This window comes from Xiphophorus maculatus, chromosome 20 (genome assembly GCF_002775205.1).
Source record: "Xiphophorus maculatus strain JP 163 A chromosome 20, X_maculatus-5.0-male, whole genome shotgun sequence".
In the NCBI taxonomy this organism is placed as follows: Eukaryota; Metazoa; Chordata; class Actinopteri; order Cyprinodontiformes; family Poeciliidae; genus Xiphophorus; species Xiphophorus maculatus.
The window spans coordinates 4,651,175-4,791,414 of record NC_036462.1 but is presented as its reverse complement, the minus strand read 5'-3'; the positions used below and the strand labels follow the sequence as shown (position 1 = coordinate 4,791,414).

General features: G+C 42.3%; 7 protein-coding genes and 1 long non-coding RNA gene across 15 annotated transcripts in view; 4 read left to right on the top strand and 4 right to left on the bottom strand.

Moving 5' to 3' along the window:
* Positions 1–1,317: 1,317 nt before the first annotated feature.
* LOC102229899 (tripartite motif-containing protein 35-like) lies at positions 1,318–3,335 on the bottom strand. Its single transcript, XM_023324680.1, has 2 exons — positions 3,119–3,335; positions 1,318–3,047 (listed from the first exon to the last, which is right to left on the bottom strand). The coding sequence occupies exon 2, from the start codon at positions 3,028–3,030 to the stop codon at positions 1,645–1,647; it is 1,386 nt and encodes a 461-aa protein (XP_023180448.1). The 5' UTR covers positions 3,031–3,047; positions 3,119–3,335; the 3' UTR covers positions 1,318–1,644.
* A 15,848-nt stretch (positions 3,336–19,183) lies between these two features.
* On the top strand, positions 19,184–28,137 carry LOC102236104 (monoacylglycerol lipase abhd6-A-like). 2 transcript variants are annotated; one of them, XM_023353421.1, is made up of 10 exons: positions 19,184–19,267; positions 20,744–20,877; positions 21,315–21,474; positions 21,979–22,035; positions 23,748–23,861; positions 24,736–24,868; positions 25,740–25,906; positions 25,982–26,036; positions 27,157–27,257; positions 27,358–28,137. In XM_023353421.1, the coding sequence occupies exons 2-10, from the start codon at positions 20,759–20,761 to the stop codon at positions 27,514–27,516; spliced, it is 1,065 nt and encodes a 354-aa protein (XP_023209189.1). In that variant the 5' UTR covers positions 19,184–19,267; positions 20,744–20,758; the 3' UTR covers positions 27,517–28,137. The 2 variants fall into 2 exon arrangements, with proteins under 2 accessions (XP_023209189.1, XP_023209191.1); XM_023353423.1 differs by lacking the exon at positions 21,979–22,035 and having other exon boundaries at positions 19,185–19,267.
* Positions 28,138–29,303: 1,166 nt separating this feature from the next.
* LOC111605859 (monoacylglycerol lipase abhd6-A-like) lies at positions 29,304–37,168 on the top strand. Of its 2 annotated transcripts, none has more exons than XM_023325093.1 (9): positions 29,304–29,407; positions 30,743–30,876; positions 31,996–32,155; positions 33,609–33,722; positions 34,223–34,355; positions 35,227–35,393; positions 35,469–35,523; positions 36,330–36,430; positions 36,569–37,168. In XM_023325093.1, exons 2-9 carry the CDS (start codon positions 30,758–30,760, stop codon positions 36,725–36,727), a joined length of 1,008 nt encoding a protein of 335 aa, XP_023180861.1. In that variant the 5' UTR covers positions 29,304–29,407; positions 30,743–30,757; the 3' UTR covers positions 36,728–37,168. The 2 variants fall into 2 exon arrangements, with proteins under 2 accessions (XP_023180861.1, XP_023180862.1); XM_023325094.1 differs by having other exon boundaries at positions 29,370–29,730.
* A 95-nt stretch (positions 37,169–37,263) lies between these two features.
* On the top strand, positions 37,264–41,378 carry rpp14 (ribonuclease P/MRP subunit p14). Of its 2 annotated transcripts, none has more exons than XM_005810632.2 (6): positions 37,264–37,631; positions 38,536–38,646; positions 39,257–39,341; positions 39,423–39,499; positions 39,581–39,659; positions 41,292–41,378. In XM_005810632.2, exons 2-6 carry the CDS (start codon positions 38,555–38,557, stop codon positions 41,346–41,348), a joined length of 390 nt encoding a protein of 129 aa, XP_005810689.1. In that variant the 5' UTR covers positions 37,264–37,631; positions 38,536–38,554; the 3' UTR covers positions 41,349–41,378. The 2 variants fall into 2 exon arrangements, with proteins under 2 accessions (XP_005810689.1, XP_023180864.1); XM_023325096.1 differs by lacking the exon at positions 37,264–37,631 and adding an exon at positions 37,786–37,874.
* LOC111605755 (hydroxyacyl-thioester dehydratase type 2, mitochondrial-like) lies at positions 41,339–42,478 on the top strand. The gene has a single exon (XM_023325095.1). The coding sequence runs from the start codon at positions 41,355–41,357 to the stop codon at positions 41,829–41,831; it is 477 nt and encodes a 158-aa protein (XP_023180863.1). The 5' UTR covers positions 41,339–41,354; the 3' UTR covers positions 41,832–42,478.
* Positions 42,479–46,581: 4,103 nt separating this feature from the next.
* Positions 46,582–115,462, bottom strand: LOC102236786 (plasma membrane calcium-transporting ATPase 1-like). Of its 4 annotated transcripts, XM_005810633.2 has the most exons (21): positions 114,739–115,461; positions 87,796–88,209; positions 80,506–80,703; positions 79,952–80,209; positions 79,508–79,633; positions 79,298–79,423; positions 75,592–75,627; positions 70,992–71,165; positions 68,143–68,600; positions 67,831–68,072; positions 67,158–67,395; positions 65,895–66,074; positions 64,249–64,336; positions 64,065–64,171; positions 62,175–62,366; positions 60,115–60,328; positions 59,831–60,042; positions 59,030–59,137; positions 57,735–57,917; positions 54,330–54,537; positions 51,502–51,590 (listed from the first exon to the last, which is right to left on the bottom strand). In XM_005810633.2, exons 2-21 carry the CDS (start codon positions 88,001–88,003, stop codon positions 51,586–51,588), a joined length of 3,561 nt encoding a protein of 1,186 aa, XP_005810690.1. In that variant the 5' UTR covers positions 88,004–88,209; positions 114,739–115,461; the 3' UTR covers positions 51,502–51,585. The 4 variants fall into 4 exon arrangements, with proteins under 4 accessions (XP_005810692.1, XP_005810693.1, XP_005810690.1 ...); XM_005810635.2 differs by lacking the exon at positions 54,330–54,537 and having other exon boundaries at positions 46,582–51,590; positions 114,739–115,457; XM_005810634.2 differs by lacking the exon at positions 75,592–75,627 and having other exon boundaries at positions 114,739–115,462.
* An 18,744-nt stretch (positions 115,463–134,206) lies between these two features.
* On the bottom strand, positions 134,207–137,697 carry LOC111605904. The gene is made up of 3 exons (XR_002751892.1): positions 136,604–137,697; positions 135,811–135,969; positions 134,207–134,389 (listed from the first exon to the last, which is right to left on the bottom strand). It is a non-coding gene; the product is annotated as an uncharacterized LOC111605904 (long non-coding RNA).
* Positions 137,698–138,575: 878 nt separating this feature from the next.
* The window catches only part of LOC111605885, a 20,570-nt gene continuing 18,905 nt past the window's right edge, over positions 138,576–140,240 (bottom strand). The window contains exons 3-4 of one of the 2 annotated variants that reach the window (XM_023325441.1): positions 139,089–139,196; positions 138,576–138,974 (exon numbers count right to left, since the gene is read on the bottom strand). In XM_023325441.1, the coding sequence (XP_023181209.1) occupies positions 138,781–138,974; positions 139,089–139,196 (302 nt within the window). In that variant the 3' untranslated portion in view covers positions 138,576–138,780. Of the gene's footprint in view, positions 139,197–140,240 lie in introns of both variants that reach the window. The other variant, XM_023325440.1, reaches the window with a different exon arrangement.

Below are 140,240 nucleotides of genomic sequence, written 5' to 3'. Positions count from 1 at the left end.
TGGGGAGCAGAACCAGAACCAGAACCAGAACCTGAGGGGTCTAGAAGGTTGATACAACAACAGCAGTTCTTGAATGTATTATGGTGCTAAGCCGTTCAGTGATTTATAAACTAACAACAGTATTTTAAAGTCTATTCTTTGAGCTACAGGGAGCCAGTTTTAAAGTGGAGGGTCTTTAAGTTTATGTACTCTATCTTCCTGGTTTTGGTCAGAACTCCAGCAGCAGCGTTCTGGATCAGCTGCAGCTGTTTGATTGATTTGTTGGACAGACCTGTGAAGACGCTGTTGCAATAATCAATACGACTGAAGATGAAGGCATGGATGAGTTTCTCTAGATCTGGCTGAGACATTAGTCCTTTAATCCTGGAAATGTTCTTCAGGTGATAGAAGGCCGACTTTGTAACTGTCTTTATGTGGCTCTGGAGGTTCAGGTCAGAGTCCATCACTACTCCCAGGTTTTGGGTCTGATCGCTGGTTTTGGTTGTAATAACTGAAGCTGTGCATTGAATCTAGATCTATAACTCTAGATCTATAACTCTAGATCTATAACTCTAGATCGTTCCTCTTTAGGTCCAAAAATAATAACTTCAGTTTTGTTTCAGTTCAGCTGGAGAAAAGTTTGTTCTAAGCATTTATTCAGTGATTGGATTGGGGTCAAAGGTCACCTGGTGACATCATAATGTAGAGCTGTGTGTCATCTGCGTAGTTATGGTAGCTAATCTTATTTCCTGTTATAACCTGAGCCAGTGGGAGCATATACACTCAACAAAAATATAAACGCAACACTTTTGTTTTTGCTCCCATTTTTCATGAGATGGACTCAAAAGATCTAAAATTCATTCCAGATAAACAATATTACCATTTCTTTCAAATGTTGTCCACAAATCTGTCTAAATGTTTGATAGTGAGCACTTCTGCTTTGCTGAGATAATCCAGCAAAGCAGATTATCTCAGCAAAGATAATCTGCTCATATGTGTGCCACATCAAGATGCTGATCTGACATCATGGTTAGTGCACAGGTGTACCTTATACTGATTTACTGATGTTTGGGTGCTCCGCTGCCGAGTGGAGCAACACCTGCAGGACTTCCCCAAGGACAGGTAGAACCCGGCCAACCAGAACCAGAAGGAAAACCTGTCCCTACAGGTAGACCTGGACTCTTACGTCTCTGTCTGCGTTAGGACCGGCCTCCAGATAGACGAACCGTACGACCAGAACTTCCTGGAGAAAGTGCAGAAATGTTTGATGGAGGACGACGGCTCTGTGGAGTATGTTGCTGCTGGTTTCCAGTTCTCCCAGTAACACAGACACACTGGAACAGTTTACTTTTTATTTTCACACTTGAAACCAACTTCCAGTCTCATGAAGAAAAGTTTCTACCTTTTAACAAAGTCCTTCTCACCTCATATGAACAAAAAGATTATGTAACAGAAACTAAACCCAGAATGTTTCCATGTTGTGGAGCAGCAGACATGAAGTCAGACAGAAACGCTGAGAGTTATTGGTGCTGATCAGAAACTAAATGGTTTCATCCAACTAGCAATCTGTTGAGATGTACCTCAAGTAAACATGAAAACCTGTCATGTGATTTGTGATTTGATAAATATGGTTTCATTTAGACTTTGTTCTTCATGCTGAGAAGATCAGAGTTGCTGTTTGACCACAGAGATCTTCATTGGCAGGATTTTTATTTTATCATGAGTGTTGAAGAATAGAAACATCTTTTCAGTGAAGGTGTGTGTGAAGGTGTGTATGTGTGTGTTAGTGTCCAGATCAGAGAACGTCAGTTTTCCTCTGTCCCAGTCCAGATTCACTCTGATCCTCTGGAGTTTCTTCTGGACTGAGAGAAATGTGAAAGCAGCTGATGGAGAACATGCTGAGTGTTTACCTTTACTGAACCCTAAAACCAACAATCCAGACTCTATGTCTCCGTTCCTCTGGACAGATTCTGCAAACACACCAAGCATCCAGTCTTCACTGTGTCCAACATCAACATCCCAGCTGTGGTTCCCTGAGTTAAAACCCTCAGAGCTCAGAACAGAACGGCATGACTTGAACCTCTCTGGATTATAAGGAAGCTTCTTCATCTCTCCTACTGTCCAACTGGTCAGATCTTCAGACAGGAAGAGTCTTGACCCAGCCGTGTTTGGGTCCAGAACCAGAGGAGTGTAGGTCACCATGTTCTTCATGTTGCTCCAGATGTTGAAGGCCAGGTTGCCCAGATGTTTGGCCTGGTCTATCAGAGCTCCTGAGGGCAGCTGTGGATCCTCCAGCAGGGGGCCGCGCTGGACTCTTTCCACTGCAGCCTTGTAGTTGTGCAGGAATGAGACGTCTGCAGCTCTCAGCTCCTCCTCTGTGGCTCTGACTGTGTCTGAAAGAGCTGCTATCTCTCTGCTCAGAGCCTCCATCTTCTCCTTCATCATCCCTCTCTTCTGCTCCTCTTCCTCCCTCAGTGCAGCCAGCCTGGCCTCCTCTTCCTCTGCTAGAAACTGATGAAGCTTCTGAAACTGCTCAACAATCTGCCTCTCTGTGTGTCGGGCCTGGACCTTCCTGTGTTCTGCTGTCTGATCAAACTCCTCTTTAACTTTCTTCTTCAGCTCCAGTTTCTTCTTTAAAGGCTCCAGAAATGTTTTCAGATTCTCTCTGTGATCCTGAGCAGCTTCATCGATGGGTCTGAATCTGTGGTTGATGTGTTTTTTTGAATCTCTGCAGATGGCGCAAATTGATTCCAGGTGGTCCAGACAGAAGAGTTTGAGTTTCTCAGAGTGCAGACTGCAGAGACCCTCTGAAACATTTTTGTCTCGCTGCTGTAAGAATAATTCACAGAGTCTCTTCAGAGTCAGACTAACTGGAGGATCTTTGGTGAATGATATGGTCTTACAAACTGGACACTCTCTTGCTGGTTTCTCTCTCCACCAGTTCTTCAGACACTCCTTACAGAAGCTGTGGCTACATGACAGAACAACCGGATCTATAAAGACGTCCTGACAGACCGGACAGCAGAGATCCTCCTCTGATCTGGAAGCCATTTTGTCTCTGAGTGAAGCTGAAAACACAGCAGACAGAACGTTAAACCAGGAAGTCAGTTTTCATCTTGCAGAAACATCATTCACTTACTTTCACTTTGATTTCCTGATTTTTCTTTTTGCAGGCGTCTGTTTCAGTGTCGCAGTCTCCCTGCTCTCTCTCTGTTCTCCTTGTTCAGCGTTAGTTTGCTCTGAACAGGTAAAGAAGTTATGTGAAACAAGTGATCCTCAGTGTGCTTTCTCGATTAGTTTTTTTTCTCTCTAAACTGTTTCCTGCTGTTTTGACTTTGAGACAAAGATGTAGTGCCCTCTATAGAATTTCCTGTTTTTCTGCAGTTTCAGAAAACAAGAAATGCTCTTTCAAACCGCAAAAATGTAATGAATTGTTCTGCACTTTGCAACATCTAAAAGTATGATTCTGATTTCCATCAAAACATAGCTTTTGTGAACTTTAAATTAGTTTGTATATATAAAAAATATATATATCAAATTTTGTCTCAAGTTATTTATTAAACTTGCAGCTGATGATGGAAAACAGTGGGATCTTTAGCACAGGAAGTAGGTTCTAAATTTCTAATGGAACCAAACCAAATCTGAAAGGTCCACTGTAGTGTCTTTCTTTGCAGTCATTCAGCTTTGACTGAACTCTCAGGATAATCTTCTTAAGTCAATGCTGCCATCTTCTTCCACTGTTCTCTTCCTTCAGACTGGTGTTCTTCATCCTTTAGTTACTTCAATACCATCCCAAATATTTAGAAGCAAGAACCGCAAGACAATACTTGTAGTTTACTGGCTTAGAGCTATAGATTAGATATCTACAGTTTAGATTAACCTACAATTTAAACTGATAAATATCATCAGCGTGGTGACAGGTTTTATGAAGCTCTGCCTATGTCGACAGAAGTGTGTTGAGACCCTGGAGAAACAATGGATCCAGACCTTCTTCTTCACAAACCAGAGCAACAGTTTTTTGAACTAAACTCCTAACTCCATACTCTGAGAGGCTAGCACTTGCTCAGCTCTCCATCCAACGGGTGCTGAGATTCCTAAACATGTTGAGTTTTACCTTGATCAGGATCTATTGGAAATCTATTTAGCTCAAGGATTGTTTCTGATGGCCCACATCTGAGTGCCTCACCCCACGTCCTCAGTTTTGTACCATTCTTGACCGTTCGATATGTCTTTACTCAATCCAACTTTCATTAGTCTGCTGTCCAGTTGGTTTAGTCTTTGACTTAGTGAGCGTACCGTACGGTGACCTTACATGGGTTGGACCTGGGCATGGATATGTAGGCCCTAGTAGATTTTTATGTGGGGTAATGGGACAAAACTGTCATGGATTGTGGTGTAGAGGTGGTGAGGCAGACGCTGTAGACCCAGGTAAAGTGAGAAATTATGGTTTTTAATGATGAATATCCAGAATTTGCACAGTCCAATAATGTCCAGAATACCGGGCAGCACGGCCGAGGGGAAGCCAGGGCTCGACGCCGGTAGCAACTGGTTACACAAACGGACTGGATACACAGACGACAGACTAACAGCCAAATGAGACGAGGACCCGACAGAGACGCAGAGACACAGGTGACATTAAATACACACGGGGTAATTAGGGAACGAGAAACACCTGGGAGTAATCAAAGGGAGAACAGGACAACACGGAGACACAGAGACACCGAAAACTCGAAATTAACACACAGAAAACACAGAACATGACAAAAACTGTGGAACATCTTAATAGACAATGTGGTTACTATGTCACTTTCAAACTTTTCACTATATGCCAAAAGCAAAAGCTGCAAGAGCAAGATTCTAAAAACTTGGAAAAAAATTACCCGAGATATCAGATTGATGGCCTTTGCCAAGGCAATTGTTAGTCAGCTGGCCTGCACTGGATTTGATATAAGGTCAATTGTAGAAGCAATTGCATAAGCTTTTCTTTCCACAAAAGGAAAAGCTCTCCTTGGACGGTGACCTCATCTTGGAGGTCACCAAGGTGTATTGTATTTGAACCTAAAACATGCTCGCTATATGATCTCTGTGTCTGGCTCATTTACTAACAACGACATGACACTAGCCTTCCAGAGGACCAGGGCATTGCCATTAAAAATAATACTTCAAAGCTTTATTTTTTGAACCAGTTCAGTATTGTTCTAGCTAAACTTTGAACCCCTAACATTTTTTCTTTTTATTGTTACACTGGAACAGTCCAGTCCAGTCCAGTCTGGATGTCTTCTAACACTTTTGTGACATCATCTGTTTTAAATGTGCGCCATGTCATGTATACGTAAACTCATCTTCTGCTGCTTATTCAAAATAAGCAGCACCACTCATGGTTCAGAGTGGACTTTTGTCCTTGCTTTTTAAAAATTTGTTGATCAATTGGATGTTCAGACATCCAGAGTTTATTGCAGCCTGTTCGCAGCAGGATTTAATTTTTATTTGGAGAAATAGTTTAGATCAGACCATCGTGAAAAATATTACAAAATGTTTAGAAAATAAATTCAAATAAAACTCATTATTAAGTGAGAAAGACGAGAGTACATTTTTAAGCATCTGTTTTTTCATATATCTGCAAACATTTTCCAAGTCATCAGTATGAATAAAATAAAAAACTTAACATTTCTGTTAATGATTCATTTTATATATTTTAATCTGGTTGCAATTTAACCTTTTTGTTCATTTTTTTCTCTGTTGGCACCGTTGTCAATAAAGGTTGGTGAATTGAAATAAGCACTATACACATCCACTGAAGAAAATAGTTCCATAGCACATTTGAATAAGGAGGACTATATTTATTTATTTTCATTGAGAACGTTTGTGAGTGCTACATCGGTTTTACATCTGTTAAACCGATGTAGCACTCTCAAAATTAATCTTGTGTTTCTTGGAAAACGTAAAATTGTTAACTGCGGATGGATATGGGGTTTCAAAATCAAGCGTCTTTTCTTCAGCAGTCCGTTGGCGCGGAGTCTGCGGGTTGGCTGTCCTACGAAAGAATCTGTAAGTACATTTCTTCTGTCTGTTTTACCTGTATTGTATAAAATTTTGGGGAGAGATTTTAAATCGCTAGTTTAAAAAATTTGCTGCTCGTAACAGATTGGATGACCGGAGCGTAACGTCAGTCCGTGATGTTAGCCTGCACCGTTAGCATGCGAGGCTACTTAACGGCAACTAGACTCTGTAACGACAGTGTTTTCCGGCGAGCCTTTCGGGTCAGAGCTGCTCTTAATGAAGGTGGAATTACGACGGACGATAGTATAAAACGAGGTGATGTTTTATTTTGAGTCAAAGCTTATTTAAATGCTGAAAGTGATCGACTTATTTCTCTTGCTGGTTGTCAGGCTAAGGTCAAGAAGCTGGCCGGTTCGGCAGCTAACGCTAACCGATACCTGTCTCTATACACGTGTAATGTGACAGTAAGTCCTTCTGCTAGCGGATAATGGCCGAACCTCTGGATCACACTGATCGGGAGTTAAGCTGTTGAGATAAGATGTTGTTTCGCCAAAAGTTTCATTCGCTGGAAGCTACCTCTGTGTAAATATGATTGTACCAAAGACCAGAGGCGTTGGTAGGTTTTACCACCCGGGGACTCAGCCCTGCTAACACATATTTAACTATTTATAGGAATTTATTGATTTGAATAAATCAGTATTTGCTTGGATATATTATAATTACGGTACAATTTACATTTGCACTTTATCAATTAATTTTTATAAACATCTAAACACTGACATTTTAGCTTAAATAAGCTTTATATAACATAGGTGATCTTTGATCACCTATTGTGATCCTTTGTGGTTTGACTTTTCTTAACTAAGTCAAGAAAAGTCCAACATTTCTTGACTTAGTTTATTTATTTATATTTATATTAATCATTCAAATTGAAAAATACTTTGATTTATCCCAAAAGAAAATTAAATGTTGTCCAAGTATCTTTAAAGAGAGTGGATGGTGATGCTGTGGGCATCAAGGAAGGACCTCCAGTAGCAGTCAGTTATGCAACGAATTTGAAGAATCCTCTGATTGAAGGCTGTTGCTGTATCACTGTCATGACATGCTGACAGATTCATTTTCATGCAGCAGAGACTATTTTCTATTATAACATGTCCCAGGTGACACAATCAGTTGTTGGCAATCACTGCTAATCCACCTCATTTGCTATCTGAATATACGGTTAGGAAGCCAGGAAGAGAAACATTGATTGGTGGAAGAAATGATTGAACCTCCTGCTCTGCATCCTTGAAGCCTCCTTTTCAACCCCTCTGGAATTTGTGATGATAATTCAGGTGTTATTTTGAGTTTTTAGATGCTAATCCGCTTGTCCAAATTGTAAAAAAACAACAACAAAAAAACAACAAAACTTGTTGCCATGGTTACGTATGATAACAACTGTAAGAAGGCAAAAGGTAGGATCAAAAATTCTTCCTGATGTAGAGTATCCAGAAAGAGGGAATAATTCAACCAAAAAATAATCAGTAAAATAAGAACTATTGTAGCAGACCTTTATTTTTATTTTTTTGCTCGATTTTTAAAAGCAAAATATCTCTGGTGTTTGGAATATTTATATGGATTACATGGCCAATTTCAAGGCCTTAAATCAGGAAGTGAAATTTCTTTTCAGTCATGTGTGATATTGATATAGCATTTTTATAACAAGTTGAAAGTAACAGTTTCTTGATTATGATATAGATTGGCACTATGTGCCTGGTAAATACATAATACTACCCATTTAAAGAGGACCTATTATGTAAAATTCACACTTTGCACATTTTTGGTCCTTTGTTTGGGTTTTTAGTGCTTCTAAAAAAACAGCCCAAGTCCTTAAAAGAAACCCACCCAGCTGTGTTTTTTGGGGGGGTTTATGGCAATAAGTTAATGTTTTCTGGTGTCTGGAAAATAAGCCATTTCAAAAACCTCCTGATTGTTGAGCCACAATCTATGTGCTGTTACCTAGCAAGCCAGCCTGTTACCTAGCAACCCAGGCTGAGCTCCAGAACATTTGGTCAGCTGGTTTTATCGCTGCATGTGCTGTACAATGGCTGCTGGAAAAAAACAAGTGTTTTGTTGTTGACTTACCATCCAGAAACCACTTTCTGCATTTTTGTTGACTGTGCAGGAGGCTTCACTTCTGCTTTTCATCAATGTGTTGTTGTATGATTGTGCATCTGTTTGCAGCCATTTTTACATGTGAGTATAAACGTTGAGATGGCCAGCAGCAGCTTGTTTGGATTTAATGTGACAGGACGCCCTAGAACAGCTCACAATAGGCAGAACTGAGCAGATTAAAATCTCGTTATCTAAGAATCATTTTGTGCTAAAAACGTAATGAGCATGTGTTGTTTAGACCGATCCTAACTTGTTCAAGGAAGCGTAATAGCTCACCTTTAACCCTTTTAGGACTACCATTATAAAAGTCCGCATGAGCATCTTTTTACATTTTTGGATGCTGCAGAGTCATTATTAGGAGCACTCCAATGTTCTTTACATCTATAAAATCCTTATAAGTCCTCCTTTCCAAGTTTGTATGCCATTTATCAATAATAACTGATTAAAAATAGAAAATTTGCAAAACAATAACAAGAACTCCATCCGTTTATAATTTTTTTGACATATTTTTGTAAATATGAAGAGTTTCCTAACTTTATTTACCAAAGTTCCCAATACAAAAAAGTTGCACACAAGCCTTCTAAACCAAACACAATTTATTTGGAGTTTTTTCAAAGCTTCGTTTCAAAGTTACAGCCAATTTTCTAAAAACAATAAAACGAGGGAAAATAAAAAAAATGCTTTTATCAGTGCAATCAGAAAAAAGAAGTGCAGAAGATACATTGCACATTGGACGAGCTCCAAGACTTCGGACGCAGAGTAAAATCTTCTTACTCCGTGTCTTTCCATAATTTTTTTTTTTTGGGTGTTTGCCTTGCAAGAGCAGAGCCAAATAGCACGTGCAGGAAACGGAAATGACTTTTATGAAATCTCACCTGAAGTCATGTGACATTTCATGAAATCTCGTAGTATTTCATTCTGTCAACGTCAGAACAACACAGGAAGTGATTGGCCAGACCCGAGCTGATCTACAAATATAGGGATGGATGCCACATCATGTTTGTGGACCCATCCTTTTTACTATAAATCTGTGAACTCGTCTGCGCGCGCACAGCAACTCGGGGGGGATGTTTAGGGTCGGAAAAGGAAGCGCAATTCTTACAGTTTAATATGCAAAAAAAAAAATTGCTCTACCTTACGTGGTTCGAATTCTACCGGCATTTGAAAAATATGTATGCATCTCAGATCGCCGGCGATCTGGTAGCCCGAATCGGGTTAAAACCTCACAGAGCTGCAGTAAGTATTACTGTCTGCAGAGTGATTTTGGTGATGAATTATTTAAACACCGCCCTCTCCCCCTGCAGGTGTACCAGCTTAGCACCGGCGCCTACCTGTGCATGGACAAATACTATGGGAGCGGCCTATCGGTCGAAGGCTTCCACCAGGCGCTCCGCCAGTTCCTGCACAACGGGAAGGGCCTGAGGCGGGATGTCTTTGAGCCGATCATAAATAATCTCCGCAGACTGAAGGTGGTGCTAGAGAGGCAGGAGTCCTACAGCTTCTACTCTTCCTCGCTGCTCATCATCTACGGGGGAAAGGTGAGCAGATGGGCAGGTTTCTAATTACCGTATTTTCCTCACTATAAGGCGCACCTAAAAACCTTCAATTTTCTCAAAAGCCAACAGTGCGCCTGGTGTGCCTTATATATGGACCAGTATTGAGCCACAACAGTTCTCGCAACTACGGTAAGCAGCCGCCGACTTCATTTTCCCCTGTAGAAGAAGAAGTGCGTGGTGCATGCTGGGATATATGACTGCGCAAAGCATGCCGTTTCATTTCCATTTGTGTGTTTGTGTAACGACCCCAAAATGGCTCCTATTAAGAGACACGCTTACAACGCAGAGTTTAAACTCAAGGCGATCAGTCACTCAGTAGAACACGGGAATAGAGCAGCGGCGAGAGAATTTAACATTAACGAATCAATGGTGCGGAAGTGGAGGAAGCAACTAGATGACCTGCGCCAAGTAAAGAAGACTAAACGAGGTTTCGAGGGAACAAAGCGAGATGGCTACAGTTGGAGGACAACCTCGAACAGTGGGTTGTTGAACAGAGAGCAGCAAGTAGAAGTGTCAGTACAATCACTATTCGAATGAAGGCAACAGCGCTAGCATGCGAACTTAACATCAATGAATTTAGAGGCGGTCCTTCTTGGTGCTTTTGGTTTATGAAAAGACGTAATCTCTCCATCCGCACATGAACTACTGTTTCACAGCAACTGCCAAAAGACTACCAAGAAAAGCTGGCCACTTTCCATGCATATTGCAAAAACAAGATTACTGAAAAAAAGAACCAGCCAGAGCACATCATCAACATGGACGAGGTTCCACTCACTTTTGATATTCCTGTGAACCGCACTGTGGATAAAACGGGAGCACGTACGGTAAATGTTCACACTCTAGAATCAATAACTAAACTAAGAATAATCACAGTAATGTAATAAATTAATAGGTACCACTGACGCCTTGTAGTAAGAAGGTTCTGGGTTTGAACCCGGCCTGCGTTCCTCTCCAGGTTTTCCAGTTTTCTCCCACATTCCAAAAACAGGACAGTTTTTACACCTGATAGACTCGGTTTGATTTGGGAACAAAATGTCAACATTTCTTACATTTCCAGCTGCTGTGGAGTCAAACCAAACAAACTTTTTGGGCAACCTGTTCCCCTCCTCACCTGAGGGGGCGCTGCACCAAGAACCACTCAAAGAAACAACATGAAAGAGGGGAACAGCTTTTGCAGTTAGTTTGGATGGTTTGACTCAGAGCAGCTGAAAATGTAACAACTGTTATGGGTCTATAAGTTGTGAAACCTCCCTGGTTCTGTTAGTTTATAAACCGGACCGTTTCGGACCTGATTGACTGACTCTTCTCAATCTGCTGCAGGAGTCTGAAGGCGCCCGGCCCTGGGCAGAGCGCCGCCCCTGCAGACATTCACGCCGCTCCCTCTCCTCACTCAGACATTTCCAGAGAAACGGACTTCAACCAGAACCAGGACTCGGACCTGGAGCCCCTGTCCTCTCAGGGACCTGGACATTCGCCCACCCCCCTTCATGCCCAGCGTGACGGACTCCTGCCCCCTTTGTGCCCTGCCCCCCGTCAAAATGTCCCTCTACCGCTGCCTTAGCAGCCCCCTCTGGTAGACATTCGAATGATTAACTTTGCCCACTCCACCTACAGGGGTTTTCTCAACGACAAGGTTTTGCACAAAGGCCCAGACCTACCTGGCTTTGGCTACCTGTTTGGACTGGAGAACCTGATCCATATTCAGATGGAGCATCCATCAGAGCATCCAGAACCAGGGGAAGGTCCCATGATGGAGCCAGGGGTTTTGAGACAGGAAGCAGACGACAAACTCCCTTCATAAACCGGCAAACCAAGGGGTGCTGTCCCACATTTTTCCCACCAAAACCAACATGGCAAGCTGAGATCGCTGCCAAGTACACTTTTATGGTGGAAAAAGCCTTACCCTTATCCAGCAGGTCCTGCAGGAAAGTCAAAATGCTAACTACAGAGCACTGAATGGGTATTTCATGTGCTTCTGCACACCATTTTTCAAATATGGCCCATTTGCAGTCATACAGAGACCTGGTGGCGGGGGCCCTCGCACTCTGGATCGTCTCAATAACATTGTGTGGGAGACCTACAGAGTGTAAATTGAACCACTCAGGCCAGGCCCATAGTGCCAGTCTTCCCCCCCCCTGCCTGAGACAACAGGTCCCGCCGCAGAGGTAGAGGCCATGGTTCTCCCTGGAGAAGCTGGATTATCTCTGCCAACCAGTCCTTCGATGGCCAGTGAGGCTCAATGAGAATCATTGACAAACCTTCGGCTCGAACTCTGGCTATCGTTGGCAGAATGAGGGCTACAGGAAGGAATGCATACAGGAGAGCTCGGGATCACTGGTGGGAGAGAGCATCCGCCCCCAAAGGTGCTTTCCAGTCGTGAAGGGAGAAAAACAGAGGACACTGTCGGTTTTCCCGAGACGCAAATAGGTCTATTGAGGCCTGCCCGTAACGCAGCCAGATCATCCTGACTACCTCGGGATGAAGTCTCCATTCTGCATACGGAGGGTTTCCCCTGGAGAGAAGGCCTGCTCCCCGGTTTAACACTCCTGGGATATGAGTGGCCCTTAGTGACAGAAAATGATTGCTGCTCCAAGTGACCAGCTTGTGGGCCAGCATATGAAGATGATGGGATCTTAGACCCCCTTGTCGGTTTATGTATGCCACCACAGTTGTGTTGTCTGTCTGAACTAATACATGATGACCCTTTAGGAAAAGGAGGAAATGTTTCAGTGTCAGAACAGCCAGCAGTTCCAGATAATTTATATGGAACACACGCATGTGTCTGTCCCATGTCCCATTCACTGACTTCCCTTCGAAGATCCCCCCCGCAGCCTGACAGGGAGGCATCTGTGGTCACCATTTTTCTGCTCTGTATAGTTCCCATGGGAACACCCTGAGTTAGGAAGTGTACACTTCTCCAGGGACGTAGAGTTGCTTTGCAGGTGGCTGAGACCCTCACTCTGTGGGGGGGGGGTGTAAGTCTACCATCTGAGAGGCCACCCAACGTTGGACTCTCCTCATATGAAGGCGGCCTAGTGGGACAACGTCCAAAACTGAGGCCATTAGACCCAGTAATTGTCTGCACAGACGGGGAGACACAAAATTTCCCTTGTGAAACAGGGACATGCAGTTGATAAGTAATTTTACTCTGTCCTCTGTGAGTTTCACTCTGACCTGGGCAAAGTCTAGAAACAGACTGATAAAAGAGATTCTTTCACAGGGAAATGGGATGAACTCACAATCATTCACTAGTGCAAATAAATACATAAATCTGCATAAATATTTGCAATCTTCAAAAACTGGAGTGTAGTTTTTTAGCTTATTTTAATAGAACTTCTTAAAAAGATAAGTTAAACCAAGAATTATGAAGAATATTATGTTTTTATCGTTCTCAGACTATGGCTTTTTTAATACCTAAATTTTATTTAAGCAACAAAAAAAATATCACTTTTGGCACATAATGACATAAGCCATTATCTTTGGAAGGCGATTATATTCGTACAGTTAAAAACAACAGAGACACAAAAAAAATCTCTTCACTTCATTTTTAAACGTTTGTTTTTACCCACAAATTATTAAAAACTATAAAAACTCATGTCCCTTAATTTGAAGGAGCAAAATTAGAAAAAAAGATTCTAGTCTATCAACATTTTAAAAGTACTTAAAGTCGTGGACAGAATATTTTTTTTAAACACATCTGGATCGATTCAATTAGTAAAACTTGCTTGATTGTTTTTTCAGGGTATCAAAATGGTTGACAAATTCATATAATATCAGTAAATATCAGGCATTGTTCATAACAGAAGTATAAATATCGAATATGGGAATCGGCTGAAATTTTCAAGCCTGTAAATCCCAACTTTTGGTGTAAAAGAAAGCAGAAATCTTTTATTTCTTTTTTAAATCAAATATATTTGTATATTTTTCCAACTGACATTCTTAAAACTAGATCAGAGTCAGTCTGCGGTCGATGAAATCCTCCAGGTTTTATTCCCTAACTGCGGCGTCTCAACCAGAGGGCCTGCTGCTGGAGAACATAGTCCACCCTTTTCCTTCCCCTGCATCCTGGAACCTGAAGATGGGAACCCGGCAGCACGGCGACGACACCTCGGAGAAGGCGGCCCGCCGGATAAAGAAATGCAAAGAAACCACTACGCCGAAGTTGGGCGTCAGACTGTGTGGCATGCAGGTAGAATGGCGAAGGAAACGCATCAGGATGCAGCTGCGGAAACTCCTATCAGTCCATCTTTCATTAACCCAACGTCACGCTTCACTCAGCTGCAGAAAAGTGGACAGAATAGTTTAAATTGAAAACGTTACGTTCAATTTTTATTCAGTTTCCAACTTCTTTTGCTGAATTAGAGAATACATCATTTATTTCCTCTACTTTTAAAGCGGCAGTATTATGTAACGGTAACTTTTTTGGGCATTGGCTCATGTTAGAATGTTATTCCCTCATCAGAAACAAACCGGAGTGCTGCTTTGATTCTCATTTTATTTTCTGATATTTGAAAAGAAAACTTAAATGAAACGTGATGTGAAGGTTTAAAATAAAGACTCACTCAAATTTTAGACTGAGGTGACATTTTTTCTGTATCTTCATGAATCTCCAGCAAAGATAAATAATTTAATTTCCTCTCATCAAATACCCCAAGATCTCTCCTAAAACAAATAACTCAGGACAAATAAACGGTAAGTTTGCTGATCCAGAACTGAAATCACAGGAAGGTCATCGTGTCTGCAGCTGTCAGCATTTACATAGACTTGTTCCTCATACACGGCTGCCGAATGTCTGTTACACCACACTTAACGTGTAAGGACACTGGGTGGGGACCCGGAAATTCAACCACACACAGGAGTTGCAAAGGAAAAAAAGTTTAATTAAATTTTCAGATGCTGGTTGGGGCTCAGGATGTGGTCATCCAACACAGCACTGAGAAGAGAGGAGAGAAGGCTGGTGATGCACTGATAGGGGGGTAACTTAGAAACGTTCAGCTTAACTGACCTGTAGTGCAATGGACGGGTGGAGCAGAGAACCCAGGAAGATCAGGCTGCTGTGGAACCAATGAAATACTCCACAAGGCGATCCAACAGGCAACACCCAGGGAGGGACTAAGTGAGGCAAAGCTTGGGTCAGGGTCCAGAAATCCAGAACAGTTGGGATCCGTGAAGGGCTTGGCAGGGGGGGTCAATCCGTGGACAGAAAAAGGTCGCAGAAACACTGAAGGCTATTAAGGAAACGCTGGATCTCTACTGGCTCGTGGCTGTCGATAATCTGGCAAGGAGGCAGAAGCTGAGAGGAGTTTAAGTAGGGCGGGGACCAGGTGGAACAGGTAAGCAATCAGCAGGCGTGGCAGGTGAACTGAATGAGTGTTTACAGACAGCATGGACAGGACAGAACATGAATCATGACAGTACCCCTCCTCAAGGTCCGGCTCCAGAAGGACCACCTGGCTGGTCAGGATTGTACCGATGAAACTCCCTGATCAGGCATTTGTCCAAAACATGTCGGGCTGGCACCCAGGAGCGCTCCTCTGGCCCGTATCCTTCCCAGTCCACAAGGTAATGTATGGACCGAGCCCAACGTCTGGACCGAAGGAGACGGCGCACAGTGTAAGCGGGGCCCCCATCGATGAACTGGGCGGGAGGAGGGGGTCTGGAGGAGGGTACCAACCGTGAAGTGAAAACAGGTTTGACACGGGACACATGAAAGGTGGGACAAACCCTGAGAGTCTTGGGAAGGCGAAGCCGAACAGCCACAGGGTTGACCACTTTGGAAATTGGGAAGGGCCCTATGAAACGAGGAGCTAGTTTGCGGTTTTCAATCCGCAAAGGAAGGTCTTTGGTGGATAGCCAGACTTCTTGTCCCTTGAGGTAGGTGGGTGCTGGGACTCTGTGACGATTGGCAAATCTGGAACATAAAGCAGAGGTCTTCAGAAGGGCCCTGCGGGCCTGACGCCATACTTGCTGGCACTTCAAAGCAGAGGCATGCGCAGATGGAACTCTAATGGGCCGTTCTTGAAGGGACAACACAGGAGGCTGGTAACCGTAGACGGTGTAAAAGGGAGACAGGCCTGTAGAATTAGAAGGGAGAGAGTTGAGTGCATACTCCACCCATGGTAGGTTTTGTGACCAAGAAGAGGGATCATGTTCACAGAGCATACGAAGCTTGGTCTCCACTTCTTGGTTGATCCTCTCCGTTTGTTCGTCCGTTTGGGTTATTGAGAAAAGAAGAAACAGAAAAAACTAATTGTTGTTCAAAGTAATCCGTCAGCAGAGCATCAGCGTCTCTGCTCTGGATATTAGTTACTTTCTTTTAGTCATGGGGCGGCTGTGTGACATGCATCTCATGAATCCTTCCCTGCATAGTTCAGATTCCATTCAGGAAAAAACACAGCTTTTCTTCAGTTTCTGCAATCAGGCAAGCCATTTGATCAGAGCTGATAGAAAATCAGTTTGAAACATCTTGTTTTCGAGAACTATAGATAAACATGCCTGCATCCAAACAGTCTAACGTTTAAAATGGTTCGAGTTCAAAATAAGGTTTAAAATGGTTTGAGTTCAAAATAAGGTTTAAAATGGTTAATTGAGTTCAAAATAAGGTTTAAAATAGTTCATAGAGTTCAAAATAAGGTTTAAAATAGTTCATAGAGTTCAAAATAAGGTTTAAAATAGTTCATAGAGTTCAAAATATCATTTAAAATGGTTTGAGTTCAAAATATCATTTAAAATGGTTTGAGTTCAAAATATCATTTAAAATGGTTCAAGTTCAAAATAACGTTTAAAATGGTTCGAGTTCAAAATAACGTTTAAAATGGTTCGAGTTCAAAATATCGTTTAAAATGGTTCAAGTTCAAAATAACGTTTAAAATGGTTCAAGTTCAAAATAACGTTTAAAATGGTTCATTGAGTTCAAAATAACGTTTAAAATGGTTCAAGTTCTGGATTGTTTTATTTCGTTTTTATTCAGGCGTCATTCTAGATGGATATTTTTTCCACTCTTTTCAGTATGGTATCTATGTAACCGTTATTTAACCAGGTATGGCTCAGTGAGATTAAAAATCAGTTTTTCCAAGACCACATTGACAATTACAAATCAAAATACAATTTGGATAATAAAGAAAAGTAACAAGGACCAAACAGCCATAAAAGTAAAAAATATTAAAAATAAATAAAAAAGCTGGTCTGAAACCAGATACTTTCAGCCCTTTCCAAAACCAGATTGTGAATCCCAAATTAGCTGCTTTACAGTCCTTGACTCGGGCGCAACTGCATACTTTCTGAGATGTAGGCGAACATGTCATCGGCACTCCGCCACCCCGCCCCAATAACATAAACTTGTACAACTCATCTTTAATTAAAGTATCAATAATAATAAATCTACATATATGTGAATAAATTGCTGCCTACAGGGCAATTATAAAAGAATGAAACAAAAAACAGGGCAATATTTCATAATTTAATATATAAGTGAGCCAAAGAGCCACTTCTGTGTCTAGAACCGCCTATGAGCTGCAGGTCTGAGGCTTTTTTTTTAGCATGTTTTCTATCATTCTTCTAGCTTGATAGGACGCCTGATCCAAACTGGCAACCCACATTAATAAAATGGTGAAATAATATTGTCCACAAAACACTGTATTTATAAAAGATATCAACATTTTTCCTACACAATCCTAACAAACGTTTTTAATGTTCTCTTCACAATATTTATTTATTTACTATTACTTTATTTGTATGATTTGTTCTCTAAATGGCCATTTATATTATTTTTCGGTCTCAGGAAATGACTGAGGGATGAAGAGACTGATGTCTGGTTCTTTAGGTTCTGACGGGTCTGCGGTTCCTCTCCTGACCCATTCTGTCTGATATAAACAAACCCACTGTGCGCCACTGAATATTCCGACATATTTTTTAAATTCCCCTATTAAACGTCACTGTGGTTGTTTAGCCTGTCTTCCCACTACCATCTGTATTTTTGCCAGAGGTTTTGCTTCTAAGGACGGTGTAGTATCGGGTGGACATTTTGAAAAGACGCGGGTTGATAGCAACTCACCGCGGCTGCGTAGCAACCGTCTCTAAGCAACCGTGACAACAGCGTCAGTTCGTGGGGGGAGAGGAGGGGGTTGTATTTAGGTCCCGCTACGAAAATTTAGCTGACCTTAATATTTTCCGTGTTTTGTTTTGGTCATTATTGTTGAGGTGTGTGTGGTAGGTGTGTCTATCAGACATTTATAGCAATACGGAACAAATCGCGTCCCGTATTGGTTCAACACGGAGACAACAACAACCTGTCATTTTAGCCTAGCTTAAGCTAACCTGAATATTTACAACCCTCTTGTTGATACACTGACATTACTTACCTGCTGTCTTTCAACCACTTTGAAAAGCTTTTCTTTGTCTCTCCAACATATTTATCCTTCCCCCTCTTCCGTTTTCTATTTTGTGCCCCGGAGTTTTTTCTGCCGCCCCATCTTTTAGCTTCCTGTAGTCGAGTGCATTGCTACAATTCAAATAAAAAAAAAAATAAAAACGCACCTCAGGGCCGCTGCCCAGGCTGCCTGTATGGGAGGGGAGGGGCGCCTAATCCTGTGCTGTTCCTCTGTTATTTATCATTTCTTACACAAACAGCTGTTAAGTACATAAAATGCTGACTAGAAAAAAAAAATCCCCACATCGTTTTTTGCGCGCCCTCTAGTGCAGCGCCCCTATGCGTTGCATACACTGCATACCCACTTTTTGCGCCACTGTTTGTGATACTGAGTTTGGCAGCGCCCCCTGCTGTACGGGCATGCAAGTACTACCAACAAGACTAAACTTTAACCGTGACAAATGGTAGGAAACTGCAGTGTGGCTTTTAAAAAAACGTTTTATGACTCGCATCAGCAGTTTTGTATGGTTTCATTCATTAACTTGCGTCTGTGTTAAGGAAAAACAGCTGTACCCATCTTAAACAAATAGAATTAAATCTTTTGACGAAAGGGAAAGCACTGAGACAGTTTTAGGCAAAAATAATGCACAACTAAAGAAATTTACACGAAAATGTTAAAATTTGCACAAAAACATAAAGATAGAACTCTAACCTATTTAAACAGTTGGTCAGGGGGACCAGCTGATTTGGAGGTTAGTTAGACTTTAAATAGTTGAAAATAAACTGTTGCATTTTGAATCTGGTAGAAGAGAAGGAAGATGCAGAATTTACAGAAATTTTAAAACGTCACAGAATCTCTTTCGGACTGCTAAATCTTAATTTCTCAGTTTTGATGCATGAATTTGCCAGATTTTGGATCATTTTCTGCAGCTCTGGAATCTGTTTTATGATGAATTAATTCAGGGAGAACACATTCTAGAGAAGTTAACACTTAAGAGATTCCACATATCTGAGGACAGCTGGTGGAATTAACTTCCTGAGAAAATCTCAGCCTGTGTTTTATCTCAAACGGAGTACTGCCGTATTTCTGACGGTCCGTGAACGCAGCACGATCGTTTCGATTGAGGGAAGGATGAGCAGCGGTTGTGTAATTTGGGTGAAGGAGGAGAAAAGAGGAGACTGAAGGAGTGAAGCAGGAGGAGCTGTGCAGGTGCGGCTTTGTTTCTTCTTCTGCTGCACAGGTGCTTCTGTTCAGGTGTTATTCGGTCGGGATTCACGGTGTGCAGGTTTTCCGTTGTTTCTGTAGGTCCTGGTTTTATGTAACCGACGTTGTTCACCGGTTTTGGACGGTTTCCCTCTTCTATTAAAAAAATCGTAACGAAGTTGGATATTATTAAAATCAGAGAGAAGTTTCCTTATGTGCTGCTGATAATCTGTCCGCTGTAATAATCTAGAATATCCTCCAGCTTCACTGCAAACTTTCACAGCCGGTTGGGTGATAATATTGATTTTCTAATAAATCATAACGGAAACAACCCAACTGATTCCTGATTGTCGGTCCAGAACCTCCACTGATTTCTGTTGAGTCCATCTTGGGTTCTGGATCATTATTTTTAAATATTGAATTTTGTCCCATGTTCTCATCCCACATAACCTTCACTCCACTTCCGTGTTTCAGGGGAGAAATGGTGACCCTAGTGACCCCTCCTTATGGCCAATGTAGGCCAGGAAACTTTTATTTTGATATTCTTTGAGGCTGTTTTTTTTTTACTTTAAAGTTCCTCCATGTCTCTTCGTCTTGAAACAACTTCACCTCTTAATTTCAAAAAGTTTGGTGAGTTAGCTGAAACTGAAACCCTCATGTTTTTCTACACCAAAATTGATTTAGTTCAAACAGATTCCAGGTGAAACATTTAAAGCCTCGTGTGTTAAAAGATGGAAACTCTGGACGCTTATGATCGCATTAATTTGGGTTGTTTCTGTTATGATTTAAAGAGAAAATACTGTTTGATAATAAATGGCTTCACCTTCACCCAGAATTAAAGGGTAATTATGGTTTTACTATATGCATAGATTTTTTAAAAAGTTATATGTCAGTTCACACCCCGTTGACTGCTTTTTACTTTTATTATGATTGCAATAATAACAAATTTGATTTAAAGTAGCAAAGTCAGTTTCAGAATGCTTCACAAGATATTTAAAGGTAAAAACCACTGAATAAGCAAAACAGTTTAGAAACAGCCTTATAAAACAGCAATTAGTAAAATAGCACAAAATATATGAATAAAACATTTTCTAAAATATCTATAACTTCAGTAAAGAGGCACAAAAAGCAATCAGAGAAAAATATTCCAACATTTTTGTTTAACTTTGCAAAGATAACCTTCAGTAAATCTGACTTGTTCTGTTGTCACAATAATCAATAAATCAATTAATCGCACGATAATTTAAAACAAACCAAATAATTTCCATTTCCATGATTTAGTGTTCTTGTCTTTCTACCAAAAACTGGATGAAAAGTGTTCAGTTTTTTGTTTTCTGTCTCAAATAGCCATTTTTTTGAAGAACGGTTTTGTTTATAGAGATTTCAGAATAACTTTTTTGTTCCTTCTGTTGTTTTGTTTATTTATTTTGGATATTTCAAATGTTTTCCACGATCTGATCAGATGTTTGGTTGCTTTTCAAGACGTCTGCAGCAGCGATGGAGCTAAGGTGGGCTAAAAAATTATTGCTAACAGGAGGAGTTCTGCTTGTTCCTGTTTTCGCCCTCGTTACGTCCGTGGTGTTCTGGCCCGGAGTGCTGCTGAAGGCCTACAGCTGGTAAACACACACAGAACGCGCTGCCTCCATTAACGCCTCGCGCTTGATGAGTCACTGAATGACCTTTTACCTCAACATGTTCTTCAAATCCTGTAAAGTCAGCACTTCTCCATACGTTCTCAGAGTTGTTGATGAAAATTTCTACTATAAACCGTTTACTGCCATGAAACAATGAGTCATAAACTTCATGTTGGGTTTTAGTTTCTGTTTGCATCATTCTTCATTATGAAAGCAGACTGTTTATTGATAAACAGCTCGTCTCCGTGGCTGCAGGGATCCTTATCAACGTCCATATCAGGGCCGGTCCAAGCCGTTTTGGGGCCCAGAGCAGATTTTCATTTGGGTCCTTAGAGGAAAGCCTGTCTGTTTGGAGGGATGCTCTGGATCCAGAGGTCGGTTCTGGGTTGCTGGGTCTAACCCTCTGCTCTCCTCCTCAGGTACATGTGCCTGTCGCAGGGCGTGGCGGTCTGCTACTCCCACAGTGCAAGTTACCGCTTCTGTTATTCCACCCGCGGGACACCAGGGGGCGCCACGCCGACGCTGCTGCTGCTGCACGGGTTCTCCACCTCCAAGGAAATGTGGCTGTCTGTCATCAAGGTAACACACACACACTACTTCAGATCACCGAGGTTCCAACTCAGCATTTCAGCCAGGTTGAGTTCTGAACTTTGACTAACCCACTTTTCTCTCCAGTCCTGTGGTTGTATATCTGTTGCTGCGTTTCGGTTCGTTGTCATTAGGGCCCAAGTCAAGATACTGTTAGTGCACCAGAGGGTGACTACTGTTTGTTACCACCCCAAATTTGTTTGTCAAAATGTTCACCTGTTCATCAGATTATTTTATACCCTCCTCCTCTCTTCCCTGTTTGTGATTGGCCATGTGAATCTGGCCAATCACAAACAGCCTCATCGCTGTCTTTTTGATATCGGGAATGCGTCACATCGCGTCTATATGTACAAATTTCATGACAGCAAGTCAGAAAACCTTCACCTTGATGACCTGGAACATGAGGGGCCTCAATCATCCTATTAGAAAAACAATATTATCAAGAAGAAAATAACAACTCTCAGTAAAACTAAAAAAGTGGATGTTTTCCTACAGGAGACACATTTGCTGCCCCTGGAGTTGGAGAGACTATGCCGAGATTGGGTGGGTCAGGTATGTTATTCATGTGGCAGCAGACAAAGCAGAGGGGTAGCAATACTCATTCACAAGCAGTTACAGTTTAAAGCTACCCAGGTGGTTAAGGATGTGGACGGATGAGTCCTAATAATCCCGGCGGAGATTCAAGGCCACAGCATATTTACCGATACATATGCACTAGCTCTTGTTGAAGGCCGATGCTGTGTTCCTCTGCTCCCTCCCTGCCCTGCTTGCTCTGTTTTTGTCCTGTCTTTTTCTATATTTTTGGAGCCTTTCTTTACACATCCTCCAAACATACAAATTACAGATCTGGTCAACCGGTCTCTCAATGCAATTGATCAAATTTTCTTGACGAGAAGACTGGGCACAGGAGAGCCCTCTTGGACACACCCGGCGGGATACACCCTGGATTTATTCATGGTAGCAGGATTTCTGCTGTTTGGAGCTTGTGGATACCTGGCTTATTGACAGATTTGTGACGGACTTGGCCGAACGAGCGAACACTCAGACTGGTGGTGTGGACAGAGATGCAAATGGGATGTGAGTCTTGCTGAGACTCACAGCCCATCTGAGGACTCTAAAACTCACTAACATGATGGAATCGATCTTGGAGAAGTTGCTAGCTTCGGTTCAGTGGAACAACCAAACTAATTTGGATAATTGGGAACTGAGATGTATCGGAGAGACTTCAGGGAAGACTGAAATTTGTAATCTACCCGACCTAAAGCATTTTATATCTGAATTGGCTTTCCCCGTGTTGCCTTGGAAGGGCTGCATATTTCCAATCTCTTTGAAGATATGTAAACATAACGTTCCTTCCCACCTCACGCCTCCTGTTATCCATGCAGCTGTGGAGCTGAGCACTCCCAAGGACATGTCTTGATAACAACATCTTATCGGACTTCTGCCTGGAGGCTGAGCAATGTGGTTTCATGGCCCTGTGATGTCACCGCCTCCACTCATGTCTTTGTTTTGTCTGATTGTTGCCATGTGCCCTAATGTGTCCTTTCCTCTTTTTATTTCAAAACTTTTATTATTTAGAAACTGTAGAGTACTCACTTTTAACCCAAAAAAGGAATTAGAATAAATTTAGAATACAGAGAAATAAATTTAAACTGTGGAGTACTCACTATTCAGACCAATACTATGCTTTTTAGATTATACCTACTTATCAATATTTTTAGAAATTGTAGAAATAATGATCTAAATCATTATTTAGATCAGTAACATGTTTTTTAGATTACTTTTTAGGTTAGGAATTTAGCACCCCCACATCTCTAAGATGGAGGCTAAATTCAAGACTACTTCAGGACGCTGATTTTCTGAATGCCTTAAGAGCTCAAATTAACTTATTTCTGGAGACTAATCTCAGTACAGCTCCCTCTGCTGGTGCAGCTTGGGAAGCGCTAACAGCATAAATCGAAGATTTTCTAATATAACATGCCTCATACAAAAAGAAAGCTACAATTGCTAGGCAGTAAGGATTTCTCTTTAGTCTGACTAAAAACCAGGAGCCATTTCTCCTTCTAGCGCTGGGCTAGCACATTTGTTTTGCTTGTGTTTACCCAGAAAGCCTTGCATTGTAGTCCACTTCCTGCTTTTGGAGCAGTGTTCAGTCCACTTGATGTTCACAAATGCATTCAAACCAAACCAGTCTTTATAATTACATACTTTAATTTCCACCCACAGTTTCTACATTCTGTGTCAGTTTTTGTTTTTGCTTCCAGTACCTCCCCAGAAACCTGCATGTGGTTTGTTTGGACATGCCTGGACATGAAGGGACGAGTCGAACTGGTGCAGAAGATTACAGCATCCAGGGTCAGGCCAGGCGAGTCCATCAGGTCCGTGCAAACGCTTTCAGCTTTTACCATATCAATAAAAACCATAAACTTGATTTAAAGACATATTGACACAGCCTGGATGTTCTAGTTTTGTTGAAATAAAGCATCTTTCTCATCACATCCCTTCAGGTTGTGCTCGGTTTCCTTGGAAACCTCTAACATGAGGCAAACAATTATGATTCAGTAAATGGTCCGAACTTATATAGCGCATTTCCAATCAAAATGTTGAATTTTGATGGTAAAAATCTCCAGCCTCAGACAGGAAGCTGCTGACTTTAGACACCATGTAGCTCACAAATCTGGCTAGGCTAGCTTCATTGTTGTGTTTATGAATCTATTGATTAGCTTTTCAGACTGATGTGAAATTGATTATTGTTTTTAAACACACAAACAGTTTACGTCAGTAGTTGGTAAATTACTGCAGTCCATAATCCTCCTGGTGGCGCTAACACCAGTCCCTAAGATGGCAACAACAAAATCTGGGAGAAAACTCCAGAGTCAGTTGGTTGTTCAAGAACAATGTAATACATTTTTTAAAAACAGTATCTCCTGTTGTTTATTTATTACCCAATCGATGTGAGCATAATGAAAAATACTTTGACCTTTTTGAATTCAGCACCTGAAAATGATCCAAAGTATGAAATAACTACTATAAAAAAATAAACTACAACTGAACAAGATTTAACTAAAAATAACTGATAGAAACCAGTTAACACTCTAAAAACTGATAAAAACTAATTGAATTAAACAAACAGTCACAATAAAACCAAACTATAATGAAAATCCAGAGTTCTTATTATAAATCTGGTTTCTACATCATGAACCTACATCAGCATGTTGAAAATGGCCGCCCGTCTGTTTTGTGTCCGGTCAGTTCGTCCGCAGCGTCGGTCTGGATAAATCGCCGTTCCACCTGGTCGGCGCCTCCATGGGCGGGAACGTGGCGGGCGTCTACGCCGGTCTTTACCCGGCTGACGTCTGCAGCCTCACCTTGGTGTGTCCAGCAGGTAAATCTGCTGCTTTCTTCAGGTTTCACTTCCCTGTAAACCTCTAAGGCAGGGGTGTCCAAAGTGCGGCGCCAGGGCCATTTGTGGCCCTTGGCGTGATTTTGTGTGGCCCCCAACTGCATATCAAGAATGATACGAATTTGGCCGTTCCATCACAGGTGCAGATGGAAACCAGCTTTTATCTAATTGATTAAACTTGGCTAAATAAAGCAAGTTTTGAAAGAAAGTAACTCAAATCTGTGGTAACACTTTACTTGAGTTGGTGAACATAAGAAGTACCGTTTAATAGTGTTATTATGAAGTGTTATTGTGTAAATAATGACACTTTAATGGACTTTTAATGCAACTTTGCACTAAAAGTGTCATTATTTACCGAATTCATGGTAGCAGTTCTGAACATTCATGAAGACTCCTTCATGTTGTTATGTCAGTCTTCGCTCCCCTTCAAATAAAAAACTACCAAATCTTTTTTTTATAACAGAATAAATTTGTTCATTCAAGCCCATAGAATCTGAAAACTTAATTAAATTTCTTTTAATACAGAAAACATGTAAAATTATTCAAGAGTTTTGGATCTTCAATAAATAACCTTTTCCACAAAAAAACAGCAAAATCAGAAAACTTTAAATGCTTGATTTAAATTAAATCTTTATTATTATTATTATTATTATTTATTTGTGTTGGTTTTTTTGGCCTGCAAATATTTTGTCTTGACGATATTTTGGCTGACATAATAAAAGTTTGGACAGCCCTGCTCTGGGGACTTTGTCTGCTTCTTCATAGATTTTCTATTTTTCTGGCTTCAGAAACGTTGGGTATTTTAATTTGCCGTCGTTCCTGGTGCTTTCTGCTCCTCCTCGCCTCCCTGCAGGTCTGGTTTACCCCACAGAGTCCAGCTTCATCGCCCTTGTGAAGGAGCTGGACCTGGAGAAGCCCATCGCGCCCAGCAAGCCCATCCCGCTCATCCCCACCTCTATGCAGGAGCTGGAGGCCATGCTGAAGCTGTGCTGCTACAAATCGCCCAAAATCCCCCACCAGGTACGGCGCCGAGCCCTCCAGGCTTCCGTCCGCGGCGCGGCGCTAACAGACATGTTGCTCTGATTGCTCCTGCAGTTCCTCCGGGGCCTTCTGGCCAACAGGATCCCAAACAACAACTTCTACAGAGAAGGTCAGTCTTCCTGTTTTCACTCTCCATCGTTCCTCAGATTTAAATAAAATGGACACAAGTTGCTAAAGTTTTTTATTTTTTATTTCAGGACCAAAGTTGTTCAGAAATTTTACTCAAGTAAGAGTAGAAATACTTCATAATAAAATTACTCAAGTAAAAATAAAAAGTGTAGATACTAAAAATACTCCTAAAAGTAATTTTTTTTCCGGAAAAGTTATTCAAGTAAATTTAATTGAGTAAATATAATGACTTTTAGCGGCTTTTATAATTTCTGTTCAGTTTGATTCTCCTTCCTAAACCTTAATCACATGATAAATTAAAATTAGCTCAATAATTTCAGTTTCAGTCGTCAAAGAGACGCGCCCCTTTAATATTGTTGAGAAGACGCCATTTTGAGAAAATGCACTACCTGCAGCTTTTGCCTGTTTTCCCTTCTAAGCTGAATAACTATTATTACTTTTTAATACAGTTTGATGCCTTATTTTCTCATTTGTGACTTTGAGTTAATCTTGTATGCAGTAATTAAGTTTCATATTCTATTTTTTTAAATTATGTACAGTACCTGTAATTATTTCTGTAAAGTAATTATTCTGCAGAAATATAACATAAATCAATATATAGAATGTTTGGTTGTGACAGGTCTACTTATTCCTGTTTGGTTCTTTAATGAGTCCATTGTTTTTGCAATTTTTTACAATCAAAGTCTCTGATTTTGTGGTGCTACTTTGGAAATATTTGCAAGGATTTTTGTAATATTTTTTTCCCTCATTTGTCCCTTTTCCAAAATCTGCATACAAAAAACAACAAGCAGACAAATTGGACACGAACATTTTTATTCTTTAAAAACTTCAAAAACTGAAGTGAAGCTGAGGCAGCAGTATAATAGAAGAAATACTGCCACCTGCAGGTGGAAGTTAGCATCGCATAACCCCAATGTTTTTAACTATTTTTGTGGAAAATTTGCAATAAACTCACAATTATGCATTAGTGAGGAAAGAATTAGCGAAAGATTGCGAAAAGGCAGAGGTCAAGAAAGGTTCACCAGTTTGGTTGTTTGTCTCATAATCTGTGCAAAAATTTTTAAACTTCTTATGATGAGTAATAAATTATATTTGCTTAGTGTTCCTGGCGATCATTGGGGAGAAATCTCGGCACTCGCTGCAACAACACCTGAATCTGATCACAGCGCCCCTGCAGGTCATCTGGGGGAAGAACGACCAGGTAAATACAGCAATGCTGGAAAGTCTTACACAAAAATTATTCTGACCCCATTTGGACTTTGAATTTAATTCAGTCTCTACAAATGCCTCCACTTTCCCAGATCCTGGATGTTTCTGGAGCCGCGGTGATCCAGAAGGCGCTGCCTCACTGCCAGGTGGATTTGCTGGACAACTGCGGTCACGCCATTGCCTTGGAGAGGCCGAGGAAATTTGCTAACATTGTGCTGGACTTCCACAATAAAGCAAAGAAACAAGCCTGAGCGGAGGAGGAGCCAAAACCAGAACTTAAAGCATTTATTTTAACTGACAGATGAGTCTCATCTTGTTAGCAAAAATCATTCCATGGGAGGAATTTGACTAATTTTTCTCTGAAAAAGCGTTTGTTTCCTTCTTTGTAGGGAACAATTGGTGATTTTAACTTCACAGGAAACAAGTCTAAGAACCAGAGCTGAGGGTGGAGACTTTCCTAAAAGAAAAACTTCCCGTTAACAGGAAGAATTTCCACAAAAAGTTAACACTGCACCAATTGTTTGAGTTGGTTAAAAATTATACAAGTAAGCTCAAGCAATGCCTCATATTGAGGATCCATCTGGTGACAGTGGAGGAAAAACCTCCCTTTTACAGACTTTCCAGAAATTATTTTAACACTTCACCAATGATTTAAATGGGTTAAGCCCGTGTGAACATTACCTCTGTGACCTCCGACCTGCAGCTGCAGCTGTTCTCTCCACCCACAGTTGTCATCCATAAAAAAATGAAGTTGCGTGAAGCCTCATTGCAGAAAATGAGGCTTCGTGTCGTCTGGAAGAAATGAAATTCCATGAGGATGTGAATTGTTTCAATGTAAAAATAAAATCGGTTTTCACGTTTAAATTTTCAAATGTCTGATCTGATCGTCTCTCTGAAAGGACCAATGATCACAAACTGCTCTCTGCTTTAGTTCACCTTCAACTGAGATGTTTCGTTCCAAAGTCCATCTTTGAACTGCTATAAAACTCACTAATTAACATGTTTTATTTTTCTCTGCTCTGACTTTTTTTCATACAATACTTTTCCATGTCCCATATGGCATCTCTTCTATGATCCCAATGACAACACGAACCTTCGGGTGTCGAGTGTCTCGGTTTCTGCGGATCATGGACACCTCAGTTTCGGTGTTTAGTAGGTAGGTTCTCCTTCCACCTCTGTGTGGATCTTCTCCCACCAGTAGGCATTTTCTAGGGTGACCTGGGGTCGTTTCATCATTATCTGGGTGGCCCCCTGTCTCTGTCCTGTGAGACTTGTAGATGGCCTTCTTCTGTGGTCAGTTTGCCTTGTTCTTCTTTAGGGAAAATGTCTTGTGGGCCAGGAGTTATGGGTTGTCTGGGAAATTTTCTCTGGGTCTCTAAGATCCCCTGGAGTTGCGACCTGCGTTGAGATTTGGCCAGATACTTTACACCAGCTTTAGTTTGAGACCTGAGACCTCCCTACCTACCCAGACTCCTTCTTTCTCTTTTCTTAATACTGTTGCTCCATGCGACACGTTTTCACTGCCAGGGCTATCTGTGGAACTGTTGTGCATTGGACTGGCATTCTAACAAAAGTAAGTTCTCCTCTTTTTTTCTTTTGTTATTCCTCTAAGGGACTTCACATACCTTGCAGGAGAGATAATCTGTCTTAGCATGTACCACCCAGGTGTCAGGCACTGACCTCTGTCCATCCAGCTTGGCTTCTTTGATTTGAGCATTTTTTTCATCCACATCCTCCAACACCAACGTCTCATAATGGGTTTGAACAACGCCTTGCTTCTCGAAGGGACTCACTGTCACAAGGCTCAACCACAACCTTTTTGCTTCATCATTCTCAGTGGCGTTATTAATCATTGGCCAGATGTCTTTGATGTAATCTTCACAGATTTCTTCTGGCCTAATTCAGGGAGAACACATTTTAGAGAAGTTAACACTTAAGAGATTCCACATGTCTGAGGTCACCATGTGGAAGGAACTTCCTGAGAAAATCTCCCTGTGTTTTTATCTCTAACGGAGTCCTGCCGCATTTCCCACGGTCCGTGAACGCAGCACGGTCGTTTCTCTTTAAGTGCGGATGAAAGGCTGAGCAACGATTGTGTAATGTGGGTGAAAGAGAAGAGAGAAGTCCGGAGGAGCTGAACAGGTTCGGTTCTGTCTCTTCTTCTGCTCGACAGGTGCTTCTGTTCGGTTCGGTCGGGATTCACGGTGTGCAGGTTTTCCGGTTTTTCTGCCGGTGCTGGTTTTATGTAACCGACGTTGTTCACCGGTTTTGGACGGTTTTCCTCTTCGGTAGGAAATGATTAATGAGGCTGGATGTTATTAAAATCAGATAAATTTCTTTATGTGCTGCTGATAATCTGTCCGCTGCAATAATCCAGAATATCCTCCAGCTTCACTGCAAACTTTCACAGCCGTTTTTTAAAGTATTGCAGTTTTATCCGCGCCCACTTTGATCTACTAGTCCAGGTAAGCAGCTCATAAGTTTACATACGCTGGCAGCATTTCTCTTTCTTCCGTTCTGATTGATGTTCTTCCTGGATCTTTATTTCTCATTCGTGGTTTTTAGTTGGGCGATAATATTGATTTTCTAACAAATCATAACGGAAACGAACCGACTGACCCTGATCATAACCTGGTTTCTGACCAGAGTCTGAGATTGTTGGTCCAGAACCTCCACTGGTTCCTGTTGAGTCCATCTTGGGTTCTGGATCATTGAATTTTATCCCATGTTCTCATCCCACACCATCATCGCTCCACCTTCGTGTTTTGGGGGAGAAGTGGTGACCTTACTGACCCCTCTCTGCATGTGGCCTAGGTTAATGTAGGCCAGGAAACTTTAGTTTAATTCACCTCCAGTCGGCTGTTTTCAACATTTATTATGATTATATTTATTTGATTTAATAGCAAAGTCAGTTTCAGAATGTTTCACAAGATGATGAAAAGTAAAAACCACTGAATAAGGAAAACATTTTAAAAGCAGCATTATGAAAACAATACCAGCAGAAAGCACTAAAATAACACAAAATATGAGCAAAACATGTTGTAAAATATTTGTAACCTCAGTAAAGAGGCACAAAAAGTATTAAAAGAAAAGTACTCCAACATGTTCTCTTTTTTTGGTTCACTTTACAAAGAAACCCTTTAGTAAATTGGATCTGTTCTGTTCGTATTGCAGGCCTGTGGCAATAATCAATAAATCAATGAATCAGCATGAAAGATTAAAACGAGCGCAGTAATCTTAATTTGCATGATTCATTGTTTTTTTTCTTTCTACCAAAAGATGATCAGTATAATGTTTTGGTCTCAATTAAACTTTTTTTTTTTTTTTTTAAGTACAACAACATTATCGTTTCTCATGGTAACTTTATTATCGTCCAGCGACATTTGTTACTGTGGCCGAATTGCAGCTGAGGTTCAGTTTTTATTAAAGATCCGGGAGGAAAAAACGATCTGATCAGATGTTTGGTTGCTTTTCAAGGCGTCTGCAGCAGCGATGGAGCCAACGTGGGCTAAAACCTTATTGCTAACAGGAGGAGTTCTGCTTGTTCCTGTTTTCGCCCTCGTTACGTCCGTGGTGTTCTGGCCCGGAGTGCTGCTGAAGGCCTACAACTGGTAAACACACACAGAACGCGCTGCCTCCATTAACGCCTCACGCTTGATGAGTCACTGAATGACCTTTTACCTCAACATGTTCTTCATGTCAGCACTTCTCCATTCGTTCTATCCGAGGTTTCAAACTCAGTTTCATTTTGTGCCACATCAAGATTGTGAATGTCCTCATAGGGCCAGTTGTGGCAGGAAATATTGATGGAACCCATTAACAAATTACAAACATATAAATTAAATAAATACCTTTCTCTGCATTCTACTTATAAAAGTTAAATGGTAGCCAACATCTTTTTACATTGGTATAATCTGGCACTATGCAAAAAAAAATCTGCATTTATTTGATTAATTGGTATTTTGCAATGAATTATGAAAGCAGACTGTTTATTGGTAAACAGCTCGTCTCCGTGGCTACAGGGATCCGGATCCGGATCAGGGCCGGTCCGAGTCGGTTTGAGGCCCAGAGCAGATTTTCAGTTGGGTCCCCCGCCCCACACCAACATGTCAACACCAGATGCTTTAGCTCAGCTACCAACCCTCGTTGGCATCATTTTTATGACTGTCAGGACACGTCTGCAAAAGAAATCTTTGATCTGAAGGAGTTTTTTCCTGGTTAAATACAAGTTGATGAAGAATTAACTTAAAATGTACCAATGTTTATATGACAGTTCATTTTCACCTTATAGGAGTAGCAAATAAAAAACTAAATTTTACATGCAGAGTGGTATTTAAGTGTGCCATATTATTTTAATTATTTAAAAGTAACATCAGCTGAAAAACATTACATTTATTTCAATTCCCCAACAGTGGCAGCAGCCAACAGAAGGAAGAGATTAAAAGCAGGGGCGTGCTGTGGTGGCGCAGCGGGTTAGCACGCCGCACGTTTGGAGGCCTTAGTCCTGTTTTAATAGCATGTTTTTTAAATTAATCTATTTTATCATGTTAGCTTTTTGCTCTGGAGGGACCCCTGGTGGAGTGGAGGCCCTAAGCATAACTGGCATTGAATTGGTCCAGATGGTGGCACCGTGTTCTGGTACCGAATTGTCTGTTTGGAAGGACGCTCTGGATCCAGAGGTCAGAGGTCGGTTCTGGGTTGCTGGGTCTAACCCGCTGCTCTCCTGTCAGGTACAATCGGCGCTTGCAGGGCATGGCGGTCCACTACACCCACCGTGGAAGTTACCGCTTCTGTTATTCCACCCGCGGGACACCAGGGGGCGCCACGCCGTCGCTGCTGCTGCTGCACGGGTTCGCCGCCTCCAAGGACATGTGGCTGCCTGTCGTCATGGTAACACACACAGTCAGGTTGAGGTCTGAACTTTGACTATGCCACTTTTCCAGTCATGCTGTTGTTGATGAACTGTTGCCTTTCGGTTCCTGCCATGTTCCCGACCCGGTTCTCCAGGTCGGGAACAGCAGGTTCTGTTGCTGCAGAACAAGCCCAAACAGAAAGGAAAGGAAGGAGTATTTGAACTGATTATTCAGGTTTTCCCTCTTCTAAAGAACGACAACACCTGTCATTTTCGTCATGAGACCTCAGCTCAGCTCCACGACTCGGAATCTAAAATACAAGACAATCCCATTGAATTGATTAATTTACATTTTATTACATTAGATCAGTGCTTGATACGAGAGAAAACTGTAACTCTGATATTTGGTCCAGAACCTCTGAGAACCAGCTTTGCTCTGGATCCGTGCTTCCCGGTTGGGATGGCCAAGTTTGTAATCAGTTCAGCGTTCAGAGCAGCGAACGTTACTTCACCTTCCTGAAAGGTAATCTGATGTCGTTTGTGCAGATCCACCATTTTGTTTCTTTTTTAGGTTAAGAAAGAGACAAAAACTTAAAAAGTTTGCAAAATATTGAAACGGAACATAGTTTTGCAATCTCATGAGAAGAAAAATAGATCTGAAGACATGATTTGTGCTTTTGATCTGATTCTGATTTGGAAATTTAATAAACGGAAAAAATGACAAAGATCAGCCTTTTTTAATTGTCTATATTTAAAAAATATTAGAGATTACTTCATAGGTTTTATCCAAAGTGATTCAGAACCTTTATTGAAGGCATGTTGCAAGTTGGTGGAATCTGATTGGTTGGCTGAAGACAGGTGTCTTTTCTCCAGGTGATGAGTTGAAACCAGTGCAATTAATCCAGGAGGGTTTCTTATAGACGGTCAGTGAGAACAAGAATTGGGCTGTTTTCCCTCCTGGAAGACCCGGTTCTACAAGAACCAGAACATCTGCTCCACCTCCAGCTGCTGTGGTTCTCTGAGTCAAACCAACCTGTTCCCCTCCTGGCCTGTGGGGGCGCTGCACCAAGAACCACTGAAGGAAACGACACAAAAACCTCTGAAGACGCTGAGAGCAACTTCCTTCTTCACCAGATGGAAACAAGATGGAGGCGTCAGATTTTAGCGGTTGGAGGATTTCTCTTTAGTCTTTGGCTGAAGACCAGGAGCCATTTCTGCTGCTAATGCTAGGCTAACATGTTAGCTCTGGCTGTATTTACCCAGATTGCCCTGCACTGTAGTCCACTTCCTGCTTTTGCATTCAAACCAAAGCAGACATAGTTACCCTACTTTAATTTCAACTCACAGTTTCTATGTTCTGTGTTGGTTTTTGCTCAATAAACTGGTTGCAACATTAATTCTGATTTATTTAATGATTTATTTGCTTCAGTTTAGGAAAATAGAAGGATCCGAACGTTGTAATAATTTGTTTATGTTTGTTTTTGCTTCCAGTACCTCCCCAGAAACCTGCATGTGGTTTGTTTGGACATGCCTGGACATGAAGGGACGAGTCGAACTGGTGCAGAAGATTACAGCATCCAGGGTCAGGCCAGGCGAGTCCATCAGGTCCGTGCAAACGCTTTCAGCTTTTACCATATCAATAAAAACCATAAACTTGATTTAAAGACATATTGACACAGCCTGGATGTTCTAGTTTTGTTGAAATAAAGCATCTTTCTCATCACATCCCTTCAGGTTGTGCTCGGTTTCCATGGAAACCTCTAACATGAGGCAAACAATCATGATTCAGTAAATGATCCGAACTTATGTAGCGCATTTCCAATCAAAATGTTGAATTTTGAATTCAGCACCTGAAAATGATCCAAAGTATGAAATAACTACTATAAAAAAATAAACTACAACTGAACAAGATTTAACTAAAAATAACTGATAGAAACCAGTTAACACTCTAAAAACTGATAAAAACTAATTGAATTAAACAAACAGTCACAATAAAACCAAACTATAATGAAAATCCAGAGTTATTATTATAAATCTGGTTTCTACATCATGAACCTACATCAGCATGTTGAAAATGGCCGCCCGTCTGTTTTGTGTCCGGTCAGTTCGTCCGCAGCGTCGGTCTGGATAAATCGCCGTTCCACCTGGTCGGCGCCTCCATGGGCGGGAACGTGGCGGGCGTCTACGCCGGTCTTTACCCGGCTGACGTCTGCAGCCTCACCTTGGTGTGTCCAGCAGGTAAATCTGCTGCTTTCTTCAGGTTTCACTTCCCTGTAAACCTCTAAGGCAGGGGTGTCCAAAGTGCGGCGCCAGGGCCATTTGTGGCCCTTGGCGTGATTTTGTGTGGCCCCCAACTGCATATCAAGAATGATACGAATTTGGCCGTTCCATCACAGGTGCAGATGGAAACCAGCTTTTATCTAATTGATTAAACTTGGCTAAATAAAGCAAGTTTTGAAAGAAAGTAACTCAAATCTTTGGTAACACTTTACTTGAGTTGGTGAACATAAGAAGTACCGTTTAATAGTGTTATTATGAAGTGTTATTGTGTAAATAATGACACTTTTAATGGACTTTTAATGCAACTTTGCACTAAAGTGTCATTATTTACCGAATTCATGGTAGCAGTTCTGAACATTCATGAAGACTCCTTCATGTTGTTATGTCAGTCTTCGCTCCCCTTCAAATAAAAAACTACCAAATCTTTTTTTTATAACAGAATAAATTTGTTCATTCAAGCCCATAGAATCTGAAAACTTAATTAAATTTCTTTTAATACAGAAAACATGTAAAATTATTCAAGACTTTTGGATCTTCAATAAATAACCTTTTCCACAAAAAAACAGCAAAATCAGAAAACTTTAAATGCTTGATTTAAATTAAATCTTTATTATTATTATTATTATTATTTATTTGTGTTGGTTTTTTTGGCCTGCAAATATTTTGTCTTGACGATATTTTGGCTGACATAATAAAAGTTTGGACAGCCCTGCTCTGGGGACTTTGTCTGCTTCTTCATAGATTTTCTATTTTTCTGGCTTCAGAAACGTTGGGTATTTTAATTTGCCGTCGTTCCTGGTGCTTTCTGCTCCTCCTCGCCTCCCTGCAGGTCTGGTTTACCCCACAGAGTCCAGCTTCATCGCCCTTGTGAAGGAGCTGGACCTGGAGAAGCCCATCGCGCCCAGCAAGCCCATCCCGCTCATCCCCACCTCTATGCAGGAGCTGGAGGCCATGCTGAAGCTGTGCTGCTACAAATCGCCCAAAATCCCCCGCCAGGTACGGCGCCGAGCCCTCCAGGCTTCCGTCCGCGGCGCGGCGCTAACAGACATGTTGCTCTGATTGCTCCTGCAGTTCCTCCGGGGCCTTCTGGCCAACAGGATCCCAAACAACAACTTCTACAGAGAAGGTCAGTCTTCCTGTTTTCACTCTCCATCGTTCCTCAGATTTAAATAAAATGGACACAAGTTGCTAAAGTATTTTATTTTTCATTTCAGGACCAAAGTTGTTCATTAAAATGTATTTATGTGAGATTTGTTGGCAGAAATGTGAAAACTGAGGCTGAACTTTTAGCAAAGGTGGGCAGAGTTCCCAAAAATTTTACTCAAGTAAAAGTAAACAGTAGCCATCAAATTACTCCAGTAAAGAAATATTTGGTTTAAAGCACTGAGTAACTGATCAGATTATCAATCATTTCATATTTTAAAATTACATCAAACAGTCGAAAATATAAAGTAAAGTTTTGGGATTTTTTTACAATTAAAATTTCAGATTTTGTGATGCTACTTTGGAAATATTTGCAAAATCTGCATACGTAAAAAACAACAAGCAGACAAATTGGACACAAACATCTTTATTCTTTAAAAAACTAAAAAACTTAAAAAACAAAACTGAAGTGAAGCTGAGGCAGCAGTGTAATAGAAGAAATACTGCCACCTGCAGGTGGGAATTAGCATCACAAACTCAATATTTTTAACTATTTTGGGGGGAAATGTGCAATAAACTCATAGTTATGCATTACTGGGAATAGTTTGCGAAAGATCACAATTTATGAGACAAATAAACAGTTAACTAATTATTTGTTTCATAATCTGCGCAACAAATACTTATAATAAGTTGTAAACTAATCATGGCGCTATTTCTTCAGACAGTCGGTGTCTGATTTTGTTTTGTTTCTGTTTCCTCTGTTGGTTTAAACAAATACTATTTGTTAAGTGTTCCTGGAGATTGTTGGGGAGAAATCTCGGCACTTGCTGCAGGAACACCTGAATCTGATCACAGCGCCCCTGCAGGTCATCTGGGGGAAGAACGACCAGGTAAATAAAGCAATGCTGGAAAGTCTTACATTCAGATAAAACATATTTTCGGAAATCAGAACATCAAAAACATTTGATTCTGACCCCAGTTAGACTTTGAATTTAATTCAGTCTCTACAAATGCCTCCACTTTCCCAGATCCTGGATGTTTCTGGAGCCGCGGTGATCCAGAAGGCGCTGTCTCACTGCCAGGTGGATTTGCTGGACAACTGCGGTCACGCCATTGCCTTGGAGAGGCCGAGGAAATTTGCTAACCTTGTGCTGGACTTCCACAATAAAGCAAAGAAACAAGCCTGAGCGGAGGAGGAGCCAAAACCAGAACTTAAAGCGTTTATTTTAACTGACAGATGAGTCTCATCTTGTTAGCAAAAATCATTCCATGGGAGGAATTTGACTAATTTTTCTTCTGAAAAATAGTTGTTTTTTTCCCCTTTTTTGTAATGAAGAAATTATGATATTAACTTCACAGGAAATGAGACTAACAACCAGAACCGAGGGTAAATTCTGATTCCTGACTAATTTTTATTCTGTTTGTAAACTAAAAATATTGATGAATGAGTTAACAGAATGATTTTGCACAAATATTTCTCAAGGGTTGAAAAACTAAATTGAAAAAAGAGGAAACTGGGTTTGATTCTTTTTTTTTTTTTTGCTTGCGGTAACATCAGTTAGCCACTGGAGGGCAGCACCCTACACCGCTTTAACATCTCTGTCAAAGAGTAAACAAACTATCCAAGATGTTTCGGTCCATGGATTTTTTTCCAGACAACATCCAAACAATTAGATACAGCTCAACAGATAAGGAATATTCTGATAAAATTTGAATGCAAGTACTTTATAACATACCAAACAGTAAAATTAGTTTTTACTGTTTTAAATAGATTAAAACAAGTCACAGAAGAACATAGAAAACGTATTTGAGCAAGAATGTACTGTATTTCTTTTATATAATTTTTCCAAATCTTAATTTTAGCTCTGGTCAACATAAATCAGTTCATATACATTCAAAATACTCCAAGAATATCCAAGTTAAGTTTGCCGTTTGAGGAAAAACTCCCGATTAAAATGAACAAGATCGGTTCCTGTGACAGAGTGAGACCTCCTGTTCACAGAGCGTTATGAGGTAAGTGCGCATGCGTCAATAATTTTCATGGCGGCAGGGTAAACACGCCACAGTTCTCTTTCCACGGACATGTAGACGGTGAGTAAAAACATTTATGGTGTTCCGTCAGAGTTCTGGAGATTCCGATCCGATCCAGAGATGTTCTAGCGGCCTGGAGCTACTTGCTGCTCCGCCCTGACCTCCTCCTGGGGTTGGAAGGTGTAACCCCAGTCTGTCGGTGTTTCAGATCTGTCGGTGGTCCAGTCTGAGTACGACGCTGTTGTTGATTCTCCAGGCGACCGTTAATCCGTTCTACAGCTAAAAGTCAAAATGTCATAAAAGGTTCGGCATTTTCTGCCCCTCATTGTGGAAAGTGTTAATATAGATTCATCACGCATAGTTTTCAGTTTGTTTATTTCAAACTACATGTCCTACGTTTTATTTGGAATAAAGGTATATTTTAGTAAGAATAAAATTTCAGTCTTGATTTTTTGTAATTTTTATGATTTTCTTTATGTAGATATGAGCCTTTTAAATTTCTGAACTTTATTTTCCGGCTCGTCGTTTGTTTTCATTACGTCCAGCGATTTGTCCAAAAGATTTTTAGAAATACAGTATTTTAAAAATGAGCTTCTATTAGCTTGAATGCTAACAGACTTGATTAAAATGTTCCTATTTCTTCTCTGTTCTGGTTCTGTTGAGTCCAGTTAATGATCCAGACCCTTGAAACCTTCGAATACATTTCTGTAAATAAAAACCTCTTAACTATTCATTAAAACCAAAACTCCTTGTGCAGGAAAACCTGTTAATAGAGGAGCTGTGGTGTGTTCACTGACTGTAGGAAAAAAATGTAAATGATTGCATCCTTCAGGTTTCTGATTTATTCGTTTGAAGAGATCAACCAACAGATTTCTGGATCGGCTATCAGAAGTGAAAGAATTGGACCGCTATTTTCTGCCCTGTGACCTCTCAAGGTCATGTTCTGTGACCTTTTCCTCTATAGAGTTTCCAGTCTGCAGAAAATGAGAGCGGGCACTGAGGAGGCAGAATCTTCTGGGTACCAACGGGTCGTACTGAAAAACGCTTCGCCGCATCACTACCTCAAAGTCCGTCTGTAAGTTTCGACTACTTAGACCTGTGTTTGCCAAAGTGGGGGCCGCGGGCCACCTGGGGCCACCAGAGGGCACTGTAGGGACTTAAGAAAGTTGGAGGGAAGATAAGAAAAATAATTTACAAAATAAAAAAAAAATTAATCCCAGAAATGTCTTTATTTTAAGTTCTTCATCATGTTTGTTTTTTTGTTAATCTTTAAAAAAAAAAAAACTGCTTTGTTTTTCAAGCAGCAAGAAGTGGAAAAGTTTCTGTCAAGACAAAATCCATGAAAACTGTGGGAATAAAATAGCATCTGATGTGATCAATATAAAATATTACATATTTTCTTATCAAAAGAGGGGATTGTGAGGAACAATGGTGATATATATGATCTGATAATAAAACTTTCTGCTGCAGAACTCCGTGGCGGTTTAAAATCAGACGGTGCAATGTTAGCATTTACGCTGAATTAATGTAATAATTATTAATTAGTGAATAAAAAAGTTGATGTTTGTTTACATATCTTGTCTGTGGGTTTGCTAAGGAGGTCAGAGGTCAATGCTTTTTGGGAATCTTTGGGAACCCTGTGCACTGGTTCTGTTTGTTCGCGTTAAGTCCGATCTCCCCCCCAGGGTGCTGGAGGATGAGTCGGCCAGAGTGAGCGCCGTCGACCTGAAGACCTTCATCACTTCCTGCCTGAGGAGTTTGTTCGGAGAGGTGGGATCCTCACGGTTCGGTTCTGCCCAGCCGCTCGGATCCAGACCTTTCCTCTGATAACTCGGTGCTGGTGTTCTTCAGGTCGGAGCGGCGCTGAATGTGGACGTGCTGAAGTACGATGAGGAGACGCTGACCGCTCTGCTGCGTGTTCCCAGCAGGTACCGGTCCGAAGCTGGCTCCGCCCGCAGATCCTGGAGCCGGTTTGGGTTTTCATTTCTCTCCTCTGGGTTCTGTTCCAGGGGTTTGGTGAAGCTGTGGAGCTCCCTCACCCTGCAGGGGTTCTACCAGAACCGGGCCTGCGCCTTCAGGGTTTTGCAGGTCAGTACATCTTGGTCATCAGTGATTTCCAAATTTAAAGGGGCAGTACCTTGTTAAATCGACTTTTTTTGTTTTGTTTTATGAAACATACCTAACCTTTAATCTCTATGGCAACCATTCAGCTGTTCAAAACGCCTGGTTGGACCTAGCCCCGCCTTCTAGACTCGGCTCCTTCAGACTAGCCAGCAGCAATTAGCAAACATCTGCTGATCTCATTATAGGAGCTGCTTCTCAGAGCAACACTGGTAAAAACGTTAAAGGGTTAATAGAGGAGCCATGTTGGGACGACTTCCTGAAGGAGGAGCTTCAGAGAGAGCAGGAGCTTCTTAAAGAGACAGAGGCCCAATTTCAAGGCGCTGAAATACAAAGTAACTTTGATGAATGGATTTTAGTAAACGTCGGTGGATGTTTGTGGTCCCACTTTCCATTAATGTTCAATAAAAATAACAAGAAAAATAAATATGACTAATTACAGACTGTATGTTGTGACTAACGGTTTCCAGTTTAAGAAGATTTAAAAATCTTTCCCTATAAGATTTAAAATGTCCCATGATCAACCTGATTGGCTGATCATGTTTCCATCTTGATTCTGATTGGCTGATCATCTGAGGAAGATGCTTTCTGCAGCTGTAAGACTTTTGCTGCGTTCTTGTAAAACGTCGTCGCTCCTATCAGCGACGTTGCTGCCCGGCTCATCGCCGGGCGAACAGGAAGCCGCATCAGAACCACTTTCAGCTCAAAAAGTCGGTTTGTTCTCGACTCCAGAGCAGAAATGGAGCCAAACTGCTGAAGGAACAACAGGGATCCACGATCTGGACCGGACTCTGCTGCAGAACCTAAACTCAGGTTCTGATGTGAGCGGTTCCAGCTGAAATACTAATTTAATTCTTTATTTAATAACCTGACACAAAGTTGTGTTTTTCTTTATTTTTAGACAGAAGAACATTTATTTCCATAAATTAAACTCATAATTATGGATGAAAAACAACCAAAGTAATTTAGCTAAAAACTAATTCTGACCCAAATGCAGTTTGCTAAAAGTTTTAGCTTGTTTTAATTTTACTTGAGCAATTTAAAATTTTTATAATGGATTTTACTTAATAACACAATATAAAGTTCTGTTATATTATAATAAGGGAAAACATTTAAACTTTTAAACTTATAATTGTGGCTTAAAAAGTAACCAGAGTAATTTAATAATATCCTGACTTGCATCATCTGAAGACAAATTTGCTAAAAGTTTTAACTTGATGTGATTTTATTTGAGTAAAAATAACAGAACGACTGAGAGCCATAAAACGTTTTAGTTTCTTCTAGGTGAGATAATTTTCTAATTTTGCTTTTTTTATTTGTATAGCTGCATGCTATTTGTATTTATGTTTCTCAAATACAAATATTTATGTTCACTATATTAGATAATTTTTTTATTTAACAATCTTTTCATTAATAACTTTTTTTATTGGTCTGTTGTATTTTAAAATGTTTATATAGTCAAGATTTTTTAATTTTTAAGTATGTTTAATTCATTTTAATATTATTTTTCCTGTTATATTTCTGTTGCTGATTAAAACTACAACTCACTTGAATAGAAATAAACTTTATTTGCTGACTCTGACCTTGTGGTGCGTTCAGGTGTCTCCGTTCCTCCTGGCGCTGACTGGAAACAGCCGCGACCTGCAGCTGGACTGAAGCAGGATGACATCAGTCTGGACGCCACTCTGCGTTAGGCTCCGCCCCTTCCGCCTCCCGTTGGCCCCGCCCCTCGGACGGCGCCTCCACGTCGGCCAGCGCGCCTCCATCACCAAAGCGTTCTCGGCGCGCGACGTGGAGCTGTTCGCCGAGCTAACGGGCGACAGCAACCCGCTCCACGTCGACCCGGCCTACGCCAGCACCACGTCCTTCGAGGCGCCCATCGTCCACGGCGTCCTCATCAACGGCCTGATGTCGGCGGTGCTCGGCACCCGGATGCCCGGCCCCGGCAGCGTCTTCATGTACCAGGAGATCCGCTTCCCGGCACCGCTCTTCGTCGGCGAGGAGGTTCTGGCTGAGGCGGAAGTGCGTAAAATCAAGATGTCGTTCGCCTTCATCGCCGTGACGTGCTCCGCCAAGGACAAGGTGGTGATGGAGGGGGAGGTGATGGTGATGATGCCTGAGAAGCAGCAGCAGGAGTGATGAAGATGGTGGCGGTTAAATCCGGGTCCCTGACAGCATTTCTGTCAAGTTTAACTTTATTTAAGTGTTCTGTACGGAGGCCCCTGAGGGACATGTGGGAATGTCTTTTTCTTTTGCGTTTCCTCGCAATAAATTAGCAAACACATCCTGGTTGTTCTGTACACAGTCACAGTTTAATAAGTTAATTTAAATGTTCAAACGCCTGTAAGAGCCTCAGTAAAAAACTTTTTATACATTATTTACTCTTTGGTGTAAAAAACTGATTGATTTTCAATCTATAAATTGCGTTTTCATGTTTGTAAGCTTGAGATGGGAAACAGAACTTTATTAAAGGACATAATCAAAACTCAAATGACTATTAAACCACGAAAATAACTCAAAAATATTCCAGATAGTTTGTGTTTTTTAAAAACTCTACAGAAAAGATATAAAACTTCAGATATCACACTAACAGTTGATGGAAAAACCTTGCAGCAGACTGGTACATTACTGCGCGAGAACGCGAAAGACAAAAACCTCCATGTCCCCTAGAGGCTTCCGTAGATTAGAAATGATAAACATGTTTGATGTTGGGTTTCTTGTGTTAATGCTCTCAGTTTTGTGTGAAATCTTTCATTCAATAAAAAGTTTGATATTTTCAAATTAAATGCTGTGTTTTTACTTTGTTGACGTGAAACAACCAGTTATTAGGTGAATTAAGGTTTCAGCTCACATTGGCTTAAATTGACGTTTTCCCTCCAATTATTTAAAAACCTCTTTTCAGATTATTTTTGTGTGATATTTTGATAATACGAAACATTAGGGCTAACTAGCTAGTTAGCCATACTTTCAGTTCAACCAGGTAAAAACTAATTGATCATATTTTGCCTTAATTTTCTCTAAAACATCCAGAGTCCATTGATTAAATGTCAAATGAAGGTTACCTTGTCATTCTCCACTTAAAGTTAAAGAAATATTTTATTTTTTGTCTGTTTCTTTATTTAAATTATCATCTGAAAATATTTTCAGTGACTAAAAAGAAAGTCCCTTCAGACAGATTTGAGACTGATTATGAATGAATGAATATGCTTTATTAATCCATCCATCCATTTTCACACACCCTTGTCCCTGGTGGAGAGGCGGAGTCACCCTGGGCAGATCGCCAGCCGGTCGCAGACTTTATTAATCCCACAGGGAAAAATAAAGTATATTCATTTAGAAAAATGTTTTCTTGACAGGACTGGTCAAAGAGGTAACGGGGAAAAAAAATCACATTACTTAATGACAAACATCTGACAAAGTGATATACCGGAAGAGTCCATCGGATGGCGCTCCAACCTTGGAAATAATCAGGAACCGAATGGAGACTCTGCAGCGTTTTTCAGTCTGGATGTTTGGATCTCAGTTTGTTTCCATCAGCAGAGCTTTCAACGTTTACCTGCTCATGAAAACAACCAGATGATAATTTCCACTGAGTTTCATCTGATCTGCTGTTTGCTGACTGAGATCTTCATCGGTAAGATTTCTGCTTTATCCATAGTGGTGATGAAAGGAAACATGTTCTCACTGAAGGTGTGTGTGAAGGTGTGTGTGTGTGCTAGTATCCAGATCGGAGAACGTCAGTTTTCCTCCGTCCCAGTCCAGATTCACTCTGATCCTCTGGAGTTTCTTCTTTAATGAAAGAACTGTGGGAGCAGCTGGTGGAGATGCTGCTGAGTATTTACAATCAAAAACCCCAATACGCAAAAATCCAGACTAAGTCTCCCTTCCTCTGGACAGACTCTGCTAACACACCAAGAGACCAATGTGAACCGTCTCCAACACGCTGTGGTTCCCTGAGTTAAAGCCCTGAGACGTCTTCAGCTCTCAGCTCCTCCTCTGTGGCTCTGACTGTGTCTGAAAGAGCTGCTATCTCTCTGCTCAGAGCCTCCATCTTCTCCTTCATCATCCCTCTCTTCTGCTCCTCTTCCTCCCTCAGTGCAGCCAGCCTGGCCTCCTCTTCCTCTGCTAGAAACTGATGAAGCTTCTTAAACTGCTCAACAATCTGCCTCTCTGTGTGTCGGGCCTGGACCTTCCTGTGTTCTGCTGTCTGATCAAACTCCTCTTTAACTTTCTTCTTCAGCTCCAGTTTCTTCTTTAAAAGTTTCAGAGTTTCCTGAAGTTTCTTCCTGTGTTGCTGAGCAGCTTCATCGATGGGCCTGAACCTGTGGTTGAATCTCTGCAGACAGAACAAACTGGCTGCTGATGGTCCAGACAGAAGAGTTTGAGTTTCTCAGAGTGCAGACTGCAGAGACTCTCTGAAACATTTTGGTTTCTCTGCAGTAGGAATGATTCAGACTCTTCAGAACCAGATTACATGGTGGATTCAACTTCGAAGACCCCTCTAGGGATAAGTGTGTAGGATAATGGATGGATGTCATTCTCACGTGTCTTCAGGCTATGGAAGACTGTGACTGGATTGAGGAGCTCCTTAAAGTGCTTCTTTCACTGCCCAACGATATCCTCCGTTTGGGTCTGCAGTTCCCCTCTTCACACACTGGGATGAGCCCAGTTTCTTCCTTCTGAGTTGCTGAATTGTTTTCCAGAAGTTCCTTGATGCCAACATATTTATCCACTCTCCTGCATAGAACTGTCAGTTCTCGTTCTCTTCGCTCCAATAACATTATTCTTCTGCATGTCCCACGCTTTCGAACTGAAAAAGGGAAGCAGGCATTCAGTGTTTTGCCCCCACAGCGTGGAATCAGCTGCAGTCTGAACTTAAGATGTCGGAAATGATTTCACTGGACTTATTTCGATCAGTTCTTAAAGATAGGCAACAAGATTCTATGAAACAGTGTCATTGTTTTTAAATTGTTTTATACTTGTGCATATGTATTAATTGTTTTTATCTTGTAACCAGGTTGCTATGTATTGCAAATTTTTTGCTCAGGTCCCTCTTGAAAATGAGATCTAGATCTCAACGGGGTTTACCTGATTAAATAAAGGAATATGAATGAAATGAAAGTCTCTTTTCAAAGTCTCTGTCCGAATTCCTCCCAGGCCCTAGTTTTTGTTCCCCAGCAGAAGGCACAGTGCTTCCAGCCTCCTGGTACTTATCAAGCCCTAAAAGCCTCTTTCAGCCTCACAGCTTCCATCACCACTGGTGTCAACTAGCAAATTTTGTGGTTTTAACCATAAAAGGCATTAAAAACCTTCAGCTTCTGGAAGCTACATCCGCAGTGACAAATCATGAGCATGGTCCATATAGATTCCATTTTCCTTCAGGAAAGAGACCAATTCTGCAGCAGACATTCCCAGTTCACCCAGACCAGCCGTTGGATTCATCCAGTCTGTCTGGCAGCTTCTCTTGCCACCATGTTTAACTCTCCACCAGGAGGAGATTGTACACTCTGCCTTCACCAGGACATAACCCTGCAGGTCTGACTGCTACATCAATCAGCTAAGAACAATTATGAACCACCTTGTGGTGTTTGCTGTGGACATTCAGTGCTTCTCATAGATGTCCAACAACAAACCAATGCTCAGCCATCCTTTCCACCCATAGCCCCCCAGGTAACAACGTTGCTGCCCAAGGGGCTGTGAAGTTCAACTGCTGTTGGGTTCATTGTCAGAAACAACAGAACCTTTGCAAAGGCGCAGTCAGAGTATTCCCAACGCCTGAACTTACATGACAGGATGAAGCTGGAATTGAACCTTCAACCTTCCGATTGCAAACGATTGCTCTATCTTCTTGAGACAGTCACAGTAACAACCTTCCATACAGAAAATGTTTTCAGTTTGAACCAAAACCTGCTTAGAGAAGCTAAATATCCAGGATATTAACCAACGTTTTTACATCGGAGAATAAAAACAGTTTGAAACAGTGAAGCTTCAGCTCTGAACCGTAAGAATTAGTTTATTTAGAAGAGACTAAAGTGGGAAGCAAACAGAGTCCAGTAAAAATGCAACGTTTGAAGAAACTTCATTAAGCCTGAATTAAATCAAATCTAATGGGCCCGACTAGTAAAGCAGGAAGGGAAGGAGGAGCAGGAACATTTATCTCTGACCTGATTCAGCCGTCAGGTACTGAGCTGCAAAACCTGCAGATCCAAACCACGGTTCTGGAGAACTGGGTGAGCCGGCATTTATTCATCACAAACAAACTAAAAACTCAGTTTGATCTTTAAAAGAACCACAAACCCACAGCTTTATTTCAAATTTCAATGGCTTTATTTTTTATGTATATAGATTTGTATATATTTATATATATATTATATATATATATATATTTATGTAACAACTTGTTCTCAGTTGCTTGATTATCATCTTTTGTTCAAACGACATGACACTAAGACCAGGGCATTCCACATGATCATATCTTACAAAAGAGTAAAGAAAAACCAGGAGTGTGTGCACACACACACGCATCCATCAGCGTGTGTGTGTCGTGCTTCTGTCTGCACGGAGAACCGAAGGTCACAGAACCAATGAGACGAGTGGACAGGGAGGAAGAGGAGGAAGCAGGTGGAGAACGGGACTATTCTGTTGCATAGATCGAAGCAAACAGGAGGACGAGAGACAAACGGACGGGATGAGAGTCTCACACACACACACACACACACACACACACACGTGGGGAAGCACAGGACGTTTTGGTCCAAATCTAAACCGAGGCTCAGAACCAGAACTGAGCGCCAACACTGAGGTGTCTGCAGCAGCCGGTGGCAGCCAGATGGTGGCGCTGCAGATCTGAACCAGATGAGTTTTAAATGAAATACAATCTGAGTCGATATCAAGCAGTAAATACAGGCTTTTATTCTGAAAAACATTTTTCAAACATTTCTGACTGCATCAGCTTTTGTTTACTTTAATAACAATATTTCTAATAATAATAATAATAATAATTTCATTGGCCTCTTAAATTTGAGCTGAAATGGATTCCTTGGAATATTTCAGTTTTCCCTCTCAGCGTCAGTCGGAAGCTGCAGAGGTAAAAACATTCACGCAAAAAAATAAAACCCTCCAAAATGTTCCAGACAGTCCGGATGTCATGTTTTACAGCTTCAGACTGGTTCCTGTTAATCTGGTGTCACACCGGATCCAGGGGCGCCTCAGAATCTGGTGTGACACCTGAACCGGGTCGGATGGAACCATCCAACAACCAGAGAGAAAAAGAAATGCTTTGGACAAATCTCGAAGACGTGTTCACACGTAAAGCAGCAGATCATTTTTCAGAAACTGAATTTCTGACGTCAGATTTTAATTTTTGGAGACGACAAACTGCTGATGGGAAAGTTTGCATTCTGATCCAGATATCGGAGGTTTAGTTTTTCAGATCATTGATGAGATTGGTGAGAGTGAGTGATGAGTTCAGGGACAGTCTGTGAACCTGAGTGCTGTGATGAGGAATGATGGGAACAGAAAGATGAGATTCCAGGTTTGCTCAGTGTTTTCTCCTCTCAGTGTAACGGAGACTGACTGTGTGTGTGTGTGTGTGTGTGTGTGTGTGTGTGTGTGTGAGTGGAGTCAACAGTTGGGATGTGTCATTCCGTACTAAAACATGCAGAACACAGAACATTGAACACGGATACTGAACAGCTGCTGATTCTTTTTTCTGGGTTTTGTTGGGTTTTTTCTGGCTACACAGAACACGACGGAACCAATCGCACCAGGTCGGACATATTGCTTTAAACCACCAAAGTCTGTATATATGTCATGCATGCCACATAGATGATATCATGTTTATACAAAAATAACACCAACGCCTATAACTGGCTATCATAGTAATTACAGAAACTAAAACTTTCAGTCTTTTTTGCAACAAAGTTCAAACAGAGAACCGGATTTCTGCCTTCATATTTAAATCTGATATATATTCGTACATATCGGAGATAAATACACACGGAATGTAAATGTGGCTTCCAGCTGTGATGTTCCAGTTCGTTTTGCAGACGATGAGCAGGGTCGTAACGGAAGAAGCTCCTTCATGATGGAAAACAAAGTTCTGCTGCTGCAGGGGCGTCCGGGATGAGGTCCAAGCAGCCGGACGCCCCGCGGAGCCACTGAGGCTACGGCAAGAGCAGAGGGACAATCCTGAACCAGGCCGAGGGAGGGAGGGGAGAGGATGGAAACGACTTTGGCAGAACATTCTTAAAGCTATGCTGGGTGATGATTGGCTGATTGGCCGCTCTCCCACTTCCTGGTTCGCCTCATTCGGTATGGGACATTATTTACACACGCGCCACCTGCTGGTCAGGGGCAGGAGTTCAGCAGGAAGAGGAAATGATGTCAGAGAGCTTGGACAGTCCCGCCCTCTCCACAGTATCCTGAAAGTCAGACGGAGCGCAGCGGCACCTTGTGTCCCGTTCCAGGCTCCAGAACCAGGCGCCGGACCGGGAAACCACTCAGCTCTAACTGCTGCAGTCAGAATCTACAGGGTGGATAAGTCTGGGTTCTGGAAGAACCTCTGGCCCAACCCGGTTCTACCGGCGCTAAGCTCAGGTTTTTTCTGGAATTCTGTTCTCAGGTCCGGTTGGACTTGGGTAATCGTCTCCGTGTAGAAACGGATCAGAGACCAAAATGAGTGTTTGGCACGAGGCTGAAATGTGGTTGGGTCTGAACACTAACCTCAGGAGTTGGTTATCGTAGGCCCGGTTCTGACCCAGAGTCCCACAGAGGCAGTAAACGGATGACTAACCCAACCGGCGCCGAGCTCTGGATGAGGGGCGGAGCCTGGAGCCGGACACAACATGATCCAGTGAACAAACAAACCCAGAAGTTGGCGGAATAACGATACATTCCTGTTTAATGTTGGACTCAAACCAAGTCAGAACCGTTACAACAAAGAAACCAAACTGGAGCCAGAGGGGCTGATGGGAAGTGAACAGCCAACAGGAAGTAAACAAGTCACTGCAGGTTTGGGAGCCCTAACGTCAGGTGACTCGGACGCCACACGTGGCAGAAACATTGGGAGCTGTAAAAACAGAGTCCACGGCAGATTCCTTTCATTCAGGTTCTGAACGCTCACCAAACTCCTCAGCCTGTACACAGATTCATACATCTGCAAAATATTAAAAAGTACTCAATATAAAAATACAGAAGAATTGTAAAAAATGAACAAAACATTGAATTTTATATGAACACCATGCAAGAAAGGTTTCCTACTCAGTTAAACAGTAAGATTGAGGAGAGGAACAGATGAGGGGGTCAAACCGCTTCTCATGTAAACATCGGAGAGGTCCTTCAAACACGGTTCGGCAGTGACAACTGAAGAGTTTCTCCTCGCTTTTTGGTCGTGTTTGGAGGGCAGGGTGGGGCCTCTGGAATAATGACGGAAAACAACATTCTAGAAAATATGGCTCTGAGTACTTAGAAAAAGCTCGTCGAGGGGAAAAGATTAACCAAGTCATGGAAAATATGGCAGTAGTAGCACATCGGCTCCGTCAGGAGAGGCCGACGGCTGTTTGAAGGGATCGGACGCGCCGCTGCGGGAAGCGGCGGGGACACAGTGGATTCAACTCTACAGGCCGACTGGTGACATCATCAGTCTCCTATAAACCTCAGCGTGGCCTCCACACTAACGCCTGTCCAACACAGCAGGGCAGAGCGGTGTCGCCAGGGTAACGGTGATGGTGATGAGCAGACACCGGCTCCACTGCTGGCCGTGTGATGTCACTGACAGCTCATCGAAAATCAGACAAACGAGGGAAGAGAAACAACGGCAGACGACTCAGGAGCTCCAGGAGCGCTCAGCGGCGAGCGACCTGGGAGCGCCTGGCGGAGAACCATCTAGGAACGCCCAGTGGCAATCGATCTGATAGTGCCTGATGGCGAACAACCCAAGAGCACCTGGTTTCGGAAAACCCAGGGACGCCTGGCGACAAGCGATCCAGGAGCGCCTGATGACGAACGACCCAAGACCGCCCAGTGGCGAGCGATCAGGGAACGCCCAGAGGTGAGCGACCCAGGAGCTCTAGAGCTGCCCGTTGGTCGAAGACGCAGGAGCACCTGGCGGAAAACCCAGGACTTTCTGGCATTGGCCGATCCATGAGCTCCAAGAGCTCCTGGCGACAAATGATATGGGCACTCCAGGAAGGCCTGACGACGAGGGACCCAGGAGCTTGTAGCTGCAGACACTGAGCCTACTGTCCATTACTGGCTTTAGAAGCTTTGTGCTCTGCCAGTCTGTGTCTGCAGCCTCATTCTGACTCTGTTCATGGCTCCACTTTAAGGGAACTTCCTGCATTGATCCAACCAACGGATCAGTACTGCAGTCAGCTCCTTCTGAATGTTTAAACTCCTTAGTGTTTGATGACGGGAGCAGAGGAAGCTTCGTTCAGCTGCCTGAGGGGGCGGGGCCTCTGTGATGGGGAGGTGGAGCTCCAGCCAGGCCTCCATCATGCACAGCAGGAAAAGTGGGCTCTACGTTTGAGTCGGGGCAAACGCTAAACACGCTGCTGTTTGAAATGAGTTCTGATTTTTTCTGTGATTTTTAAAGGGGGGGTATTATGCAAAATTTTGAGCTGTACATCAGGTTATGATGTTATTCCTCCAGGAGGCAACACCTGGAGGCAACACTCCAGGTATCAAAAACCTACCTGGAGTGTTGCCTTGATTCTTTCATACATGTTTGAGAAATCCTTTAATCTGCATGGAAACCACTCTGGGTGAAGAAGTGTGTAGTTTAACTGAGCTGCAGTCTCCAAGCAGAAAGTGTCAGAAAGAACAGGAGCTTCTAAAGGTGACAGAGTCCCAATTTCAAAGCGTTAAATTGTAAAGAAATTTATTTTAGGTCATGTTTAATATATACAGCATTTTTAGAACTGAAGGTACAATAGTTACTTGATTGTGTTATAAAATGGCACTTTGTGCCTGGAAAATACATAATAATACCCCTTTAAGTTGAACCTGACCCGGTGCAGCTCAGATGGGCCGACCGGCGCCGGCGTCTCCGCCGTGCGGCGTCAGAGGGGAGGGGAACGAAACGAAGCGGTTAGTGTTTAATGCGACGGTAGTGATCAACAGAGCCGACCATGTCGTGGCGAAACAGCAAAAGATCTGCCGGATGTTTCCTTCAGGTTCTCCAACGTGGGACAGACAGGAAGATCATGGAGCTCTGAACAGAGACGCGTCCAAACAGCTGGACTCGCGGCCATCATGCGACTCAACAGGAAATCAAAACATGCATCAGGTTAAGACAGACGCTGCAGATAAACCGGGGCAGGGGGAAACAGAACCCGGCTCAGACGGGACGAGGTCGGAGAGCGGGTCGTCTCTGCATGCTGCCGTGTTGGGAAGAGAACAAACTGCCTTCCCATGATGCACTGCAGCATGCAGAGGTGAAAAGGGGAGGAAGATTTCTATAAGTGAACTGAGGGAGTCTAAACGAGAAGCAGGTATTCCTGGTGAGGAGGCACCGCTTCCCAGCTGATGGGATGGAGGCGATGGAGGAACAAACTGAACAACATCACAGTCAGGATGGAGGCAGCGTGGGGCGAGGATGTGTGCTGATGAGAGGGTGAGTCATGATGCCCCTCCTCAGAGCAACAACCCAGCTGGTGGATGTGATGAAGAGGAGGGGAAGGAGGAGGAGCTCCTTGCTGCCAGGTGCTTCTCCTTCGCCGAGGATCAGTGAAGTTCCTCGATCGCGTCGCTGTTCTCCTCAATGATGCTGAACCGAGGCGCCTCCTCCTCAGAATGCGGCAAAAACTCAGGATGGGCCATGAAATTATGGATGGAGCTACGGGAATGTGGACTCTCCACCTCGTAGATGGAACTACGGAACGCGTTCACCACCTTAATCTGAAACAAACAGAGAGAACACGTCAGGAGCAGGAAGATGAACAGCAATCACACTGATTTTAACAGGCAGCGGGGCTGATGGGACATTCATGAGGTGTGGGGTGCATCTGGATCTGGGCAGGGAGATGCAAAATCACAGATCACAACAATTACAACGAAGGAACGATGACTGCAAACTTTGGAGGAAAACCGAGAAAGATTCTTAAACACAAGAGGACCAAAAATGCTCGTCATGATGTTGGAGGCAGCTAAATATGGACACACACACACACACACACACACACACACACACACACACACACACACACACACACACACACACACACACACACACACACATCTAGGCATCATACAGTTATTTCTAACACCCCATCACACCACAGAGGATGCTCCAGCCTGCCTTCCGCATAAACAACCCAATCTCCATCACTGCTGCAAAACCGGCACAACCACTACTACAACATCACAGCAACAACCGAGTCAAAGAAAGTGTCACCTAATCTCATGCAACACTAAGCAAACACTCCATCTACACTCATAAAGATTCATTCATGAAAGTTAAACTGATGGCATAACCTACTTTCTGATCAGTTTGGTTAATAATAATAATCACTGAAGGGCCTTAATAGAATATTGAAGCTTCATTCCCAGAAATGTATTTATCTTTACTTATGGAAAACAAGGAATAAAAAGCTAAAATTACAAAAACATTATAACACTCCATTCTGATGCAGTAGGTTAGTTCACACCCTTGATCCCAGCATGCACTATTCCAACCAGGAGAGCATTAAAACTCCCCTTCTGTTCCTCACATTTGGAGCCCATACTGTTTTCCAACACGCCACCACAGTTCCTCACTGCTCTGCAGTGATGCAGCGCTTTCATTTTAAAAACTACACACTTCTCCATGAATTCCACATAAAAACTCCCCGTTAGAGATTAGGTGGTCCAAACCAGAAAAAACAGAACAAAGTCACTTTGACCAGTTCTGGACTGGGTTTTCAGACTTCCTGCAGTTTAAGGCTTTGTCCACATGTAGCAATTATCTGGGAAAACTAATACATCTTTGTGCACTTTGGCCTTTCATCCACATGAAAACTCAGTTTAATATCAGTAAAAACAATTATTTATAAAAACTCTGATCAAAATGGAGATTTGAGAAAACTCTTTTTAAGTAAACACAAAAAGAAATTTAGGATCCCACACATTACAGCCTATGATAAATAATGCACCGATATCCACTGGCTATCTGTCAAACTTGCTTTCCCAATCAACATCCTCTTGTGTTTTATTAACTTTATGTTCTAATATGCAATTTAAAAGTAGTTCAGCCTGCATACCTGTCCACACTGATGATCGCCACGTTTAATTCCTAACAGGAAGTGGAGTTCATTTTGAAGCAATCTGATTGGCTGACACATGTCTTAGCATTGCTCTACGATGCCCCCTATGGGTCTGGGATGTTAAAACAATGCTCAGAGTGGATTTGTGCGAGTTAATGTGGATGAAAACTTCTCTGGAACAGAAAACAATGCGGAGAAGATATTCGTTTCCATAAAGATCGGCTTCCTGTGGACAAGGCTTAAAATTTCCCTCTGGGATGAAAACGTGCAGCGCTCCCTGATCCTGAACAAGATCATCCATTTTACCACAAACCGGGACGGGAGGCTCAGGTAAATCCTGACTAATATCCGGTTCTTTTCCGGGTCAGCAGAAAGAACTCTGAACAGTCACACTTCCACCTGAACTGCCGTTAGATTCCTCGTACAGGTCAGACCGTAATTCAATCCTGAAGCCTTTATCCTGTTGGGTTACCATGACAACCGCAGCCTCAGAACCAGAAACCAGGGCTCAGTTAGAGGAGGTCGGGCCTCAGCGGGTCATGAAGTCATGTCAACCATCAGGGTCACTGGGAGCCTTCGGAAAACACAGCCCAACATAATCCCGCTCTGTCCTCTGGAGGCCTTTCCTCTGATGAGGCGGCGGCTGCCGATCACCCTGATTTATACGCACCAGCACACACTCTATTATAATTAATAACCTGCAGCTCAAAGCTGAACCACAGGGGAGCTGCAGCTGAGCGCACACACCCTCACACACACGCACGCGCACCCCTACACACATGCACACACAAAGTTTAGACACTGCTGGATGTGAAACCATGAGAGACTTGCGGAGCCCGAAGGATTTAAACCCATAAAATGATCTTGGTAACCAGGCTGCTGCCTCTGAGCAGCGGATTTATGGATCGTTTAGCCTGCAGGGCGACCAATCAGAAGCTTTCTTCTCTTCTGTTTCCGACTCGACGGCTGCAAGTCTCACCAGGTCTTTACACGAATTCACAGGTCAAACGTCCAGAACATGCAGAAGAAACGGCTGAGAGCAAGCTGAAACTGAAAGAGATGAAGATGAAGCAGAGGAGGCTGTCTGCATGTTCTCTGACCCTTCTACGCCTGGACTCCTGACCTCTGACCCCTGGAGGGATGCTCCAGTACTCTCAAATACTTTCTGGCTTTCCTCCTGCGGAGCAGTTACTTCTCCGCCTTGCTGGTTCTGGTTTGACTGGGGCTCATTTTGAGATCTTTGATGAGAACTAAAACTCTCCTGACCTCCTGTCTAGTTTGTGATCAGACGAGGACATGCAGACACCTGTCAGGGACAGACGCGGTTTCATGCAGATTAAACAGAGTCCAGCCTGGCTGAGGCGCCGTGTGAGCTGGCCTCCAGTCACACACTCACTGCCTGCGGCGGAGGAGGAAGCAGCAGCAGAGGCCGGAGCCCCTGCCGAGTTGGTGAGAGAGGAGGAGGAGCTAAGCCCTACATGGGTGGGGCTAGAGAGAGTTTTGGCGGCAGTGGCGTCATTGTGCTGGCTGACGACGGACGGCTGGCGGCGCAGGGCACCGGGCACCGCCGCCTGGCCCGTCTGGAAGGTATAGACCACATCCATCTGGGGGAGGACAGCCACAGTTAGACAGCAGAGACAGAGCGAGAGGACAGCAGGACGGGGACACGTCCACAGAGGGGTTAGAGAGGACAGAGAGTTAAACAAAGGCAGACCTGAACAGAGTTAGGAGGTCAGAGGTCAGTGGAAAGGTTCCTTCAGGCTCCAGAAATCCACCAGAACTACGTCTAAAAACGGATCCGCTGGATTTCTGTCCATCAGCAGAAAACAAACCGTCTCCTTTTCCGACATCAGAGCTGCACATTTCTATGAATTTCACTGACGTTTTATGATATGATGGATGATTTTCAGACTATTGAATATAATCTGTAAAGTGTGGTTCTCATTTTTATTCAGCTCTCTGTACTGTGATGCATCTTAAACAAATTCAGAAGCTGCTTAATGTTGGTCTGCATCAGAGGCGGGGAAGAATCAGGACAATCCTGGTAGCAAATATTTTAGAGGCTGCAGAGACTGGGGTGGAGCAGAACCCTGAACCCTGTTCAGTGGCCTAGTCAAAGACTAGACTGAGAATTTGAATACTGATGTATTCTCCATCTCCAATCTGAACGGGAGATGTTTAAACCTGGACGTGACAAACCTGCAGCCTGCAGCAGACGGTTGAGCTTTTTGCTAACCTAAATGTTTAGTTTCCCATAAATCAATTTTTCAGAAAAATTTTTAAAGCAATAATTAATTTGGCTGTTTCGTAAACTTTCGGTTAAATAAAGTTCAACATCTGTGCTGAAGTTTTGGTTCTCGACTGTTAAGTATTCTTTAAATAGCTAGATGTTCATGCTCTTATTTTGAAGTGGATGAAGACTATTTACGCATCAGTAATGTTTCCTTACTTCACAGGATGCGGAGCAGAAAATGACGTCTATTTCTTATCTACAGTTTAAAATCTACCCATGTCCTGCATGCCTATTGTGGTCAACAAAGCTAAACCAGCAGCAGAGTTAGGAAAAGTCAACTTCTGTAAAATGGAAACCTTTAGAGGAAGATCTGATCCAAAGAATCACTTCCTGAAGAGCAACCCGAACAGGAAGGTGTGTAATGGCAGATTTGATCCAGTCGAGGGCAAAATAACACATGGGGGTATTAAGATGGTTGAATTTAGTGCTTTAGCGTTAGCGGAACTAATGTTTGTGATTAGCGGTTGGCATAGCTAACATTTTACCGATGCTCACCGCTGGATAAAACATTGAGGTTCACTTTGTTAACCTGAGCATCTGATCTGTTCTTCATTAAAAAGAAATGTTTTATGTTTTCGCAAGAAAATGAATCAGGCTGGAAACCAGGATAAAGTTCTGCTTTGGTTCCCTCCAGGACAAACACCACAGTCCTGAGGAACACTGTGAGTTTGATGCATGAAGAAACAGAACCATGAGGGAGAAACAAACATGGAGGCAGAGAGAAGAGGAACCGCTGTGATTTAGAGACGCGTTCATCCGCGGGACGGAAGCGGAGCTGGATGAATGGAGAACGCTCAGAGGAACGCAAGCAGCAGAAAGAGGAGAAATGTCATTTGGAATGACTGATAAAGTCTCAGCGACGAGGTGCTGCTTGTACCAATTATTCCCCCTCTGTGTTTGACTGCTGAGGCGTCAAGCGGAGCAGCGCCGCCCCACCGGATTAGGGAGGAGGGCGAGACGAAGAGGAGCACGGAGAGATAAGAAGCTAATTAGCTCGCTCCCCCGTCCTGCCGTCCTCCTGTCCCAGCAGGACGATCGCACTGATACACAACAACAAGAGGAAATGGCTTTCTCATTTCTCAGGTGAGCACTTCGACTGGATCTTGTCTCTCTGAAACATTCGGACCTGTTGGGCTCCGAATGATCTGGTGCCGATCAGATCCTCCTCAGTGGAAGACCAGACAGACAGGCTTAGCTTATCCTGGGCTAGCGCTGTAGTTAGGCTGCTGTAGGACATAATCCACTTCTGCTCACTCTGGTACTTTCTCCTACTGCTCTCCATCGATGGATAATCTACAGCTGCTGCCATTAGCGCTGTTCTTTATAATGTTTCTGGTTCTGTAGTCGATTCCTAACTGGTTCGCTTTCCGAAAGCCCAGTTAGAACCACATGATTAGAAGCTTAGAGAGCATGAAGACATTTTAGCTATAATGACTTGACTATATTTCTGCAAACAGAAGGCTTGCCATCGCCTCATTAACTAATAAACCAGGAGAGTTTTGTTTTCTGATGCTAATCTGTCATCTTCCTGTTGAAGCACGAAGGTTTTACTGTTTTTGGCGCACGCTGTGTTTTGATTGGTCGCTGTTCCCCATGAGCCCGCCTCCAGCTCATGATAAGAGCAGTTATTCGTTCCGGTGCAGCAGCAGACTGGTGCTGAGTATCCTGTTTTACCAACCAGTTTGTTAAACTGGTTGGTAAACTGGTTACAATGCGTGTACTGACTTTTATTAACGTTAAGTAGATTCTATTATTATTGTTTTTATGTTATTTGTTGATGATGTAACAGAGTCTCTCTTGTAAATGAGTTTCAAGAGATTTTCCTGTATAAATAAATGATTAATAAAAAAAAACAATCGGGACTAAAATAGGAGTTTAAATGTGTCGATGCGATTGGACGGATCTTAATTGATCGAATGCAGAAATGAATCAGCAGCAGTGATAATTCACACACTGAGCTGCTTCTGTTTACCGAGAAGAACTACGAACTCTGTGTGGGTGTGTGTGTGTGTGTGTGTGTGTGTGTGTGTGTTGGCTGCTGCTACTGGACGTGGGTGTTAGCATCAAGGCTAATGAAGCCAGCAGGGACAGAATGGACTGACTGTACATGTTGATGCTCAGTGTGTGTTGATCCTGTAGGAGGATCTCACACACACATGCACACACACAGTATCCAGCCTGGTTTCCATGCCAATGTGTGTAAGTGTTGCACTAACTAGAGGATTACTGGTCCTGTGGTCTGTCAGAACTGGTTGAACTGGTAACCAGTTGTAATCCTGACTGGTTTTAGCCGGAGTGTCTGTGGCTGTCAGCGGGTCGCCTGCCGCTTTAATTGGAGGTTTTAATGAAGAGGTTCTGGGCTGCGGATCTGCAGCAGAGTGTGAAATTAACAGAACCTCGGTCTTGTCGCTGAAGACAGGAGACACTGTGAAGCCGACACGTTGCCCAGTTCAGCAGAGCTTTGATGTGAGGAGTAAAACCAGTTTGAACCGGGACGGTTAGCGGTACCTGGGTCTGGATCCGGTTGAGCCCTCGGAACCAAAGGATCTGGCCTCGCCGCAGCTCCATCTCTGCATGGTCGATCTCGTCCGTGTCCTCCGTCAGCTCCTCCTTGTGGATCTCCTCCTTGGTGATGCCGTGGCCCGCTTCCTTCAGGAACTTCAGGTGGTGGGTCGGGATGGCTGAGATCAGCTGAGGACGGGAGAACCAGTTTACTTCCCGCTTTCCAGAACATCCTGCCAGAACATCCTGGACTGGTCAAGCTCGGCTCCACCAGCAGTGGAGGAGTTTCAACATTTAGTCCATAGTTTGAATAATTCTAGTTTCCATGTTTGCTGTTGGCAGGCCTGTCACAATAAATGTTGCTGGATGATAAATTATCCCACAAGTTATTGCAATAAATGATAATATAATATAATAATTACATAATAATGCAATAATAGATTCTCAAAGATCAATAAAAGTTACATTTTAACACTGGAACTGCAGGACATTTTAAACATCCATTTACCATTTTGTTAATCATTTATCATGATGTGTTTCTTAACAGAATTCAGATTTATCACTATCACAATAAATTCCAATTAATGATTTTTAAAACTCCCAAAAGTGTCTGCATCATCAGGATTGTTACTTTTACTATTTTCTCTTTTTCTTTTGTTAATTAGAGTATAAATATCCCTAAATTTGAAAACGTGATTAATACAGTTACTGTGTGCAGTTTAGTGATACAAATCACACTTCTTTATCTGACTGGTGTCCTAAAAATATTTTTCAAGATTAGTAATTGTTGAGCTCTGACTAAAGTTGCTTAAAAAATTTGTAATAAATGGTTCTTATTGTCACTTTAATATTTATCACAATAGTACCTCAAAATAAAACTTTAAGTTCAGATCGCACAACTTTATCTAAAATAAACAAAACAACAGAAACAACAAATAAAATGAAATATAAAAACAAAATTGTCTAGTTGAGACCAAAACACTAAACTGAAGACTTTAATCATTCAGTTTATGGTGAAAAGAGAGAAACAATAAATAATGCAAATGTAAATCATTGAGTTTGTTTTAACTTATAGTGTGATTAATTGATTTACTGCAAAGCTGTTTGGTTCGGTCCAACCAGCTTTCATCTTTACCTCAGTTTGAGCCAGAGCGCCATCAAACCACACAGAGGGACTGATGCTGCGGCTCGTTCTCCCTCGCAACTCGTAAACAGGAGCTCATTGCCATGCCGATGGTTGCTACGGCAACATGGCAGCGGCACAAAGCTCCCCTGCAGCCAGGTGTGTGGGTGGAACTCACCTGTCCCCACAGCAGCTCGCCCATTCCCACGAAGACGCACCACAGCCACTGGTCGATGGTGAGCGGCGCGCAGGAGAACGGCTTCCCTCCGAACTGAACGATGATGATCTGAGCAGGAGAGGAAGAAACGGACCGTTTGTCATGCTTTCACCAGAGGAATCCATCACCAGCTGTTTGTCCTGATCACCACCTGAATGTGGGTCAGATCCTTCCTTTTCCATTTCCCACCTGGAAACAGATCTAGAATACAACAGCTACCAGACAGCATTCAGCACCTTCCAAAGCATCAGAATGTGCTTTGGAGATATTCTAGTTATTTATAAGTCTATAAACAGTTTTTAATTGAAAGACTTTAGTTGAACAATTTTCTCAGTCACTTTAATATATTTTGGATTATTTCCTATACCTTTTTGACCGTCTCAGTAGGTCCACCCTTCTGTTTATATTTTGTTTGGGGTTTAGTTTGAATGAATTGAGAGCACCTAATTTTCTCTTTTTCTTCATAGCAGTTGAACAAAAGAAAGTTTTTTGTTGTTGTTGTTTTTACCCCTCCAGGGGTCTTTTTGTGGGCTCTAGTGTCCCTTATATGATAGTAGGCTGACAGGAAATGGGGAAGACATGCGGCAAATGTCGTCGGGTCCGGGAGTCGAACCCGCGACGGCCGCGTCGAGGACTCAAGGCCTCCAAATGTGGGTCGCGCTAACCACTACGCCACCACGGCACGCCCTCAAAAGAAAGTTTTTAAATAAAAGGAATGTTTAGACCCTCATTTTGGACGTAATATGATGACGATGATGGTACCTGCAGGGCGAAGGTGCCCAGGACCACGCTGCAGAAGATGGGGTTCTTGTACACGCCCTCGAACACGTTCCTCTCGCCGTGGATCTTCCTGGCGTTGATCTCATTGAAGAGCTGCATCATCACGAACACGTTGAAGACGATGGTGTAGTGTTCAGACGGCGGGGAGTGCAGCGGAGCGTTGCGGCCGCTGTCGATGTTGAAGAACTTTTCCCCTGAGAAACGACCAGAAGCTGTAGCTACAACCTGCACGCTGTTAGCATTAGCTAGCATTGAGCTAAGCTCACCTGCAAACAGCAGAGTGAAGATGATGATGAGCTGGAACACGGCGTGGCCCAGAATGTTCTTCATCATGGTCCGGGAGATGAGGGGCTTGTCGCGGCCGTAGGGTTTGCGTAGCAGTAGCGACTCGGTGGGCGGTTCGGTGGCCAGGGCGAGGGACGCCAGAGTGTCCATGATGAGGTTGACCCACAGCATCTGCACGGCCTTCAGAGGGGAGTCCTGCAGAGCGGAGCGTCCGTTAGCTCTGAGGTCAACAATAACACGACTTTTAAAGCCGTCCTTTGGGTTTTCAGTTAAAACCACGTCTGTCACCATGCTAACCGACAACAAAGTCTCGCCGTCTTACTAGTTTTAGGCTCAAATAAATTTTTCCATATGGTGCCGTTTCACATCTTTTCTTCAACACAAATAAATTCGCTTATTAGTGATTAGCATCTAAATCTTCTGTAGCTTCACTATCTGATTAATGGAAATGTGAGTTGTGATGTGGCAAAAGGTAAAAGGTCACGATTTGATTAGTCCAGTCGTAATAAGCAATAAACCAATTTAAAGCATTATACCTTATAACAAACTTCCATTTGGATAATTTATTGTTTTTCTTTTCTGCCTTTCTACCTAAACTCTTCAGCCTGGTGTTTTGGTCTCAACTAGTCTTTTTTGAAGGATAATTTTGTTTTCAGACACTTCATAATTCATTTTATTTGTTGTTTTGTTTATTTATTTTGGATATTTAAAATGTCTTCCAGCTCCAGTGTAAAATGTTCTTTAGAATTTAAAGTTTATAATTTTGCCAATACTATTAGATAACTTGAAAATGGTCTCAAAAGAACAAAATTAACATAAATTGCAATAACTTCTGGGAACGTTTGTCATAGACTAAATGTAGTTATTGTGCCAGGCCAAGATGAGAAATTCAGGTTAAAACAACCTGATGTTTATCTTTTAAATAACAGTAGAAGAAGAAATAAAATCATTTCATGAATGTGACTCACTGCATGTGCCATGTCGGTGCAGAGAGCGTGTGTTCATGGCGAGGCTGTCACTATCTGGTCACATTATTTTACTTCGTTAACACCCCCCACCTCCAGATTGTTCTACACAGACCGACTTTAATGATGCGTGTCAACATGCCGGTGGGTCAACACGCACCAAGCGCCGCCGCTGCTGCTGATGGGGGAGAATCCCGAGCCCGCAGACCTGCTGAGTTCCTGTTTTATTTCAGGACCGCGGATGTGACGGGTTGCCATGGTTTCAGGCTGAATCCCGGCCTGGCTGATGCTGCCAGTGCTGCAGAGCGGTTAGTTATCACTGTGCCAGCTGTGAGCTTCTTAATTAACACACAGCCTCCAGATGTTCTGCTCTGCTGCGGTTCAGGAGTTCATCTTCCTGGTCGCATCACTTCCTGACACGATGAAGACGACCAGAAACTATCATCTTCTTCAACGCTTCTGTCAGAGCCCTCTTCCAAGGAAATCACACGATTCAATCAATAAGCGACAAATTTACTAATGTGTTAATTAGCATCTGATTAGCTGGCTGGAATTACTGCTGCCAGACAGAAACGACATACAAACATATTTTTATTAAATCAGTTCAAACTAGAGTAGTTAAGGGTTTTTCATTATTGTTTAGTTTTATTTTGTTGAGTTTTTGTTTGTCTAATTCAGTGTTAAGAGAGTTTGACAGTTTTTATTAGTTAAATATTGCTTAGTTGTAGTTTAGTTTTTATTAGTTATAGTAGTAGTTTTAGTTTTTTCATGCTTAATTACATTTTTAATTTAATTTTCAGGAGCAGAATTCACCTAAAGATTGTGATTACGTAAACATCGATTGGATAATGAACACTCAACAGAAAGTTGTTTTCTTCCAACTTTAGGTCTTGTCATTTTGTGGGTTTCGGTAAACGCCGTAATTTGCCGACAGCTGACGTAAACTGCTTGTGCGGGAAAAGAAAAGTCTATTTCACTTCAGTTCGAAAAGCTAATAAATAGCTTCATAAACACAAAAAAGAACATTACATGTACAAATTCAGATTCGGCCTGGAGGGGTGGAGACGGACGGTTACCTGGGTGATGCAGGCACCAGTGAAGGCCACGATCACGGCCACCACGTTGACGGTCAGCTGGAACTGCAGGAATTTGGAGATGCTGTCGTAGACATTCCTGCCCCACATAACGGCCTTCACGATGCTGGTAAAGTTATCGTCGGTCAGGATGATGTCGGACGCCTCCTTGGCCACGTCGGTACCGGCGATGCCCTGCAGGTGAAACGCAGGATGAGCTGCACATCTCTGCAGGATGCTAACAGAGTCCACAAAGGGACGAAATTAGGAAGGAGCTTCAACGAAGACATCCTGGTCAGAGGACGGGTCAGCAGAGGTCTTCCTCTGATTGCTTGGACCCGTGATTTCATTCATTTGGTCTCAACTCAAAGTCACACGACCACAGATGAGGGTAGGAAAGTAGATCGACAGTCCGTGGTACCCCATGATGACCCCCACAGGGTTCCCATGGCTCAACGCTTTCTCTAAGTTCACAAAGCATATGTAGACTGGCTGGGCGAACCTTGGAGACTACTGTTGAAAATTTACCACTGATGCCTGTTGATGAATTTTAAACACGTAGCTGGATTCATAATGGCAGTCCTTCGCTGCCATCTGCTGGTCAGTGATGTTATGAGTTCCTTCAGGATTTTTTATGATTACTGATTTTGTAGCACGTTTTTCAAAAAGTTGCAAATCTTTTAGCCTTCATATTTGTCATAACATGATTTTACAAAAAAAGATTAAATTCTTGCACATAACTTTCCCTTTCCTTGTCTTTTCTTATCAGGTTATAATCCCTCCTTACCTGAGAAAACCCTGCATCATCATCATCATCATCATCAGCCTCACCGTCCTGCTGCTGGCCTCTGGTCTAATGTCTCCTCCCTGACTCTTTGCTCTTCTAGTGTGACAATAAAAACGTATTTTAAATATGTGAAAAGAAACACTGAGAACAACTTCTGTAGAGAAATGAAAGCTGATCAGGAATATTCCTGGTATTAATTAGGTTATAAGGGATGTAAAATAGGTAAGGTCAACATTATAATATTCTTGTTAACTAGATTTATATTATATACTGCAATGGATCATCATTTAGCTAACATTATCTGAATGTAACAGCATTAATCAACTTTCAGGGCTTGTTTGGAAGAAAACTGAAAATTTTTGTAGCCTTTTTGCTCTGGTTAATTCTCTCCTAGGTTATCAGATCCACAGGTGTAACCGCGTTAGCTTGTATACGCTTGTGATGCGTTTAAAGACGGCACAGAAAATCACCTTTCCACATCTTAACAACTGATTAAACACCTAGAACATCTGGGACTCAAACACAGAGTACTGCTGTACTCTGTTTAAACAGAAGAAGTAAATCCTGCAGCACATTTTAAAACGGTTTAGCGTCACACCTGCTTTCACCTTGTAGGTTCGCCTTTCAGGAGACGTGAAACAGGAAGTTAAATCAGAAGGGGGCTGCAGGGATTGGTCAAAATTCAGCCGAGTTGCAGTGATTGATCAGAAAAGAAGGACATCCTGAAATATATCTGATTGCTCAGATTTGTAGAAAAATTGCAATTCTGGTCAAAATTTGTGAATGATGAGTGAATTTGCATTAAAGGTTGTTCTAACTTTGGGTCAGAACATCACAGATCCAGCTTGGATGGACCAACAGCTTTGTGAAGCTTTACGAGCTAAACTGATGTGAATGTGGAAACTCCTCATGAATCCCAGGAATCTCTGATCTGATCTGAAGGAGGAGGAAAAACCCTGCAGGCAGGAGAAAATCCAACCCCAACATTTATCGATTCATAATTCCCAGCAGCCTCCATGAATCCAAGACGCCGTTCATTTTCCTCTTTAGCTGCCGGAGCGGAGAAACTCCAGCTGGGATTGAGACGAAGTGAGGGAAACGGTTACCATGGCAAAGCCCACGTCGGCTTTCTTGAGAGCAGGGCCATCGTTGGTGCCGTCTCCCGTCACGGCCACCACCTGTCGGGTTTCTCCCACCGTGCTGTCGATGATTCCTGACACAGAGGAGCAGAAGGTGAGGAGGAGCACCTGAGGAGGAAGAGGATGAGGAGAAAGAGGAGGAGCAGCTCACCTTTAACCAGGGTGTGTTTATCCGTCGGCGATGAACGTGCCAAAACCCGAAGTTTGGGCCAGACTTTGTCCAGACGCTCCTGTTCTACCTTAAAACCAGATTACGGATATAAATAACAATAATAATGGTAATTTAATGGTATGTTGTAGTTTATTACAGAGCGCCCTAGGGGACATGGGGAAAAATGTTTCTTTGCGTTACGATACTTTTGCGTTCCCTCGCAATAAGTTTACTGCAATATTTGCTGGTCTATTTTGTATATAGTCACACATGTCAATTAAAACTTTCAAATATATACACATATAAAGAGCCTCAGTGAATTTATTATTAACTCTTTGGTGCTAAAAATTGATTGAAAATAGATTTATTCACTGCGTGTTTATGTCTGATTGCATGTGGTTGAGATGAAAACGGCCCTTTAACCATTCAGACCAACAAAAGAGACACAATCAAAACTGTCAGATGACTCATTATCCCACAATAATAACTCACAAATAGTCCAAATAGTTTGGATGTCTTTTTTCCTTCTTTCCTACTTATGGAAAGTTTCTGTTTATATAGATTTGTGGTGCATTTCTATCCTGAAGGAAAATATATAAAACTTCAGGTGTTTCACAACAAGATATAACATGCATGGAAAGACCTCATGAAAACCCTATATAGTAGCAGAAAGTACGATGGCCACCGTAAGGAAGGCTTACAGTATTCAATTATGCTGCATGAACTAATCAGTACATTACTGCGAGAGAACGCAAAAGAAAAAAAAATTCCCCATGTCTCCTGGAGGGCTCCGTAGTTTATGAAGGTCCAGCTGCAGCACTGCAAAAACACAAAAACTTACAAAGTATTTTTCTTGTAGTTTCTTAGTCCACATAAAATATGATGAAGCTTACTTTTCACCAAGATACAGGTCTTAAGTTAATAATTTAATATTGACTAAAAAAGTTCTAGTTCCATTGGCAGATTATTTCACTTATGACAAGACATTTTTCCATGTTATAAAATGTTTCACATCAGTGGAAATAAAACTTTTTCTATTCACATTAAAAAATTACTGACCTACAACAAGCTCCTATTTCTTGCTGAAAAGTTACTTGTAAATTAGTTTTTCTTATTTTAAGAATATGAAGATATTTGCACTAGAAACAAGACAAAAATTACTTGGTGAGATTTTGTGTTTTTGCAGACAGGTCAGGCTCATCACACTTCAAACGCTCCTTCAGCTTCAATCAGCAGCTTTCATAACTGGAGAGAAATTGCTATGCTTCCAAAATAAGAATAAACAATACAATTCTTTCATGTTGCATTTTATTTAACTTATTTTGTCTGTAATAAATTATGTTTGATACATTTTTAACAGCAGTAGAAATAATTATTGTTTATGTCCTCAAGTCTGGTTTATTTTCCAACTTCTATGTGAAAATCTTCAACCACCTGGTCCAGATAAAACAAAAATATTTTATTATTAATAAAAATATCTGAGTCCACATAAAACATTCAGATTTTAGTTTGAGCAGCAATCATCAAGGATGAGAACTTTACAGAAAAGTTCAGGATGATAAACCCACCCCAAGTAATAAAATGAGTTTTTATAAACAAATAAAGTTTTGTTTTAACACTCTTCAGTGATCTCTGAGTGTTTCTACCTCTCCCTTGTCGTTCCTGATCTGCGTGTTGAACTCTTTGCCCTCCAGACAGAGGAACTCCTCTCCTGGCAGCAGGATGCCGCACTTGGTGGCGATGGCGCGGGCCGTGTTGATGTTGTCCCCGGTTACCATGCGCACGGTGATTCCCGCCCGCTGGCACTTAGAGATAGCCGCGGGTACCTAGAGGGTTGGAGCAACATGCTGTTAGAGGAAGTGATGCTGAAATATATATAAATATATACAAATATAGACATGTTGCAGGGTGATGTCACGTCGCAGCTCCATGCTGGAGGACAGAAAACTGCTTGCTGACAATGACTGGCATTGGTTTTAGCTGTTAAGATGTCAACATAACATGTTAATCTAAAATGTACGTGTTATATATAAAAGTAAAAGGGACACAGTGCTTTGCTACGAATTGTCAACACTACAACAACTAAATAAAAAGGTCAGGAAAAGAATTTAATTAAAAAAGGGAGAGAGAGAAGAATGTCAGTTATGCTAGCCTGACTTTGACAACTTTGGAATGTAGATGTGCTGCAGAATTCTGTGTGTTTAGGTTAAATTAAAACAAATAAACAAGGCGACCCACACACAACTCTCTAACAGATCATCAGCAGAGCAGGTGTTTAAATTAGCTAATCAGCCACCGCTGTGTTCAGACGATCATTTGTTAATAATTGTAAAATAAACAGCCTGAAAACATAAAACTGTAACTAACTGAATGTTTTGTTCTTTGTGTGGGAGATCTTTGCATGGTTTCTGGTGTTGAATCCTGATACATTTGTGGAGTTGTTAGTGGTCAGTTGCTATGGCAACAGGTCTGTGTGTAAAAGAGCAAAGCAGAGATCAGGAAAAAAACACAAGAGGTTTTGAGTTGTTCTTCACCGTTATTTTTGCATTACTTTTCCCTTTGTTGTGACGAACTGGACTAAATTAATAACACCTTCATTTCCAGACTTCATTTAGTTAACAAGACTGTTCTACTGTGGCAGCAAGGCTATGGATGACGTGAAAGAATAATAATTTTGCCCTCCAGCAGGTGTGCATGTGAGAAATTTGCAGATGTAAACTGTAGCAAACTAGCTAGTCATCTAGCTGTGTATTAAAGTGTATATCAGCAACTACATAGCAGTAGCCTCAACTGCCTCCAGAACGGATCAAAGATGTCCGGGCGCGACTAGCTTTTGCCAGACAGAAAAATCTCATTACTTCAGAAGCAGCTTCTGCTGCTTTTACAAGAGAACTGAACCAGGGGAGTACCTCGGGTCTGACGGGGTCCTCGATGCCCACCACGGCGATGCAGGTCAGCTCGTTCAGGATGTCGTTCTCGTTGTCCCAGGTAGGTTCCCCGGCCTCAGCAGGGAAGTCCCGGTACGCCACGCAGATGGTCCGCAGTCCATCGCACGCCATCGGCTCGATCACCTTCTTCACCATCTCGTCTCGGTCTTTGGTCTTGAATACACGGGGCTGACCCTTAGCGTCTAGGATCCGGGAGCACCTGGCGAAGAGCAGAGGGAGAACGTTCAGCCAGCATGTGGGTTTCTAGGTCCAGCTGGAGCGCTGAGCGATTCAGTTCTCGGCCCAACCACTGCTGAGGGTTTTGTTTCTCTTGCCAACAGCCGCCGAGGATTTTGCTTTCTGCTGAGTGGCCTCCGCGTGTTTTATTTGTTCGCCAAAGAATTGAAAGGCTTGCAGGCGGCTAAGTACTGTGTTGAAATAAAACACTAACAAGCATTTAGTTCTCCTCCCAACCACTGGAGAGAGTTTCCTTTGTCTGCCCAACTGCTGCCAAAGGTTTCGTAGAAACGAAACGCTCTGCTGGTGCCGAGATGCTGACCATTTCGTTTCTACGCCTACCAGCCACCGAGCATTTAGTTTCTGAGTGTTTGCTTCTGAAATCTTCCAGTTAGATGGGAATTTGTTACATGCTTACTTCCTCAGGACGATTTCCGACGCTCCTTTGCTGTACATCCGGAAGCCTCCATCAGCGTTCTGCAGCACCGTGCTCATGGACTTGCGGGAGGAGTTGAATGTGTAAACCTTGTACATCTTCTCCTCTGGGATCTCGTCTCTGATTGGCTGGTAGTCCCTCTTCAGGTCCAGCACCAGACCCAGCAGGGCGCACTCCGTCTTGTTGCCGACGTGGCGCGGGAGGCCGCCTTCCTTCTCTGGAGGCTGAAACAATAAAACGTCAAACACCTGCTCTGCTCCGCGTCTGGCTGCCATTCTAGAGATTTCGCCTCACCAGGATTTTGGTGGTGTAGGCGGAGTTGACGGAGATGCTGTTGACCAGGGTGTCCAGCGTTCCCGGGTTGATGGCGTCAGGTTCCGGGACCGTCCTGTAGTGCGTGTCTCCGATGTACGCCTGCACCACGGTCATGCGGTTCATGGTCAGCGTGCCCGTCTTGTCCGAGCAGATGGCCGTGGCGTTGCCCATTGTCTCACAGGCGTCCAGGTGGCGCACCAGGTTGTTGTCCTTCATCATCTTCTTGACGGAATAGGCCAGAGAGATGGTGACAGCAAGCGGCAGCCCCTCGGGAACCGCCACCACCAGAACCGTCACGCCGATGATGAAGAACTTGACGAAGTACTGGATGTAGATGGGCGTGCACTCGGCCATCCAGGGAAGGCCCTGGATGGCGAACGTGTGGATGACAAAGTAGAGGATGAGGATGATGACGGTGAGGGCGGACATGAACAGACCTGGGGGAGGAAACAGAACCAGAACATGTTATCAGCGCCGGTACCAGCCCAGGTTCTTCTGAACATTCCCATCGTTATCAGGTTTTATAGAGGAATTAATTGAGACGTAATCGATGATAAGTGGATTCTCAAGTTTTCTGATATATCACATTTATTTATTTACATTAATCAGCCCCTCCAGGATTTCACAATTCTTTACATTTTTAAAGTCACTGATTTTGCTGTGCTACTTGAGAAATATTTGCAAAATGTAATCTTTATTAAAGCTCTCATCAAAAACCTATGTATAAAAGAAAAGAAGAAAAACAACAAGCAGACAAATTGAACACAAGCAATTTAAAGAACAAAAATCAGAGTTTCCTCCAATGTTTTATAAGCCTGGCGGGCTGCAGGCTTTATTTTCCCCCGCCAGGCTAAGCATCATTTGTTTATTTATTTTAAATAAGGTACTTAAGAGTAACAGTGATAGCAAAGACTGGTTAAACTAGGTGGCTTATAGTTGGCACATTCAAACAGCACATCAAAAACCTGAACCAAGACATTATTAAATAAAACGAGAAAAACGCCAGAAAAATTCATCTAATAAATAATTTAATTTTGTACCCAAAGAATATTTAATATACATATATGCTGACTCATAATGTTCATTTTAGACATTTCTTCAAATTTATTTAATTTTAAATGTGACCACAGATCCACTGGCTGATTAGGATTTCACTGAAGTACCAAAAATCAATATTTATTTTAAATGTATTTCAGTGTGTCTGCCTTTTTAAGTTGGTGTCTAAATATTGCCAAGAGTGTCTTCCAATAACAATTATCGAGACATATTTTTAAATTTCCTGTCAACTTTGAATATTTTTTAACATAGAAACAATGGGCCACAGGTGGACCGTTGGTGGAGCGCTCTAGCGCCCCCTAGCATCAGGCTCAGCAAGTGAAATACTTCAACTTTGTTAGTCACCACATCGATCACTATAACAGTTATAGTGTCATAGCTGATCGATGTGCGATAGTGATCGATGTGGTGTTATAGTGATCTGATAAGTTATACTATAACTTATTAGATCAGGTTGAGGTAGAAGTAAGAACTACTGCCACCTGCAGGTGGGAGCATGAATCACTTAAATGTCACTTGATCTTTTTTCAAAAAAACCCACAATTACACATTAGAGTGAAAAAATGCCAGGATCTGTTGATTTTGTATTAATTTCTGAACTCAACGAACTGATTCATATAGCTTAATGATTCTGATCAACACTACATGAGTTCAGATAGTTTGATCTTCTGCAGCTCATCCTGGCAGGTTCCTGTTGGGGCGACAACAGGAACAGGAATGATTTTAGTCTAGATTTGCCCTATATGTTCAGAGCTGAAGATAAAACTGAAACATTTCATCGTCTGTTTCTGATTCTGAAGCATCTCGTCCACCGTCCTGCGACCCAAATGTTTCAGTCATGTAACGGTGCATTAGGGTCAATTGAAATGAGACAGAAAACACCTTCAATTTCAGGATGAATTCTGTTCCCAATACAGAATCCATCTAATAAAACTAAGTGCATTTTGACCCCCGAGCTCAGCAACCAATCAGCTTCTCTGCTGAGCCATTAAAGGAACATCCCCACATTCATGACTGCTATAATAACCCCACAAATACAAATAATGCTCTTGAGAAACATTACCATTTGTAATGATTTCTTTAGGACACTACTCACATAAAGAAGTGTGATTTCTATTGCTAAAGTGCATTTAGTCATATTTTTTAATTTACTGAAACACCGATATTGAAGAAACAGTGAAGAAAAATAGTACACTGCAAAAACGCGCAATATTACCAAGTAGTTCTTGGGTAAATTTTTTAGTAAACCTGAATTAAGACAAAACTAATTTAAAGGGAGCTTATCAGAAAGACATAAAAGCTGGATTTAAGTAAATAATTCCTTACTATTGGTTAAAAATAACTAGTTCCATTGGCAGATTATTTCACTTCCAACAGGGAAATTATCTTGTTATAAGTAAATTTATATGCCAATGGAACTATTACTTTTTTCCAACATTAAGGAATTATCTATTTAAAACAAGCTCCTATATCTTGCTGAAAAGATGTTTGTAAATTAGTTTTGACTTATTTCAAGAGTACTAATATATTTGCACTAGAAACGAGACTAGAAATACTTGGTAAAATTTGGTGTTTTTGCAGTGTAAAATGACAAAACAGTTTTAGGAGGTTTTATTTTTTTAAGCATCATTATTCTATTGTGGCAGCAATAAATCAAAATCTTATTATGATAATAAATTTATTGTGATAAATGCCCAGCGCCCCTAGGTGTGCATGTGTGTGTGGGTGTGTGTGTGTGGGGGTGTGTGTGTGTGTGTGTGTGCACTCCTCACCAGCCTTGCCGATCTGGACCGCCAGCCGGGTCAGCTTGCCCTGCAGAACAGACTTCTCCTTCTTGGTCACGTTGACCTTCTTGACCTGCTTCACCTCCTCCTTCTCCTCCGACTCGGTGGCCTCCTCGCTCTTCAGCGGCTGGATCTCCAGCGCGATGCCGTCCTGGGTCTTGGCTGGTCGGGGGCGGGGAGGGATTTCAGGGGAAAACACGGTGAATGACGGATGCGGTGAAGATGAGATGAAAACAAAAATAGGTTTAATTCCATGAAGAAAAGCAGGAAACGCAGAGAAAATAAATTGATGAGTTGAAATGAATGCGAAAGGAGGAAAGGAGAGGAGGGAGCGGAGAAGAGAGGAGAGAGGAGAACGTTCAGTCCGGGCTGGAAGAACACGACGGAGACCCGTCAACACGTCCTGCAGCGGCTCTGACCGCGGCCACGCTGCAACAGGCTGCATTTCCATAAACAAACTTCAGATTTGCATCCTGCTGCATCAGCCGGGAGCCGCTCTGCAGCTGGACTCGGCCGTCTGTAACCAGGACGCCGTGGGCAACCGTCTCCACACAACAGCTCTGTGTTGCAAATGCTTTCACAACACCAAACTGTCTCACTTTTGGTTTCTTTGAATCGGAGGTTCAGTGGGATTTTATGTGACAGATTAACAAAAAGCAGTGAAGTGGAAGTATAATACAAATCTGAAAAGTGCGGAGTGCATTCAGCCCCCTTCATTCTGATAAACTTCAAAACTGAAACAAAGATCCAAACCTTTGGATGTGCAGAGGTGAACGATGTAGATTTCAAGTTTTATCATGATATTTTGTTGTATTATTTTGATAACAAGAAAAGTGACAATAAGAACCATTTACTACTTTTTTCAGAGAGCCGTACAGTTATGACCTTAAGACACAAACAAACGCAAACACTGCTGTTGAAATGAGTGTTTTTAGAACACCAGTTTTGTGTCAAATGTATTGATATTTATTGATACTCTAATTGAACAAGCATTGCAAAAATTATATTGTTAACAATCCTGACAGGTTTGGGGGATTTTTAATATCATTAATAATAATTTATTCTTACAATAACATATCTAATTTCTTATTATAGTAAAAATTTATTATGATATATTGTAAACAATACAATAAACCCCAATATGAAGTCAAAACACAGGCACACCACACTTTTCAGATTTCTGCTGATCAAAACATGTCCACACTGAATTTTGTGTTGGTCTGTCACAGAAAAAGCATCAAGTTCAGAGGTGTGAAAACTTTCCGGGTCAACTGGGGGTTTGTTTACTAAACCACTCTGGGTCGCAGCTGACCTCTGACCTCCTGCTGAAGCACTGCTCTGACCTGGGTGACGCTGACACCTTCAGGGAAGTTTAATAACGTGGGACATTTTAAGGTTTTATCAGAGTAAAGACGATTATTGGTTCATATCTGATCAGTTCTTGTGTTTTATGAGGAATCAAAAAATAATCAAAACTGTGAAAACAAAAATAGCTGAAACCGTTGATGAAGACCTGCCTGGTTGGACATCAGAGGAGAATCCCAACCTGCAGCAGGAGCTTCTGGTAATTAATCCCACACAGAACATCATCATCATCATCATCATCATCATCACAGCACAGGACATGTAACATTCCAGATGTGGGAATGAGTCGTGTGTCAAACCAGGAAGCTGTGGAGCTTTATGCACATGGTCCACTCTGACAACAAGCCACAACACTGGACTAACAGGACGGACCCACGGACCCACGACAGAACCAGGAACAGGCGCAGCAAGGCACCATGGGAAACGCACGGCGGTCAGAGGAGGAGGCGTGTCTGACGGGGGGGGGGAAGCGACTCCACAAACCAGATGAACTCAAAGGATCACCCCGAACAAAATGAAGGAACGACAGCGATGCAGAACAGCGAAAAGGAGGAAGAGGAGGAGGAGGTAGAAGAAGAGAAAGAGGAAGAGTGAATGAGTGAGGACACGCCCACCTGGAAGTGGGGATGAGAGCAGAACCAATGCTACAGAGGTCCAGCAACACTGGAAGGGTGCAACTCCCACAGACAGGTCCACTTCAGACCAGAACCAGTTCAGACTGGACCAGAACCAGTTCAGACCAGAACCGGTTCAGACCAGACCGGAGCTGTTCCCGTGCTGCTGGGATCAGTGAACCCAGAACTCCTCAGAACCCATCCTGACGTGTGGATCTGGACCAGGTTTTCCTCTTGGCGACCGTTGCCAGGGCGATGGTGGGATCAGAGCCGATGATGCGTGAGTTCCTGCGGCATGTCTGCAGCAGATGCTGCGACGGCAGGAGGCCGGCAGCAGGGCGGCGCCGCAGAGGAAGCCGGACATGTGTTGGATCGCATGGAAGGTGGAGGACAGTTGGCGCGTTCTGGACGACGACCCGATGACATCATCACCGCACGCTGTCAGACAGGAATAGGAGCGCGGAGCCTCAACCAGACCTGATCAAGTTATCGTTTCAGAATCAGTTTTTATCATTTCGTTTGACCTAAGGTGGCTTAGATCATGGAGAGCTAAATGTTTCCATGCCAACGACATGCAGCTTCATCTCTCTGTGGAACCAGTACCAGATCCACTAGAATCCACTGTTACTGGTTCTGCTGGTCCATAAATGGTTTGGAGCTGAAACACTTTGAGTTCCTGGTCTGTAGGAACCATGCAGTGATTTGCTGACTCAGCGCTCCAGAACCAGAACCAAACAGAGTGAGGCAGCATTTAGTTTCTCTACCTGAAATCCTGAGATGTTTAGAACCTGCTGGTTCCTATAAATCAGAACTGAAAACATGTTTTAATGTAGAATCAGACTGATAAATGGTTTATTGAACCTGATCAAACACTGAAACTGGATACCACCGAGTTTTAACATTTGTTTTTGATGTGTTGGGTCACTTTAAGGCAATGCTGCAAGCTTTTAGTTATTCTGGTAAAATCCAGCCTCTTGCTTTACGCTTCACTTCGTCCAGCAGGTCTGGATCGGGTGACTGCTGCTGGAGGCGTGGCCTCTGGCGAAGTAAAAAACAACTGGATCTGATTTTACCCAAGCTAACAATGGGCCGGTGTTAGGTCAACCAGAAAGGATGCTACGCTAATGAAGCTTAGTGGAAACTGCTGGAGCAGGGCCACAACATTTTGCCCTGAAATAAATATGTTAGACATTCTTCTTTATCTGCCTTTCATTTCATTTTAGTTTAACCCAGGAACCAAACAGCTAACCCGGAGCATTAAAGGTTCTGGTAACTCTAAGCTCATCATCCTAACAGGAAGGGGCACAGAAGTCGTTCTTCCATGTCTGGGATCATTTTACATGAATCCAGTAAAAGTAACAACATCAAAACGATTGGCTGGTAAGAGGTTACTTTTATTTGTATCCAGCAGTTTCCTGATGAAACCTGTTGCTTACTAAAGCTGCAGTAACTTTTATAACAAATATTTTTTTACATATTTGTTGAAACAGTTTCCATGTTGTGACAGTTTGGTATGAGACAGATAATCTGTGAAAAAGTCGAGCTCCTCTGCCTTCTCCTGGTGCTAACCAGAAACAACCAGTCAGAGCCTGTCAATCACAATCTTGTGGAGCGCTGCTCATCCTTCATTCCCCGTCCCCGTTTGAAACGCTGCAGCTGCATTCACAGTCCTACTGTGAATGCTAACGCTAGTTAGCATAGCCACCAATGATAGCGGATAAGCAGATTTCCGCCAACAGTGATTTGTTTTTCCACCATTAGCACATTTAGCAGTGAGTACATGAGGTTGATTGACAGCGCTATGATTGGCTGTTTTTGGTCAATAGTAGCTCTGGAAGGAAGTGGAGGAGGTTGATGTTTTCACAGATTATCTGACTCGTAACAAACTAAAGCGAAATGGAGACAGTTTTAACAAATATGTAAAAAACATACGTTTTTATAAAAGCTGCATCTGCAGCTTTCAGTCCCTGATCCTGATCCGGTCCGATCTTTAGTCCCACTGCTGAATGAAGGGTCAGTGGTCATAACCAATTTTACCATAATTATTATTATTATTATTATTCTGATGATGAAGATGAATCTTAAACCTCTTGTTTCATCATGACTTTATGTTATGTTGTGACATTAATCACATGAGGGAGAGCAGCTGGAGGAGGTTTCCCTCCATGCTGAGCAGATGCTGCAACACCTGCTGGCGGCGGCTATTTAATTAATGATTATTATTTTTGTTTATGACAGAAATCACTCTGATCCGCACCAACCCAGGTGATCTGGTCCGAACCGTCGGCCCACTACAGAAAACATTACTGATTCTCTATCGCACAGGTTTCCCTGCTGCCTCCTTAAAAATCAAGCTTTTAGAACATTCCCACCGCTGTGGTGGTTACCACGGCAACAGTGGCCGTCACAGGTGAGAGTTGCACCCTTGGACAGGTAAAGCAAAGCGAGAGATCGTCCCCTCTAGACAGCAGAGAGACAAATGGGTTGGAGACTCCCGTCCTGCTGCTGCTGGGAGGGAGGAGCAGTGAGGATGAGGAGGAGTGTGGGGGGACAGGTGGATGAATGAAGAGGGGAGGGGAGGGAGACAGGTGGATGGATGGAGGGGTTACCTTTGTTGCGATTTTCGGGGGGTCCTTGTTTTTTACCTGTTCGGACAGAGAGAGAGGGCGGAGTGCTGATAAGATGGCTCAAAGGAAAGATCAAATCAAGCTGAGGGAGAACAAAATTCAAACTGATCAAACCCACAGGTGTGTGTGTGGGCGTGTGTGTGTGTGTGCTGTGGGCAGAAATGGACACATCAGAGGAGAGAGACGCTGACATCCAGCAGTACAACAACTAGCGCTGGAGGTGGTTCTGGTTCTGGTTCCAGGTCAGAGCTGTTTGATATCAGAACCCCCTGTTCTGTTTCTACAGGTTTCTGACGGCCATTTTTAATCTTAGTTTTGCTAAATAAAGCTCATTTACAGCCGCAAATGTTACATCAACTTTTGAAAAACACTTTTTTTTTTTAAATAAATATTTACCACAATGAATTTGTTGTCATTTTATAACGAGCAAAATTTTAAAACTGCTTTTAGGTATGAAGATAAAGAAAATAAACTTTTCAATTACAATAGACCTTTGCAGCGCTTTTGCTGTTCGGGCCTAATTAATATCTTATAGTTTATATTTTAGAAAAAATATGCTAAACAACCACAGTTTCCAATCTTATAACAAAACTAGTTCTAATAAATATTGCTGTTAACCTTAGAATCATTCTGCAGTGGAATTTTACTGCAAATATTCCATGAAATAACAGAGAAACCACCAAGACCTGCATTGGCTACTATATTGTAAAGAATCTGTGGTTTCTGTATTATTGTTAGCCAAAGTTAAGAGCTAATGAGAAAAGTCCAAAGAGCCTTTTGTGAATCAGGGTTTAGATCATTGGTCTAATGTGAGAAGTGAATGTTCAGCAGATAAAAGGCTGATCAGAAGAGTCAGAGTGAGGATCAGATCGCTGGTTGCATGAAGGAGCTGAGTGCTTTTATTGTGAAGGGAGGTTCAGTCTCAGGGTGTGTTTCTAGGAAATGAGAGGATGTGACCAGACATGAATGAACGTGTGACTGGTGCAGCTAGACAATGCATGTAATTGTTTATATGGGCACAATGCTGCAGGCCAAAATGAAGATTCTTTAACTTGCCATCATAAAGAAGCTGCCGCGGTAGAACAAGTTACAAAATGAAACCTGGAGTCTTAGGTATTATTAATTTAGTGCAGAGCATCTCTGAAAAGGGAAAATAACTCAGAAAAATTCTTGAACAACTCAAAACCACTCGTATTCTCCTTTTTTTCTTGCTCTCTGTTCTCTCCCACAGATCCGTTGCCATAGCAACAGACTGACAACAACTCCAGTTGTGTATCATGATTCAACACCAAAATACACGCAAACATTTCCCAAACAAAGAACAGAACATTCAGTCCATTACAGTTGTATGTTTCCAGGCTTGATGTTTATTTTGTGATTATTAATAAGTGTTTGTATGAACATTAGCGGTGGTTGATTAGCTACCACTGCTATTAGCTAAGCTAACACAGTGGTGGTTGAATAGCCAATTCAAACACCTGCAGTAGTGGTGATCTGCCAGAGTTGGTGTCTGGGCTGCCTTTTTTTTAACTGAACTGAAACACACAGAATTCTGCAGTCCATCTGCATGTTAAGGATGTCAAAGTCAAGCTAGCATAACTGACCTACTTCCCTGTCTCTTACTATTTTTTTTATCTAGATGAAACTTTTTCCTGACCTTGTTATCTAGTTGTCATAGTGCTGACAATTAGAAGCAAAGCACTACATCCCCTTTTCTTTTATATATCACAAATACATTTAAGATTTAGCGCGTTATGTTCACAACTTGAAGCTAAAGATAATGCTAGTCATCATCGGTGAGCAGTTTTTTGACCTCCAGCAGGTTGATGGGGGGGCGGGCTCTTCAACAGATCTATGAGGTCTGCTTTGTGTCTGTTGTCATCAGGATCGACAGCCTGGTCCGGATCAGACTCAGACCAGAACCAGAGTGCAGTTCTCCCGGATCTCGGGGCTTCTCTCTGCCGAGCGTCCATTCAGCCAGCTTAATGAAAGCCTGACAAACTCAAACCTCAGCTGGTAAAAGAAACGACCAGAAAGAACAAACTGAGGAGGTGAGGAAAGGGGATTCAGCGGGATCACGAGCGGATCGGAGCCGGCCCGGTTGGAGACCAATATGGGACTCTTTAAACCGACTGAGCAGCAGCTCAGTTCAGTCTCCAGAAGCAGCAGGAATAAATGAGACCATGACGTGGAGCAGAGGAGGCTGTCCGGAACAAAGCAAATATCAACGTCTCCTCTGGACAGCAAACCCAGAAACTCAGCCTGAACAGCCACAGGGAGGCTTTTTATGTCTTTCAAAGCAGAAAAATGATTTTAAATTCTCTTTGAACAGGTCTTAAGGAGAACCTGACTGAATTCTTCTTCAAGACCAGGGATGCTTTCTAAAGCAGTAGGACACAGACTGAAGGACTGCCGACCCTAACTGGATAAAACAGGAAGTGAGGATGAAGAACCACCTCTCAATACACAGATCATCTCTGGAGAAAGCCAGTATCAGTGATGACCTTAAAGTAAGGAAAAACATAAAACTGAGGGAGAAAGACTGTTGATGCCCCAGCTCAGCAGGGGCATCAACAGTAATAAAGTCGAGTTTGTTGTAATAAAGTCGATCAGCAGCTCTGATGTCTACAAACCTCAACTAGGAGACGTTCTTCCTCTGTGTCTGAGCTAAATGAAGGAGAGTATCTGACTGCAGCTAAGGCTGCATCATTGACACCATCCCTGTTCAGTCAGCTTTAATCCAACTCCTGACAATTTGACTAGTCACTAGAAAGTCCAGTGGTTTGGGGTTTAGGTCAGTGAGAGTGCATAATCCAACTCTGATGTTGACCAAAGAAGTGAGCTCTGACCCGCCTACAAACCTTGGTCTCGGTTTGTTGAAATGAACTCTGGTGCGGCTTGAATGCATATGTGAACAAAAAGTGGACCGGAGACCACTCCAAAAGCAAGAAGTAGACTACAGCGCAATGCATTCTGGGTAAATACAACAAAAACAAACATTCTAGGCCAGCAGGAGAAATGGCTCATGATATTTATTAAAAGAAAACAGAGAAATCCTCCAAATGCTAAAATCTGACGTTAATCCATTCCTGTTTACATTTCATAAAGAAGGAAGTTACGCTCAGTGTCTTCTTCAGAGGATTTCCTGTTGCAGTTTTGGTCCCCAGTCGAATCAAGTCTATCAGGTATTAAGCAGCCTGAACCTCCTGTGCTTCCGCCACGCGTCAAACATGAACTGAAACTGGCTTTTTAAAGCATGAAGGGAAACATGGTTTAAACAGAATAAACGTTTCTGGCTAAACTTCTACAGCTCAGCTGATGAAAACATGGAACTGAATATGTGCAGAAAAGTGAGAATAGCATAAGTCTAGCCTGGCTCATCATATCAAGCATCCCAGCTGCTGAGTGCTGATGACTGAAGCAGAGTAACTAACATCTAGTTTGTTTGACTGAAAGGTTCTGTAAAAGTTCTGTCTCCAGACTCCACATCTCTCTGGTCTCATTTATTCGTTGATGCTTGGAGACGACAGTTGGACCCTTCAAAGTCTCTCCTGAAGGACAGCAAGAACCCTCCCACCAACACAAGCTCAGTGGAACCGCTCAGAACCTGACGGATCGAGCCTCCAGACCTCCAGCTGACCTATGACCTTTCACATCACACCTCTTGTGCTTCTTGTCTGAGTCTCACCTTTTTTGACTTTCTTCTCCTCGTCGTGCTCACTGGAGCCCAGCAGGGTGAAGATGATGCCGGTCTGGGAGTTGAGGCCAACGGCCGACACCACCATTCTGCCAGAGCCTTCCATCACATGAGTCCCTGCGGTTCAGAACCGGGTCATTATTCTGGCCGTGATCCTGCTTTCTATTGATCAGCAGGTGAAAGTGGACCAGAACCACTCACCGGACAGCAGCATGGGGTCTTTGTCCAGGGACTTCCGGACCTGATCCGACTCTCCGGTCAGAGAGCTCTCATCCAGCTTCAGGTCGTTGCCTTGGATGAGGATGCCGTCGGCGGGAAGCAGGTCTCCTGCAGGAGGGGTCAGAGGTCAGGGCTGCAGCTTGCCAAGAAAACTTATTGGAATAATTTTGATTCAGTAACTTTGAAAGAGTTGCTTTACATGTCTTTGATCATTGTATTTAGTTTTTCATTTTAATTAACTGGTATGAAGAGAGAGGTTTGGTGAATTAGCCACGGCTAATAAACAATGTGAGGAAGGCATCAGATTGTTTTCATCTATGTTTCTTGCATTTATCCCTGGTAAATACAAAATAAAACCAACTCAAATAAAAATTAATCATTTATTGAGAATAATCAGTAACCAAGGGATGGATGTGACCCACTCACCGTACTTGATCTGAGCGATGTCTCCCACCACAATCTCGGCCACGGGGATCTGGATCACCTGGCCCTTGCGGATGACGGTGAACTTCTGCTCCTGCTCGATGCGACTCTGGAGGCCACGGAACTGCTTCTCCTTGGACCAGTCGTTGAAGGCCGTGACCAGAACCACGATGATGACAGAGAACAAGATGGCGGCTCCCTCGATCCAGCCAGCCTGCGCCTCTCCCTCGTCCTCCACGCCGCCCCCAGCCTGGCCACATGCTGACAACCAATGAACAACCAATGAACTTGTTTCCATGGGGACAACCTCCAGGTTCTCCTTTATCTTGGTAACAACAGGTTCTAAGAGTTTATTTTTGTTCATTCTGATTAGAAATAGCTAATATCCTTGCTTGCTTTCTGAAGGCAACATCCACAGTAAAGTGGGTGCTGACGCAGAGTGACATCAACTGTTAACCTTATAAGTTAAAATCAGTCACAGTAACGACTTTAATAATAATCTAGCTGATGATACCACTAATATAATCAAACAGAATTTGATAAGAGGGTAGTCAGACCTTCAGCATTGCCCCCTGGTGGATGGTAGAAGGACAGGCCCAGGGAGATGATGGCAGCGATCTCCAGGATGATCAATGTGACGTCCTGCAGCGCCTCCCACACCAGCTGCAGGAACGTCTTCGGCTTCTTGGGAGGGATGAAGTTCTTCCCAAATGAAGCGTGGCGCTTTTCTAGATCGGCCGGGTTTCCAGACAGACCTGCAGAAACAAACAGCACAGATATTAGCTCTGATGATTCTGGACAACTGCTGCAGTCTAATCATGATGGATTCTCCTCAAGTTGGCTTAGAGGTGGAGCTCTAGCGGGAACGGAGGCGGGGCTCTAGCGGGAATGGTTTGCCAAAAAAGCAGACTAATCTCAAATCGGACTTCTCCTGTTTCTGGGGTCGTCCCCCTCAGCTGAACCACCTCAGCTGACCCGGACCAGATCGGCCAGGACCCTGCTGGACGCTCCATCTGCTCGACCTCCAGAGCCAATAATCAGCACCTACTGGGCAGTCCTGGCCCGGTTCCTGGTCAGGCCGGCTCTCTGCTGCTAACAGCAACAGTCAGATCTCAGAGTGGGTCAAAGAACCTGCAGAACCAGAGGTCCATTCCTAATGGTTCCTTCACCAAATTCTGGGCCCAGAACCTCCTTGGCCATATAGATGTAAACGTTAGAGATGGTTCAGAGTCTGGAGGTCCGATGAGGTTGGAGATGGTTCAGACGAGGTTTCCTGACTTTAACCCATAAAATAAACTTCATGAACCTAAATGACGGCGCTGGATCCAATCCCTACCCAGGTTCTGAACTCAAACTGTGGTAGATAAAATGCTGCTCTTCAGATTGTTCTCAGTACTTCAGGTTCAGACAAGAAATCTGGAGATAAACTGATAAAAATGATCCTATCTGTCATTTGTTTATAGATTATGATAAGTTTCCTCGAATTCCCCTTTAATTAAATATGAACTGGAAGCTAATGGAGACTTGAGCTCTGGGTTACAGCATTCTGGGAAACGATGAAAACAGCAGAAGCTAAACCATGAAGGACTGATTACATATGATTAAGGTGTTGCAGTGAGAGCAGAGCAGGCTAGCCTGCAGCCTGTCCGTCAGTCAGTCAGGCTAGCCTGCAGCCTGTCCGTCAGTCAGTCAGGCTAGCCTGCAGCCTGTCCGTGAGTCAGTCAGGCTAGCCTGCAGCCTGCTACTGAACAGCCCTCTGAGCTTCCTGACTGAACCGCAGACATACTGCTGCAGATCTGAACTATGATGGCTTTACAGGACCAGAAACATTTCCAAATAATCCAGGGAAACCTTCTTTAAGACAGCTGACTGGCAGTGCACAGCAGTAGGTGGGGGGAGGGTTGGTGCTACAATATTCTATGAGGCAACCAGCTGCTGGAAACTGATCTGCTCTGTCAGGAGAATAAACTGAAAATGGAAGAGGAATTTCAACTTTAAACCTTGGTTCAACTTTACGTAGGAGCCGGGCCTGGTACCGGGTCTGGGAACCAGACCGTGTCTACATCAGGTCAGATCAGGTCAAATCAAAGTTTACACAGGAAAACACAAAATCTTACCAAGTAATTTTGGTCTAGTTTTTAGATATCTTCGAAAAACTTGAAGTAAGACAAAAATAATTTACAAGTAACTTTTAGCAAGACTTGTTTTAAGTAAATAATTCCTGAATATTGGTGAAAAAGCTCTAGTTCCTTTGGCAAATTATTTAACTTATAACAAAACATTTTTCCCATGTTATAAGTTAACTTATCTGCCAATGGAACAAGAACTTTTTCATGAACAAGCCTCTATGCTAAAAGTAACTTTTAAGTTATTGTAAAGCGATTTATATAAATACACGGCAAAAACACAAAATATTACCAAAATATATACTAGAAACTATATTTGCACTAGTTTCTAGTGCAAATATTACACTTGAAATAAGACAAACATTGTAGATAGATAAATGACAAATTAAAAAATAAAATAAAAAATATATATAATAAAATCGGTAGTAAAACAACAAATAAATAAATAAATAAATAAAAACCAAGACATACTTCACTTCAGCAATTTCCCAAAACCTGAATCAATTAAGTACTCATTCTTTCCCCCCTTTTTTCACTGGTGTTAGAAACAATGATGAGTTTTCAGTCTGAACTTGCAGTCTGGGTGCTGCCACAGACAAAGCTCTGTCACCTCTAGACTCTAACCTGGTTTTAGCCAACAGAAGCTTGTCGTCTGACCTCAGGGCTCTGGGTGGAGGGCAGATAATAAAACTTAAAATAGGGAGCCAGAGAAAGGTGTGCAGAACGGGCCTGGTAGACGGGCTGCAGCGTTTTTCACGCTCTGCAGTCGGTGCCGATAAGCTCTGGTCAAACTCTAAATACAAAGAATTGCAATAATCTGAAAGTGATGTAATAAATGTGTGGATAGATCTCTCAAATTCAGGCTGAGGAAGATAAGATTTTATCTTCGCACAGATTCTCTGTTGAAAGAAAATGGCTTGGATAAGAGCGCTAATATGATTATGAAATTTAGACACAGGATCATCACACCCAGATTTTCAGGTGCTGAAATAATTACAGCTTAAAGACCTGAAACTAGGCCTGTTTGCATGATTTTTTTTCTTTTTCTTTTCGTCAAAATGTTATTTACTATGCAAAATTTAATAATAAAAGTCTTAAGTCTGGTGTTGAAGGACGGAATAGAATAGAATATACTTTACTGACTTCAAAATGTATTTTATTAATTGTTTCTGTTTTCTCTTTAATCTGGGATGCTTAAGTGTTAAATTTTCAATAGAATTTAAAGTTTATTGATCTTTCAGAATGTGTTCTTGCATTATTATGCTATTACCATAATATTAGTTGAAAAGGCTCTCATAACACCAGCGTTATTGTTTATTGCAATAACTTCTGGGACAAATTAACATCCAGCAGAATATGTTATCACGATAGGCCTGGTTCTGGCCCATCGGAGCGGTTCTGTAGTGACGGACCAGAACTAGAACCCAGAGAGGATGTGGGAGGTGAATCTGGTCAGGTGATGTTTGATCAGCAGATGATCATCATCAGTTTTAATCGATCATGCTGCAGCAGCATCGGGTTTGTCACCGACAGTCCAGCTCCCGTCTGAAGGGAACGTAATGAGGCTGGTAGGACGGATTTTAAAAATATCCCAGCAGCTGTCAGAGCGTTGCTGATCGATGTTCAGAGCCAGTTTGATCATCTGAGGCTGAAAGCTGCTGTCACTGAGCAGCACAACCAGCTTCACACAACCTCCTCTGGCTCCTGTTCTCGCTGCGGGTTCTGGTTCTGGTTCTGACAGCTGCTCAGCGTCCCACAGGAGACCAACATCTCAGCCCTGAGCTGAAGCTGCAGCAGCCAGAGATGCACCGATCAGATATTATCTGTCTCAGGTATCAGTAACAGTGTTCCTGATCCATGAGGGTGAATCTATTCTGTATTATTCTATGCTTTGTGCTCTGAGCGACATCATGGCTTATTTATTCTAAATTATATTTATTACTCCTAATTGCACTTTCTGAACCATTTGAAATAAGGTTTGTTTCAGTTTTTTTTTTTTACTGTTTAATCAAGTTAGTTAAACTACTGTTTTAGTCTTATTTGTTACATCGGCTTTTATTCTCCTAATTAACTGAACAAATCGAAGTTGTTTTTACATGTTTGACCACGCTGATGAAGCTGTTGGTGTATTTCAGCAAGCTGCTCTGGTGCAGTTATAAATAAATGAGTAACTCACTACATTTATGTTTGTGTTTAGAAAAAGAAGCATTTAAAGTCAATACAGCTGTTTTTCTGTAATGGATCGGCATCGGTCGATATCAAACATCAGACATTGGCATCGGAGGTGAAAACAATGGATCCCAGACAGTGATAGGTTACTAGTCCGACTCTATCGGGTCGGCCTCTCCTGTTCCGGTACCGATTGGGTCAGAACCAGACAGAGACACCATGTTTCCTCCTTCATCTCTGAGCTCCAGTTTCTGTCTTTCAGTAACGTCAGAAAGGATGAAACATTAAAAATGAGCTGAAAATGTCCCGACTTCTGCTGGAATAGATGGTAAATCATTATGTAACCATCCTCGGTTTTTTAGCTGTTTTATTTTTGCATAGTTTTGGTTTTCTTAAAGTCTTCCATTTGCTTTTTGAAATGTTAAAATGCAAATAATGTTTTTTCTGCTCCTGACTCATTCAAATGCATTTTTAATGTAATTGTTCATGTTGTAGAAATTAAAATCTCTGGCATTTTCCACAAGGTGAAACTATTTTTCAGAAGCTTTTAATCTAATTATTTGTGAGGGAAAAAACTTAACATTTTGATGAATTTTTAATCAATAACTGGGTCAGAATCAATTCTGCTGCCACTGAAACTCCCACTCAGGAACCAGGGGGTCAAAGGTCAATAACCAACTATGAACGGACTATTTAAAGAAACATCATTTCTATGCCTGTAAAACACCGGACTGGTTCAGCCCAATCTGAGACTTTTCAAGCTAAACTGTTTTCAGGTAAAACTGATAAAGAACCATCAGGTGACCAGCAGAACCCAACAGAACCCAACAGAACCAGCCTCCTGGACTCAATCAAGCCATGAAATGATCTGGGTCACTTCCTGTTCTGCAGTAAAAGAGTGGGTTTCTGACCCAACAGCCGATCCTCAGCATCCACACTGAAATATCTGTGATTAGTCCTGCTCAGCATCTATCCATTGATCAGTTTCCATGGGAACCAGCTGGTCTCCATGGAGATGAGGCCACGCTTGTGCTGGACAGATCTGCAGCTGCCACTGAACCTGGGGTTCTGCTGAGAGCTTCTGAGGAGTCAGTATCTGATTTGCAGTCAATGACTCAGAGCAAAGCAGATCTAATCAGTTAAAACTAGCTTAAAATGTCGTCATGGAAACAGTAAAATGTCGTCATGGAAACAGTAACACACAATAAAAAAATACTCATCTCTGAGAACAAATCCTTATTCATTTTTACTCAGCTTTATTTTTCCACGAGTCACTGTAAACATGTGATGCATGCAGCAACGAGTCGTCAGCATATTTTGTTACATTTAAACATAAACTGCTGTTATTAAAGGTATTTTGTAATTTTAAATAAATCATCTCTTATTTCTCCTCCTTTAAATTTGTTTTTGAGATAAAGGATCATTTAATGGACTCTTGGTTTTTAATTGTTAAATAACATTTTACCTTTCTTTTAGAATATTTAGATAATGATTTGTTTACTTTTTAAATGTCTGACCCACACCGATCTGCTGGGTGGGTCCAACCTCTCCAGCTGAATGTTACTGAGGTCAAATGCAGTTTGATGAAGAGAGTCATCTGTCACATGTATGACATTTACTACTGGTATCCTCTGCATAGAACCCCAGACTCCCTGTAACATCATATTAAAGCTGCAAAAACAAGAACTTTGGTTTGTTTTCCTGAACAATACTGAAGCGCCTCAATGCTAAATGTGATGCTAACGGCAATGCTAATGCTAACTCTATGAGTTTATGAAAAACAGCCAACATGTCTGGATCTGAAGCGTTTGCTGCTCTAAACCAACTGTTTGCTCTCCAACATGTCAAACATCTGCAGACGTTCATGATGAAAGATGAAACTTCTTTTCTGACAGCTTCAGACGTCCTGGATCAGACATGCTGAGATGAAAGCTGCGCTGCTAACAGAGACAACAGCAACCAGCTGCCATCTTCTCACCTGAGTGACACCACAGCCAGTGTTCCTTTGTCCTAAAATAGCAGCTTATTTATAGAAACCATCTTTAAAGCCTGTCATCATGAAACAATTCCTGCTGGCTGTTTCTCAACATGCTGGAGGTTCAGTCCAACAAAGAGCGGGCTCACAGGCAGAACTCGGACCCAAAGTGGGTCAGAACCCGGCTCTCTGAGGGGACATGGCGGTCCAACCAGGGACACCGACCAGACCAGAGACATCTGCAGCTCCTACATTCATCTAATCTGATATTTCACTTTTAGATTCAGCAATGTTTAAATAAGCTTTTGTAATCTAAAAACAGAAAAATAACGAAAATCTGAATATTTCTGAATTTCTGCAGATTAAATGTTATAAACATTTGATTCTGTTGCAGCAACTCATTAAAAATCCACTGCAGCTCTTATGATGGCCACCATGAAGCAGGAACTGAGTCATCAAGGCCGTTTATATAGGAGGTCAAAGGTTAGGCCCGTAATTATTCATACTCATGGCAGCTCTGTTAATTTGAAGATTCTTCTGACTGAATCAAAAGAAACGGGGAAAAGCAGCTGTAAGGATGACTGGAGAGGTCAGAGGTCAGATTCAACCCCAACACCTTCCCTGAGGGACGTTTCCTACCAGTGGGCGCAGATGATCCGTTCTGACCCGGTTTCGTTTGTCCTGAAGCTTAAGCCCCGCGCCCTCCAGTATCAGCAAAGCGAATCTAATGAAGCTTCTGTCATTAAAGGAGTAACTTCGACGTCCTCTGATTACTAAATGGAGCAGAGCAATGATCGGTGGAGCCATTAAGGGAACGGGCTGGAACTAATTTCAATCCTGGAATGGACCCATGGAAACACACACACGCACGCACCCCCCCCCCCCCCCCCCCCCCCCCACACACACACACACACACACACAGAGACAAACAGAGGGATCAAAGGCTGAAGGAGGGAGGAGTAAACAGCAACATGTCGGCCATTTTCTACTCTGACACAATCTGGTGTTCTGGGGTTGGGTCCGTTTCCTCTGAACATGTCGGAACATCTGGGAGCTTGGTGAGTCGGTACTGATCAATTTCTGAACCAGAACCATACGCGGTTCTGCTGGTCGGTAAACCGGACATACAGGTCAGCAGAACGCTGCTGCTCTACAGGTCCAGTTCTGTCATCACCTCCCTTCCCGGCTCACACCGGGAAGGGAGCCCAGCCCAGGTCCAGAACAAAGAGGACCAATCAGAACCAACTCGGGTTCTACTTCTCTGCAGAGTTACAGGAGAGGTCAACGGTCAGTTTATTTGGTTCTGAAATGATCAAGAAGCTACTGGTTGGTAGGATATGCCAACATCCCATAATAATCCAATTTATTATGAAGCTACTTGTTGCTAGGAGTTGCTAGATTATCCCATAATAATCTAGTCCTGCTTTCCCAGTGAACCACTCTGGAGTCAAAATGGTTCAGCTTCCTGTTTCATCACATCAGACAGAAACTGGAACCAGGACTCGAGTCTCAGACCACAAGTTCCAGTCCAGCCTCTGGATCCAGCCCACAGAACCGGTTCTGGTTCTGGTTCCTACCTTCAATGGGCGAGGTCTTGAGCTTGCGGCAGATGTTCTGCACGTCTCCGTGACCGTCCTGGATCTTTCCGACAGCCTCAGAGCTCCGCAGCTCCATCAGGTCCTTCAGCTCCTGCATGCTGATTCCAAAGTCGCCGTCATGGCCGCCATCATGGCCGCCCTCAGCCACCGAGTTCCCCGGAGGGTGGTCAGCTGTGTTGTTGGCCATGTCGATGCCGCTGGCGCTCCTCCTCTGTCCGGGCTGGCTGACGGGTTCTGGGTGTGGTCGGTTCTGGCGGGTCGCGGTTCTGGACAGATAGGTCTTCTCCCCTCTGGAGGCAGCTGCTGGAGACGAACGCTGAGCTTAGATCCGGGCGTGGACGAGCATGCTCCCTCTGATCACCATGGAAACCAGGAAGTAAACATGTTGCCACTCTGCAGGGAAACAGGAACAGGTTTAGAAACCCAAACAGCAGCAGAGATCAGAACTCATTACAGACCCAGAACCATCCAATCAGATCCTCCAGAAAACCCATAAAATTCTTTGTTGGGTTTCCAGAGTTCGGTGTGATGTCAGCGCACACAGAGCCACCATATTCCTTGTGTTTCTATTATTTTCCACTGAATTCAGGTCGACTCGGAACAAATCATTGGAACAAAAGCCAACATGCTATTGTTCCAACATAATTGGAACAAAAGCATGTTGGCTTTTGTTCCAATCCAATATTTTTGAAAAATTTTCTAATTTTAAGAAAAATATTCTTAAAATATTTTTAAGAATATTTGTAATAAAGACCAAATTGGACCAGAACTGAAAACACAAACCTTTCCCTCAGCTCTCTGAGGTCAAAGGGCAAACAAGTTTCATCATGATATTTATCCCCACTACAATTATCCATCCAGTCTTTCCGACTTTAAATGCATCAAAGCAATATTGAGGTTTTTTCCTGCTGTAATGATAAAAACATATTTGAGTCATTTCTCTGCTGAATTGGCTGTTTTTGTTGCCACGGAAACCGCAACAACAGTGGACTAGTGACAGATTGTCCCCATGCTGGCTGGTTTCACTTCTTCTTCCTGTTGGTAAGGATTTCATTCCCACCAGAAATGTTTGAACTTGTTACACTAATAAGTCGCCTCCAGGTCAGTCCAAGTCGCATTAAACACGTCAAGCAGCTATAGATCTGAGCGCAGCACCGTTTATATACCTACACCCACACACACCCATGTCAGTCCAAAGGTGGCATCTGAGGGACACACCCAGTCATTCTTGATGGACTACAAAGCAGAAAGCAATGCTGCAATTATCAGATGGCCCTATGAATACAAATATGCAGCAGATCAGAGGACAATGAGAGACATGTCACGGGGACAAGGTCATTACATCAGCAGCGAGGGGGAGGAGCTTCCTGTGCTGCATCAGGCTAGCTTAGAGACACTGAGAGGCTGAACAGAAACAGAACGTGTTAGGAGACAACTGCCGAACTGTGGACGTCCACTGAGAGTAGGTTCATATCAGAGGAGCTGGCAATACGTTCCTGACGATCTGGTCCTGCTTTTATCTGGGTCCCAGGAAAGCGGCAAGGCAGCAGGGGGATTCTGGGAAACTTTTAGTTTTCTCAGCAACGGAGAAACTCTGGACAGTTCTCCAGTTATATTATATATTAATATAACTGGAGATATTGGAGTATCTGGAGTATATTAATAATCCTCTAATATTAGAAACATCAGTTGGACCTGAGGCATTCTACCCAGAATCAGTGAGCCTGAGCATCAGTTTGCGTAGTATAGACACGTTGCAGTGTGGCGTCATGTGCACAAAATCCCAAAAAAACTTCTGGCCGATGATGACTACCATTGCTTTTAGCTATCAAGTTGTCAATATAACACGGTTAATCTTAAATTTATACGAAATTTCAACACTTCAACAACTAGATACCAAGGTCAATGAAAAGTTTTAATTTAATTGAGGGAGATGGAAGTAGATCAGTTACGCTAGCTTGACTTTGACAACCTTAACATGTAGATGTGCTGCAGAATTTGGTGTGTTTCAGTGAAGTTAAGAAAAAAAGGCGACCCACACACAGATTGTAAGTAGAGTAGGTGATTAAGTGAGCAAATCTACCACTGCTGTGATCACTCAATAATAATCACAAAATAAACACCAAGACAGGAAACATGAATGAAACTGTCCATAATAGCTGTAGACATGTCTGGTCTGATGCAGATACTGACGTTAGCCTGGATCAGCCACTGACGGGAACGGGACGATCTGTTGGAAATGTAAAAATCTCACGTTATGGGAATCTGTGAATGCACCAGCGACCTCAGTGTGAACATGACGAGGCGTTTAGGTTCAGGTTTAGAGCTGACTCAGCAGTTTGTTCAGGCTGCCGGCAAGCGAGAGAGAGCAGGACGTTCAGCAGATAACAGGAAGGCTGAATTCATTAGAGGTTAGCTTTCAGACAGGTAAGAACCTGCATTCTCTAAAGCGCATGTGTCAAACTCAAGGCCCGCGGGCCACATGTGGCCCACTACGTCATTTTATGTGGCCCTCTCCCCCCACCACCGTTTTACAGCCCCATTGATTGACTTAAAATAGGTTTTGAGCACGAATTGACTACAAACTACATCTCCCATAATGCCTTCCGATTGTTACCAGCCAACATTACGGCTTCTCGCCACTAGAGTGCAGCAGAGTTACCTCAAGCTGATTATTAATTTTCCCAGCAAATAAAACTGAAACATCGACAAGCTAACAAGCTAAAGAGCGAAGTTCCGTGATGTTTCAATCGAGGACTTTTACCGTCTACTGCCCCCTGATTTGATGCCACAGCTTCGACTCCATGCATTTTGTGTTTTGTCCATGTTTGGAAGCACCTATCTGTGTTTTCAAAAATGAATTTTAACAAGACCAAGCACAGATCGCGCATTACTGACGAAAACCTACACGCCGTTTTGCGGATTGCCACAGCACAAGAACTAACATCGACGAACTGACCAGGGGAAAACGGTGCCAGACATCCGGCCAGAAAACATTGGTAAGCACGAACAAACTAAATTTAAATAGAATGAATGTATAACCAAAACTCAGTATACTGGAATATGTATATAGTTTATTGATTTTGCTTGTGTTTTGTTTTGTGTTTATTTACAGAACACAACACAATGAGGATGTGTGAGTTGGTGACAGGGTGAAGAGGGATCAGCTTTGTGTTCAAGGACAGGCAACATCACCTAATTGTTTTGTTCTTATGTGAAATACATGTTCGTTGTGTAATAAATAACGAAAAAGTTTTGTGAATGAAGTTGAGAGTTAATATCAAAACTTGTTTTTATTCTTTGTCTGCTTATCTTTAAAGCAGACAAAGATTAATTTTCCCAGCAAATAAAACTGAAACATCGACAAGCTAACAAGCTAAAGAGCAAAGTTTAGCTGAACAGTTTAAAAATACTGAGCATATTTTTAAATACTGAGCAGTAATTTTACATCTATGCAAACTCAAATGTAATATTTAAAACTTATTGTATTTTCATTTGTCCGGGGTATGTTTTAGCAGGGACGCATCTAAAAGTTGCAGTCTGGAGGACTGCACTTGGGCATTCCTGATTTATACCGTCAATGTGGCCCGTTGAGGGTGGCCAATATGCTGAAGTGGCCCTTGGTGAAATTGAGTTTGACACCCCTGCTCTAAAGTATTCACACCCAGGGTGTAGCGTTAGCTAAGGTAGCTCCACGCTAAGCTGCTAACAGATGCTAAGCTGTTTTACATTGACTGCCATGTTCCTGATGCAAATCACTCATGAAATTTCTCAACTGGAAAGATAAGAGGAAATGTTTCATATTCGTTATGTTCTTAGAGCTGCTTCTGTTATAGATCATAAAGCTTGGAACCAGCAGGTTTGTTGTGTTTAAACTTTGAGGTCAAAGGGCAAACAGGAATGTCACATTGAGATCAGAAATCTGTAAGCAGGTCAAAGTTTAAGAACAGAAATTATTCAAACTATTTTCTTAAAGTTGCTTTGTCAGCAACAGAGAGAGGCTTCTTTCAGCCAATCAGGTGGGATCAGGCAGAAAGGGGGCGGGGCTTTACTGCTAACTGTTAAAAACATCCAAACTGTCGTACTTTATGAGACTGAATGAAAAGGTTGTGTTTTCTAAGCTGGACTGACAGAAATCACAAGTGTCTGGTCCTGATCTTCCTCTTCTTCATGTCCCCTCTTCTTCCTCCCCCTCCTTTCCCTCCTCCCTGCTCTGAGCCTCTGCAGACACACCTGCTCTGCATACTAAAGGAGCCTGCACCACCCTTCTCAACACACACACACACACGCCTACACGTACACACACACACAATGCAAACTCTGGTAACACTCTCCACTTGAAGAGGAACTTCTTTTCCTGCATTAGAGCCAAACACACACACTCACACACACTCTCACACACAATCCGTCCCCCTGTGACTCCATGCAGACGTTTCCTCATGCAGAGTGGCTGCACAGCGGGATTGGCCAAGACAAATGCGTGTGTGTGTGGGTGAGACAGAGTGTGTTGCAGCATGCCACACACACACTCCAGTTCCTGGGGCGAAGGAGGCGGCAGGAATGCAGGAGACCCCACCCATATCTGCAGTCACATGACCTGAGAGGAAGGAGGAAATCCCCACACTGCAGAGAGATGACGAAGAGGAGAAGGCTCGCTGTACAACACACAGACACACACAGCTGCAGCTTTCTGCATTCAGAGCACACTCTGAGCCAACCTGCAGCTCTTCAGTCTGATGAAGCTCGGCTGCAGAGACGACTCGTCCACCTGACAGGATGCAGATGGGCTGAGTTCAGCCTGCAGCCTGCAGTTATCCACATCAGCGACCTGACTGGACTCAGGCCTGATTTTTACAAATGATCCAAGCTGCTTGGACATGTGGTCCTAAATGCATTACTTATCTGATTTTTAAAACTGGAAGACATTTTAAATTTCCAAAATAAATAAGCAAAACAGCAGAAACAACAAATAAAATAAATTATGAAGTTTCTGTAAATAAAACTATCCTTCAAAAGCGGACGAGTTGAGACCAAAACACCAGACTGAAGAGTTTTATCATCCAGTTTAGAAAGAGAGAAAAGAGATTATTGAACTCTTTTTAATGTATCACATGATTAATTGATTTATTGCTTATTGCAACAGGCCTCGTCAGAGGTCAAAGGTTCTCCAGGAAGTCTAACAACTGCTGGACAGAGCGTATGAATATAAGGTCCGCTAGTCTGAACAGAACCAGCTTCAAGAACCAACACAGAGCAATGAAGAGAAATCAGAGCAGAGATGAGATTAGAGTTTTTTCTGCAGGTTCCCCTTCAACCACAACCAGAACCAGAACCAGCTGTAGAACCGAAACCAGAACCAGCTGTAGAACTCAAACCAGAACCAGAACCTGCTGTAGAACTCAAACCAGAATCAGCTGCAGATTCTGTGTGAAGAGAGAACCTGCCGCTGCCTTTGAGCCAACCAGGAGTTTGAGGTTGAACGTTGGAGGACAAATACCTGACATCATCATCATCACCACCACCACCACCAGGTGTAACATGTTTTTCATCAGCAGCTGGACTCAGTCAGGCTGCTTAATGAGTGCAAATGTCAATGCCAAGCCGACCAAAGCAGGGCATTCTGGGTAAATACAACCAAAACAAACGCGTTAGCCTAGCACTACCAGGTGAAATGTCTCGTGGTCTTCAGACAGAAATCCTCCAACTGCTAAAATCTGAAACCACTCCATTTCTGTTTACATTTTGTTGCACCCAGTGTCTTCTTAAGAGGTTTTTGTGTCGTTTCCTTGAGTGGTTCTTGGTGCAGCGCCCCCACAGGCGAGGGGGAGAACAGGTTGCTCATAGGGTTTGGTTGGTTTGACTCAGAGCAGAGAGAAAGAGAACCACTTCAGCTGGAGATGGAACAGATGATGAAGTTTTTAACCGAATCTAGCAGACTATCAAAGGGAAACATCCTGAGACTGGAGCAGCTCTTCACTTCTTTACGCTGCTCTAAACATCAACTGTCTCCATAAATAACTTCAGAGAGCCTCAATGAAGGGATTAATAACGGTTAACATTTACTGCCAGTTTTCTACGACATGCCGACAGCTGCTAAGTTCTGCAGCTGTAATAAGAACCGCTTTGAGAGCCAGATCAGGAGAAACAGGAACCTGCAGCAGCAAAAACATTTCTGTCATTTATTTCTACTAATTCATGTTTGTTTAAATATTTTTTCTACAATTTTACTCCGTTTCCAAATCCTCTAATCCATCACTTTCAAACAATACAACCATCATTTTCTCTGTTGCTATGGAGACCCATTTAGCTAAGGTGACCGGTTTTCTCTGATCCGGACCGGTTTTAATCTCTGTTTGATGTCCGACCCGCTGGTTCCCATACGGGAGAACAGGAACAAGAAGCAGGAAGCAGAGGGAATAACTGGATTTAAGAACAAAAGCGCCCAGATTATTATTATTATTATTATTACAACTGAACCTTGACCTGGTTATTATTTACTACATGATCCTGGTTGATGAGTCTCAACACAGAAACTCCAGAATCAACTTTCAGTTTTTTTCCCCAACTAAAGCGTTCCATCGGATCAGGAAGGTTCGGGTTATGTTGGGTCCAGCTCAGGGTTTAACCCGATCCCCAGGAGGTTCTGCTCTCATCTGAACCTGTTGGCTGCAGGCACCGCCTGCTGACTCATCACCGCCACCTCCAACCCCATCTGGAGGAGTTCCTGTGGGAAAACGATGAGTCAGCAGACCCGTCCGGATCAGAATCTCATGGTGTTTTCAGGAGGAACCTCAGAACCAAACTGAACTGTGATTAAACGGACCGGGCCCTGGAGCAGCCTCCATCTATACCAACCAGGTCAGGACCAGTTAAACCAGTTTGTTAAGAAAAGGTCGGCTGGGCACAGGCCTGTGACCTCTGCTGCACCCTGCAGAACCAGCAGAACCACAGAACCGTCTGGATTGGACCGACTGAATTATGCTGCATTATTTTCCCTCCAGGTTCTAATTCTGCTTCATGGATCCATCCAGCGGTTTGAGGCTGAAACATGAGTCAAACATGGGACTAAGAAATCTGATTTATCGTTTTAGAAATTCCACTGTTTCCATTAGTTTTTCTGAACTCCATTTTAATCATATTTAACAACCCAAAAATCATGTTACTATGGTGTGAAAGAAAAAAAAAAAATCAACAAATCAAAACCAGAGATCATTTTATGTTATTCTGTTTCACAGCAGACAGCTTCTGACAAAATGTCCAGAAAATTTTTCTCCTATTTCATAACTGAACTTTACCCAAATAAATAAATAAATACATTCCAGTTATTTATTTTTGTGTGCCATATCCATATGTAGAACTAAATCAGATACAATAGTTTTCAAAGTGACTTTTATGTCGTTGAGGTGAGACATGTGTCATAATTCTGCAGCAGAAGAAGCCAGACGGTAAATCTAGAAGTAAAAATGTCTGAAAATGATAATTATGAGCTGATGAAAGCAGTCTGAGTCAGTGAAAGCATCACATCCAACCTCACCGTTCCACATCCAAACAGACTTCTGCTGTCAATGCTAATCCAGCTGATTATCAGTTATTACTGATACCCAACAGCTAAGCTAACACTGTTTGGTTGTAGCCGTCTCTCTGGTTACGTTGCAGGGAACGAAGCACAGCCAGCTATAATTAGACGTGCAACACAAACATTAGATGGGTAACACACTGTGGAGACCTGCAATGGGAGCACTGGGAGCACTGGGAGCCCTGAAGAGCTCCCTGTTCTGGAGGCAGCAGCAGGCTCTGTGTTTCTGTTGCTTATCAGAGGAAATGTTAGAGCAGAAATCAGTTTGAGCTAAAGCTACACAGCTAGCTGACCAGCAGAGGAAACAGCAGGCTGACCAGAGGAAGACCAACCGGACTGCAGACGACAATCCCACGTCCCAAAGCCAGGGTTTGTCTGACCTGGTCCAGACATCAGCGCTCCACAACAACAAAACACACTTAGAGCTTGTAGAAACCAGCATCAGAAGCAAATGTGAAGAAAACGTTAAAACCAGCTGGCAAGGCTTCGCTCACCCAGCAGGTCTTCGGGCTCAGTTATGATTTTTTTTTCTTGGGATCCATTTTTTTTCTCTTTGTGGTCGTTCATTCTACGGATTAAAATAGAGATGCACCATTCCAATATCAATATCTGTAAAAAATTGGAAATTGGGTATTAGTGACAATGTGCCAGATCTATCCAGTCTAATTCTATACTTTGTGCTCTGAGCACGGTCATGTTTTATTTATATTATATTTAAAATAATAATTTTCCTAATTGCACTTTATGAACCATTTGAAAGAGGGTTTGATGCAGTTTGGTTTACATGTTTGACCAACTTTTGTTTCAGTCTTATTTATTTTACATTGGCTGTTTTACTCCTAATTTAACAGACTGATCTAATTAAAGTTGTGTTGATTTTATACAGAGCTTTTAAATCCATTAACCATCAGATCTGAAACGTTTCCAGTTTGGACATCAGCTGTCAGTGAAGCTCAGAAACGCAGGCTCACCAGAAAAGTTCTGAAATCAAACTTTCTTGTCGCTGCTCAGGAATGAAGGGAATTTAAATCACATTCATGGTTGCCATAGTTACAGGAACAAAGCTTCATCCTGAACATAAACACACCAGATCTCTCTTCACTCTCATACTAAACATCTACAGACCCATTTAATAAAGTTCATTAATCTCAGTAACTCCATCATATGGAACATTCTGCAGATTAAACAGCCTGGTCTCTTAATTATGATGATTTAAAACTCCACATTTAAAATGGGAATATTACATTAGAACAATAAAAAAAATATTTTTTAAAGCAGAAATATAGGCTTAGCAATAAAACTATGTTTAATACAAGAATAAAGGTTTTCATTTTTAAAAAACTGATAAACGGGACACATATTGTAGTTTATTACATATCACTGTATATTTTATACAGTGAAAACTCTTTCAGCCACAAAGTTCAGGCTTATAAACCTCCATTCATGTGACATTTATGACAATCTAATATTCTCTGACATTCCTGACCAGACAGAACAGTTCTGTTTCTATTTGAGTCCTAATTATCCATATATTAACATATTTCAGTTATTAGATTCCTCCTTCACCTTTCCTCACTCTTCAGTTTGTGAAAACAACACACCAAGTTTATTTTAAATGCATTACATGCTTCCCTATCCAGTACAAGAGCTAAATTATAATCAGAAAACTTTGTTTATTAAATAACTAAGCCTGCATAGCGACACGGTCAGGGTGTGATTTATGAATAAATATTAAGCTGCAGCTGCTGACTGCTCCTCTATATCTGGCTGCCTCATGTGATCAGAAATACTTTCTGGCTTTAGTTTTTAAAATGCCATGTCATTATCATTAAACTTCACTCACTTTAAATAAAACAAAACAAAACAAAATGAAACTAGCTTAGACTCAATTTGATGACAGAATGGGATGAGTACAGGGTAACAAGTTTTTTTTCTTTTCGGAGTACTTTCTGTGAACAGTACGAATTGTGTAATTTTATATTTTTATGAACAATTTTCTGTATGTTGTCCTCTAAGAGCTAAAGTCTGGTTCAAAGCCTCTTTTCATATTTTTATGCTGCTGTACATGTTCACTGTTAAATAAACTATATACACATACTTGTTGTACCGTAGAGTGTGTTAATGTTTGGTTTCAGGTTCTGCCTGCGGTTAAAATCCGTCACCAGCTGTCTGCTGTGGTTTTTGACATCATGTCTTTTGTTTTCATATCCTAGATCTTCAGCCGACATATTCCATGGAATATGAACAAATAATTAATTGGTACTCTGACTTAGCCAATCCTTTTTAATAACCTTTGAGTTTATTCCAACCAGGCAATCTGTCCATGAGAGAAAACAGGATTTTTATTTAGATTTTTATCAGACAATACTGTAATTTAAAGAATCTGTTCCATATTTAATTTCCCCATCACAGCGAAGCACAAAAATCTCATTCATACTTATATATGTGGCCTTACATATACAGTATAAGCTTTAGTTTGGCTTATATCAAACTAAAGCTTGATATATTAAAAAGAATGTAAGATAATTTATTTATGGTTTAAATATAAAAGTACAATGTAATGTACTATAAAACAAAAGTGAAAGTATTTGAATAATCATTAAAATAAACACTAAAATAATTTAAATGCAAACCAAGAAGGCGTTCTTTTTTTTTCTTCAAAAAATATAACCAGCAAATCCTGAAGAGTTTTCATTTAACCACTCAAGCTTATTTCATACAATATTAGAATAATATGTAGAATATTACGTAAATAATTACATTCCAGCCAAATAAGAAACAGTAATTTAGTGAGGACTTGATCATCTCCAGCAAAGGATGAATCTGCAGACAGAAAATCCTTCTAACATCATGTGTACTGAAAGTGTAGGCAGATCTGATCATTATTTATTGATTAGCTGATTAATAACTGGATGCAAAAGGCGATTAACAGGAGATTTATTTTACAGAATGTGAACCAGGTGAAGCTAAAGATGTCACTAAAGGACTTCTGGGTAAAACAGATTTACATACAAAGAAGATTTTTCATCTTTAGTGGAAAATATTTATATTTTTGTATGGTTTTGGCTAAATTACTACTCAAACTGTTCTTCCAGCAAACTGAAATCTGTTTATTTCAGTTAATGATTACATTGGTCCCTAAATGAGTTGATTTTTTCCATTCATCACAATTAATCAGGTTGTTTAAGCCATAAAACTTTCTCATTCTTAGTTTTTAACTCAGCAAAAGGCAGGACAGGTAATTGGTGAAAATGAGAAAACTTAAAGTCTTCATCACATACAGCTTCTGTCTGAGCTGCTGCTTGTTCATATTCCTGAACCATTTTCTTGTTTGAGGGGGAACAGAAGCTCCAAGAGGAATTCTGTTTGAATTTTGAAACTAAATAAAGTTTTAAATCCTCCACCCAGATCCTGGTAATCCCAACCAGCTGCTCTGATTCTCCTCCTCATCAGCAGTGAAGTGACCCTCACACCATCAGCCTCTTGCAGCCCTTAGCAGCACATTACTCAGGCTCAGATGACTGTTGGTGGAGCATCTTGTGACTGAGAGCAGAGCGGAAAAAAAGCCTCACAGTCTGCTGTTTGTTGGGCTGAGGACCAGTGGGACAATGTGTCAGCCTGAATCCCAGGAATGTTTGGTGTCAGAGAGCGTAGAACATGTGAACGCACAAAACACAAGCTGCCATTGATATGACTGAGTGGGAGGGGTGCAGGCTGTGTGACAGGCGCATTCACAGGAGGAATGCGATCTACGAAGGTGACAAAGGAAACATGTTTGTCTCTCTCACAGCCAGACAAATGTAGCTGCAGGAACCCGCTGGGCAAAGAACTGAATTCACAGGTCGAGTTCAGGTCAAAATAATAGATAAATAAACATAACGACTTGTCTCATTAGCTTAGAATGAAGACCGAATGGGTTCCTGAGGAACCGCACACTGGAACCGATTCATGATCAATTTCCAACAGCAGACAGGCAGCAGGTCATGTTACTGCAATAATCGATTCAGATTCACATCGCAGCGTTTTGCATCTGAAACTAATGGAAGTTCTCCAACTTTACTCACACATGATCAGCTGGGAGGGAGAACAAAAACAAATCATGATCTGAATTATCCAGCAGTCATGTTCCTGATCCGCAGCAGGCTTCAAGTCAGACGGGTCACCAGGAAGGAATCAGCACCATCAGCTCATCATGGCATCTACTGGTGGCCACACTGAGGCTAATACGCTTATTTTTTGCTTAACGCTTTAGCTTTTTGCTAACTGTGCGCACTTAGCTTCCCCTAAATTATTTTTCCAGATAAATTCTAATTTACTTGGCTGTTCTGAAAACTTTCATTTGAATAAATTCAACATTTGTGTTGCAGTTTTAGTTATCGACTCTTCAGAAGTCGTCAAGTGGTTAGATGTTTATATCCATGCTCTTATTTTGAAGTGGGAGAAGACAGTTTATTCCAAAGTTCCGCTTCCTGTCCTCAAAGTCTAATATTTTACTCCTAGAAACTTTGATCAAACGTCTAATAAACAACAAACAGTAGAAAAAGGGCTCAACATGTGAAAATGACGTTATTTATATAGTTTCCCCCGGTGACATTTTAGGAAACCAGAAACTGATGAGAGGAAGGACGTCAGAGAAAAAGTAGAAACATGCAGAAAGTTCAGGAGGAAGTGATTAGAGGTATTTGGGTCTGAATTAAAAACAAGTTCAGGAGAAAAACAGAAACCCTGCAGATAGAAACCAAAACAGCTGAGATTCACAAACAGAATCACATCCTGAAGCTTCTGAAAGCAGAAACAAGACCACACACACACCTACACACACACGCCTACACACGCACACACACACGCAGTGGGAAATGTTCCATATGCTCACACTAACAGAGAGTGAAACACACCCTGTTCTGTTTTTCCTGTTCAACTCTGAGCCTCTTGAGTTTCTCTGAGCTGCTGATCTGTCCCAGTGAGACCGGACCAGAACACCAGACCGGACCGGACCACAACACCAGACCGGACCAGACCAGAGGAGGTGGGATGTTTCCTACCAGCGGCTCCGGTTCATCTCCCTCTGTCCTCCTGTCCCGGAGCCTCTTCTGCAACTGAGCATTCGGATCAGAACCAGCGTCGGCGCTGATGGATGACTGCCTGATTGGACTCAGTCACCGTGTCCAAACGCAGCCACGCCCCGACTGCAACACAAACACAGAACTGAACTGCATTCCTCTGACCCATTCCCACTGCACTGTCTGCTCTACGGGACAGGGACCTGGACCGGAACCGGGTCCAGAACCAGACCTGGAGGGGCCCGGAGCCGTCAGCAGCAGGTTCCTGCTGGCTGCACCTGCGGTCACCGTGACAACAAGCTGACAGGAAGGTAGAAGCAAACCGCAGTAGGGAGTCTGTGCAGCATTGGCGATCTGAACAGGAACCAGAACCGAGTGTCAGCAGGGTTCTCCAGCCGACCCGACCCGACCGGCTCGTCTCGTGACTCTTCCCAGCCACATGATCACAGGAAGAGCCCAGCGGACCAAACACACACAAACTCAAGCTTCACGGCAAAAATGTGGCAGAAACGTCATGAAGATCTGGACAGGATCGTGAACAAAACCAGAACCAGAATCATTTCTGGAACATTGATCAGCGCATTCAGCATTCTGCAGCAGAAATAAAGATCCAGTCTTTATACTCTCTAATTACCAACCAGAGCTCCTCCCTGCAGCATTTAACACAATCAGGAGAACCCGGAGAAACCCAGTACCAGTAGAACCCGGAGGAACCTGGTAGAACCTGGAGACTCTTTAACATCCTTTACTGTAACATCTGGACTTTATTGCAAGTTTTCTCTGTATCTGAACAACCTGGGCCACCAGCAGCAGATATTTAATAAGTACATACTCCACATAGAAAATACTCCCCGTCCAAAGTCCAGAACTCGACCCAAAACAGCTCAAACACCCAGCAGAGACTGGAGTCTCTCATCAGAATATAGGACTGGACTTAAATGGTTCTGATCGGATCAGCTGATCAGATTATCTACATCTCAAATGGTAAAATTGTTCTGAATAAAGAAGTGACTCAGCAGCACCATGACGGTTTATACAGAACACGTGACCAGTCACATGACTACCACCAGAACTTTCCGGACCAGAAAGTGGGTCGGACTGCAGCCGAGTTCCATGTAGACTACAGTAGAAAGCGACCGCAGGTCCAACCAGAGGAGAACCAGGCGGAGACAGCATCATGCTGAATCACTGTTAGATTTACAGTCACACTGAAGCCCGTTGGATCAGAACCAAATCGGATCTTGAAAGAGAAGAAGCTGCCAGATGTTTGAATCAACTTCAGTCCAGCATGTAGGTTTCAGCTCTTATTGTGATGGTCTGAAGGAAGTTGTGTCTCAGCATCAGTTGTTCTGAGTGTAAAAGGACCATCAGGTCCGGTACTGATGGTCCAGGCTGGTACATTAAGCCGACATTCTGAGCCCAGCCCACATCTTGTTAGCAGTTAGCTTACCTAGCATTAGCATACCTAGCATTAGCATTAGCAGCTAGAGAGATCTGGAGAGAAGAGAAACACGATGGTTCTCCTCGAGGTTCGGTTCGGACCAGGAACCAGAATCAGAACATCTGTCCTGCTACGGCCCGTTTCTGTAAAAACTAAACCACGGAAGGTAACCAGAGTCCAGCCTATTTCTGTCTGAGCCATGTCTGGTTTTGCGCCAGCGTGAACCTCAGTCTGAGGAACAGAACCAGGAAGTTAAATTCGACCCAAACCACAAACACCTGCTGGCTGCCAGAGGAGCAGGAAGTGAACCCGACCAGAGGAAACCGACCAGAGGAAACCACCCAGGTTCCGGTTGGGTCCATCACAAGGACCATTAGAGGATCTCACAGCAGAACTCTGATTTAAAAATCATTAGAATGAACATGCAGATCAACTGTGGAGGAAACGACTGGACTCCACTATCTCTAATCTCTGCTCCTCTCTCTCTTTATCAGCTGTTAACATGCTGCACAGGAATGCCCAGTAAGGTGCCTGACTAAAAATACACACAGACAGATAGAGGATCCCAGACTCTGTCCTGGAGGCGTTAAAGTGGCAGAATTATGTGTTTTCCAGACACACAGAATCATTTTATAGCACAACTGTGTTACCTTAGGTTGTTAGAAAGTTCTTTGAGAAATTTGACTTCACAATGTAACACCTTAAAACAGGGCCTCTGTCTCTTTAAGAAGCTCCTGCTGTTTTTGAAACTACGCATTCAGGAAGTCGTCACAACATGGCTCTTCTATTAACCCTTTAACAACGTTTTTACCAGCGTTACTTTGAGAAGTAGCTCCTATAATGAGCTCAGCAGCTCCATCAGGTGTTTGCTAATTGTTGCTGGCTAGTCGGAAGGAGTTGAGTGGGGGAAGACTGCTTTGTGAGGCAGAAGCTTGAAAACTGCAGCTCCGAGGAGGGGCTGCACCTCGAAGGCCAGGCTAGGTCCAACCAAACGTTTTACACAGCTGACTGGTTGCCATGGAGATCAAAGGGTTCTCAAACATGCATGAAAGAATCAAAACAACACTCCAGGGATTAACATTATAACATAATGCAAAGTTCAACAACTAGACTTTACATAATACTACCCATTTAAAGGACAGTAGTCCTCCTCTCTGTTAGACCAGAGGACTACTGTCTCGTGTCCTCTGGTCCAACAGAACCGCCAGCAGGAACCAGGGCCAGTCTGGTTGGTTCCTCTGGGTTCCAACATGGCGGCAGCTCTAAGGTCTTCTAGAGTCAGAGGAGATGCTGCACCAATCAGAGAACATCTTCACTGCATGGAAGAACTGAAGATGTTTTTATCTGAAAGCCAAAATCTGAAAACTGGTTTTAATAATAAATAACTTCTCAGTGAGAGGCGGTTTAAACCTAGACAGAAACATTTTCAGAAGATAAAATATTTCTTCTTTAACAGAATACAGCAAGGTGAGATGTTAATAATAATGAACAGCTGTGAACTCTGACAGCTTCCCTATTCAGCTGCTTCTGACCTCAGACTGAGCCTGAAGAGCTCAGGATGATGAGACAGAGGCAGCAGAAAATGGATCGTTTTCCATCTTCACATAGACATTAACAAGCTTCAATTCTGGAAACGCGTCTCCAAGAAGGAGAGGCGCTGCAGTCTGAACCAGAACCACAAACCCGTCAGACATGTTCACAGCAGCCGTCAGCACCTTTCTGCACCCATAATTAACGGTAGCAGCTCCATGAGGTGACAAACAGCAGTTAAAGTTAGAGCACTGAGAAAAGGAGAGTGAGTCTGGAGCAAAGCAGAGAAACGTCCTTCCTCTCTAAAGGATGAAGATCTGAAGAAGCTTCAGCTGCTGGATTTACCTAAAAATTCACTAAATGCTCAGAAATCTCTAGACACGTAGCATGAAACCTGCTAGCCTAGCATGTAACCTATTAGTCTAGCATGAAACTTGCTAGCCTAGCATGAAGCTTTGTAAACACCAAGCATAAAACTTGCTAGCCTAGCGTGAAGCTCCAGTCACTGGTTCAGTCAAGTCTTCACACAGATACTCTGGTTCTTCATTTTTTCATATTTTAGTTTCTAAACACATTTTCAAAGTTGAAACAATTTAGTCAATAGATCCATTTGATGACCTCAGAAAAGTTCCTAGAAAGGATTTTTTCTTTCTGCACATATGTTATACAAATACCAATGTATTGTATTACAAACTTATTTTATAACTGCACTGGTAGAGTACACTTAAACACACCGACAGCTTCACAAGCAAACACATCTAAAAACAACTTTAATTTGTTCAGTTGGTGCAGTTAGGAATAGAGCAGCAAATGCAAAAGTAAACTGCAACAAACCTATCCAATAGTTCAGCAAGTGCAATTAGAAATTCTAAATATAATGTAAAATACATAATAAATCATGTTGTTGCTCAGAGAACAAAGCATAGAATTAGACTGAATAGATAGGGCTTATTGTCACTGACACTCGGTCTAGAATTTTTTTCAATATGTGGACCAATGCAGATATTAATATGAGCCTCAGCGTCCATCTGCCTGCAGGTGATGAAAACGCTGCAGGATGCGCTGTTGCTGCAACATCGCTGTGGTGAAATCTCTGTTTGCAACAGTAGAGTGTGAAACTCCTGCAGTGAAACACGTCGACCTTGGCCCAGTCAGCCAACCTCTGGTTCCGGGTCAGACCTCCGGTTCCGGGTGGGACGGATCCGGTTCACGCCTTTGCTTCTGGGATTATTGTTGAAGCAGCAACAGGATCTTCTCATGATGATTAATGAGATTAATGATCAAACGCTACAGATTTACTGGTCGATAATCAATAATGATTCCATTAAACCAGCCAGTGTCCAGCGGAGACAGCATTTGTAGGCAGCGTCTTACCCAAAGAATAACAGAACTAACTGATGAGTTTCTGCCGACCACCTCATGAAAACTTTCAGCTGATAATAATAATTTCTGCTCAGTGTGAATCTGGACCTTCATTCGTTTAATAAAGGCTCTGTGCACCCCACCCCCACCCGCTGCTGCAGGCCGGCTTGCTGCCTGCGCCCGCAGCCTGCCAATGTTTGTTAGTCTCTAATAAAACCCAAACGAGTAAACAAATGTGATTATGGCTGAATTGAATCTTTAAGCAACTGATTTAGAAGCAAAGTTACTGGGAAACGATGAAAGCTGAAGCTGATTAGATCAGCGACTTGATCTAATGAGACGGCACGACTAACCTCCACACACACACACACACACACACGTACATACACAGCCACACTACCACCCACTGAACACCTGCCAACACACACACAGCCGTTATGTAAGTGTGTGTCAGGAGGACGAATTCAGATAGTTCAGTTACAATCATCCATCCAGCTGGACATCAGCTGGGGGACAGGTCCAGAACCAGAACCATTCACAAGGAGAAGCATTGTCTTAAAACAACAATGTTATTGTTTATCATGATTCATTGTTTTGCCCAGTGTATTATAAGCCTGGCAGGCTGCCAGGTTTTACTTGGCCCCCCACCAGGCTAACAATCCTTAGTTTATTTATTTTAGTGTTTTTATTTATATTTTTGTCTTTTAAAGACTATTTGTATATGATGTTTAGGTATTGTTAATAATGTCTTCCAATACCACAACAGGTGATATTTTAAAAATTTCCTGTCAACATTAAACATTTTTTAAGTCAAAAACAAGGCGGGCTAGGCGTGCCGTGGTGGCGTAGGGGTTAGCGCAACTCATGTTTGGAGGCCTTGAGTCCTTGACACGGCTGTCGCGGGTTTGACTCCCGGACCCGACGATATTTGCCGCATGTCTTCCCCCCTCTCCTTCAGCCTACTTTCATATAAGGAACACTAGAGCCCACAAAAGACCCCCTGGAGGGGTACAAAAAAAAAAAAAAACACACGGTGGGTTGTTGGATGACTGTCCTAGGACTGTTAACACTGGGCTTAGCTAGTTTTCTGGGGGAAACCCTGTGATTACCTCGATAATTTATCATCCAGGCCTAGCTGTATGTAATCATATCATCATGTGTAGTGGAACAGAACCCACTTCCACCATGGGACTGGTGGGAAGAGTCAGTGGGTGAGTATGGAGCCCAGCTGGCAGAGCAACAAGCAGGGGAGCCCCGCTCTGCCATGAAATAATGATGAAGGCCAAGCACTCCATCATAGGACTCTGCGGAGCTTCCCCATCTTAAATATAGCTGCAGCGCTGCATTAATAATTAATGCTAACTAGCATGAGAGGCAGAGTGCTGCTGGATGCGGCTCAGGGCCGGGATTCCTTCCTCCCTCTCTGGGGCGGCCTTCATGTTCCACCACGTTTAAACACTCTGCCACTGTTTCAGTCCAAACAAGAAATACTGACACACTGACCGATGTGTCAGTGTGTCACACTGACACATCGTGTCTGTATGTGGAAACACATACAGAATGTGTATGGAAACACATACACATTCTGTATGTGTTTCCATACACATTCTGAAGGATCGCTTCAGAAAAGGCAAAACTCAATTTTTTTTTACTATTGGTTGAGTTGGTTTCTGGTTTTTCATTATAATAAAGAGTTAATGCGCTGAGGGGAGATGGAAACAGATGTGGTAATTAGGTCCTGATGTAGCAAACATTCACATCCACTCCTGCCTTGCCAGAGCAACCGAACTCTCTCTCTGCTCCGTGCCAGTTTCAACCTATACTTCCTGTTTATTGCAGCCATGTGCAGTTTCTGATGACATCACGCTCTGGTCAGTCTGGTTGATTCACTCTGAGCCAGCAATGGAAAAATGCTCAAATTGCATGTTTTTTTTGCAACATTGTAAAAGTTGCAAAAAAGAAGGAAACATAACAGCAGTAAAATGGCCATGTGCTACATTAATCTCAATCACTGAAATGACTTTCTTCTCATGCAAAAGAACAAAAATCATTAAAATTAAACAACTTGTTGCTAAAAAAAAGAGAGAAAGAGAGCAGCTGCATCACTTCCTGTCCAACAGCGTGCACTTTAAAATCAATTCCTTACCGTTTGGAACAATTACTGAGGACACTTCCTGTTTCTGTTCAGCATATTATTTCCATAATTATCCAGATTAAAATGTCTACTTTCTTCATGTTAAATATTGCAACTCATCAAACAATAAATTACTTGATATTTGGGGGCATTTCTAAACTTTTTTGCCATCTGTTAAATTTAGATAACTTTAATTTTAAGTTGTATAATCCTGAAAGATCTAGAGTAATCTAGACTGTATCCTCATTTTTAAACAGTTTAAGATGTAGAAATATTTCCACAGGTTCCAAATAGAGGTCAAGAGGGCAGGAAAATCATGCGTTTTATCTTTGTGTGTGGTTCTTAATCAATGGGCTGGACTCAAAGATAAAGAAAGTAAATCACGGAAGAAAGTCTGCAAGTCAACCATTGTTCCAGTTTCTTTACTACAGATTGTAAATCACGCACTGACTGCACCTTTAGACATTTTATCAGGTCAGCAGGTCTAATTCAAACTTTAATCACTAACTGAGCTCTGCATTTTCCATTCCTTTTACAGAGAAAAGACACTGACCATGAAAGTGATCAAAGTCCCAGGAGGTCAAAGGTCAGTGGAGCCTCTGAAGGAATCAAGTCAGACTGATCATTAGTCGCTTCTAACAGAAAGAGGAAATAATATCTAAATGTTCAAACATCATTTTAAGCTTCCTTCTTCACAAAACATTAAAAACATGGCGTGGCGACAGATTTTAGAGGTTAGAAGATTCACTTCTGACTTTGGTTAAAGACCAGGAGCCATTTCTCCGGCTAGTGCTAGGCTATCACGGTTGATCCATCCATCCATTTTCTGTTCACCCTTTGTCCCCAATGGGGTTGGGAGGGTTGCCGGTGCCTCTCCAGCTATGTTCTGGGCGAGAGGAGGGGTACACCCTGGACAGGTCGCCAGTCTGTCGCAGGGCAACACAGAGACATACAGGACAAACAACCATGCACTCACACCTAGGGAGAATTTAGATAGACCAATTAACCTGACAGTCATGTTTTTGGACTGTGGGAGGAAGCCGGAGTACCCGGAGAGAACCCACACATGCACAGGGAAAACATGCAAACTCCATGCAGAAAGACCCCGGCCGGGAATCAAACCCAGGACCTTCTTGCTGCAAGGCAACAGTGCTACCAGCTGCAGCCCTATCACGGTTGATTTGGACTTATTTTCCCAGAATGCTCTGCGCAGTAGTTCATTTCCTGGTTTTGGAGCGGTTTCCAGTCCGAATGGCTTTCATATATGCATTCAAACCAAACCAGAATTCACTACAACTGAACCCAGACCGACATTTGTAGGCGGACCAGAGTTCAGTTTTTTGGTCTGCATCAGAGTTCAATTAGTATTCACAACTCCCCAACAACTGAACCAGACTAACGGACTAGAGTTGATTAAAGCTGATTGACCAGGGCTGGTGGGAACGATGCAGCCTGAACCAGACTGGAGGAACATCACCAGAACCATCATATGGACACAGGAAACTCATGACTATTAGAGTTTCCTGGTGCAAAATGATTGGAAGCGAGTGAGTTAAGCTGTCAGTGAGCTGGTGAAGTGTTGATTCTTGGTTTCAGACCATCTGGAGCATCTAACAGAGCAGCTGCAGATCACAGGGAAACATGAAGACACCTGAGTGTCCAGCAGGACATTAGGAGGACAGAGACATCGAGTCAGCACATGTCACTTCCTGTGCTCCTCCTCAGCAGCAGCAGCTTCTGTCTGCAGGTAAACATGACTCAGCGTTTCCTTTCTGAGGATCAGCTGCCTTCAGCCTCTCAATAGCCAAGTTTCCTTCAATATTTTGAAGCATAGGCAAAATTCTAAACAACTTCCTCAATTTAAAAAGAAAAGTATTTTGCTCATGTGATGTGGTTTTTGGCTTTTCCAAAAAGGAGTTAATCCAAAACTATTTGCGTGATAAGTTCTGACGAAACAAACTTTCCCAGTCCCTGGTATGTTTGTGCCTTACCAGAGGCACCAAACTCTGAAAAAGTCCAAACCTCCAGGATGGGAGGATTGTAGCCAAGCAAGAGGAACTCCAGGCTGAGGTGGGAGGAACGCTGAGCGTTAGCAACTTCTACTTCCTGTTTGCTCCAGCCATGCGTAGCGCCAACATCTGATGACATCACAGTCTGCGTTGTCTGGCTGATTCACTCCAAACCAGCAGATGGAAACACGACTAACTCACATTTTCCTTTTATGTGACATTTCAAAAGTTTCCTTAAAATTCTCATGACAACTGGATGGAAACAAAGTTAATGCTTCAACAGCCCATCTACAGTACATCACCGCTGCATGTAGAGCTGCATGCTCTACATGCTGCATTACAGCTCAGTCTGATATGAACCATGCAGCTCATATATTATTATTGCTCTAGCTAACCCTCATCTTCATCACTCCTCTTCATTTTCTCCCATCAGTCTCTGTTTGATGTGAAAATAGAAAGTAATGGAAATATTGAGACGTAAATCATTAACGGGTCAGCTGACCCAAGTTCTTCACATTCAGAACCAGCGATCGTTTCTCATGACCGTCTCACTGTATTCTTATGTTAACGGCACTAACTCAACTCTAACTGGTCGAGATAATGAGCGGTCACACCCCATCTATAGGTTGCCCAGGTGACCGAAGTCTGATCCAGGTTGGATTGTTGTTCACTCACGGAAACGAAAGCAATAAATAACATTAAAAACAGACTGAATCTCTTTGCTTTGGGTTCATAAACAAAACCCAGATAATGAGAACTCCATCCTGCTTCTAGGAAAAAGATCTTTGTTTCCACCCCAACAGGAAAGTTTGACTGAAAAGTTGCTTCTTATTAACATTTCTCCTGGAACAACTCAGGCTGGCAAGCGTAACACAAATGAAGACTTTTTCACCCAAAAGCAATCCGATCTGTTCCACTTCCAGATGTGGAGCTAAACAGTTTTCAAAATGTCTGCAGACTGAAAGGTCATGTCGGATTTTATCTTTTACATCATTGATATGAGGCACGACATAATTCTGATGGTAAATTTTATCATCTGAGCTGGTGACCATGCTGTCTGCTCTGAACAACTTTAAAATCCATCAATAGACGGCGGCGGCCATCTTTACTGTCGTAAACAGAACGCTGCTGGGTGACGGCTACGTTCTTCTTCTGCGCATGCGAATTGTTTTGGGATCAGAAACTGTTTACATGGAAGTCTGACTGCAGTTGGGTTTAAATAGAAAAAACAAACATGCAGAAAAATAAAAAAAAAATAAAACAGATTTCAGCTAAAAAATAAAAATAAAAGAGCTTTGTAACAACTTGATCCCCTCATAAACAAAACGTGTCACTAAATATGTCAGCTACAGAGAGCCGGGAGGGACAATATTTAAATATCTAGCTGACTGCAGTGAAGACTGTTCTCAGTTCGGTATCAATATTCAGATTTTCCTCAACTTGTGAAGTGAAAACACTGAAAGCTGAAATAAACCAACAGAATATGAAGTCATAATCTGCTGATTTGATTTATTGTCAGAATCTTGTTCCATGTCTGAATGGAAAGTCACAAGTTGAAACTGGTTAAACATTCATCTCATTATGCAGCAACCACTCTAAATCATTCTAGTTAACCATTTACCCACAGCTGCAGTCAAACCATGCAGACTGCACAGCTCCGTCTGGTTCGGTTCTGGTTCCACCCAACTGGACCAGAACTGCACCCCGAAATAAACTTTATTTCTGATTATGTATTATTTGCTTCAAATCTGCAGTAAAGAGTTGAGTAAACTATAAAATTCATGCTAAATAGTATTTATAACGTCAGACATCTAACTGTTTGTTTTAAAGGTATTTTTCAGATTAAAATGATTTTTGCAGCAGCAGTTTAATGTGAGACGTTCAGCATGGAGGAGATGACTTCGTCGCTCATCACAGATGGAGGCGGACGTCGACGAAGAGGAGATGTTTTTCATTTTGCAAGCGCAGATAAAGAAATTAAAAGAAGATTTCTTCCAACTGGCCGCTGCATCAGTTGAGGCTCCCACACTATGGTAATGATGGAGCTGCAGCGGGTTCACTGCCGGACCGGAGCGACTACCAGAACCGCTCCTCACCGCTGCAGCCAACACTAAAGTTGGATATTGATCCAAACTGATCAGTGGAGGAAAATCACTGCAACCAACTAATCCTGTAAAATCTGCTGTTTTCAGACGAAACTTAAGATTTCAGGTGTATTATCAGATGATTCTGACTAGACAAAATCTAGTCAGGATTTTTTCGGTACGGCTTGTTAATGATGGAAACTACGGCCCAGTTTGAAGCAGAAACTGGTTCCAGATCAATCAGTTCTGGTTAGCATGTAGGCCAGCTAGCCTGGAGCTAATGCCACGAAACGGTGCGCAACTTTAGAGAGATGCATTCAGAGCAACATGGACATGCAGGACAGACAGCAGAGAGGATTCACACAGAGAGGAGTTTATGAACTGGAGATCCAGAACCAGAACCAGGTTTGACTGACAGACCGGTCCACCAGGTCATCTCTACACATTCACAGTTAATAATCATCCAACTGTTACCAACTCAGCTACTTTCTTGCTATATTTAGCAACATTTCAGACAAAATCAAGGCTGTTAAAATTGGAATCGGCAGATCAGGCTTTTTAAAGATCGACCAGAAAACTGAAATCAGTCCACTCCTTTAAATAAACAAATAAATATAAATATTTTCAAAACCTTTTTTTCAATCATGCTTTCTGGGAGTTGAGCTGCACTCAAAGTCTAACTAAGTAAAAGCTGTAATCTGAGATGGCGCCCTGATATCACTCTGAACCGTGGTGAAAAATAATAAATAAACTCTGATTTTCCAGAATTTAATCTTCATAAACAGCAAATTCCATTAAAGGCTAAAATTAATTCATTGCACAGCCATACTGGATATTAAAAATATTAATTGATGCAATTATCATTTAAATTGACCCTGATGATACATTTTTTTTTATCATGTTTATAATTAATTCACAACAAATTACTGGGCTGAAGCTTGAAGTGGGTGTGGCCCGTCCCTGCTGGAGCAAACCAGTTTCCACCCCACCAAATTCCCAGCATGCAGCTGGCAGGAAGGATTCGCTCCACATCCTTCAGCAGCCCAGAGCATCACACCACCAACACCATGGTTCACTGTCAGCACGAGGATCCTCCTAAACGTTAGTTTTCCACCAAATGCACCAAGATAAACTCTTCCTCTTCAGTCAGTCTCAGAATATTTCCCAGATGTATTTTGGTGGTTAATCAAATTTTAAAAAAGGAGCATTCTACAGATTTATCATTTACCTGCTTAAACTTTTTTATACAATTATAAAAATATTAAAAGATGCAAATAAAAAATTATTCAGTTCCCTTTTTAAAATAAGAAAATAAACACTGGTAGCAATTTACTTAATGGGGTGTGCTCAATACTGACATGAAGTTGTCATGAACATGAAGGAGTCTTTATGAATGTCTATGACTGTTGTCATGAAGAGTCTTTCGGTAAATAATGACACTTTTAATGGAAAGTTGCTCTAAAAGTTGCATTGAAAGTCCATTAAAAGCGCCAACTTTGCATTAAAGTTGAATTATTTACAAAATAAAACAAAGTTACCACTTTTAATGCAATTTTTAGAGCAACTTTCAATTAAAAGTGTCATTATTTACCGAATGACACTTCATGACAACAGTCATAGACATTCATAAACACTCCTTCATATTCATGACAGAGGTTATGTCATGTTTATGACAGCATCATGTCAGTATTATGCACACCCCGTCAAATAAAGTGTTACCTAAACATTTTATCATTCCTTGATTATTTGTAGCAAATAATGCATTTGCAGTTAGAAAAATCCTTTTAATATCAACATGTGGAAAACTCCAGTAGAAAGCGCTTTCTGCTGGACTAAACATCAATGCAGTGTAGGATTATTGTACTGATTAATCGATTAATAACTGGATACAACAAGGTGATTAATAGTAGGCTGGTCACAATAAGCAATAAATCAGTTAATCACGTGATTCAGGCATCCATTCATTTATTTTATTTGTTGTTTCTGTTGTTTTGTTTATTTATTTGGGATATTTAAAATGTCTTCCAGATGCAGTGTTAAACGTTTATTAGAATTTAAATGATCATCGATAAGGTGTACTTGCATTACTTGCATTAAATGGTTTCAAAACAAAGATTATCTTTAATCGTGATTACTTCTGGGACAAAATTTATCATTAGTCATAATAATTAATAGAAGATTTTTTTACAAAATATGAAACCAGGTGAAGTTAAATCTTTAATGCAATAAATATATATATTTTTGTACAGTTTTTGGTCAATTACTACTCTGTGTGTGTTAATAGAGTCTGTATACTCCAGTTTACGATTAATCGATTATTCAATTAGGTGATTATTTGAATCGTCTCAGCTCTTCTTGTCTTATTTGCCTGCTACAGGCTGAAATTGTTGCTTTCCAACCTGCAGATATTAACATTCAGGGAGCAAACAGCGAGAAATTCCTCAGCAAACAACCAGGAAACTATGGATATGAACTCCAGTTCCAACTTCACATTTCAAATAAACATTCAAATCTGATTCAAATGCGCATCATTTCCATTCCTCTCTGCAGCCTGCATGTCTGTCGGGGGGGTTAAGCTGCAGCAATGCCCTCCTTGGAGGTCACAAGCCGAGGAGGAGTCACGCAGCCGAGATGCGGGATCCCCCTCCTTCCTAACGCAATAAGGCGGGACACACCCAGCCGGAGAGGAGGGAGGAGGTGGGAGGAAAGAGAGGAGAGAGCCTCATCCACCCATCCAGGCGGATGACGTAAGGACGGCTCTTTATGCGCTAAAGCCCCGTTAATTAGAAGAAACGCACTAGGTGAGGATTTTTCCACCTCCACTGCAGGAGCCTGATGTTGGGGGGAAACCACTCCGACCAGCCCGACGAGCTGAGCCAGCTTGATACCACAGATCCACCCGGGCAGTCCCCAGAGCAACCAGTGGCACCGGGAGAAACCAGAGACTCCCGCAAACTGGTTCCAGACCCCCAGAAAAAAAACACCCGCAGCGCCATCCACACACTGCGCCACTTTTAAACACATTCCCCGCAAACCCAGCGCCGATCGGCTCAGTTAACACCCCCAACCAGGTTACTGGGAACCAGCTCCCCCAGTTCGACAGGGTTGTGGGACACAGAAACATCCTGGGTGAAATGGAAAAGCAACTTTAGCCGCTGATCCAGCCAGTCTCATGGAAAGTGGCCACTTAATGGAAGTTTGATGATTCAAACCCGATAATAAAACCAACTCGACGCGTTATAGCGGCATCCGCCTCGCGGTGCGGGTAAACCGGGAGATCACGGGCTTTAACGGCCGAGTCAGTCCGTTTCCGAGCCCCAAAGAACGGGCAGCAGGTCTCCATGGAGCTCTGACTGCGGATGGAGGAGGCACGTACCGCCGCGGCTGTACCCGAGCTAACCGTCCGGAACACGGAGCCGCGGGGGGGAGGGGGGAACGAGCCGCGGTGTTTCCACAGCTGGAGCCGGGATTAAAACCCGGGGATCCAGATCGACGTGAAAGTGGATCTTAGTGGGTTCGCCACGGCTTCACACCTGTGGATAACCAAGGCGGATAATAAGGAGGAAAAACAGCCGGAGTCCGTTTCCTGGCGCAAACAGCCTCGATAATTAGCAATAAAAAACCCTCCAGAATTTAGAGAACAAAACAGAACATTCAACATGTCGGATCCGCGTCTTCCAGCCACAAGTGGACATAAAGTTTAACTGCGCAGGAATTAGACGGTACCTTCAACAGGCGAGCTCTGGTCCAAATCACGTCCTGCTACTGAGTCCGAACCGCGGGGCAGCGTCCTTACTGGGGCTGGTCCATCTCCCAACAGGGCTCAGCGGTGGAACAACCTCCGAGCAGCGGGGAGGAAGAAGAGGAGGAGGAAGAGGAGGAAGGGGGGGACCTCCAACTGGTCTTCGTCCCGACGTTGAAACCAGTTCCTTCAGCAGCGGAGAACAGACTCTGGTCCTGGGGGCGAAAACGAACCGAATCCAGAAAAGAATCGATAAGGAGGGGCTGAAAAAAAAGTCACCTCCCCACTCCTGGCGCTGCAGATCCGGTAAATGGAGCCCGTTCGCGGCGGTGCTGTTGGGTTTCGGACTCGGTGGGTTCCGACAACGACTACATCCAGAAAGAGACCCGGGAAAACTGCCGGAGCGACGTCTGCCGCACGAGCCGCGAGAGGCGGGGCCAGGCCGGGATCACCCTGCCCGCTTTTTAAGGTGGCTCCGGGAGTTAATTAGATCAAGAAACATAAACCATTAGCCCGGACCGAACCGGACCGAAGCACATCTGGACCGAGACAGCAAGTCCAGGCTGGGGGAAAGCGAAACTAGTCCACATCCAGGGGGGTTTAACCAGTTATGGGAGAGGAGTCAACCCCCCAGTTGACCTGCTCACCTTAACGGCGCTTCATGTTGCGCTAACCTTTAATTTAAGATGCAGGAGGGTTGCAGCCTCTGGCCCTGTTTCTGTTTGTTTTGAAGGTGGGGAAGGCTGGCTGGGTTGATGGAAATGGTTGACAGTTTGGCCGTGGTGCATTTTGGGATCAATATTTGTCTCTCTCTCTCTCTTTTTTTTTTTTGATTGCATCAAGCCTTTTGAACTAAATTTAGCATCTCCAGAAGTCGGTCAGTATCAGATCTATACTAGAGTGGTAAGAGCCATACTGTAGATTAAAATCCCTAAATTTATTTTATTTTTGTATTGTAGTTTCTCAAGTCTGCCTCAAAAAAGAATTTGTTTTCATTTGCTCTCAAATTATATTTTTTGCACTTTGTTTTATTTTTCATTTTCTACCATAATCAAACTTTCAAACTTGCTCCTGCTTAATTACACAACACTTAAACATCCTTTAAATGTCTGTTGTTTGTTAACCCATAATTTTACTAATGAAAACACAACAATATCATTAAATAGCCTCATCTTTTGAACGTGGAGTTATAGAAAATGATGTCATCAGAGATGGAGACGGATCTTGATGAAATTAGTTGGGGGTTTTTTTACACTCTGCAGCCATAGTAAGTGGATAAATAAATTAAAAGAATATTTCTTCCAACTGGCCGTTCCATCAGTTGTGGCTCCCACGCTATGCTAATGATGGAGAGGCAGAGAGCTGCAGCGTTGGTTCACTGCTGGACAATAACAGGCGAGATGATGAATCTGGTGCTCTGGTGTTTCCTCTGCTGGTTCAGCTGCTCCAACAGGAGGAAAGCATTCCTACGTATTTAGCTTTTCTTTGTTTTTTAAATGGAAAACCTTTATTGTTTGAAAGTTCTGTTCACAGAAGGAAGATTTTAATCTTTTCTGGTGAAGGAGGAACAATCTCTCCTGACACCAGTCACTCCTCCTCTGACTGCAGCATCACATCTGCTCCTGCATGAGAAATGAGGCACCAGCAGAATCACCAGCAGCTCCAACAGCAGCTCCAACAGCAGAACCACCAGAAGAATCACCAGCAGTAGTTCTGCTGGTGGAGCAGTTTTCAAGTTTAAATGAAATATTAAAGGGACAGCATTATGTTAAACTTACTTTTTTTTAGCTTTCATGTTATAAAGTTATTCCCTCATTAAAAATATAGTGGAGTGTTGCATTGACTCTTTCATGCATGTTTGAGAAATCCTTTAATCTCCATGGCAACCATTCAGCTGTGTAAAATGCCAGGATGTACCTAGCTCTGCCTTCAAGATGCAGCTCCTCCTCCACTCAGCTCCTTCAGACTAGCCAACAGCAATCAGCAAACACCTGGTGGAACTGCTGATCTCATTATAGGAGCTACTTCTCAACGCTGGACGTTGTTAAAGGACTAATAGAGGAGCCATGTTGAGTTTTTAAAGAGACAGCGACTCCAATTTCAAGGCATTAAATTAGGAAATCTAATTTCTTTTAAGCAATATTTGATATATAAATCACTTTTATATCAGCTAAGTTTAACATAGTTTATTATACTATATGCCTGGAAAACACATAATACTGTCCCTTTAAAAAAAATTTAAAGTGCAAAAGTGTGGCCCAAGGTATAATTTCTGGATTGAAAAGATTAAATTACCAGTGCCCCATGTTTTTGTAATTTTGCCTATTAAGATTCACATTTCTCTCCTCTCTATCGGACACGGCCCCGCCCTGGAGACGGGACGGCTAGCCATCCAGGTAACAAACTAAACCAGAGGATTTGCCTCCTAAACCTCAGATGCAAAAGTTAAAACTTTACTTGCTTCATTTCAGTCTAGACAGAGCAACCTTCTCTGCTATGGCCGCCACCAACTGCAGCCATAGTTTAATGCTTCAAATGTAGCTCTGAGAATAAAATTAAAAATAAACTAATTAAAATGTATCTCATATATCAGCAGTGTCCAAACATTTTGCCATTAGACTCAAAACTGTAAAGTTGAGAGCATTTGAGAGCCACTTTTTCTATTAAAATTGAAAAGCATTATTACTTAATACATTTATTTTGAACAGACAAAAAGTAAAAACAGAAAAAAACAATAAAACAGATGATCATGCCGACTGCATGGAATTTTAATCATATTCATTGATATACTAAATAAACGATATTTTAATAAAGCTCATTTTTGTAAAAAAAAAAATCTGCAAATTATTATTGATGATCTGAAATATAAATAGGGTTCTGCAAAGTTGCTGTATTAAATGACAGGCAAGTATTTTCTAAAATTTAAATTTTTGGTTTATTTGTTCTTGATTTTTATCGCCTTTTTCTTTGTGTTTGGCAACAAAGATTGAGCAGCGTTTACTGGATTTCACAAAGTGTAATCAATGAGAACAGAAACATCTCAAATTAATCACAAACTCACTCCATTCTTGAATTGTGGACAAAGGGGGCAAACAAAATGATCCAGAGGGCCACAAATGGCCCCCGGGCCACCCTTTGGACATCCCTGTCATTAATGCAGTTACTAAAATAATTCCTGATGACTTCTAATTTACTCGTATCTATTTTATTGCAAATACAGTAGAGAGGTTATCTCTGTATATTAAACATTTCTTTTAAAAGCTTCAACAAGGCCAAATAAGCTGGACAACATTATAATTTAAATGCTACTAAAATGAAGTTCTGTTCAGTAAAAATCTGTTTCTGGGTATAAAAATATTGTGTCAAGTTTCAGAGTATTTTAATATGTAAATAATATCAACAGACAACTTGTTATCCTGTTCTCAGGGCTTTTAGTTAATGTTATTAATCTCAACTCTCTAAGAATAATTTCTGTCATAAATCACACTGGCTACAAGCAGAAGTATATATTATTCTTCTCACTGTATTCTGTTGGCTTCATGAAGCTACATGCAGGTTTGTACTCAGATGCTGTGTAGGATAAAGGAGGATTTCATTATTTTATTAGAAAGTAATTGCAGTTTATTTATCAATAGAACTATTTATAAATGTATACATTGAGTTGCAAATTTTACTATAAAAATTTCTATCTATTTTTCTGAGCGCAGTTGATTTCATCAGCAGAAAAGTCTGCTGTTTCTCATGTCTATGAAGACACATAATGAATATATGGTAATTTTTTGCATTTTAAGCAATCTATGGTAATTTTGTCATTTTATTAATCATTAGAATTCCATAAAATGAACTTAAAATGCATCCTTGTTTTGGATTTTTTTCCCTGTGTTTTTCATCTACAGATTGTTTTGTAGAAGTTTACTGATACACACTGGTGTTCTTCTTTTTCATCAGCAGTTTCAAACTATTTTATTTGGACATTTGTAATGAAAGATTACATTAAAGACAAACATAGTTTCGTTTTTAATCCATCCTGACATTCAGTATTTCTTGTTTTCAGCCCCTCAGTTTGGACTTGTTGGAGCTTTTATCAGCAACACGTTGCCTGGAGATGATATGGATTACTCTGTTGATCAAAGAGAAAGTGATAAATGTTTTAACTGCAGGCTCAGAGTTTGATGAGGGGGTTGGTGTTGCTGCAGATCCTCTGCTGCGTCGGTGACTGCAGTGCAGCGCTCGGACTCCCCGCCTGCAGCCTCAGCGCTCCAACAGGCTGTTGTCACAACAGGCCGGTGTGTGTAATGTCAATACAAGGAGAGGAGAGTCGACCAGGTAAACATCATCATGTGCAGCTTGAACATTGATAGGATCAAAGGCCATCTTTAACCATGAAAAACACCACTCTTATTCCTTTGATTTGCAGAGTTGATATAATGTTTTAATGCTCTCTATAGTGGGGACTGAAAAACAGACTCTCGACACACTTCATTACCGAGAATTACATAAATGTGACTTTTTTGAGCTTGACATCGTGTTATAAAGTTATTCCCTCATCAAAAACATACATGGAGCGCCGCCTTGATTTTTTTATGCCATGTGAGAAATCCTATAATCTCCATGGCAACCATTCAGCTATGCAAAACACCTGGGTGGACCTATACCCGCCTTTCAGATGCAGCTCCTCCCCCACTCAGCTCCTTCAAACTAGCCAACAACAATTAGCAAACACCAATAGCCCAACTTGAATCGGGCTATATATCAATTTCAGATCAGTGCATCTCTAATAGGATTATTTTAAAAAATAGACAAAATATGCACATGTATTAATTAGTGTATTAAAGCAGACAATTTATAACAAGTGAAAATGAAAATAAAACTGTGCAAACAACAGAGATGTACTAATACCAGCAGAGAAGTAAACACAGGTAAAACCAGAACTAGAATCAGGCTCACTCTGAGTTGACCAGCACAAAAAGCTCAAATTAACACAGAACCTACTGGACCAGCTGGAAAAAGATAAAGAGATGAGGACTAAAATCTGTTTTCCAAGGCGGGGGACCCGACATGTGACCCGACATGTGACCCGACATGTGACCCAAACTCTTTCCAAAGGTTGAGTCGTCGCTGGACTTTCCTCAAATGCTGAGGAGAAAATATCCTGAGAGACCGAGCTCAGGGTAAAGAGTCACCTCTCCATCTGTTCATAGCTGCACAGACAGCAGGAGTTCACACACACACACACACCCACACACACACATACACCTACACCCCCCCCACAAACACACACGCGTGCACACACCCACACCCACATACACGGGGGAATGTTTCCGTCACTTCAGAGGACATCAGCACCATTTCCTGTCAGTTTCAAGGAGAAGCGCTGTAAACAAAGGCACTGCTTTCAGTCCCTGGGCAAGGCGAGCCAGCACTGAAATCTAACAGATAATATTAGGAAAAGTTTGTTTTTTTTCTTCCTCCCCAAAGCAAGACGGGGACAAGGACACCCTCACCAAAAAACAAAGAGAGAGTGAATACTATAGATATTTGAAGGATTTAGTCTGAAATGTCCATGAATCCTCAGACCCATCAGGCTTGTTTCTTGTTTGCACACTATTGATTTTTCCTGGTAAATCATCTGCTTCGGTTCCAGCTCTGAGTCAAGCTTTTCCAGCCACACAAGATGATGTTACCACACATTATGCATTATTATTAGTGGCTTCGTTAAAAGAACGTGTTGCAGGGGGAAGCAGCGCTGCAGCGGGCCGCTGACGGATCTGCTTGTCTGCAGAGTAATGGTGTCGTTCATCACGGGGTGACGCGTTATTGGTGCTTCTGCCCTGCGGACCGATTCCAGCTGCTGCTCTCAGTCAGGGAGCAGCAGCTGGAATGCTCCCTGTGGGGAAGGGAGTCTGTCTGCAGAGGCCACTGGGTCACAGGCCGGACAGAACAAGACGACACACACATTTCAATCTGCCTGGGTAAAATGATTTCTACAGGTGGCATTCTCTCACTTTGACTATGGAGCTAAATACCTGCAAATTTTAGGATATATGAAACACTTTCATGCAATTTGACCAAGCTGAATTAGAAATAAGATTGTTTTTTTTTGTACCCCTCCAGGGGGTCTTTTTGTGGGCTCTAGTGTCCCTTATATGAAAGTAGGCTGATAGGAAACGGGGGAAGACATGCAGCAAACATCACCGGATCCAGGAGTCGAACCCACAACAAGGACTCAAGGCCTCCAAACATGAGTCGCACTATCCCCTACGCCACCGCGGCACGCCCCCAATTAGAAATAAGATCAATATTAATTCATAAAACTAATACTTTTAGTAAGAGAGCGACACTTTATCTAGTCATTGGACTTGAATGATTGAAGCTTCATTTTATCTGTATATTCATATATGAATTTATTTACCTTTATGTATTTGCTCTTTTTGAAGTGCAAATGCATAAAGTTTTTGTTTAAAAAACAAAACATTGATTACAGAAAGAGCAGCAAATGTTTCCCTGAAATGATCATTAGCATGAAAACTTATATGTAGACAGTATATATTAATATATGGATAACACACATTTATATTTTTTTAAAATATATATCTTTTCTTTATTTAGCTGAATTTTATTTTCTGTTATTTTTTACCCTGAATGTTGATTTTTGGGTAGAGGATCTTCAATGATTATTTGAATGCATGTTTTCAAAAACTCAATAAATATATTGTTAAATAAAAAACCCATGGAGATGAAGGAACTTGAACCAGAAACAGCAGTACTTCTGCAACAGGATCCAGTTTCTTCCATTTCAGTGGCTTCTTTTCTGATTTAAATATCTCTGACTTCACATGTTAGACTCCCGGTTGCTCCTGTTACCTGTTTCTGTAAGTTTTTCTTGTTTATTCCCTTAAATCGTTGCGTGATAATGATTCTGCCCACTTCCTGTGTGTGTTTAGATCCTAAACAATCACAGTTTATGTCAGGAACGGTTTGGGTCAGCCTCTCTGGATGATTTACTTGCAGCATAAATGAAAATCTGTCAAGATTCACAGTTTGTGTAGGTTTTTACTTATGCTGTCTGTAGAAAGTATCCCTGGTCCACTGCTTCTGTTCTTTTCCATTCTCTCAAACTGACCACTTTTCCTTACTTCCTTCTCCTACTACTCCATCATTTGAATTATTTGCTACTAATCTTGTGTTTTCTCTCAGTAGAAGCTACACCTGGTCTGGGTTCTGTTTACCTGAGATTCCTTCCTGGAGGAGGCCATCTGCTGAGAAAATGCTGCTATCAACTAATGGTTCTCCCTCTTCTGTTGTTAACTTTTTCCTTGTCTCTGAAACAGAAAGTACTCCTGGTTCAGTTCATCTGTTTCTTTGCTCAGTCTAAGTCAAACCTCCAGTCAGTGGCAGATGCCCGCTTGTACTGAGTCAGGTTCTGGTTCTGGTTCTGTTGGAGGTTTCTTCTTGTTTCCTCTCCACTGTCGCCCCCTGCTGGACCAGCAGGGGAGTGAATGGTACAAAATAAATTTAGCACATCGTCTATTTATTAACAATTATTATCAATGTGACACTGAGCTGTCAGTTGTGATTGGCTGCTTGTATACATTTGTTTTTGTCTGGGGAATTAATGGAAATCCAAGCAGACGGAGCGGCGCCGCTACTGGCAGCACAAACAAAAAACTGCAGCACAAACATAGCAGAATTGATTGACACCAAATTTGTTTGATTTTGTGAATGTAAGAGGAATGGGAAGTTGACCTCTGGATGCTTTTTTTTTTAAAATTAATATTGTTAAAATTGACACCAATTTTGTCAAATTTGGGTAATATGGGAGATCTGATTGACCTTCTGACCTTTAAACTTTCATTAATATCTTCAAATCAAAAGCAGCACAGACGACCATTTTTGCTGCAGAAACATTTGACACCAATTTTGTTAGATTTGAAGAAGGTGAGGAACCAACTTCACTCAGGTGCGTGACTCAGCCTCTGGATCTGTGATCACAGGATCCAGTTTGACTCATCTGAACTTGGACTACAGAACCCCCCTATGGACTACATTAACAGTGAGTCTGTGTGTTGATGTTAAAGAAGATGATAATGTAGTTTGGGTTAAGTGCTGAAGATGGATGTATGGTAATGAATGTGGCTCTGGAAACTTCAGTGAAAGGTTTCCTGAAAACTGGAGCCTCTTCCAGTTCCGGTCCAATCCGGTTGGACTGGACCGGATTGGATCTGACCAGATTGGATCTGACCGGATTGGATCAGACCGGATTGGATTGGATGCTGGCTGGAGGCTTCCAGTGGGCGGTCTCAGTGACAAACCCAGCGGCAGCTCTGATTGGACGTGTAGTCCCTCATTGGCGTTCCTGCCAGAGGAGGCTCTGTTTCCGGAGAAAGTTTTCAGAATTAATTTTGATTAGGAAGTGGAGTTTGTGATTGAGATCCAGCAGGCTTATGTAAGGCGGTGACTTCCTGGGGTCAGGATCCACCTACACCGCAGCGGGCTGACAACACACCGCGCTGAGACACATACTCCAGCTGGAAACATAAATCTCTCCATATATGCACTGACAAGGGTGACTGGATGTTGTATCCATGGCTACCTTCTCACGTAATCTGTATTATTTTTATCACAAAAGCCTTTCTGTTTTCCCTCCCGAGTCTCCTGATAACATGATGCTGGTGTACACACAGTCGCTGCTATATGAAGAGGAACCGGAGCTTCCCATTGTCTCTGAACTGGAGGATGGAGGAATCAGGGGAGGATTTTAATGAGAAGAGACAAGCAGAGCTTCTCTGTTTTCACCGCATTTCTTCTTACTTGATGAAGCTGAACATCTCATCCTCTCATCCGACTGCGAGTTTCTCTCAATGGGTTCCTCTGCAGTAAGCAAGAACTATGACTGGACAGTTGGGGTGCGTTCACACAAACCCTGTTTAGTCTGCTTTAATCAAACTTTAGTTCGTTAGTCTAAAGTTTGGTTCGTTTGGGGATGTGTGAATGTGGAAACAAATTCTTATGTACCAAAAAAAGCGAACTCTGGTTCACCTAAAAACCTGAACTCTGGTTCTGTTTGAATGCGTCTGTGAATGCAAGCGGACCGGAGACCGCTCCAAAAACAGGAAGCAGACTATAGTGAAGGGCATTCTGGGTAAACACAGCCAAAACAAACCTGCTAAGGAGTGAAATCAGTCATTTCAAGAGAAATCCTACAACCGCTAAAATCTGACACCACTCCATTTTTTATTATGTTTTGAGAAGAAGGAAGTTGAGCTAAAGTGTCTTCATCGAAGGGTTTTGTGGCAGTTGTTCTTGGTGCAGCGCCCCCACAGGTGAGGAGGGGAATAGGTTTTTCAAATCAATCAATCAATCAATCAATCAATCAATCAATCAATCAATCAATCAATCAATCAATCAATCAATCAATCAATCAATCAATCAATCAATCATATTTATAAAGCACCCTTCATACTAAAAGCAGCTCAAAGTGCAATTACCCACATGGAAAAACACACAACAGCATGGAAAATGCACAGACTAAGCAGAAATGATTAAATTCAGGAAGTACAGTTAAGAAGCTGGGACTTGAACCTGCTCTTAAAGACAGTAACATTTTCTGCGACCCTCAGGTTCTCTGGCAGACCGTTCCACAAACTGGGCCATAATACTGGAAAGAAGCCTCACCATCAGCGTGAGTTCAGACTCAGGGAACTGTTAGTCCGGTGCCAAACGACCTCAGGGTCCGGAGAGGTTCATAAGGTATTGGCAGCAAGGTAAGATGGTGCAAGACCATTAAGACATTTAAAAACCAGTAAAAGAAACTTAAAATCAATCCTGAGACGCACTGGGAGCCAATGTAATGATTTTAAAACAGGTGTGGTGTGAACCTGGCTTCTGGTCCTGGTCAGCACTCGAGCAGCAGAGTTTTGTAACAGCTGAAGGCTGAGCAGAGGCTTTTCAGGGAGACCAGAAAGCAGCATTACAGTAGCCTATAAGGCTAGAAATAAAAGCATGCATCGGTCTCAGTATTAGAGAATAGGATGAACTCTGGCTACATTTTTTAGATGATAAAATCCTGTTTTAACTATTTGTTTAATATGTGGAATAAAAGTGAGCTCAGAGTCAAGAAGAACAGGCTTCTGACTTGTTTTGAAGGTTTAAAAGATGCAGTTTGTAATTTTGAACTATAATTTCTTTCTGATCCTCTGGTCCAATTATTAAAATTCTGTTTTGTCCTGGTTGAGCTGGAGAAAGTTCTGTGCCATCCAGTCTTTATGTCTGAAATGCAGTGATTGGCTGAGGGTCGTCCCGAGACAAAAAGATGTATAACTGAGTGTCATCAGCATAACTGTATAAGCTGATTCATGGTTCCTGATGACTCCACCAAGCGGTAACATGCACAAATGACATGTTGCAAATGGTTGGTTTGACTCAGTGCAGCAAGAAAAAGAACCAAAGCAGCTGGAAATGGAACAAATTTAGCAGTTTTGGTTCCCAATTAAATCAATTCTACCAGACTATCAAGTGTGAATGCATCCTCAAAATCATCTGCCATCAGTAGTCATACTCTCTATCTGAGACCAGATACTTACGTACACTGTAAACCTCACTGGCACTATATCAGACTAAACTGCTTCCTCACTGGAGGACCTGACGATGGGATTGAGGATGTCTTAGAAATATTCTGGTCAAATATACAACATAAAAGGATGATACTGTACACTCAGATTAAAAGTAATGTGCAGCTGAGTAAGCTAATTTAGAGTAAACAAGCTCTACCTGCTGCTTGCTATTGATTCAACCATCAAACTACATCAAAATGGGCTGAAACTGAAAGTAGCAGAAGTACAAATGAAAAGATGGAAAGAAAGATGGAAAGATTTCAGGGTTTTTAGAGCTCTTTATCCACACCATTTAGAAGGATCACAGGAAAGCCTTGCTGCTTGGAGAGAAAACAGGCCATCATCAGTGATTTTAAACAGGAAACACTGGACTTATTGGTTCTGCTGAGAGGGATGAGGTGAAAGAAAGATGGAGGCAGAAGGTGAGAAAAAGATTATTATAAATGAAAGGCTCTGCTTCAGGAAACAAACAGGAAGTGTGTGAGCAGATTTAATGCACCAGATGCAGTTTTGTGTCTGACCTTGATGAAACGAGAAAGGGCGTCTGTCCGTATAAACCTGAAGGATTTATGGAGTCCTCTGGAAAATGAAGAGGACGTCCAAGACGGCAACAGGTCTATGCTGGAACCTGGACATAAACCGGCTCACTGGATCATAAATCAGGCTCTCTGGTTTCATTCAGCCTCTCTTCAGAGACCAGAAACTCTCTTCCTGCTTCAGCTGATCAGAACCGACCCGTCTGCAATGTTCTCCCACCGATACCGCAGGTTATCTGGTCTGAGGAGCTCAATTAGAGACCAAAATTAAGCTGAACAGGAAGCAGTTGGATGAAAAATGATGTATTTTTACTAAAAATCTGAAAACTTTAATCCAGAAAACAGAAACTGGAGGCGACAATCACAGGATCAGATGATCAAGTGGAGATTTGATCTGGAGAAGGACTTTGGTTTAATTTTTAACTCCAACTTTCATTTAAAAAACAAAACAAGGAAACTCAAATAGTTAACTTTAACTTCAAACTCATTAGGCCTCTTATCTCAGTCTGACCTCAACTGCATGATTTTACCACACACTGAATATTGCTTCACATCATGGCCATTTGCTTGTGCTACTGCATTAAAACTTATAAAACAGCTTTTTAATAAGGCAATTAAAGGAGGCCACAGTCATATAACATTTGCCTAGTTTTAGACAAATATAACTTTTTAAGTTTTCAGTTATTTAAGGATTACTGTCTTATTGATCTGTTTTTAATAGGTAAAGCCAATAAAAACGTATCTATAGAGTTTTATCAAAAAACAAAAAGCACTAGGTCGACCTTCACAGGGGACTGAGAGCTTCAATTTAGAAAGTCTTCATTCTCAAAAAATGTTTTATCAATTAAAAAATGTTTGTGCTGGAACAAACTGCCTGTTATTAGACAGAGCGCCACCTATCTTTTCTTTAAAGCATGGCATGGTTGGCCAGGACTCAGCACTGCGATCAAAGAACCTCAGCGACCTTTGAGAAATTTCAGGTTTTAGTTATTATTTTTGTGACATAATGTTGGAAATAAAAATTTTTTAAATGAGCATTTCGATATAAACCTCATGAAATAGATTTTTCCAACTTTCTATACAGTTTTTATTGTATTTCTTATTTTATGCATTAAATAGTGTGAATGTTTCATCTTGTGTTTGTTTTTATTGGACTCAGATAAAACAATTAGCAAAATGCTAACTTCCAATTTTAGCAAAAGATTGGAAATTAAACGCCTAACTGACTAAATGCACTGCCCCATTTAAATAAAATCAGGCAGCTGAGACACTAAATAGTGAAACTGAAGGACGAGAAATCTTAAGGAATCTAATGAATATTAAAAGCAAAATGGGATAAATCCCAAACAAAGTGGAACCAGAGGACAGCAGAGGATTTGCCAGTTCAGGTGAAAGGTCATCAGACCCATAGCGGGCGGCGCCGTTCCTCAGCCAGCATCGATCCGTGCAGCTGCTCAGGGAATCCCCCGCCGTCAGCCTCAGCACCGAGGCGGCCGCAACCAGCTGGCGGCTGATGGATCCGGGTTAGCGGGTCGGGATTCCCTCCAGGCCCGGAGCGCTGCTGGAGGTCTCCATCGTGAAACACCTGCTGGCTGAGAGAACCATTAAACTTTCATCACCTTCAGGTTTCCTTCAGCTGCTGCTTCTGGAATAAAACAACTGACTGACAAAAAGCATCTTTAACTGAGATCATCTGCATGTGGGAGCTGATTGTTCCTTCTGGATGCTCAACATTTTTAATGCGACTGACGAGGATGAGTTTACATACAGCAGAAACACAATCGCCCTCACAGCTGCAGCTGAGACCAGACCCATCCCTCCATCTTCTTCTCCAAATTACACACTAACTGTGTTTTCCGGTAGACTCAGTTTGACTGGGGACCAAAACATTTTCAGCTGCTGCAGTTCTCTTTTACTGCTGTTCCCCTTCTGGCCTGTGGGGGCGCTGCACCAAGAACCACTGCAGCAAACGACACAAAAACCTCTGATAAAGACACTTAGTGCAACTTCCTTCTTCACCACATGGAAACAAAAATGGAATGCAGCTAGGAGAGACCTTTAACCCTCTTCTCCAAAGGCATGGCTTTGTCTCTATTTGCAGATACTGGGTGTTTCCTCCCCATTGCAAAAAACGGAGATTCCAGATTTTGCAATGGGGATAGTAGAAGCTGAGCCAAGCCTGGTATTGCGCACAAGCCATTTGATTGGCAGTAGACTGCTTTCATTGATTCCTCCTCGACCAACGACATCTCAACCAATCCGCAACGAGACCGTAGTAGTTGGCAAGCTGCAGCTTGCTGAATCTTTGTTCAAACTTTGAGGTTTCTAGCAACTGTGGCGATAGAGTGCATGTTAACTGGACAGGGCAACAAACAAATACTCTAAGAGACTTCAGAGAAACAAAGTTAGACGTGCCAAAATGAGATGATCGGAGCGTCAACCACTGCATAGTGAGGAACACCCAACCTGGCTGGAACCGAACCAGAAACGGGACAGAGTCAGACTCTATGGAGAAGAGGCTTTAGCAACCCTGATGATGAATATCTGAATGTTTCATTATTTAAAGATTGTGAAGCTGAATTTTCTGCTTCTCCTGCCTGGATCATCTCTGGGCCTCCAAGTTGCAGCTTCATGGTGAATGTGGAGGCCAACATTCATCTGAGACTTTTTCCTTTTCTCATCTCATCAGTTCATCTCGGTCTGCATGCTGGCAGCACAGCAAGAAGATCCTGGCTTCAAATCCCAGCTGGGGTCTTCCTACATGGAGTCTGCATGATTCATAAGACCAATAAAATTATGGACAACTCTGGTCATCATCTACACAAATGCTTCAGTCAGAGGCTTCGTCAAATTTGCTGTAATACACACCTCTACAGGAGAACTTTAATGCCATCACTATCTACAATAACTCTGAAGAATTTGAATTAATGTAAGTTACAACATTTAATGAAGTTATTATGAATTTGCATGTCCTTCCTGTTCATGCATGAGTCCTCTCTGGGTACTCCGGTTTCCTCCGACAGCCAGAACCAAGACTGTTGGTGTTTGACCTGCGATGGCTGGAGAGCTGAACCCCCCAGTGGCCTGAACAGACAGCAGATATGGATGCAGCTGCACCATCAACATGGTGGCTGGACTCCAGGTTTTAAAGCAGGTTAGTTTCCATGTCAACTATTAATCTCCTCTGCAGAGCTCAGTCTCTTCTAACCAGCCTACATTCGGTCTGACGTCGTCATTTTCCCTCCACTCCTCCTGAAGCGTTTGGTTGGATGGATGTCTCGTCCTGATGCGCCTTCCTGAGCTGAAACGGGGCCAGGCTAAGAATAAGTTCTGCTGTTCAGACTGTACCACCGCTTCAGGCCCACTTCTGATTTGATTTTCTAACTTCGTCTTTGAAAAATGACCCACAAATGAAATTAGAGTCGTTATTACTGTGTTCTCTCCATCAGCCGGCGTATCTGGGCCCTGAAACAGGAGCTCTGCGGTTTGATTCCTCACAGACACATTTTCTAATCTGCAGCCAACTCTGAACACGATCCGCCGTCTGTGTTCAGAGGGTTTCCTCCTCTGCAGTGAGACATCAACACATCCAGCGTGTTCCTGCAGCAGCAGAGGTGTGAGATGGCAGGTTGGGGTGTGTGTGTGTGTGTGTAGGCGGACTCTGGCCTTTTCCCCTCGTCTCCCACATCCTCCAGCTCTGCCGCAGCATTAGCATGCAAACGGCAGCTGCAGCCCTGCACCCCATCGCTCATTTCAAACAGCAGCACAACCTCAGCTCCCCCCCCCCACACGCACACGCCAACACACACACACACACACACACACACAGTGTCGCACTATGACCATGTGCTCCTGTTCATATATCACAGCAGCAGCAGGAACGGCGCTCTGCTCATGTCAATGAGACGTTTCAACATTCAGCCCACGCATCGAGTGGCACACACAGCTAGCAGCCCACACACTGGAAGCTGTTCCCACTCAACCAGATCATCACAGCCACATTTCTTGTTTTTTTTTTTTCACTTTTCATCCAAGTAAACACCGGAGTCGGGCTGCAGAGGAGCAGCCGCCACCGCCACCGCCACCGCCCCCTCAGAGCTGGAACTGCTCCCTGGAGCCGCCAGGAGTCGGTGGGGTAATAACGGAGCGAAATGAAGCCGAAGCTCCACAGTGGAAATAAATCCACTCTGAGGAGGGATGTCGGTGAACCTGAAACTGCAGGGAGGCAAAATGAACACAAGACCTGGTCCGAGGACACAAGCTGATGAAGATTTACCGACATCAATGGCTTCCAGTTGATTACAGAGGGGTCAAAAGTTCAAACCGGGTCAGGATGGTGAGAACCATCAATGGCTGCTCTGTAGCGCTCCAGTTTGGAGGTCAAACATGTCTAAGATAAGATTCCCTTCTGTTGCAAGACGAGCATCAAGCTTCCTATCTGTGGAGGAAAAGTGTAGCCAGAACCCTGCAGGAGTTCTGCCTCCTGAGTCGTAAAAAGAAACACAGTGACCCGAAGGACTGAATGTCTGCATGGAAACAGGAACTTCTTCCCATCAACGGTTTTTATGCACATTGTGACGAATTGCATTAGAAAAGGTAGAACAGCCAAATTTAAAATAACTTCCTTAACTTTTTAAATGTAGTTTTTACACTTTCTTAAGGCAGTTTTTCTGAAAAAGAGTTAATTAATTGAAAGGGAGATTTAAAGTTCTGACAAAGCAAACGCTTCCATCCATTCTGCACATTACAAGAGGCACCAAACTCCGAAACACTTCCAAGTCCAGGCCTCCAGGGCTTGGAGGTGGCTCTGAGGGGTGATTTGTACTCCATGCTATCAGCATCCTCTACTTCCTGTTTATTCCAGCCATTCATAGTGTCCACATCCGATGACATCACGCTTTGGGTCACCTGACTGATTCGCTCCAAACCAGAAGATGGAAACAAGTCACGTTTTATTTTTTCTTCTTTTTTGTGACATTTTAAAAGCTTGCTCACAATTTGCATAAGAATTGGATGGAAACCTAGCTAGTGAGGACTTCTCCAGGTTGTCCTCCTGAACATCTCAGAGGACCAATCAGATGTCTTCGTCCTGGAGACGCTCTGTCCTCCTCAGACGTTGTCCGTGATCCGGCCACCGGCCTCGGGGTTGTCTCACTGCCTCAGTGAACTCTGATTTTCCCCCAAACCTTCCCGTTTCTGGTTCTATTAAGGACGGCTGCAGAGACGGGTTGGACCCTCCAGCAACCCTGTGGGTTCAGTTCTGGTTCCGGTTGCAGATGGTTCGGTCCGACCTAAAGCTGAATCAGTGAGCGGTATCAGATGGTCAGACACAACAAAAACGCCTGAAAATGGATGAAAGAATGAAACCCAAGAAGAAGGGAAACGTGTCCCAAAGCGATTCTGTCGTTCCCGTTTAGCTTCTGAGGTTTTTTTCAAGGACAAACAGATGAAAGCTCCGAATGTTAAAGGCAGAAAATTCACTTTAAAACAAAGAAGTTATGTCTAAATCAGAAAAGCCTCAAGCAGTTCCTCCCTTTATGGATGTTCTGCATCTTGTTTATGAATATTTATTGTCAGAGTCTCTGACAGCCAGCGAACTTGGACCCAATCTGTTTCCATAGCAACACGGTCCAATAAAATAGCACTCGTCCCGTCACCGACAGCTTTAAAGGCTGATTTTATGAGTTATGAGTTCAGGTGTGGAAAAACTTATACGAGTTCAACTATGAGCTGCAGCAGGTTCTAAGTGTTTAGATGAAAACGAGCTGCGGCAGATCTTCTGGTTCTGAATGAAGAACCTGTTTGTGTTTAAATGATTGTGTGGTGCAGCAGCTTCTACATGCTGTTTTCTACCTTGTTGTCTCTGCAGCTCCCTGCAGCCCAGAGCCAGATCCTCTGATGTGACTGAATCATGTAGGCGCTGCAGCGCCTGCTAGACATCGACACCATGGCAACAACACAAAGCTGCGTGCTTACATAAAGGCGACCAGAGATCCAGGAGAACAAGGCAAACCGATCAGAAACGGGGGAGCTGATGCTCGTTTCATCTGAACCCGGATCAACGTCGTTCACACCTCAAAGCGGCAGCAACAGGACAATCAGACGCACTCAGAGCTGCAGGTGGATGACCGGCCAGCGGACATGATGGAGTCACCAAGGTCACCGCAGGAGGAATCTCTGCAGGACTTCACATCTTAATGCTTTGCTGGAAACTGATATTTCAGAATAAAAGCCCTGCTGAGAAAACTTAATGGACTTAAATGGCTAGAAGAAATATGTACTCTCCAGAAACATAGTGCCATCTGATAGCAGTCAAGTAACTATGCTACCTTCAGGTGTTTTAAAAAATTCTACATTTATCAAATATGACTTAAAGAAATACTACGTTCTGATTCAACACCTTGAAATTGGGCCTCTGTCTCTTTAAGAAGCTCCTGGTCTTTTTGAAGCTCCGTCTTCAGGAAGTCATCACAACATGGCTCCTCTATTAACCCTTTAATGTTTTTACTAGCGTTGCTCTGACAAGTAGCTCCTATAATGAGCTCAGCAGTTACTGCAGTTCCACCAGCTGTTTGCTAATTGCTGCTGGCTAGTCTGAAGGAGCTGGAGTCACAGGGTTGAGCTGCTCTGTGAGGCAGAAGCTTGGAAACTGCAGCTCTGAGAAGGAGCTGCACCCCAAAGGCAGAGCCGGGTCCATCCAGGCGTTTTGCAGCTGAATGGTCGCCATGGAGACTAAAGGATTTCTCAGACATGCATGAAAGAATCAAAGCAACACTCCAGGTTTGCTTTTGATAAAGGAATAACATCATAACATGATATGAAACTAAAAATAGTTTAGTTTGATTGATTAATTGATTTTAAGAATCAGTTGGTAATCTTAGTGTGACTGAATTAAAATGATTATTTTTGGTGCTATATAAGTAAACTGAACTGAAATAAATTGAGCTTCAGGTCACAAACCAAGGTGCATCATGGAGGGAAGTGAAGTGAGGAAGAAACAGTCCTGATCTCAATTGGTCCTCCTTGTCCAACATCAGTGTCTGACCTCATAAATGGTCATTTGGGAGAAAAGTTTACCTTCATCCAGTCATAGATTAAAATTTGAATGTTACTCAATGTTCATCTGAGGGAACACTGTTGTTTTTCGTCTTCTGACTGATGCATTTCTACCTGCAGATCCTTTGACTTTCCTCTCATTAATTAGAATTTTACTGGTTTGAATGTTTTTATTAAGGCCTCAGAAATCTGACATTTTACCTCCATTAATGTAAATGAAGCTTCGCCTTTTGTTTTAATAATGGATGATTTCTCTGTTCTCATCGGGGATAAACTGTTCTGGTGGGTGGCTTCATGCATTGTTAGCACTTATATAACACATGAATAAAGATGGTGGTGAAAACATCTCAGTTTGGGTGAATCACAGCCGTTGGAGTGCAGAAAAACAACAGGTAGCAGCGAATCTGTCACCGAGCTGCTGGGAGCGGCGAACGCTGTTTCCTCCAGAGAGGCTGATGAAGAGGAGCTGCTTCACATCTTCATCACCGATACCGTCAGCAGACACTCGGATCTCCTCCTATTGGTTCACAGCCAGAGGTGGCAGAGAACCCAAAAACTTTTACTCAAGCAAAAGTAAAAAGTAACCATCCAAGGAATTACTTATGTAGTAAAAAAGTATTTGGTAAAAAGTTTACTCAAGTACTGAAAACTGATCAAATTATCAGTTATTTAATATTTAATAATTACATCATCTGATGGACCAAATATGAAGTTAATTGGAAATGTTGGTATTTTAAGGATGAAAATGACAATAAATTTTATGAATAACAAAAAAATAACAAAATCAGGCAAAATAATATTTTTCCGGTAACACTTTATTTGACGGGTTGTGTTCATGACACCGTCATAAACATGAGTAAGTCTTCATGAATATTTATGACTGTTGTCATAAAGTGTCATTCGGTAAATCATGACACTTTTTTTTTTTTTTTTTTTTAATTAAATTTTGCATACATAAATTTTCCATACATGAACATACCTAAATTAACATAACAGATCAAATCCCCACCCATCCCTTACCCGCACAAACGGCACATCATAAAACACTTACATCGTCAAGACAACATGGCAAAAACATCACAAATTGATCCAAACCTTTCCACAAGCGTATAAAAAAAAAAACCGGACAGTTATACAGGGTATTAAGCAGTGACAAATCATGACACTTTTAATACGAAGTTGACATTATTCAAAATGTCTTTGTTATTATAACTTGTCGTTAACCAAGAAATCATGATCTGACATAAATTTGTTATAAAAGTATTACTGATTAAACTTTAAAAATGATGTAGCTTTATGTTATTAAAGCTAAAGTTTAACCAGTGTTGTTGTTCAGTTGGTGACAGACAGGAGGATCATGCTGACTGGCAGCCAGAGCAGAAGTTGATCGATCCCAGGCTCGGCTCGCTGCTGCCTCACCAGCTGAGCTTCTGACCATTTGAAAGGGAAAATGAGAAAATTCAGCGATTTTGAAGAAAAAATAATCAGAATTGGTTAAACTAAATGAAAAATAGGTACTTCATAATACAAACCACAGGGTGAAAATAGCAATATAAATTATTTTATTATTATATATTATTTTTCCATGATGATATTTCGCCTGACCGCATGTCATTGGTTGAAACCCAATTGAGCTCACAGCTGCACAGTAACAGGGCTTTTGGGAAGATCGACCCCTTTCCTGGTTCAAGCCAGGAAAGGGTCAAAGGTCGATCAGGACGACGCTCCGACATGCAGCTGGTTCTGTTATTGACCCAAATCCCACCCTATAATTAGAACGGGATTGTTTTCATCACTCACAGATTAAATGTGCTGCTTCAGCGTTGACGGCACATTAACGTTGACCGACTGGAAATTTAATTAAATGTTAGGAAACAGCCATAAAATGAGAGCTGGCTTCACAGCAGCCGGGCTCTGACCCAAACTCCATGCCTGGTTCTGCCTGCTCGGCCCGCTGGGCCTTAATTCAGTCAGCAGGAACTGTGAACCAGTTTCTGGGACGGCCAGCTGAAGTCTGGAGCTGCTGATGTTCAGGGTGAAGGAGGAAAACTGAGTCATCCCAACACGATTCTGGGTGATGTCTCATCGTCCCTCCTGACGGTTCCGGTCCCGCCTCGGGTCCGTTTCTATTTCTGCTTGTTTCAGAGATCTGAAGGAGAAATCTGAAGCAGCTACCAGAACCTTGTTTAACAAGAAGGTCGACACAAACATCAGGTGTCATTTCCTCCAGATTCCAGGTGGATTTTAGAAACAATCCAACTTCATGTCATAATTATGAACATATTAGTCAGAAAAGATGTAATTTTATCAGAGTCAGCATTTCTAGTGTTGCTTTGAAAATCTATTCTAGATAAGTGATAAAAATATATCAATATAGATATATAAAATAAAAAGATGGTATATGTAAAAATAAAAAAACAAATAAAAACATTTCCTGAAATGACTTTGGACAGTAAAAATACCTGTACTGTACTTTTAAAACTGCCACTTTCTAAAAATACATATAGTAGTTAGGACTTATGACCAGTTCACTCGGTTCCGCCATTTTGGATGCCGCAGTTACGATGCAGAGCCGCTGGTCGATAAAGTTCCAATTCTCCAGTTTTTACATGGTTGCAATCTATGCGCTCAAACCTTTGGGATTTAATTATTCTGCTGCTGTGATTGGCTGTCGGTTGCTTCTGTAGCTGCCTGATCACCTGACATGGCTCACTATCACCCTCTAGTGGCTGTGTAAATGAAATCCTCTCCATTCCTGATCTGCATGTGGGCCAAGTCTCCATGTTGGGTTTTCCCTCCTGGCTGCTCTGTCTGGTTCTGACACGATTCTGTCGGGCTGAATTATACTTACCAGCTGCTTCCTCACCGACCGACTGTTGCCGGCTGCCGCTCCTCCAGGACCGTAAATATTTCACCAGGTGTCGCAGCGTTTGACTTCACTCTCTGAGTCATCCGTCCAAACATCCACCTGCTGCAAGATCGGCTCCAGAAATATTTTGGTTCATTCAACCTGTCAGAGGAAAGATTTCACCATGTTATTCATACATTTATAAATATTAGTGTTCCAAACTAAATATTTAATTCACAAGCTAAATATTTAGTATATAAGCCATATATTTAGCTTGTAAATTAATTATTTAGTTTGAAAAACAAATATTTAGTTTGGAAAATAAATACTTTGTCTGGAGCTAAATATTTAGTTTGGAAATCAATATTTATTAAGTTTGGAACTAACTAAATATTTAGCTCTAAACTAAATATTTACTTTCCAAACTAAATGTTTAGCTGGCTAACTAAATATTTAGGTTGCTGGCTAAATATTTAGCTCATAGCTAACTATTGTTAGAGCTATTTTTTTATGTAGCAACCTAAATATTTACATGTTTAGTTTGGAAAATAAATATTTAGTTTCAAACTACATATTTAATTAGCAAAATAAATATTTAATTTGGGGCTAAATAATTAGTTTGTAAACTAAATATTTACCTTGTGAATTAAATATTTAGTTTGGAACTCTGACATAAAAATATGACTTTGAAAGATGAGAATTTTTCTCTCCATGACAATGAAGACATTGCTGTTAATTTTTCACAGTGTAACTTTACAAATGGCAACCCCAAACCGGCCTGGTTCTGGTTGTTTACCTGCAGCAGTCGGCCCGGTTCTGGTTGTTTACCAGCAGCTCTCTGCTGTCCCAGGAGTCCGGAGCCGTCTTCGTCCCCCCGAGCAGCAGCGACGCCTCCTCTTCCTCCCCAGTTCAGGGCCGAACGGATCAGATCTGAGCTCTCTGGGAGAATCAGCTGCGGTTCTGCCTTTGGCTCCCGCATATTAATGCGGTTCTGATTCAAACGCAGGTTCTTTAAAGCTGCAGTGACTAACTTTCAGAAAAAAAATATATTTTACATATTTGTTGAAACTGTCACTATATCGTGATAATTTAATATGAGATTCTCTGCCTTTTCCCAGTGCTAATTAGAATCAACCAATCAGAGCAAAAAGGCTGGTCTTAGCACTGTCAATCACAATTTGGTGTGGCGCTGCTCCTTCCCAATCCTTTTTCAGCTTGAAAGGCTAATAAATGCATTTATAAACATAAAAACAAAGGATATATCTATAATTTTGGTATGTTTTAACTTTATAAACACACAGTATAGTTCCAGTTCAAGTTCAAGTTTTTCCCTATTAATTTCTGTTTTTCTTTATTTCAGAAAATGTTTTCTTAATTTCAGCTTTTGTTATTTTGTTAGTTTTAGTGAACTATAATAACCTTGGTTTGGATCAGAGTTTTAAAAGTCTGAGATCGAGACCTGCGGTCAGGTTCACAGCTTTTCATACCAGAACATTTTATCCCCGTTCTGGATTTTAAAAGACAGATTCGTGAGGAGCAGAAATAAACCCGGGGAGTTTATTCCTCGGCTGCTGCTGAGCCGACAGCCGAGGAGAAAACAGCTTCAGGAAATGTTTTCCCTCTCCGTAAGGCGAGGCTCTAATAACCAGCCTGTCCAAACTGTCCTCAGCTAAAGCTGCTAGCTGCTGTCAGATCTGCTGCTGCTTCACAGCATCAGGAAACCTCCATTAGCTCTTCATTAACCTTTGACCTTTCTGCAGATTCAGGAGATAAAAGACCAGGTGAGCAAGAGGAAAGTGGCTCATCTACACCTTAAAGGTGCTGGAGCTCCACAAGGCCTGAAATCTGGGTTTGGACCTGAACCTTCAGAGCCACATAAAGACGGTTACAAAGTCAGCCTTCCATCACCTGAAAAACATTTCCAGGATTAGAGGATCGATCGATCGATCAATCAATCAATCAATCAATCAATCAATCAAGTTTATTTGTGAAGCAGAAGGCATTTCAACATGCTTTACATCATAAAAGCACAAAAAAACAGTCAACAACTGAATCATTACATTTTGTCAAGTGCCGTCGCTACACAGCAGGATGTTGATTAATGGTTTATGTTTCTAAAACAATTCTAACCCGGTGGGTTTAAATCTAGATTTAAAGTAACTCAGTGTTTTCTGGAAGTTTGTTCCAGATTAGTGGTGCATGGAAACTGAATGCTGCTTCTCCTCATTTGGTTCTGGTTCTGGATGCCGAGAGTTTTGCAGAACCAGAACCAGAAGACCTCAGAGATCTGGGAGGTTGCTACAACAGCAGCTCTGTAATGTATTGTGGTGTTAAGCCACAATTCATCTTTCTAAAGTTCCATAAAGATCTAGAGAAACTCATCCGGGCATTTTTCTTTAGTCACTGATTACTGCAGCAGCTGATCCAGAATGCTGCAGCTGGAGTTCTGACTAAAACCAGGAAGATAGAGCACATCACCTGGTTCTACATCACATGGTTCTACAGTCCTTCACTGAGAGAACAGACTTTAAACTACTGCTGGTAGTTTAGAAATCCCTGGCTTAAAGATTTGCTGCTGTTGTCATAGCAACCTTTCAGACCTCTCAGGTCTTCTGGTTCTGCTCTGCATCCAGAACCAGAATCAGAACCAAACATGGAAAAGCAGCATTCAGCTTCTATGCTCCATAAATCTAGAACAAGGTTCCAGAAAACTACAAAACAACCGAAACACTGAGTTCCTTTAAATCTAAACTAAAAACCCACCTGGTTAGAGCTGCTTTAGAAACATAATAAATGAAACATTGATCAATAATCTGATGTGTAACGATGATTTTGATTACAGAATTTGACTAAATGAAATGTTTGGTTTCTCAACGGTTGATTGTTTTTATGACTTTTTATTCTTGAATTTTATGATGTAAAGTGCTTTGAACTGCTGTGCTGCTGCATCAGCTCCCTGACGAAGACATTTCATCACACTTCCACAAAGATAGCGGAGGCGTTGACATGTTCATCCGACGACCTCTGACCTCGGTCTGAGTCGGCTGAGGACGACGCTGACTCAGCGTCTGCAGCCTCTCGGGAGGGACAGGACGTCCCAGAGGACGGGTCTCTGGGGGACAGACGTTCCACATCTGGGCCGGAGCGGATCAGCCTCACCTCACCGCCTGCAGCAGGACAGAGTGTTCCTCCAGTCACATCCAGGATGGGTCCAATCAGAACCAGAACCTGCTGCTGCGGCGCTGTGGCATCGGTCTGCTGAACACATGGAGTATCATTACAGGCAGGAGGTTCTGGTTCTGTCCAGAGTTTCTCTCCCTTCTTCAACTGCAACCACTGATGACCCAGTTTGGACCCAGATTCAGCTGCTGGACAGACGACCTTCGACTCTAGAAGACAGAGGAGACCATGATCCATTTTAAGGGGCAGTATCCTGCAAAATTCACTTAAAAAAATAATCTTCTCATAATGTTATTTTGAAAAGGATTCCTTTAATCTCCACAGCAACCATTCAGCTGTGATAAATGTCTGACTGGACCTAGCCCCGCCTTCAAGACACAGCTCCTCCCCCACCCAGCTCCTTCAGACTAGCCGGCAGCAATTAGCAAACACCTGGTGGAACTGCTAAACCCATTAAAGGGTTAATAAAGGAGCCATGTTGTGACGACTTCCTAAAGGCGGACTTCCAGAAAAAACAAGTGTTTCTTAAAGAGACAGAGGCCCAATTTCAAGGTGTTAAATTATGACATAAAATTTATTCATAATCAGTCATAATTATATTTGATATATTTATAATTTTTACTTGCTAATGCAATAAAAATGCATGGGAAATACAGACTACTGTCCCGATAAGTAAAAGCCCACATCATCAACCATCCACCACCGTGCTTCAACGCTGACTTCCTGTCCTCCCTCCAGATGCAGCTTTTCTAACCACGGTCTGGCGGCCATCTTGTTCCTACGAAGAAGAGGCTGAATCTGCTGGACATCTGCTCCTTGCAGCTGATGAGAAGTTTTCCTTTCTGGAGAACAACGACCTTTGACCCTTCCCAGCTTGACGAGCAGCAGCTGGTTCTCTGATGTCACCGCTGATGTCATTCCACCCTGGCATCAATCTGCAGCAACTTCTGCTGCTGCAGCGTAACTCAACCACGTAGAATCATTCCATTAACTGAGTTCATGTGTTTCTGTGTGTGAATATGAAAAGTTATGATGCGGATGATGACATAACTCCACTCAGGGCCGTTCAGATCAATCGGCCTTAATGTGGAAACACTGCAACCCGACCGAGCGAAACCCGGGATACTAAACACTCATTTTATCTGAAAGCATGATAAGCATGCTTATCATGCTTATCAGAAGCATGATATGAAGTTTGAAGTTCAGATCACTGAACACAGCTGGCCATAAAGGTAAACGGTCCAATAAACTCT

Bases quoted from the DNA above. Each gene is read 5' to 3' on its own strand.
- LOC102236786 (XM_005810633.2), bottom strand. From the start codon at position 88,003: ATGGCCAACAACACAGCTGACCACCCTCCGGGGAACTCGGTGGCTGAG. The intron at 80,210-80,505 runs GTCTGACTACCC...ATTGGTTGTCAG, and splicing joins ACCAGGGGGCAATGCTGAAG to CATGTGGCCAGGCTGGGGGC. The intron at 68,601-70,991 runs GTGAGGAGTGCA...TTCCTCCCCCAG, and splicing joins GGTCCAGATCGGCAAGGCTG to GTCTGTTCATGTCCGCCCTC.
- rpp14 (XM_005810632.2), top strand. From the start codon at position 38,555: ATGAGAGCGGGCACTGAGGAGGCAGAATCTTCTGGGTACCAACGGGTC. The intron at 38,647-39,256 runs GTAAGTTTCGAC...TCTCCCCCCCAG, and splicing joins CACTACCTCAAAGTCCGTCT to GGTGCTGGAGGATGAGTCGG. The intron at 39,500-39,580 runs GTACCGGTCCGA...GTTCTGTTCCAG, and splicing joins CTGCTGCGTGTTCCCAGCAG to GGGTTTGGTGAAGCTGTGGA.
- LOC111605755 (XM_023325095.1), top strand. From the start codon at position 41,355: ATGACATCAGTCTGGACGCCACTCTGCGTTAGGCTCCGCCCCTTCCGC.
- LOC102236104 (XM_023353421.1), top strand. From the start codon at position 20,759: ATGGAGCTAAGGTGGGCTAAAAAATTATTGCTAACAGGAGGAGTTCTG. The intron at 22,036-23,747 runs GTATGTTATTCA...TTTTGCTTCCAG, and splicing joins GCCGAGATTGGGTGGGTCAG to TACCTCCCCAGAAACCTGCA. The intron at 24,869-25,739 runs GTAAATCTGCTG...GCCTCCCTGCAG, and splicing joins CACCTTGGTGTGTCCAGCAG to GTCTGGTTTACCCCACAGAG.
- LOC102229899 (XM_023324680.1), bottom strand. From the start codon at position 3,030: ATGGCTTCCAGATCAGAGGAGGATCTCTGCTGTCCGGTCTGTCAGGAC.
- LOC111605859 (XM_023325093.1), top strand. From the start codon at position 30,758: ATGGAGCCAACGTGGGCTAAAACCTTATTGCTAACAGGAGGAGTTCTG. The intron at 30,877-31,995 runs GTAAACACACAC...CTCTCCTGTCAG, and splicing joins CTGCTGAAGGCCTACAACTG to GTACAATCGGCGCTTGCAGG. The intron at 36,431-36,568 runs GTAAATAAAGCA...CCACTTTCCCAG, and splicing joins TCTGGGGGAAGAACGACCAG to ATCCTGGATGTTTCTGGAGC.